At 43.7% G+C, this 144,179-nt stretch overlaps 3 protein-coding genes and 1 pseudogene across 5 annotated transcripts; 3 read left to right on the forward strand and 1 right to left on the reverse strand.

The window, feature by feature from the left end:
• Window positions 1-23,914: 23,914 nt before the first annotated feature.
• Window positions 23,915-81,512, reverse strand: WDHD1 (WD repeat and HMG-box DNA binding protein 1). Its single transcript, XM_058666472.1, has 25 exons — window positions 81,299-81,512; window positions 77,269-77,380; window positions 74,103-74,254; window positions 72,653-72,764; window positions 72,479-72,529; window positions 71,597-71,692; window positions 70,647-70,739; window positions 69,767-69,873; window positions 69,078-69,219; window positions 65,265-65,472; window positions 62,147-62,328; window positions 60,838-61,022; window positions 57,144-57,385; window positions 54,050-54,187; window positions 50,598-50,754; window positions 39,795-39,909; window positions 39,221-39,352; window positions 36,669-36,886; window positions 36,455-36,573; window positions 36,214-36,270; window positions 33,140-33,183; window positions 32,589-32,765; window positions 30,963-31,096; window positions 27,787-27,925; window positions 23,915-24,726 (listed from the first exon to the last, which is right to left on the reverse strand). Exons 1-25 carry the CDS (start codon window positions 81,373-81,375, stop codon window positions 24,529-24,531), a joined length of 3,387 nt encoding a protein of 1,128 aa, XP_058522455.1. The 5' UTR covers window positions 81,376-81,512; the 3' UTR covers window positions 23,915-24,528.
• Window positions 81,513-81,669: 157 nt separating this feature from the next.
• Window positions 81,670-96,479, forward strand: SOCS4 (suppressor of cytokine signaling 4). The gene is made up of 2 exons (XM_004584843.2): window positions 81,670-81,955; window positions 94,847-96,479. The coding sequence occupies exon 2, from the start codon at window positions 94,939-94,941 to the stop codon at window positions 96,259-96,261; it is 1,323 nt and encodes a 440-aa protein (XP_004584900.2). The 5' UTR covers window positions 81,670-81,955; window positions 94,847-94,938; the 3' UTR covers window positions 96,262-96,479.
• On the forward strand, window positions 91,414-91,731 carry LOC118759240 (thioredoxin-like; annotated as a pseudogene).
• Window positions 96,480-126,822: 30,343 nt separating the features above from the next.
• Window positions 126,823-137,609, forward strand: MAPK1IP1L (mitogen-activated protein kinase 1 interacting protein 1 like). Of its 3 annotated transcripts, none has more exons than XM_004584965.4 (4): window positions 126,823-126,980; window positions 134,431-134,448; window positions 135,958-136,656; window positions 137,466-137,609. In XM_004584965.4, exons 2-4 carry the CDS (start codon window positions 134,431-134,433, stop codon window positions 137,475-137,477), a joined length of 729 nt encoding a protein of 242 aa, XP_004585022.1. In that variant the 5' UTR covers window positions 126,823-126,980; the 3' UTR covers window positions 137,478-137,609. The 3 variants fall into 3 exon arrangements, with proteins under 3 accessions (XP_004585022.1, XP_058522456.1, XP_058522457.1); XM_058666473.1 differs by having other exon boundaries at window positions 126,824-126,980; window positions 134,427-134,448; XM_058666474.1 differs by lacking the exon at window positions 126,823-126,980 and adding an exon at window positions 127,063-127,304.
• The last annotated feature ends 6,570 nt before the right edge of the window (window positions 137,610-144,179 follow it).

Below are 144,179 nucleotides of genomic sequence, written 5' to 3' on the forward strand. Positions count from 1 at the left end.
GGATGGAAAATCTTCCTCCTGTCTCTCCTTTCTGTATATCTGACTTTCCAATAAAAGAAAAAAATGAATGCATGCCCATATGGAAGAAGCCTGATGGAGCTCGTGTGCCCCTTTTACCACATCCTTTCTACCACATGCGCACACAATGAAAGTTGACATATGAAAGGAAGATGAGGGTATGGCGCTATAGCCTAGCGGTTAAGGTCCTCACTTTGAACGCGCCGGGATCCCATATGGGCGTCGGTTCTAATCCCGGCAGCTCCACTTCCCATCCAGCTCCCTGCTTGTGGCCTGGGAAAGCAGTTGAGCATGGCCCAAAGCCTTGGGACCCTGCACCTGTGTGGGAGACCTGGAGAAAAAGCTCCTGGCTCCTGGTTTCGGATCGGCTCAGCTCCACCTGTTGTGGTCACTTGGAGATTGAACCAGTGGATCAAAGATCTTTCTGTCTCTCCTTCTTTCTGTAAATCTACCTTTCCAATAAAAATAAATAAATCTTAAAACAAATAATAAAAAAATGTTAAGTGTCCACTTCATAGAACCTGGAACAAGTGGATCTGCTTAAGCTGAATGTACAAAGCAAATCTGGTTTGGACGGTCCAAACCATTGGGACCCTGCACCCGCGCGGGAGACCTGGAGGAAGTTCCTGGCTCCTGGCTTTGGATCGGTGCTGCACCGCCAGCTGTGGCTGCTTGAGGAGCGAATCATCAGACGGAAGATCTTCCTCTGTCTCTCCTCCTCTTTGTACATTTGACTTTCCAATAAAAATAAATAAATCTTAAAAAAAAGGAAGATGGAAGATCTTTCTGTCTCTCCTTTTCTCTATAAATCTGCCTCTTTCCAATAAAAATAAATAAATCTTTATTAAAATAAACAAAAATTTTACAATAAATATATAAATATGTAACAATTTACCAGAAAGTTTTAGCCATAATTAATAGCAAGAACGGGGCAAAGCATGGTAGTCTAGTGGCTAAAGTTCTTACCTTACATGCACCAGGATCCTACATGAGTGCCAGTTCCTATCCTGGCTGTTCTACTTCCCATCCAGCACCCTGTTTACGGCCTGGGAAAGCAGTAGAGGACAGTCTAAAGCCTTGAGACCTGGAGCAAGTTCCTGGCTCCTGGCTTTAGATTTGCTCAGCTCTGGCTATTGCAGCTACTTGCGGAATGAGCCAGCTGATGGAAGATCTTTCTCTTTGTATCTTCTTCCCTGTGTAAATCTGACTTTCCAATAAAAAAAAATAAATCTTAAAAAAAATAGCAAAAATATTTGTAATAGAAAGTGAGTATTTTAGTTCTAGAAAGTTTCCTTGGAACTTGATTTAATTTGAAGAATCTAAAAATGGACAGAAAATGTGAAAATACTATTTATCATTGACTGAAAATTAATCAGAATCAATCAAAACATTTCTAAAATTATAAGTCAGCAGGATATTACTTAAGACTTTCAGCAATACTTGCACACTCCAACAAGGGAGCTAAAATTACACAGTCAACACTATGGATTTGGTTATTTTTACACAGAAGTTATTATAATACCTGACATGGAAGTACATGCAAAATTATAGCTCTAAAGACATATTTCTATGAATGAATTCACCACTAAATGTTCACTTGCATAGTGCTTACCTACGACTCGTGAACTAGCACAACTCAGCAAGAAAGCTTGTCAAGTTTAGATGCAATGGGAATACTGGGGCACACTTTTACTCGCAGGGACAAGGAAGATCTAATGTCTGCTGAGCATCGTTTCCAACACAGCAGAATCTGATCACACCTGTTCATCCCTACTCCCACAATTCCTCCTTCAATTAGGCAGTAGCCATTTTGGGTGGGTGTCTAGCTTACCAGAGTAGATTTGTTTTCTAGTCAACAGATACTTCCAAGTGGTAATTTAACTGCCACTGAAAAATAAATAAAAGGTGGTACGAATTCTGTAAGATTCTAGCAGTTCGGGAAAGCTGTTGTTATTGAATGGCTCTCCTCTCAGTTGCCTGGGGAACTGCATTTTAATGTCACACATCGAGCTGTTCTCTCTCGAATGTAATTGTAGTATTTTTCTGACACTACGGTTAAAGCTGTTCAAATGTTTGGCTTCTGGCAAATATTTCCTAACATCATTCATGACAGTGATGGATCTGAAGCAATTTTAATGCATTTTTAAATCCCACTAACTTGATCGATAACCAAAGAATCCTCTATAAATTGAATACATCTCTATTACCAGATGTGTCTAGAAAGATGCATGTGAATCTATAAAGATCTGATGTTGCCAGTCTTTGTAAGGCAGAATCTTAGAGGCCAGTCATGAGGTCCCACCAGGGATGCCCGACAGCAAAGTGAAGCCCAACTCCAGTTGGAGCACTGCTTTCTGACAATCACACCAGAGGACAATCCGAGGATGCTTTCTGTCTTCTTTCAGTATGAGATGTCCAATTTAGTTCAGAGAGGTAATGGACCTGAACTTAGCCTAAAAACAAGCAAGTCTGCAAGTTCCCTGCAGTTACATTGACCACATACAAAGTTCTGGCCAATGAGTTCTCATTAGAAGCTGCTGAATGGCACTTCTGGGCGAGGCCTTGAGACGGGCTGGTGGCAGCTAACAGTCTCTTCTCTCTTTCACATTCCTTCTTTGTCAGGAACACAAAGCATATGTCAACAGATTAGCCACCTTGTGCCCAGGAGGCCCTGGGCATATGCTCAGAACCACTCACCAAAAAGAAAGATCCTGAACCTCGGATCATTAACAGGGCCTCTATTCTAGACCTGCATGACATTCCTCGGAACTACTACTACTTAGAGAGAAAAGAACAAATATTACTGACCCACAGCAGTTGAAGCCCTTTCATTAAGTCAAACACATTGAGACTGAAAATGAAGTTAGGCCTAATTGTAATGAATCTCATTAGCCAATCAAACTCAACCACATTAGTAGTCTTATATCCACAACTGCTAGGACAGTTTGAGCAAGAATAACCTGACATAGGGAGAGGTAGTTGGCATAGCAGTTAAGCTACCACTTACAGCTTCCATGTTGGCAGTGCTTGAATGCATTCCAGGCTCCTCCACTTCTGATTCAGCTTCCTACCTATGTACATCCTAGGAGGCAGCAAGTGATGATTTCCCACTTACACATTCCGGGCAATTTTTTTTTTTTAAAGATTTATTCATTTTATTACAGCCAGATATATACAGAGGAGAGACAGAGAGGAAGATCTTCCGTCCGGTGATTCACTCCCCAAGTGAGCCGCAACGGGCCAATGCGCGCCGATCCGAAGCCGGGAACCTGGAACCTCTTCCGGGTCTCCCACGCAGGTGCAGTGTCCCAATGCATTGGGCCGTCCTCAACTGCTTTCCCAGGCCACAAGCAGGGAGCTGGATGGGAAGTGGAGCTGCCGGGATTAGAACCGGCGCCCATATGGGATCCCGGGGCTTTCAAGGCGAGGACTTTAGCCGCTAGGCCACGCCGCCGGGCCCGGGCAATTTTTTTTTAAAAAGATTTATTGGAAAGTCAGATATACAGAGAGGAAGATCTTCTGTCTACAGATTCACTCCCCAAGTGACCACAATGGCTGGAGCTGAGTTCCAATCCAAAGCCAGGAACCAGGAGTTTAATTCTGGGTCTCCCAAGCAGGTGAAGGGTCCCAAGGCTTTGGGCTGCCTGGACTGCTTTGCCAGACCACAAGCAGGGAGCTGGATGGGAAGTGGGGCCACTGGGACACGAAGCAGTGCATATATGGGATCCCGGCCTGTGCAAGGCCAGGACTTTATCCCTAGGCTACCGTGGAGGGCCTGGGCAATTTTCTGTAAATAGATATACTTGGATTTTTGTTAAAGTCAAAAGGAACAAGGTAGAAAGGGGGTTAACACTGTGCCCAATAGATATTTTTTTTTTTAAAGATTTATTTATTTTTATTACAAAGTCAGATATACAGAGAGGAGGAGAGACAGAGAGGAAAATCTTCCGTCTGATGATTCACCCCCAAAGTGAGCACAACGGCCAGTTCTGTGCTGATCTGAAGCCAGGAACCAGGAACCTCTTCCGGGTGTCCCACACAGTGCAGGGTCCCAATGCATTGGGCCGTCTTCGACTGCTTTCCCAGGCCACAAGCAGGGAGCTGGATGGGAAGTGGAGCTGCTGGGATTAGAACCGGAGCCCATATGGGATCCCAGGGTGTTCAAGGTGAGGACTTTAGCCGGTAGGCCACGCCACCGGGCCCTGTGCCCAATAGATTTTAATGTGCTCAGTGAATGACAGTTGTTTGTCTCAAAAGGTGTTGAAAGATATGTAATTGAAAAATCACTAAGAATGAAGTCCAGTTTTCAAACTTTCAATGGTTTGTGCTGCTGTTAACACGATTGTGAATTGTTGGGGTTGGCAAAGCAATTGGAGCTACACTGTTATCTACATCAAGAAAGAATGTTGGGGGGCTTGGCAGCGTGGCCTAGTGGCTAAGGTCCTCGCCTTGATCCCATATGGCCGCTGGTTCTAATCCCGGCAGCTCCACTTCCTCTCTATCTCTCCTCCTCTCAGTATATCTGACTTTGTAATAAAAATAAAATAAAATCTTTAAAAAAAAAAAAAAAAAAAAAAAAAAAAAAAAAAGAATGTTGGGGCCCGCGGCTAAAGTCCTCGCCTTGAAAGCCCCGGGATCCCATATGGGCGCCGGTTCTAATTCCGGCAGCTCCACTTCCCATCCAGCTCCCTGCTTGTGGCCTGGGAAAGCAGTCAAGGATGGCCCAATGCATTGGGACACTGCACCTGCGTGGGAGACCCAGAAGAGGTTCCTGGTTCCCGGCTTCGGATTGGTGCAGCACCGGCCTGTTGCGGCTCACTTGGGGAGTGAATCATCGGACGGAAGATCTTCCTCTCTGTCTCTCCTCCTCTGTGTATATCTGACTTTGTGATAAAAATAAATCTTTAAAAAATAAAAGAAAGAATAAAAAAAAAGAAAGAATGTTGGGTGGAAGACATGAAAATTCACATCCAAGAGCCTAGACCCGGATGTCACTTGCTTGCAGTCCTAGTTTTGGGTCCCATTGAAGAGGTCTTGGAGTCTTTCCCTTCCAGAATCCACTCACCCTTTAGGTCTCATATGTCAATTTACAACTAAAGCTGAGTTTCCACTAAGTGCAAAACAAATCCTCCCTTGGAAAAGCTTGGCCAAAAACCTGCTGATCCCAGCAAACCCTGGCTTAGCAACCCTGGTTTTTGCAACCCATAGAAGACATTTCAAATGAAATCCTCATTTGCATGGCTTTCTCTCACTATCCCAGCTTTCTCATCAGCTTAGCGATAGGATTTCATCCACTAGAGCCTGTGTCTATTTGGATTTCAGTCAGTGTGGATTCCATGAAAGGGGACGGGGAACACCCTGAAGGCTCTCATTCCCCAATTGAAGTTCCCATATTGACTCCTTCAAATGGATCACAATTAGATCAAAACCTTTCTGTTGAAAATAAAAATAAGATAGTTACATAGATAAGCAAAATGTACCTTCACGCAAAATCTGAAAATCAGCTTAATTTGGCTGAGCCTACCCTCACCACCCCTCACTCCCACCCTGCCAGGGAAAAAGTAAGAGGTGATCTCTTGAATTAGCTGCAAAGAGGAGATAAACGCAAAAAGTTAAGTTCAAACAAATGGGGATGATTACCGGGGGGAAGCGAAAAGGCCACAAGCAGGGAGCTGGATGGGAAGCAGGGCTGCCGGGATTAGAACCAGCACCCATATGGGATCCTGGTGTACAAGGTAAGGACTTTAGCTACTAGGCTACTGTGCTGGGCCCAGTCCCATTTATTTTTAAACTATTTATTATTTTTTTTTTAAAGATTTTATTCATTTTTTTATTACAGCCAGATATACACAGAGGAGGAGAGACAGAGAGGAAGATCTTCCATCCGATGTTTCACTCCCCAAGTGAGCCGCAACGGGCCGGTGCGCGCCGATCCGAAGCTGGGAACCTGGAACCTCTTCCGGGTCTCCCACGCGGGTGCAGTGTCCCAATGCATTGGGCCATCCTTGACTGCTTTCCCAGGCCACAAGCAGGGAGCTGGATGGGAAGTGGAGCTGCCGGGATTAGAACCGGCGCCCATATGGGATCCCGGGGCTTTCAAGGTGAGGACTTTAGCCGCTAGGCCACGCCGCCGGGCCCAACTATTTATTATTTTAATGCTAGAAAATTAAGAATTGCATCGGTAGCTTGCACGTATGGATCACTTGCTATTTCTATTGGACAGCCTAGACAAATGTGTTCCAAACCCCAGGAATCCTGTGGCTCTTCCAGATTTTTGTAATATGTATTATTACTGGTAGTGTTCCTATTATTCACTTAATAATGACACTTTTTACTCAACAACTATTTAAAGGAAACTGGAGAGAGTGGACTTAAAGTACTAATATTACCCACAATTCTTAATACACATTTATTACCTAATTCTAGCAGAAAATTCTGCTGGGCCCCTTCCCTGAGAAGTGCTGCAAAGCTGCAAAGCTCTGGCCTGGAAGGACCATGGCCTTAACAGCACTCCTGAGCCAGAGGTGGCTCTGAATGTCAGAGGGAGGGACTAACTTGGGGATGGTGTCAGCTGACTCTAACAGGCATCAGGGACACCTCAAGGACAATGGCCTGTTAGGATTATCAGCACAGCTGGGCAATAAATATCTTTTCTTCTTCCCCAGGCCCTCAAAGCAGCATGCTCAACTTGCTTGGGCAATACACATCACCAGGACATCTCCGGGACAATTAGCCTAGCTGGGTAATAAATGCCTTCTTCTCTTCCCCCAGCTCAGAAAAGCAGCCCACTACCTCTCCCTCCTTGTAAATTCCTCAAAGGACAGTTTGTCCAGACTGACCTGGGGAGTTGGAACTAGGCTTCATTTGGTCTAGAAAAATAATGTGACCCTTCTCCCTAGGATTGCAGCATCAAGTTCAGACCCCTCTGCGACATGGGTGCTCTGCTCCCTGTATGCCTGTGAAGCTCAGACAGCCTAAGGAGCTCCCCAAGGTCCCCCCAGATGACACTGCATTGGCTCTCCCGCTGGGAACCTTGTCACTCCCGCAGCAGATGTCACGCACACCACAGAGACATGATCCCACCCTCTCCACACTCGAGATCCACCTGGGATGCAAAGCATCTCCTGTTACATATTAGGAAACATTAAAAAAAGAAAGTTGTCAGCAAAAATAAGTGGTTACTTCAAAAAGTTTGTGGAAAATGGTACTAAAAGATGCTGTACAATATTTAAAAATGCAATCATATAAGGGTCTTCAAAAATTTCATGAAAGGGTCCAGCGTAATGACTCAATTGGTTAATCCTCCCCTTGCATGCACTAGGATCCCACATGGGCACTGGTTCGTGTCATGGCTGCTCCACTTTCCATCCAGCTCCCTGCGTATGGCTGGGAAAACAACAGAGGTTGACTCAAAGCCTTGGGACCCTACACCCATGTGACAAATCTGGTAAAAGCTCCTGGCTTCAGATCAGTTCAGCTCTAGCTGTTATGGTCATTTGGAGAGTGAACCATCTTACTCTCAGTAAATCTGCCTTTCCAATAAGAATAAGTATATTTTAAAAACAAGTTCATGGAAAATTATCATAAAAACCTATATAGATTTAAAAATTGCACCAAACATACTTATTTTTTTTTAAGATTTATTTATTTTTACAAAGTCAGATATACACAGAGGAGGAGAGACAGAGAGGAAGATCTTCCATCCGATGATCCACTCCCCAAGTGAGCCGCAACAGGCCGGTGCGCACTGATCCGATGCCGGGAACCAGGAACCTCTTCCAGGTCTCCCACGCAGGTGCAGGGTCCCAAAGCCTAGGGCTGTCCTCGACTGCTTTCCCAGGCCACAAGCAGGGAGCTGGATGGGAAGTGGAGCTGCCGGGATTAGAACCGGTGCCCATATGGGATCCCGGTGCGTTCAAGGCGAGGACTTTAGCCGCTAGGCCACGCCGCCGGGCCCAAACATACTTATTTTTAATTTCATGTCCATAAACTTTTTCAAGTACCCTCATATATACAGTTCCCAGACAGAATCTAAAGTCACGTTCACCAGCCCTGTATCCCAACAAATTTCCTTTTTTTTTTTTTTCAAGATATATTTATTTGAAAAGTAGAGTAAGAGAGACAGCGAGATCTCCCACCCATTGATTTATTCCCCAAATAGCTGCAATGGTTAGGGCTTGTACCGCTAAAGCCAAGAGCCTGGAAATCAGTCCAGTTCCCCTAGGTGAATGGTAGCGGTTCCAGCACTTGGGCCATCTTCTACTGTCTTCCCACGTGTCTTGGCAGGAAGCTGGATTGGAACTGTAGTCGTCAGGACTTGAACAGGCCCTCAGATATGCAAGGCAGGCATCACAAGCAGCAGGTTAACTTGCTGTGCCACACTGCCAACCCCCTGTTTACATTTTAGTATTATCCCCTGATCACAAGAAAATGGCCATTTGGCAGCTATGGGGATAAAAGCCCAGGGTCAACTCTAATAGGCAGGCACTCTAAATTCCAGCTCTGTCCTTACTGTGTGACCTTGGTGGAAATATTTAGCTCCTCTAGGCTTCTATGCTTCCCCTCTAGTTGACAAGAGCAAGAGCAGTCTTGAAAATAAGAAATAATACATGCCAGAGTTGTGGCATAGTTGGTTAAGCTGCCTCATAACAGCAGCATCCCATAGAACACCAATCAAGCCCTGGGATGTACCATTTCCAATCCAGCTCAGTGCCGATGAACCTGGGAAAGCAGTGGGAGATGGTCTGGGTGCTTGGACCCTTGCCATATGAAGACTCAAATGAAGATCCACACTCCTGGCTTTGGCCTGGCCCAGTCCCAGCTGTTGCTACCACTGAGTGAACCTTTGGATAAAAGATCTCTGTCTCTCTCTCTCCTTCTTTCCCGTCTCCCCTCTCTTACTCAATGTGTGCAAAAGACCTCATAAACAGACCTAAGTGACAATTGTTGAAATGATCCTAGCAAACAATTCTCCTTATTCTCTTTCTGCAAAAATGTTCCATTAGCTTTAACATAAAACAAGAATAAGGCTTTCATCTAAAGAGAATAGGGGGAAAAAAAGGCTAAATGGTGCCTGTATAGCTGCACCTGTCTGTTCACTTACTTAGTGTCACCATTTCCTGGGAATCAATATAGTAATTTGCCTCTGGACATAGTTTCCCAGCAACCCATACCTTGAACCAATTCAAGTGAATTTCCTTTGTCATTTAGGGCCACTTGGCTCTCGCATCAAGTGGCTCTTTGTAGGCTTCCATAAATATTAGTATTATGTCTGCTGCTTGAGGGAAATGAGCAAATATTATGTTTGTACCTTGTCTTCCTCCTGAGATTTGATAACGCTGAGCGAAGTGCCGTCTGCTGCGGCTGCCACAATCGCTTTGCAGGCTGTTGGCCACATGTCTTTGGTGGTCTGCAAATTGAGCCCAAGAACATGTCTCCTTAGGGTCCTGTGCTCTTCAGGAAAAGGAGTGATTCCAACCGGAAACCTCAGCAATCACCATGAGGATCACACAGACCCAGGGAATCATCTGAATTTCCCATGCAAGGATCTAACTTGATATTTTCTCTTTCCTCCCACCAGGAGCCAACTGGCAGGCACCTTTCAGGCAAAACGACAGTCAAGTTATTGCCAAATCATTTAGCAAATAGTGTATGAATTTTCCGTGTGTTAAGTGTAAATATTCTTTCTTTTAAATTCCCTTTATCCTTGATATTTAGAAACAAAAATTTGTGTTTGAATCCTTCAGGTCAGATATTTACTTTGATATCCATTAGGTGGGTTTTGGGGATGGCTAAGTAAGCGTCTCATGTTTGACTTCTAATTTTTATTTGCCTCATTGAAATTGTATGCAGTTTGTTTGACAAATTACATTTGACAGAATTAAATGCTCGCATAATTGTACCTACCACAAGATTATAATTATCTCAGTGTATTTTTACATTTTTTAAAAAAAGATTTATCCATGGCCCAGCATAGTAGCCTAGCAGCTAAAGTCCTCACCTTGCACACACTGGGATCCCATATAGGCATCAGTTCTAATCCCGGCATCCCTGCTTCCCATCCAGCTCCCTGCCTGTGGCCTGGGAAAGCAGTCGAGGATGGCTCAAAGCCTTGGGATCCTGCATCTGTGTGGGAGACCCAGAAGAGGCTCCTGGTTCCTGGCTCCTGATCAGCTCAGCTCCAGCCATTGCGTCTACTTGGGGAGTGAATCATCAGACAGAAGATCTTCCTCTCTTTCTCTCCTCTCTGTATATCTGCCTTTCCAGTAAAAATAAATTGAAAAAAAAAAATTAAAAAAAAATTTATCCATTTTATTTGACAGGCAGAATTATGGGGGGCTTGGGGAAAGCGTGAGATCTTTTGTGCACTCCAAGTTGAAGCCAAGAGCCAGAATCGTCTGTGGGTCTCCCAGATGGGTGCAAGGGCTTAAGTACTTGGGTCTTCTTCCATTGCTTCCCCAGGTATATAACATCAAGCAGGGAGCTAGTCATACACGGTATAGCTGGGACTCAAAACAAGACCCTATGGAATGCCGACACTATGGGCAGTGGCTTAACCTATCACATTTACTGGCCCCCTGTTTGACAGTGTTAGGTTTTTCCCTTTAACCACTCTACCAGTATTACAGTGTATTATACAAATTAATGTTAAAACAAAATTATCACAGCTACCTTTAAAAAAATACCTTCTTACTATCAACTAACTTCAAAATTTCTTTTTCTTTATTTGAAAGTCAGAGTTACAAAAAAGAAAGGAAGAGGCAGAGAGGGAAAACAGAAAGGGGGTCTTTCCTCTGCTGGTTCACTACCCAGATGACCCCAATGGCCAGGACAGGACCAGGCTAAAGCCAGGGGCTTCATCTGAATCTCCCACATGGATGGCAGGGTCCATGGGCCATCATCCACTGCCTTTCCCAGGCTATGAGCAGGTTGCTCTATCAGGAATGGAAGTCAGGGCTCAAACTGGTGCCCATAAGGGATGCTGGCGTCACAAGTGACAGCTTCACTTGCTGAGCCACCACACGGGCGCCATTATCCAGCTAGTTTGATATAATCTGTTGCTGATCATAGATAGCACCCTTCTTTATCATTAACTGTTGCTCAACGACAATAACTAAGATGACCTGGGTCAGGGTCTTAAACCGGTACCTAGTGTAAATAAACAAATGACTTGGCTTTTAGGGCACTTTTCCTTCGTTTGCCCTTGTGGAAACTTAACACATACACACACAGGGATAGCACAAGCTAAGTTACTTAGCCTCTCCAAACACAGCCTTGCTTTTCTGTGTAATGACGATAATAATAGTTCAATCATTCCAATTTAGAAAACCTGAGATCAGTGCCTCTCACATGACCAGCAATCACCAATACCCTCATCAAGGAGGTGTATGCTTTCAACAAGACTCCTTTCCAGTCCAAACCAATGAAAAAGGAAGAGATGGAGGAGCAAATTACAATGTGCTCTGGGGCAGCACGTCGGGGCAGCTCAAGAAATACAAGTTGCACACAAAATTGTCATCTCCTGGTCTAGCAGCGTGAGGCCTGCCTTTGCCAGGGGCAGAGCCACTGACAGATGACACAGCTGCTCTCTGCGCCTGGCCGGGTGGGCCCTGTGCCCCCAGGCAGGTGGTTCAGCTGGCCTGACTCTGTGGAGGCCCCATCAGACAAAAGGGTTTCCTGCTGACAGCAGGATGTTTACCCTTCTTTAACTCTCATTTCAGATATTGATGCCAACAGGATTTACTTTTAGCCTGCTGATATGAAAGGAAAAAAACAGGGCCAGCACATTGGCACTGCCAGCTAATCCTCCCCCTGCAGGCACTGGCATCCAATATGGATGATCATTCGTATGCAGGCTGCTCCACTTCCGATCCGGTTCCTGGCTAACGGCCTGGGAAAGCAGCAAAGGATGGCCCAAGGCCCTGAGACCCTGCTCCTGGGTCTGGACAGACCCAGCTCTAGCCCCTGTGGCCACTTCCATTTCCAGTGTGAACCAGGAGATGAAATATCTCTCTGTCTCTCCCTCTCCACAACTTTCAAGTAAAATGGAAAGAGGGAAAGGAAAAGAGTGAAAGAAGAAAAATTTAGCCTCATTCACTCCTCTCCCCAATGTCACTATTAGTTTTCCTACTCGTCAGTCCTACTTTTTTTTTTCATTCCTACGATTTTCAATCAACAACTGCAAATCTAAGTTTTTGGCCCAGCCATGATAGAGAGTGACTTGAGAGCTCCCATTACCTATCTCAAGTTCCATACCTTTGACCCTGCTTCTGCAGGCTACCTCTCTCCTTCTGCATCACCAATTTGTAGTATTTTTGTTCTGTTCTAGAGGATACTTCAAAACACTTCCAGAAAAATAGGAAAGGTAAATTTCCTTAGATGCCAAAAAAAACCTTGAAATTCACACATACAAGAGGTCTTCAAAAACTTCACGAAAAACGGCCATTATGAAATAATTCTGTGCACGTTTGAAAATGTGGTTTGCATCATCAAAATAAACTCACCTGATGGGGCTCGGCAGCGTGGCCTAGTGGCTAAGGTCCTCGCCTTGATCCCATATGGCCGCTGGTTCTAATCCCGGCGGCTCCACTTCCTCTCTGTCTCTCCTCCTCTCAGTATATCTGACTTTGTAATGGAAATAAAATAAATCTTTAAAAAAAAAAATAAATAAATAAACTCACCTGAATTCTAATTTCCAGACTTCTCGAAGTTCCCTTGTAGAACAGTCGCATGAGGAGCAGAGCCCAAGCACTAGGGTCATTTTTTGTTGTCTTCCCAGGTGTATTAGCAGGGAACTTGCTCAAAAGTGGCATAGTCTTGGGACCCAAATGGGTGCTCCTCATGAGATGCAGACCTCACATGCTAGAGCTTAAAGCCCTGTGCTCCCCATCCCAGCCTCCAACAAGCAGTTTGACCAAAGGAAAGTGAGGCAGGTCAAGGTACACTCTCATTTCAATGTGGCCTAAAGAATCATCTCCACTGGGTGTCCCCCAGAGAATGAGGGATCCCGGCAGCTGCTTGCTGTGCAGCAACTCCAAGAGTGGCAGGAACGTCAGCTCTTCCTACAGGTTTTCCCTCTTGGAGGTTGACAAACATGAACATTTCAATGATGGTCCCAGCTTTGACCTGGCCACCATTTTGGAAGTGAACTAAAAGTATGAAGATTAATCTATTTCTCTCTGTGTAACTACCTTTCAAAAAAAATCCTTAGACATGAAAGTAAGAAAGCTTCCTGGTTTTTCAAACACTGGGTCCTACCTGTTGACTCGCTGTCCTGGCGCCCAGGTCTCTTTTCCATGGCAGGCTTTGTGAGCAGGAGTATGGGGACTGCTCTGGTTCCCCCTAGAAAACATGCTTGTTTTCTTTCAGCCAAACCTTCTCATTTGTTGAATTCAAGAAAATTGAGACACCTTTCATGATTCTGAAATTTCTTTCAAAATCCCAGGAGCTGGGATCACTGTGGCATACTGCCCGTCTGTGCCTACAGGTGGGCTGCAGCAGCAATGGCAGCTCCCCTGCTCTCCTGTCCAGGCCTCTGCCAGAAGTGGGTTTCCAACACAGGAACGCCAAGCTTGGAACCATGCTACACTGCTGCCCTGTGTTGGGAGAAGCTCTCAGGTTCCACAGGGCAGGCTGTGCTTTTCTGTGGCCGCAGTTCCTCCTAAGGAAGGTTCCCTCGCTTCCATGCAACATCCACGGACGGAATAGCCAGGGGAGCATCAACTGAGCCCCACCTGGGACCTTTTACTGAGATTCCAGGTGGATCCTATCCCCACTGCCTACTGTAGCTTCCCTGGCTTGCTTCATTGGGAAGCCTTCTTTCCTCAGCTAGTTGTCAAACTTTTTCCCTTGGTGTAGCCTGCACATGTTCAACAAGACACATTATTTTTCAGTTCGTTTAGTTATTTGAAAGATACACCTTGCTCTCCCAACCACTGCCTCACGCTGTAATATCAGTGTCTATCCTGGGTTGAAGTCAGAAGCCTAGAACCCAATCTGGCTTTCCCCTGTGCATGACAGGGACTCATGTACTTCAGCTGCCTCGCATTCCAGGGTGAATACTGGCAGGAAACTATTCACTAGTGGAATCAGAACATGAGGCCAGGCACTGCAGTATGAGATGTGAGCATTCCAACTGGCATCTTGTTTAACCTCTGTGCCAGATACCTACCCAAGAGACAGGTTTTCAAAGTACAGTAGCAGGGCTCAGTGCAGTAGCCTAGTGGCTAAAGTCCTTGTCTTGCATGCACTGGGATGCCATATGGGCGCCAGTTTGTGTCCCGGTTGCTCCAATTCCCATCCAGTTCCCTGCTTATGGCCTGGGAAAGCAGTTGAGGATGCCCCAGGCCTTGGGACCCTGCACTCGCATGGGAGACCTGGAGGAGGCTCCTGGCTTCTGGCTTTGGATCGGCTCAGTTCCTGCTGTTGTGGCCATTTGGGGAGTGAACCAGAGGATGGAAGATATTTGTCTCTCCTTCTCTCTGTAGATCTGACTTTCCAAGTTAAAAAAAAAAAAACTAATTAATTAAAAAAAGAGTAACAGAACATGTTATTGTAACCCAAATTTTATCTTCTCTACTTGTTTGTACTTGGCGATTCTTCTCTCAGAGTACACACTGAGAAGTTGACAGCTTATGATCTGAGCGGAACAAGTCCTCAGGTGGGTTAAACTGGATGCCTTGCAGTTGGTTAGCTCACACCTGAGAGACTCAGAAATGCTGTTGCTCTAAGACCAGTTGCCACAGGCTTGCAGAAATGTCAGCTGTCAACAAGCCAACTGGAAATCACAGCACGAACAAAGGCAACAGAAGATTTGACGGGAAAGGGACCTCATCACATTTCTTCATGACTCTGGCTGTATTTTTATTTTTAGCACAACTGCTACTGGACATTGGTCCCAGCCAGCCAGCCAGCCAGCCAAGTGTGTGTGGCCCAATTAGTTGCAGTGCTTTGAAAGTTTCACAGATGGATACACCAGAACTGATGAGAAAACAAACTGGTTCTGCCTTGTCACCACTTTGGAGCCCTGAGTTTCAGGACAGAAAATAAACGTTTTCCATCAGAAATGCTACAAGTGGTTGAATAGCCAACAAACAGTGGCTTAACCCAGGGGTTCTCAAAGTTGGCTCCCCTTGAAATCACCCGGAAATCTGGCTCTTCCTTGGAGAGTCTGGTTTTTCATTGGTTTGAGGCGTAGCTTGTGCATTAAGAGTGGTTCTCGGGCCTGGCGGCATGGCCTAGTGGCTAAAGTCCTCGCCTTGAACCCGCTGGGATCCCATATGGGCGCCGGTTCTAATCCCGGCAGCTCCACTTCCCATCCAGTTCCCTGCTTGTGGCCTGGGAAAGCAGTCAAGGATGGCCCAATGCATTGGGACACTGCACCCACGTAGGAGACCTGGAAGAGGTTCCTGGTTCCCGGCTTCGGATCGGCGCGCACCGGCCCGTTGCGGCTCACTTGGGGAGTGAATCATCGGATGGAAGATCTTCCTCTCTGTCTCTCCTCCTCTCTGTATGCCTGACTTTGCAATAAAAATAAATCTTTAAAAAAAAAAAGAGTGGTTCTCATGGGGCTTAGGCTATGGCAGAGTAGGTTAAGCCACCTCCTGCAGTGTCAGCATCACTATATAAGAAGTGGCTTATGTCATGGCTGCTCCACTTCCAATCCAACTTCCTCACAATGTGCCTGGGAAAGCAGTGGAGCATGATGGCCCAGTACTTGGCTCCTGCACTCACATGGGAGACCCAGCCCTGGCTGTTGCAGCCATTTTGGGGGGTGAATCAGTTTGTGGAAGTTGTGTGTGTGTGTGTGTCTCTCTCTGTAACTCTCCCTTTCAAATAGAGGAAGATCTTTCTTTCACCAGTTTACTCCCCAAATGGCCACTACAGCCAGAACTTTCCACATCTTCCATACAGGTTCAGAGTCCCAAGGCTTCTGGGCCATCCTCTACTGCTTTTTCAGGCCTCAAGCAGGGAGCTGGATGAGAAGTGGAGCAGCAGGACACGAACCAACGCTCATATGGGATGCCAGCACTTGCAAGTATCTAACCCTTAAGCCATTGCGCCAGGTCCAACAAATAAATCTTTAAAAAATGAAAAAGAAGGGCCCACAGCAATGGGTCTTGCTTGTGCCAGATCCCATATGGGCACCAGTTCATGTCCCAGTCGCTCCACTTCCCTTCCAGATGCTTGTGGCCTGGGAAAGCAGCTGAGGACGGCCCAAAGCCTTGGGATCCTGTACCCATGTGGGAGACCTGGAAGAACTACTGGCTTCAGACAGGCTCAGCTCCGGCCGTTGGGGTCACTTGGGGAGTGAACAAGAGGATGGAAGATCTTTCTCTCTCTCTCTCTCTCTCTAAACCTGCCTTTCCAATAAAAATAAATCTTAAAAACAGACAAACAAAATGAAGAAGAGTTCTGATGTGTAGCCATGCTGAGAACTACCAGTTTCGGCACTGTTTCATTTCACCAAAAGTTTGGAAGTGGCATTGAAGACCTGGGCACTTAGTAATGTCATTAAGGAAGAAATTGTCAGCTTTCTACTTGGTCATTCTTAGCCTGTCATCAGTGTCCCCACACTGGGACACTGAAGGCTGTGGCAGCTCTGAATGTAGAGTGTAAATACTGGGGGCAAATCCACTGCCCCTTGCTGAAGAGTCAAGGGAAAAAAATTCCCTCCCATTAATTAGAATTGTCACTTAAGCTTTTTCATTGCCAGTTGTAGGATAGCTCTAGTTATTATTCCCAAACTGCACCTCACCCTGGCCTCTGCCAACGTTGATATCTTGTACAACCCTAGCATATTATTAAAACCAAGAAATTAACACTGGTGCAATCCATAGAATTTTTCAATTTTTAAAAATTAATTTAAAAAAATTTTTTTATTCAGTTTTGTTGGAAAGGCAGATATACAGAGAGGAGGAGAGACAGAGGAAGATCTTCTATCCGTTTTTTCACTCCCCACGTGGCCACAACAGCTGGAGCTGAGCCAATCTGAAATCAGGAGCCAGCACATTCTTGACTGCTCTCACACCACAAGCAGGGAGCTGGATGGGAAGCAGGGCTGCTAGGATTAGAACTGGCACCCATATGGGATCCTGGTGCGTGCAAGGCAAAGACTTTAGCTGCTAGGCTCCCACGGTATTCCCGGGAAGGCTGGATTGGGAGTTCCTCTGACCCAGGCACTCCACTATGAAATTCCACTATCTCAATCAGTAACTTAACCACTAAGCCAAACATGCATTTTTCCTTTTTCATCTTTAACACTGGTAACCACTTATCTCTTGTTTCTATGTTATCTTTATGTATGGAATCATGTCCCATGCATCTTTTTGAAATTGACTTTTCACTTGGCATTAATTTTTTGAGGGAGATCCAAGTTGTTGTGTGAGTCAACAGTTTATTCCTGGCATCTGCACTGTGGCATAGAGGGTTAAGCCAAAGCCTGCAGTACCAGCATCCCAAATGGTGAGCCCTGGGTGGTCCACTTCCAACCCAGTTCCCTGCTAATGTACCTGGGAATACAGCAAATGGCTCAAGCTTGGGCTCTTGCCACCCCAGGCGTGAGATCCAGAAGTTACTGGCTCCTGGCTTTCGTTTGGTCCAACACAGGTTGCTGCAGCCACTAGTGGAAAGAAATGGTGGATGGAAGATCTATCTCCCCCTCTCTCTGTTACTCTACCTTTCAAACAAATCTTTTTTAAAAATAGTTTATTCCATTTTATTGCTAAGCGGCTTACAATGGAATGGATGTACCAATTTAACCATTCATCGACTGAAAGACATTTGGTATTTTACAACTGTGGACTATTAGGAAAAAAAGCTCCTTTGAACAGTCACATACAAGGTCCAGTGTGAAAGTTTCCATTTCTCCAGACACATGCCTAAGAGGTGAATTGTTGGGGCATGTGGTAAATCCATTTTGGCTTTCAAAGAAACAGAACTATTTTCTAGGATGGTTGAACAAATTTATGTCCCTGTGGCAATACACAAGTGATCGAGTTTCCTTGTAATCCTCACTGGCATTTGGTCTTCTATTTTCCATCTTGGTTATTTTGATATGTTCTACCGCATATTTTAGTTTTAGTGTGCATTTCTGGAATGGCTAATGATAGAAAATATGTTTGTATGTGATTATGTGTCATGTAGGTGCATGTCCTCAATTTTTTTGTTTTTTTTTCTTTTTCTTCTTGTGCTCATTTTTTCATAGAAGTGAACAGAGAAGCAGGATTTATTGTGGGCAATCCTGCTAGAACTCTTCTGCTTATTTTCTAACTCGATTGCCTGTTTTCTGTTTTTGCCTTTCAAGTTTGAGAGTTTTATATATATTTTAGATACACCCTGCTACTACCTTAATCAGCTGCCATAACATTTAATTCGAAGGGGGAAATGACATCATGAGCGTCTCTATCTCATGGGACCACATTAATACTCCTCCCTCTTTAGAAAACCCATCTCTATCAATCCCAGTCCAGCTGTCTTTAACACTGGGCAACCAGTGCCAGCCATGGGTCAAACATTTCATTTGCAATTAATCTGCTCTATACTGTTCTTCTAGAATTAAAATGCCAGTTCTTCTTCCTTCTTTCTCTTAGGTTTTTATTATCAGAGCCACAGAAGTAGCTTTGACGATAGTGTGACTTTCCTGTTTTTAATTTTTCCACATTCCCCTAATTTGCCTTTTCCACTTTCCCACAGCTTAAGCTTTCCCAGGATATGGCTATAGCATTTCCTCTATAAGACCACACAATCAGGCCTGACATTGTAGCCTAGTGGCTAAAGTCCTCGCCTTGAATGCACGGGCATCCCATATGGCTGCCAGAAGAGGCTCCGGGTTCCTGATCGGCTCAGCTCTGGTCGTTGCACTCACTTGGGGAGTGAACCATAGGATGGAAGATTTCCTCTCTGTCTCTCCTCCTCTCTGTATATCTGCCTTTAAGTAAAAATGAAAGAAAGAAAGAAAGAAAGAAAGAAAGAAAGAAAGAAAGAAAGAAAGAAAGAAAGAAAGAAAGAAAGAAAGAAAGAAAGAAAGAAAGAAAAGACCACACAGTCTTGTTTTACGGATTACGATTCTGCTTCCAGGTCCAAATTTCAAATATCTGAGAGAGACACTGGAACCTCTGCCCACCCCCTTACCCCTCTGCTGGAGTCGGCTGTGCACAGCCAGTGCAGTTGTGGCCTTGGGAAGTGATGGCAAGGGCTATGAGGGTCATTGCTTTGGGTATGTGCTCTGTGCACGCCACCTAAGCAGGAAACTGTCATCTTTATAACAAGGATTAGAAGCATGGAAAGAGAGGTTAAGTGGCTTCCCAGAGCCACGAGCTGTGGTGTCTACAGAATCAGCAGACAAACCACACGTCCACCCAACTACAAAGCTCGTACAGTACTGACTGTGCTAATCACCTCACCAATGAGGTTCCTGCTTTCAGAAACTACGGTCTCAGGGGAAATCAGCTAGGATCTCTTGGGGAAATCACAACAGACACATAAATTCTGACAGAATTTTGAATATACAAGGAGGAAACACAAGATAGCACTCCATTGAATTCAACACAAGCTGATTTTAAACTGGTCAAAAAGCGTAGCTAGAAATACCAAAGAATGTTCAGCACCACTAATCATCAGGGAAAACAATCAAAACAATATCACCTCATTCCAGGTATAAAGGCTATTATCAAAAAGACAAAAGGTAGAAAATGTTGACAAGCATGTGGAGAAAAGTAAACACATACACAGCTGGTGGTATGTAACTAGCCTAACTGTTGTCAAAAGCAGGGAAGCTCCCCGCAAAACTTAAACATAGAATTACAGAGGGAATTGAGCCAAGTAGTTGAGCTGCTTGCCTCCCATACTGCAGTACGTGGGTCCCATTTTCAGCCCTGACTCCTGACTCCAGCCTTCTGTTAAGGAATCCCTTGGGAGACAGTGGTGATGGGTCAAACGGTTGGGTTCCTATCAGCCCACCTGAGACCTTCATAGTGTTCCTGGCTCCTGGTTTTCAGCCTGGCTCAGCCTCAACCACCACAGCCATCTGAAGCTCTCCCTTTCTAATTACAAACTAACAAAGCTACCAGTGACCCAGTAATCCCATCTCTGAGTATATATCCGAAGGAGATGAGCTCAGTAGGCGTGGAACAGTGGCATCCGCACTCCCGGGGTTGCCGCAGTGCTCTTCATAGTAATCGAGAGAGGGAAGCAGCTTAAGTGTTCAGCAACAGATGAATTAATAAAAAGACAGTACATACACACATAGGAAAAGATGAAATACTATTATCTGCAACTTAGGTGGAACTGGAGGCCATGTCAAGTGAAATAAGCCAAACACAATGACAAATATCATATGACCTCACTCATGTAGAATCTCATCAAAGACAGTAGAATGATGACGCTTACTTGAGGCTAGGGAGAGAATGGAAAGAAAGGTTAAGACTGATTAATGGGGGGCCCGGCAGCGTGGCCTAGCAGCTAAAGTCCTCGCTTTGAATGCACTGGGATCCCATATGGGTGCCGGTTCTAATCCTGGTAGCTCCATTTCCCATCCAGCTCCCTGCTTGTGGCCTGGGAAAGCAGTCGAGGATGGCCCAAAGCTTTGAGACCCTGCACCCGCGTGGGAGACCCAGAAGAGGTTCCAGGTTCCCGGCATCAGAAAGGTGCGCACCAGCCTGTTGTGGCTCACTTGGGGAGTGAAACATCGGATAGAAGATCTTCCTCTCTGTCTCTCCTCCTCTTTGTATCTCCGGCTTTCCAATAATAATAAAATCTTTAAAAAAAAAAAAGACTGATTAATGGGTACTAAGTAACAGTTTAAAAGCTCTGGTGTTTTAGACCCAGTGCAGTGGCTCAATTGGCTAATCCTTCACTTCACATTGAGCTCCCTGCTTGTGGCCTGGGAAAGCAGAGGACAGTCCAAAACCTTGGGACCCTGACCTTGAGAAGAAAACCCAAAAGGGGTTCCTGGCTCCTGGTTTCAAATTGGCCTACCTCCAGCCATTGTGGTTACTTGAGCAGTGAACCATTGCATTATTCCAATGAAAAGAAATCTTTTTAAAAAAATTATTAACAGGGCCCAGAGGCATGGCCTAGCGGCTAAAGTCCTCTCCCTGAGCGCGCCAGGATTCCATATGGATGCCATTCTAATCCCAACCGCTCCACTTCCCATCCAGCTCCCTGCTTGTGGCCTGGGAAAGCGGTCGAGGACGGCCAAAGCCTTGGGACCCTGCACCCGTGTGAAAGACCTGGAGGAGGTTCCTGGCTCCTGGCTTTAGATTGGCGCAGTACCAGCCGTTGCGATCACTTAGGGAATGAGCCATTGAATGGAAGATCTTCCTCTCTGTCTCTCCTCTTCTCTATACACCTGACTTTCCAATAAAAATAAGTAAATCTTTAAAAAAGAAAAAAGATTTACGGGCTTGGCAAAAGTCCTCACCTTGCACACCCCGGGATCCCATATGGACGCTGATTTGTATCCCGGTGGCCCCACTTCCCATCCAGCTCCTTGCTTGTGGCCTGGAAAAGTAGTCGAAGATGGCCCAAAGCCTTGGGACCCTGCACCAACATGAGACCTGGAAGAGGCTCCGGGCTCCTGGCTTCGGATTGGCTCAGCTCCAGCCACTGTGGTTACTTCAGGTATAAATCAACGGATAGAAGATCTTCCTCTCTGTTTATCCTCCTCTGCATATCTGAGTTTCCAAAAAAAAAAATCTAAAAAAAATTTTTTTAAAACTTATTTTCATTGGAAAGGCAGATTGACAGACAGAAGAAGATACAGAGAGAAAGATCTTCCATTCACTGGTTTATTCCCCAGGTGACTGCAACAGCCAGTGCTGAGCCGATCTGAAGCCAGGAGCTTCTTTCAGGTCTCCCACGCAGGTGCAGGCTCCCAAGGTTTTCAGCCGTCCTCCACAGCGTTCCCAGGCCGGAACCAGGGAGCTGGAGGGGAAGTGGAACAGCCAGGATATGAATCAGTGCCCATATGGGATCTCAGTAAGGTGAAGACTTTAGCCACTAGGCTATCATGCCAGGCCCCAAAATAAGTAAATCTTTTAAAATAAATAAGTAAACTTGTAACAACCAGTAAGTGTTAGCCATAATTAATAGCAGATTACTGCCTGAGATATCAGTATCCATGTCTTAGTACCTGTTAAGCCCCAGCTGCTCCACTTCCAGTCTAATTCCCTACTAATGTACCTGAGGAAAGCGGTGTAAGATGGGGAGTCACCAAAGTGACACTCCCTGATTTGAGTTCCAAGCTCCTAGTTTTGGTCTGGCCCAGCCCTGGCTGTAGTAACCATTTAGGGAATGGATCAAAGCATGGAAGACTTTCGGCCTGGCGCAATAGTGTAGTGGTTTAAGTCCTCGCCTTGAACGTACCGAGATCCCTTATGGGTGCTTGTTCTAATCCTGGCAACCCCGATTCCCATCCAACTCCCTGCTTGTGGCCTGGGAAAGCAGTCGAGGACAGCCCAAACCCTTGGGAATCTGCACCCGTGTGGGAGACCTGGAGGAGGTTCCTGGCTCCTGGCTTTGGATCAGCTCAGCTCCAGCCGTTGTGGCTGCTTGGGGAGTGAACCATAGGACGGAAGATCTTCCTCTCTGTCTCTCCTCCTCTCTGTATATCTGACTTTCCAATAAAAATAAATAAATCTTTAAAAAATTAAAAAGCATGGAAGATTTCTTTCTCTTTGTCTCTTTCCCCCTTGTCACTCTGCCTTCCAAATAAAATAAATCTTAAAAAACAAACAAACAAAAACCTAATGACAAAGCAGAATGAAATAGCCAGGAGCTTAATAATAATATCTAATATGCAAAACAATATCATGTGTCACAAACTAAGTTGTTTAATTTGATTCTCATGACAACTGTACACAGTACATATTATTTATACCGTTCTTTTTTTTTTTTTTTAAAGATTTTATTATTATTGGAAAGATGGATATACAGAGAGGAGGAGAGACAGAGAGGAAGATCTTCCATCCGATGTTTCACTCTCAAAGTGAGCCGCAACGGGCCGGCACGCGCCAATCCGATGCCGGGACTAGGAACCTCTTCCAGGTCTCCCACGCGGGTGCAGGGTCCCAAAGCTTTGGGCCGTCCTCGACTGCTTTCCCAGGCCACAAGCAGGGAGCTGGATGGGAAATGGAGCTGCCAGGATTAGAACCGGCACCCATATGGGATCCCTGGGCTTTCAAGGCGAGGACTTTAGCCGCTAGGCAACGCCGCCGGGCCCTATTTATACCGTTCTTACAGATGAATAGGTGAAAACCAGAATTTGCCTGAGGTTAACCAACTGGAAGGTAACAGCATAGGTCTTCAAACCTGGCTGGACAGCCTGGCTCTGGAAGCTGTGTTTTGGACCACTATGCTATAATGTCTCTCAATACTAGGTAGTAATTAGTAAGTTAGGAATTTATATTCTCCTCACCTTGATCATCATGGGCTAAAGGATAACCTTTGGCTCCTGGTATGTCTACATTTCCAATATATTGATCCTTTTAACCTATGAACTAGTCTCAATTTTGAGCTGATTCTATTTTACGATTTCATTTCCCCCCCTCTGTACTTTTGCCCTTATGCACTCAATTTTTTTAGTTCTTGCTTAAAATAATCTAAACCATTTACTAAACCTGTTTTTCGAATTAACGGAGGAATTAAACCCTTGTCTAACTCTACTCTCTTATCAAGCCCTCAAAGACGCGCAGACAAGTACTGCCAGTGCTGATAACCGAGTACTGTGCCAGGAACACAGTATGACCTGGGTGGCAATACTAGCAAGACTACGCCTCCAGTTCTTTTCCACTTGGACTATTGCATGGAGCAAGATGCGAGTGGCAGAAATTATGAAAGTAAATATTCAGTTTCCAGAAATAGTTCCATTTCATGGAAATACAATGTAAAGACCATATGAAGTCAAATAGGAAAATCAGAAATCTTTATTTTGCTAAAATGAAACCCAAGCTAAGCAGACAAGTCAAAGTGATAGACAAAGAAATTTCTGAAGCACACAAACAGGGTACAGTCCTGTCTCTAAGACTATTTACATGCTTAGGGCTCATAATAAAAAACACCTTTACCAAGGTCTAATATAGACACAGAGCAAGCAGTGCATGCCAACACACTTGGAAGAGACTACTGCAGGACTTCCCACCTTGCACAGGACATGACCAGATAGGGAAATCCCTAGAAAGTACTGCAATTTGCAAAGGTTTTAAGACTTTGGCTTTGATGACTTTTGAAGATAACAAACTAAACTAAACTGGCTTTCTGAGAGACGTGGTGGTGACCTCAAGTCAGTAACCACAATCACAAGGTTTCTGAATGGCCCTTCAGTTGGGAGCAGAGCAACCTGTATAAATGGTCTATATATGCTCTGTTACCTTTAACAATACAACCATATTATCTTACAGTTGTCTATAAATTGTTCTAGCAATAAACGAGTGTACTAAACATTTTTCAAGATACTAGAGTCATCAAAAATGAGTGGCAAGTCTACCACTTTTCACAGGTCACTTTCTACCTTTATTCCTGCTTGAATGCAAAAGCTGACAGTTTCTGATTTGTAGAAATATGTAAAGGTTTTTGTTTCTTAGGCCCATTCAGATTCTCCTTGGCTTTTTCCTTGTGGTCTTCTGTCTCCTCGTCACTGACCACACGCTTTCGTTTCTTTGCTTCAGCTCCCTCAGCAGCATTTCCACCCTTGGCCTTATCAGTCCATGCCTTGGTAAACAAAGAAAATAGGAGGAAAATTCTTTTTAAGGCAATGCTCATATTTATATGAAGCAGGACAATTAGCACCTGAATTAATCATCAAGGGTTCTCGGTGTTAACAAGCCTTTATTACTTAATGATAGAGAACATTACAAATTTTTCAATATACTTCCATAATATTTCAGTCTGATCTTTTTAACCAAAGTGCAAAATACCTCAGTAGCAGCAGCTCTTATTTTTAATAAAATGGAACGTTTGCATTTTCACATACAACAGTAATAAATAACGTGGGAAGATCCAGCGTTGCCTTTGCCCAGTTTTCCCTGATGGTACCCTCTTAGCAAGCCGGAGGACAACTGCAATAACTAGGACACTGACACTAACAACACTGAGTTTCACTTCTACTCTTTTGTGTGAATGCATTTAATTTTACAGTAGGACTACATAGCTAATGCCATGCTTACAATACATAATAGTTCCTACACTAGAAGGATTCCTCCTCCTGTTGCCCAGCTCTCCAAACCCTACCTCTAAGAAAACTCACTGCTCCATTCTTCAACTTTAACACACTGTCATTTCAGGAATAATACATATTGAATTGCACAGTATATGCTCTTCTGAGATTGGTTTTTATTCAGCAAGAGCCTAACAAAGTCCACCTGTTTCATCTGCCTCTTGAATCTCAATTTTAAATGGTTTTACTATTTCATTTCCCTGGTAATCTATTCCTTGAAGAAGAGGCCTTTTGAGCTAGAATTTCCATTTTAACAATGGACTTAAGTAATGACACTGTGGCACAGTAGATAAAAATGCTGCCTACAACATCAGAACCTCTTACTGGTGATGGTTCAAGACCTGTCTTCTCCACTTTCAACCCCCTCCTTGCTACTGTGTCAGGGAAGCAGCAGAGAATGGCCCAAGTGCTTGGGCCCTTGCACCAGAATGGGGGACCCAGAAAAAGCTCCAGACTCCTGGCTTCAGTCTCGCCCAGCCCCCAGCGATTATGGCAATTTGGGGAGTGAACCAGAGGACGGAAAATCTCTCTCTCTTTTTTTTTTTCTTTCTTTCAAATAAATAAAATAAATCTTTTTAAAAATGGATTTAAACAAATATTTAGAATTTCCATCATAAACACTGATCCCATTTAAAAAACAAAGATTTATTTATTTTTATTGGAAAGTCAGATATACAGAGAGGAGGATAGACACAAGATCTGTCTGCTGATTCACTCCCCACGTGACCGCAACAGCCAATCCAGAGCCAGGAGGCAGGAGCTTCCTTCCTGTGCGGATACAGGGTCCCAAGTCTTTGGGCCGTTCTTGACTGCTTTCCCATGCCACAAGCAGGGAGCTGGATGGGAAGCCAGGACGTGAACCAGCACGCTTATGGGATCAGGGCGCATGCAAGATGAGGACTTTAGCCACTAGGCCACCATGCCAGACCCTACTGATCACATTTAAAGCACTCAAAATCACAACTAATGCCAAGTATTCATATATAGTAAAGGATTTCATTCAGATGCCATTTTATCTAACTCTTTAGAATCTTTTACCCCTTCATAAAAATAAACACACAAGGGGCTCGGCAGCATGGCCTAGTGGCTAAGGTCCTCGCCTTGATCCCATATGGCTGCTGGTTCTAATTCCGGCAGCTCCACTTCCTCTCTCTCTCCTCCTCTCAGTATATCTGACTTTGTAATAAAAATAAATCTTTAAAAAAATAAATAAATAAACACACAATTGCTAACGAATTCAAAATCAGGTTAGAGGTTGTTATACCAGTTTCTACCATCCTCATTATGCAACCCCTTTATTCAAACTCTAGTTCATCCAATCAGGTCCTACTTCAGTAGGTACCCAGGGAATACATGCTATTCTTGATAATTCAATTGGCAGACTACACACATTCCCTTCCCCTGCATCTGCAGGCTGCCCCCTCCTTCACACCTCAGCCCACCACCTGTCCTGACCTCCAAGCAAAAGGTAGAAGTTGCACACAGGCTTTTCTCCCCTCTAAACAGGATTGTTCTTCTTTATTGCTCCATGCATTAAGTAATGGCATTTTTCAAAACTGTGCTTGTATGGCTAGCACTGTGGCACAGTAGGTAAAGCTGACGCCTGTGGAATCAGCCCCCTACAAGGGTTCTAATCCAGCTCCCTGCTAATGCACCTGGGAGAACAGCAGAGGACAGTTCAAAACTCGGGCCCTCTGCACCTACATGTGAGACACAAATGAAACTCTGGGCTTCTGATGGGCCAAACTGGAAACCATAATGCTAAGGGAAATGAGCCAATCCCAAAAGGTTAAATACCACATGTTTGCCTTAATTTAAGATGATATGATGTTATGTATAACATGTTATGTTATGAATGTTATATGTTGTGTATAAACTAAAATTGAAGTATAGGTGAGGTGGTCACAGAAGGTGGCTGGGAACTCGCATTTATCTTTAACATATTGGTTACTCATTACTATGTCAATTAATTCCATAATGATGTAAAGTTTTGCTGATGGTATGTTGGAGCTTTCAATTGACTGGGATGATACTCTGCTGGCTCTGTCTTCAGACCAGAGAGGGTATACCTAAGAAGCCGTTGAACTTGACTGGACAATAAGATGTTGGACTCTATGTTTGGTATACGCTTGCAATGGGGGAATCTCAACTGAACTTGAGCTGTGGTTATGCAACAAGGTGGAGGAATCCACCATGGTGGGAGGGTTTGGGGAGGGGTGGGGAGAACCCAAGTATCTATGTAACTGTGTCACATAATACAATGTAATTAATGAAGTTAAATAATAAATAATTAAAAAAAAAAAAAAAAAACTCTGGGCTTCTGGCTGCAGCTTGGTCAACCCTGACCAGCACTGGCCGTTGTGCCCATCTGAGGAGTGAATGGATGGAAGATTTTCTCACTCCCTTTTAAATAAGTAAGTAAATCTTTAAAAAAGAAATTGTGCCTGCAAGGATCCTAAAGAGTATTACAAAAATACGAATGATTATTTTCCTTTGGATTTATAACTAACATATCTGTTCTTGGGGTATTCCTTTACATAGAAGAACTCCCTTACCTTTCTTTCTTCAGTTGACAGTACTCTAAATCGAATCATTCCCTCTTTTATTATGTCTGCTTCATCTGAAAAGTCAGGATTGTCAGACAAAATATTGCTTCTGTTTTCTTCCAGCCACATCTGGAACCCAGTCTTTGGCCTAAAATAGCAATTAAATAAAAACAAATGATACTTGAGACAAATTTAAGGCACCTTTATGATTGTTCAAGTCATTCATTAACCTTTGTATGTGTATTAAAGTAAGCAAAACACAACCACCACGGTTAATACTCACATAACTTCAAATTGTCTGGAGACTATAGGATTTATGAACTAAATATCCTTTTAAGGTCCTTCAGAAGGATTCCTCACATCTGTGTTTCCAAAGCACACTAACTGAACTCTGCACTTTCAGCTCTGCACATTCAAGATGAATGCTGACGAGCTCAAGGTCTCCGTCTGGTCTGCTGGGTTTTTCCCGCCTGTCTTTCACAGGCTCTTTCTCCATCTTACAGATCAACTTTAAAACATCGCCACAACCTCTTCAGCTCCATTCACCTTACCCTGGCTTTCACAACCAACCTCTACATCACCTGTACTCTTTCATTTAAATGGCAAAAATTCTATTACAGAGGTATAATCTTCATACTGTAGATGAAAGAATCAAGACTCAGAGATGAATTAACATCGCCCAGGTGACAGAGGTAACGAGTCCAATCTGGGATTGAACAGCCAGGAAGTGTGACTCCAGACCCCATGTTCAACCACTCTGTAGAAGCTGAATACCAAGTCGAAAATATCAGGAGAATGATTGTTACCAAAAACAAAAACAAAAACAAAAGCTATAAAATTAACTCATTGAAAAGATTAGAAAAAAATATATCTATAAAAGAGTTATTAGGACCTGGTGCAGTAGCCTAGTAGTTAATGTCCTCATCTTGAACGTGTCAGAATCCCATATGGGAGCCGGTTCTAATCCCAGCGGCCCTGCTTCCCATTCAGCTCCTTGCTGTGGTCTGGGAAAGCAGTTGAGGAAGGCCCAAAGCCTTGGGACCCTGAAACTGCATGGGAGACCCCTAAGAGGCTCTGGGCTCCTGGCTTCAGATCGGTTCAGCCCAGTTCCAGCTATTGCAGCCACTTAGGGAAGGAATCAATGGATGGAAGATCTTTGTCTGTCTTTCCTTCTCTCTGTATATCTGACTTTGCAATAAAAATAAAATAAATCTTTTAAAAAAAATCTTTTCAAATAAAAATCCTTTTCAAAAAATAATTAAATGTTTTTTTTGGTTTAAATCTTTCAATTTTGATAAAGACTTATTTTAAAAACTTAAGTGACAATAACCACTTGCCCAATTTCTGCAAATACACAATTTTTAAGTAATCTGCAATTCTATTTGCTGAAAAGTATAGGACAGATCAAAACAAACAAAATCAATGCTGAACAAATCGTGAGAAACAATATGATCCATTTAAATTATACTTGGGACGTCACAAATCTAGATAACAGCTGCTCCCTTAAGTTAAATTGGCTAACATTAATAATGACAATAACAACAATGAGGGAAGACACACTCAGCCTAGCAGTTAGGGTGCCTTTGTATCACCCTGGAGTGCCTGGGTTTGACTCCCAGCTCCGGCATCTGACTTAGCTTCCTGCTAACGCAGAGCATGGGATGCAGCAATGATACCTCCAGCGCTAGGGTCTCTGCCTTCCAGAGACCTGGAGTGCGCTTATGGTTCCAGCTCCAGCCGGCTTGCTTTAGGGCATCCGAGAGTGAGACAACAGCTGGTCAAGCAATCTCTCTCTTTCTCTCTCTACACTTATTTATTTATTTGAAAGGCAGTGACACAGACAGCAAGGAGAGAGGGATGTTCATTTGCTGGTTCAGTCTGAAACAGACTCAAGCCCCAGATCGACAATTCCTTCAGGATTTGGCACACAGCAAACAGGGCCCAAGTACTCGAACCACCACTGCCCTCCCGGGTGCATGAACGTGCAGTGGGATCAGAAACACAGCAGCCAGGACGTCAACCTGGACGGCACTGCAAGCTGCAGCTTAACGCAATGTTCTGCAATGCTGACCCCTAAAACATTTTAGAGGAAAGAGAAAGAAAAAGGAAGGAAGGAAGGAAGGAAGGAAGGAAGGAAGGAAGGAAGGAAGGGAGGGAGGGGAGAAGGAAGCATGGAAGGAATGAAAGAATGGAAGGAAAGAGAAAGAAAGAACAGGAGAGACACACAATGCTAAAAATGAAAACACTGACTTAAAATTCAGCTAAATTCAGCACATAGCAGATACTACGAAACACAGAAACACACTGGATTGGTGAACACATCAGACACAGCGTCACAATACTACTGAAGGGCAGGCACACATTCTCTTGAGTCCTACAAGATTCCATCTTTTAACTACTTCTGCTTATGTGAAAGCTTACACTCATGCATCATCCTCTTCTTTCCTCATTGTAATTTTAATATTAGAAAAAGAAAAATAAAGAAATGTTAGGGCCTGGCATGGTGGCCTAGCAGCTAAGCTCTTTGATTTGAACACGCCAGGATCCCATATGGGCGTCAGTTCTAATGCCAGTGGCCCAACTTCCCATCCAGCTCCCTGCTTGTGGCCTGGGAAAGGCGGCTGGGCATGGCCCAGGGCCTTGGGACCCTGCACTCACATGGGAGACCCGAAGGAAGCTCCTGGCTCCTGGCTTTGGACTGGCACAGCTCTGGCTGATGTGGTCACTTGGGGAGTGAATCATCAGACAGATCTTCCTCTCTGTCTCTCCTCCTCTCTGTATATCTGACTTTCCAATAGACATAAATAAATCTTAAAAAAATAAATAAAAGTTAGGGGTTGGAGCTATGGCACAGCAGGTTAAGTCATTACCTACAACCCTGGCATCCCACAGGGGTACTAGTTTGAGTTTTGGCTGTTCTACCTCCAATCTAGTTTCCTGCTACTATGCTGGAGAAAGCAGTGCAAGACGGCCCAAGTGCTTGGACTCACACAGGAGATCCAGAGATAAAGCTCATAGCCGGCATTCGGGGAGTGAACCAGCAGAAGGACAATTTCTCTCTCTCTCCGTAAGCCTGCCTTTCAAATAAATAAGCAAATGAGTAAATACAAGTGTGCATTGCTGGTACTATGCGCTTGTCACTAAAGGACACTGCATCTTGATGCTCAGTGCTCCCATGGACTGACCTTTGGTTTTCAGTGTTGTCAGGACACGGAGCTGAGTTTTCAGAGGATGAATTTTTAGGATTTTCTTCTTCTTTCACTTCCTCAGTCGTATCAGCCTGAGAAGATTTTTTTTGGAAATAGGATGCTGCAGATGCCTGGAAAAAACATTTGAGTAATGCAACAAAATCTGGTTGCAGTTTATATATTACAAGTTCTGAAATAAGTGAAAAAAATATTTTAATAATTCAGAATTCTTCTAATACCAACAACTAAAGCCTTAGTTCTCAGCTGAGACATATACAGGCACTCACGGACAAACACAATCTATACTTCAAATTTCACATTTTCTCAATAAATTGCACAAAATGGAAAAGACTAACCATATATCTATTTTGCTGATGACACTTCTGAGGTGAAGTGATTCTGACAGTAGACAGAAAAACCAGAATAGAAAACTTGATACAAAGCAGTATGCATCTCTACTTCCAAATCAAAGACAGATTTCCAATGAAACTACTCAATATATCTTGATAATAGGATGCTGTATTCCCTGCCATTGTCTATACCAACAATGTCAGGATATAGCAAAATAGCAGAATAATGGACTTATGATTGTTTTTGAAGGACTATATCTTTGTGACACAGCGGAAATCAGTGGGGGGGAGGGGACTTAAGGAGAAGGGCAGGGGAAATTCCAGAGTCTATGAACTGTATCATAAAACAATTAAATAAAAAATGAGTAGGTGTTGACACTGCACCACTAACTACTAAATAAGGATATATGTATCCAAACCATCTAAGCTATTTTTAAAAATAGACAGATGCCTGAGTCCCTAGGGATGGGGACATTATTTCAAAACATTTATTTATTTTTATTGGAAAGGCAGATTTAGAAAGAGAAACAAAGAGAAAGATTTTCTGTTTACTTGTTTGTTCCTCAAGTGGCCAAAACAGTCAGAGTTGAGCTGATCCAAAGCCAGAAGCCCAGAGCTTCCTGTGGGTTGCCCATGTGGGTGCAGGGTCCTAAGGCATTAGGCTATCCTCCTCTGCCTTCCCAGGCTACAAGCAGGGAGCTGGATGGGAAGTGAAACAGCTGGCGCACGAATCAGCTCCATATGGGACATGGCACTTGAGGTGGAGGATTACCCAGTTGAGCCAACGCACCCCCCATACCCTGGATACATATATTTTTGAAAACTGAGTTTGTGAGGTTGGTGCTGTGGAACAGGAGGTAAAGGTGCTGTGCATGACATTAGCATCTCATAAGGGTACTGTTTCTAGTCTATTTGCTCCACTTCTAATCTAGCTCCCTGCTAATGTGCCTGGGAAAACAACATTATATGGCCCAAGTGCTTGGGTCTTTGCACCCACAGGGGAGACCCAGAAGAAGCCCTGGGCTCCTCGCTTGGGCCAGGCTGTTGTGGCTATCTGGGGAGTCTGACAGAGGATGGAAGACTCTCTGTCTGTATGAACTGGGCCTTTCAAATAAATAAGTAAACCGTTTTTAAAAAGGTGATTTTGTAATAAAACCATGTAAATAGAAAATATAAACAACTGGAACCTCCCATCCTCTACCCGAAATACTGAATTAAACAACAGCCAAGTAGATCACACTATTTACTGCATAAATGGGAGTTGAGATGGTACCTGCTTAGACTTTGACTTTGGGATGAGCAGAGGTTTTATAACTGGAGACTTATCGTTACTACTTGCGGCTCTATTGAGTGCAGTGGGTTTCCTGGAGGATTTGTTCATACTGTCTAAAATAGTAGTGGAACGTGGTGAATTCACTGACATCGCTGGTTCTTTAGAGTTGCTTGACACCTAAGGAGCAAACAAATGTTGGCATTAAACAAATGTTTAATGAAGAAAAAAGACCGTTTTATTTTCCCCTTAAATTTTTGTTAAGTTTGTACTATAGTCTCATCTTTGGAAATGAGTTCACGTAACACATTCCAACTAAGATCAATTCATACCCCAAACATAACAGTACTAAGAAAAACAGAAGCATGTTTCCAAATCGTGGAGACTTAGAAGATCAGGAAGAACAAACTAGCATGCTGCTTTCTCCTCTGTGTTGTTCACAATGATTACTCTTAACGCCTCACAGTCTGGGGAGGGTCATCAGGTAATCTGAAAGTATTTCTTCATAAGGAAATGCATTTCAATAACAGAAAATATCACCAGGAAGAGTTTACCTTGAAGGGGTTTACTCGTCCTTGGCTGTTAGAGGTCACCGCACCTTTCATAAGAAAAAAAAAAACAAAAAAAAAAACCTCACTGAATATTGGGGCAAAACGACAGATGACTTCTGTCTACTTTAATATATACTTCGCAACTTCTAAACTATTAACAACTGTAGAACACTCTTCTCCTATTTCTAAAATCATGTAAGAGCTACTAGAAGGTAACCAGCCCAACTTGCCACTATGAAACATACAATATGCACAGATCTATCATTTTATCATGTCATCAAGGATGAACAGCGCTTCATTTTAAAGATCGACCTATCTATCTATCCATCTATCTATCTACTATTGGAAAGACAGACATACAGAGAGGAGATATAGACCGAAAGATCTTCCATTTGCTGCAAATGGCCAAGTAGCACTGCAACAGCTGGTGCTAAGCCGATCCAAAGCCAGGAGCCAGGAGCTTTTGCTGGGTCTCCTATGCGGATGCTGAGTACCAAGGTTTTAGGCAATCCTCCACTGCTTTCCCAGGCCACAGGCAGGGAGTTCGATGAAAAGTGGAGCAGCCAGGACTCGATCAGCTGTCCATATAGAATCCCAGTGCATACAAGGCAAGGATCTAGCCACTAGGCCATTGTACTGGGCCCCAGCCCTTTAATTTAGTTAAGGTTAGATTGTCCCACATTCAGGATACCGCCCCCTCCTATTTGTCAATGCCCTTGACCTATTAACCTCCCCTCTACCTTTGACTTTCCCTTTTCAGCGGATTCTCAAGTGTCTATCCCACATTCCTTGCATTTTCTCATGCTTCCCATATCCAAATGTTTCAGCAGCTGCTCATGCAATTATTCTTACTGTCTCACTGCTCATGTCTCTCTGGACAGCTGAATTCAGTTTGCACCTGTCACTCTACAGAGCCTCTACTTGCAAAGCCCTTGTAACGTCTGCAGTCAAATCTGGTAGGCACTTCACAGTCATCTGATGTGACTTCTCAACAGCATACCACATACTTGAGCGACCTTTTCTCTTTACAACTCCTCCTCTTGTGTTCGGAGAGATCTCATTCCCTAAGTTACCGCCCCCTCTCTGGACCAGTGGAATCGCTCTCCGTCAACAGCTCCTCCCCTCCTTTGCCAGAGCTTTTAAAAGCTGGGGATTCCCTAGATCTATCCTCATTTTACATCTTACTCTACGATCTCTCCCAGTGACAACTCACACATGCCTCAGATTTAAACCACTAGACTTAGACCAAAGGTTTTCACTTTATAGCACTAAGATAACTGCTTTCCTGAGCTCCTAACCCCCACCCCGGTTGCCCACATGCCTATTCCATCCATAGCGATGCAGTTTCTTCCCGTCTCCATCTGTCTCTCCCTTGTGCTTCCTTGGTCAGTAAATGACACCACTATTCATTCAGAAGCTGAAACTCATTCTTTACCCCAGAACATAAACATCTCCAAGAAAACGTCTACAATTAACCCACTCTTTTTATCCATACCCTGGCCCAATTTCATTCAGACCACCATGGAAGTCTTTCCCTATCCAATCCTGCTTAGCATGGTGTACCACACCACATCTCTGTTTACAACCTACAACAGCTTCCCAGCAACCTTAAAGGTCAAAATCTTTAATAAGGCCTGCATGGATTTGCAGGCTTTTGCTCTTGCTCAGTGCTCTAAAATATTTCAGCCACACTCCCTCTTTGTCCACTGTGCTCCTCACACCAGCCTGACAGTTCACATGCACTGTCCGTAAGTCCCACTGCTTTTCCGCTGCTCCAGCCCCCATTCCCATTTGCTTAGCTAACTCTGGCCTACCACTCAGTCTCTGCTTTAAACACTCCATGAAGCCTTCCTTGGAGTTTCTATCCATCTCCAACCACTGACTAAGTTATGGCCATTTATGATAAGTCCTTTACATACATGTTAAAGTTTTTTTTTTTTTTGCACTCAAGTAATACAGGGATACAGTTTAAAAAGTCAAATAGTACTGCAAGGGTTAAGAATAAACGACAACAAAAATCACAGTCCCCCAGCTTCAACTTTCTCTATCTCCTAGTCCCACTCCCTAAAGGTAACTAAGGTTCAATACCTTTAAACTATTTCCTCTGCATTCTGAATGTTTCTTTTGTGTTACCCAGATCTCAATAGCTCTTTTCCCAGCTGGGCTGAAACAGTATTAAGAGATCAACCATGTAGGTCACATTGGGTTTTATATCCCCCACCCTGTAAGTGCCTGACACACAAAAAGCACTTTTCTTTTCACTTATTTCATTTTATTGGAAAGTCAGATATACAAAGAGGCAGATCTTCTGTCTGTTGATTCACTCCCAAGCGGCCGCAATAGCAGGAGCTGTGCTGATCTGTAGCCAGGAGCCAGGAGCCTCTTTTGGGTCTTCCACTTGGATGCAGGGTCCCAAGGCCTTGGGCCGTCCTCGACTGCTTCCCCTTGCCACAAACAGGGAGCCGGGTGGGAAGCGGGGCTGCCTGGATTTGAACTGGCGCCCATATGGAATCCTGGCACATGCAAGGCGAGGACTTTAACTGCTAGGCTACCATGCCAGGCCCATACAGTATGCATTTTAAAAACAGTTTTGTTAAACGACCACAAATATTTCTGGTCAAGAAACAGTAATAGACCTGGCATGGTAGCTTAGAGACTAAAGTCCTTGCCTTGCATGCACCAGGACTCCATAATGGCACCATTCTTGTCCTGGCAGCCCTGCTTCCTATCCAGATCCCTGCTTGTGACCTGGGAAAGCCGTCAAAGATGGCCCAAAGCCTTGGGACCCTGTACCCACATGGAAGACCCAGAAGAGGCTCCTGTCTCCTGACTTTTGATCAGCTCAGCTCCAGCCATTGTAGCCACTTGGGGAGTGAATCAGCAGATGGAAGATCTTCCTCTCTGTCTCTCTTTCTCTCTGTATATCTGATTTTCCAATAAAAATAAATCTTAAAAAAAAAAAAAAGAAATAGTAATAAAAAGCCTACAACAGGGTAAGGTGAATTTGAATAGACATATCACTTTAAAGACTAGCCACAAAACGTTCTTGATACTACAAACTGACAAACATTCCTTACCTGACTTAACAGCAGGCACATTGGAGGAATTGGCACTTTTGGGAAACAATGTCTGTCCTATGGTATAATGAAAATAAAACACCATATTACAAGTGGGGCATTAAGTCATCCTGGTTATCTCACAATCAGAGAGTGAAAGTCTCAGACGAGTACAGGTATTCAGACTCCCTCAGCCAGGTAAAGAGGGAAAAGCCAGATACAGCATCTGTCATCTTTCATTGCCTTGAAAGATAAATCTCACCATGCCGATGTAGGTCTGGGTTTTGTTCTGTTTCATCAGTTTCTTTATTGTTCTCAGAATCTTCTTCCACTTGGTTTCTGAGTTGTGGCTGCTTCCACTCTGTAGCAGTATTACTGTAACTAACAGACAGTACAATTTCATTAAAAGCTAGGCAAAGGCCAACTTAAGATTCAGGATGGCCAAGGAAAAAATCAAACAACCAAGTACTTCCTACCCGGCATTCAGCTTTTTCCTGAAATCCTCTTCTTCCTCCTCTTCCACTTGAGTTACTGCCAATTCTGATGCTTTCTCCACAGCCAATTCACTAAGTTTTTGAGCCAGTATCAATTTCCGAGAGCGAGAAGCATATTTAATGGCTAAATTCACAGCATTTTGAGTCATTAGATCAGCAAGTTCCACACATCGGAATTCCCGCTCCAGTTTACAAGAAAGCTAGCTCAAAAAGAAAAAGAATCAAATTACATTACATAAACCTTCTCAAAGACCACGTCTACTCAGTAAAGCCCAAGGGAATGGCTGTCTGGATGCCGTAGAGGCAAAGATCTGACCCTAAGGAGCAATGTCACCATTTCTGAAACTGCAAAGCATGCTGTCATGAATGGTGGGTCAGTTTGACCGACAGCATTTTTCTCTAACTCAGTGACTTAAGTCAATAAAATAACAGTGTATTTTACAACCAATGGTAGTTTAGAGTCAATTAAATGTAACACAGCATCTCAAGGTAGTAACTGCCAGGAAGTAGGAAATTTATTTAAAATTCACATGTGATTCTATGTTTCCCAGGTGCCTCCCACTCCAACAGGATAGGAAATGTAAAGAAATCAATTGTAAACACTCAGAAATAGTGCAAGAAATCTATCAGGTGAATTTGGGTGGCACCAGTAGATTGATTCATTAATTTAAAAGTGCAATTGCCTACAATCTTCAACTACCAGAAACAGCCACACAACTGCCAAATTGACAAAAAAAGTCCCTTTTACATGCTCTATTTCTTTATATTTACAATATGAAACAAACGGCATTCACATAATGATTTAGAAAACACTGTTTTACAATTGGTATAAACTTTGACAATGTAAAGGGAGACAACTCAAATTCAAATAAGAAAAATTGCTACTTGGAAGACTGCTAAGAGTCTCATGACTTACGGGGTTGAAGGATTAGACATCCCATGTCTGACCACGAGCAGAGGCCCGAGATACCCATACCGGGGAGCCCCTCTCAAGATCTTTAGTGCCAGTGCTGGTAAGTAGGACTTCTTAATCAGGGTGCAACTATGCCTCGGGGCAGTTGGAAATGAAGAAACAGTAGCTGGGTTTTCACAGACATCAGGCTGAACTAGATTTGGTTAAGCTAATCGTATTTGCCCTCTGCTCCAGAAATCCAAGAAATATTGCTACAAAGAAGAGCTTTTCTAAGCCTCAACCACAAAAAACACAAATGTGTTTGTATATATTTGTTGTACAAAATGCACAGGTTGTTAATGCACAGGTTACTCCACAATAAAGTTTCCTTAACACTGAACACAAGGCACTGTTGTATTGAGGTGAAAGTAATCAGTACTACTTTGTGCAAACTGGAGTCACAATTTGCTTTGCAGTCTCACTGTTCCCTCAGAACTTTCTCTCTTCAATAATCAAACTGCCAGTGACCACGTCAGCATCTGGCCCACACAGTGATAAGCACACATTCACTGCCCTCAAGGATTTACAAGTCTAGCACAAAATGAGTAGGAAAGAACCTAAGTGAGGGCACAGACACCTGAGCTTCCAGACATTCTGCTTCAAAGATCAATGTAAATATCCAAGGAACTACACATAGCTTCCTAACTCAAAGAAGCTAAACATGTGACTTTTTTCTTTTAATTGGAAAGTCAGATATACAGAGAAAAGGAGGGACAGAGAGATCTTGTGACTAGTGGTTCACTCCCCAAACAGCTGCAATCGCCAGAGCTGAGCTGATCCGAAGCCAGGAGCCAGGAGTTTGTTCTGGGTTTCCCAATGTGAGTGCAGGGCCCCAAGGCTTTGGGTCATCCTCTACTGCCTTCCCAGGCCACAAGTAGAGAGCTGGATGGGAAGTGGATCCATATGGGATCTCGGTGCATTCAAGGCGAGGATTTAGCCACTAGACTACCGTGCCAGGCCCTAAACCCCCACTGAGTCTTAAACTGTTTGAATCAACTGGAGACTGTGGTAAAAACAGACTGATGAGCAAAAGGAAGGAAGCAACGAGGAAAGTTTACTTCTATGGTGATCATGACACACAGGGCAATTTTCAAATATTTTAACTACACCTCAATTGGGAAATGGAACTTTTAATAGAGAAAACCATCACTTGGGAATAACAAGTTGGATCCAGCACCATGACTTAACACTTTCAAGCACTGTCATCCACATGGGCACCAGTTTGTATCCCAGTTGCTCTACTACCTACACAGCTCCCTGCTTATAGCCTGTGAAAACAGTGGAAGATCACCCAAAATCTTAGCAACCTGCACCCACACGAAAAGCCCGGAAAAAGCTCCTGGCTTCAGATCAGCTCAGCTCCAGGCGTGCAGGCACTTGGGGAATGAACCAGTGGATGGAAGGTCTTTGTCTCTGACTGTCCTTCCCTCTGTAAATTTGCCTTTCCAATTAAAATGAAAGAATGTTAAAAAAAGAAAAAGGATCATAAGTTGGAACTTAGTGCTAACACATACCTTTAAAAAACAGAACCTATAGAAAAGCATTTAACTTTAATGCTTTTCAGCATATTTACTTTACTTACCGCAAGCATTTTCATTAAAAGTTCCTGTTGTTCTTTGATTGCTTGATTTTTAGTACTCTCTTCATATTCATAACCATTTTTAGCTAAATAATCAATGTGGTTGTGAAACATAATTGAACGCCAAAATTGTTCCTACAAAAGTGAGTAAAATTGCTTGGTTATCACCTTACCACCAGGCAAGTGTTTAAATATTCATCATAAATTCCATTTTGAATTAAATATTTTATGAAATCCTTCTTTATTTTATTTCAAATTCCAATGTGACAGAATAGCTGAACTCACCTTCCAACCTTACAAAAGGGTGAGTATGTGGACAGCAATCACAGTTACGCTGCAAAACTAGGTTTTCAGCTGATTTCTTTCTTGCAACTGATGACATGATTTCACACGATTTCTGATGACTAGAGCTGGAACTAGGATGATGCAAGCTAGATACTCAAATGTCTCAAAAAGTCTTCAGGAGCAGTGATGGCAACCAGTTGGTCTAGTGATAACAAGGAACCCTTCTCCCTCCCTACTGCTACTCCTTACTTAACACCAGCATTTTAAAGCTTTGAGGTAAGACTGCACCCACCTCCATTTGTCCTTTCTCTGTCGCAGTCTGGCAGTAGGGTAGCTTAAAGGGTAATATTGCCACAGCAGGACGTGGAAGGGTTGGAGGAAATCGAGAACCCTTGCAAGGAATGCACCTGTCAGTAAAGAACAAGTATCATCACACACACAAAAAAAGCTTACATGCTATGAAAATGGCTACAATGAAAAATCTTCCAAACTTGAAAAAGTAGTATCAGCCCAACAACTGGCTTAATAATATGAAAGCTTTTTTTTTTCTCTAAGGTTTATGTATTTTTATTGGAAAGGCAGATATACAGAGAGGAGGAAAGACAGAGAGAAAGATCTTCCGTCCGATGATTCACTCCCCAAGTGAGTGCAATGGCCGGAGCTGAGCCAATCCGAAGCCAGGTGCCAGGAGCTCTTGCAGGTCTCCCACACAGGTGCAGGGTACCAAGGCTTTGGGTTGTCCTCAACTGCTTTCCCAGGCCACATGCAGGGAGCTGGATGGGAAGTGGAGCTGCCGGGATTAGAACCAGTGCCCATATGGGATCTTGGCGCGTGCAAGGCAAGGACCTTAACCACTACGTTACCATGTCGGGCCCAACAAGCTTTTTAAAAAAAACTATTTTAGGCATAAAAATTGTCCCTCTGCAGATTTTAAGAATTTAAACACACACACATTTTATTTGAAAGGCAGGGTTATAGTAAGAAGGACAGAGATCTTGCAACCATTAGTGCACTCCCCAAATGGCCACAAATGGCTAGAACTGAGCCAACCAAAGCCAGAAGCCAGCTCTCTTTGCAAGGGCCTAAGGTCTTGAACCCATTCTCTGCTGCTTTCCCAGGGTATTAGCAGGGAGCTGGATCACACTGGAGCAGCCAGGACACAAACCAGCACCTGTATGGGATGCTGGAGCTACACAGGGAAGTTTAACCTGCTATGTATGATGCTAGCCCCACATTTTTAAGAACTGCACCCATGTTGGAGGCCTGAAGTTAGTTCCTGGCTTTGGGTCAGCTAAGAACTGGCCACTGTGGCCATTTGGTCAGTGATCAGCAGTTAGAAGGCCTTCTCTCTCTGTAAATCTGCCTTTCAAATTAAAAAATAAGGAAAAATATTTTGTTAAGTCTCCTCTCACATTAGTTGTATTATATAACAATCATTAGGGGCTGGTGTTAAGGCACAACAGGTCCAGCTACATGCAATGCCAGCATCACATTGCTAGAGCACCAGTTTGTATCCCCACTTCCAATCCAGCTTCCCACTAATGTGCTTGCGAAAGGAGAGAAGATGGTCCAATTTACTCAGGCCCCTGAGTACCCATATTAACCGAATTTCCACCAACCATAAGGGTGATCTGGACTGAGTCCTGGATCCTGTCTTTGGCCTGGAACAATCTCAGCCATTGAGAACATTTGGGTATGAACCAACAGGTGGGAGCCTATTCTCTCTCAAATTAATTTTTAAAAAAAGATCATAAGCTGTGTTTCAGCAGGTTAAGCCACAGTTTTAGATGCCTGCATTCCTGCTAACACTCCTGGAAAGGCAGAGAATGACAGCCCTAATACTCGATCCCTGCCACCAACATGGGAATTCTGGATGCAGGTCTCCTGGCTTTGGAATGGCCGAACTCCAGCTGTTGCGGGCATTTGGGGCAAGAACTGTCTATGTACCTCCCAGTTTTTCTGTGGTTCTGACTTCATAAGCATGGACTTGGTCTACAACTTTTCCAATTCAGTAAAATATTCAGAGGCCCATCGTGGAGCGCAATTTATCAATGAAAATGAATTAATTAACAAAAGAACTATTTAACCTCAAAATCATTACAAAACTACTGTAAAACCACAATTGTAAACTGTAAATGTTATTTCCTATTTTCATTGAGTAATTTTAAAACAGTACCTTGTGTAATGCTTAACAGGCATTCATTTAACTTAGAATAAAGCTCTTGACGGGTCCAGCGGTGTGGTGGCCTAGCAGCTAAAGTCCTCGCGTTGAACGCGCTGGGATCTCATATGGGTGCCGGTTCTAATCCCGGCAGCTCCACTTCCCATCCAGCTCCCTGCTTGTGGTCTGGGAAAGCAGTTGAGGACGGCCCAAAGCCTTGGGACCCTGTACCTGTGTGGGAGACCTGGAAGAAGCTCCTGGCTTTGGCTTCAAATCAGCACAGCACCAGCTGTTGCACTCACTTGGGGAGTGAATCATCAGACGGAAGATCTTCCTCTCTGTCTCTCCTCCTCTCTGTATATCTGACTTTGCAATAAAAATAAATAAATCTTTTAAAAAAAAAAAAGAATAAAGCTCTTGAGTCTAGGCAGTAGGACATAGAGAAATACTAGGCAAAAATTAGGCACTTGGGTTCAAGTTCTTTTCATAAGCACCTCCTAGCATTGTTAAACACCCACTGCAACAGTGAAAGTGACAGTATTCAGGAATCTTTTTCATGAGATGTTTAATACCTTTCCTTCTTTTCTTAACTGCATAACTAAAATACAGACATGTTTTTTAGAGTTCCAGGGGAAAGTGCCATGGTGTAGCCAGTTAAACCACCATCTGCAATGCCTGCATCCTCCCATATCAGTGCCAGTTTATGACCCAGCTGCTCCTCTTGTGATCCAGCCGTCTGCTGATGGCCTGAGAAAGCAGCAGAAGATGGTCCAAGCACCTGGCTTCCTGCACCCACACTCTGGCCTGATCCAACCTGAGCTGCTGCAGCCATTAGGGAACAACCAGTATAAGGAAGATTGCTCTCTGCTCTTTCCATCTGTCTCTGCCACTGCCTTTCCAATCAATTTTTAAAAATCTTTCAAAAAAAAGTTCCATTTTTTAAAACTATAATCACCCAGGAATAATCAGATTTGAAAACTCTCCTGTGATGATTCTGTCATGTACCTATTCACAAAAATCACTTTTTACTAGTCTGGCTATATGAAAAAGACACAACATGTATACTCATAAAAGTAAGTACCATTATAAATAAATAAGTATGCATACATTAATAGAACTAGGCATAGTGAGAACAATGTCAATTCAAGATTCTCTTTTCTGTAACACAAGTTCTATTTCTTTGCTTAAAAATATGTTACAGCTCAAATACTTTGATATACAGACAGCAAACAATTATCACAAAAAAAGGGAATACTGAGTAGGATTTTATTTTATTGCTACATTCTAATTCACATTTACATCAAAACAGAGTACCAATTTACACTTCTTAGCCTTACACATTTGAACCACAAAGACTTTTCTGTTATTTATACCTCTCTTAGAGAAATTATAAGAAAAGACAAATATACTCTGACTGTAAATCTGGTAGGTTTGCCTATGAATGACTTCCTAGAAACCATTTGGTTGAGAAAATGTGGGGGGAAAAATAAACATAATCTGCAAAGGAGGAAAAAAATTTCACTTTCAACCTTTTTCAAAGTGATCATAAAATCTGTCCTTTATTATAGCAAAGCAAGAGTTGAAAAACATTAGGTGGAGAAGGCTGGGACCAATGTCCAGATCAACTCAGCTGTAGCCAGCAAACTTTGCTCTTTGTGTACATTTGGCTCTCTCACTCCAGGGACTTTGTTCACACCTCTACTCCAAGATCCTCACTCAGGAACAGGACAACAGTTTTACAAGCCTACCTCTTCCAGGTCACAAGCCTTATTCACTTTTTTATAGTGTAGCACATAGAATCAGTACTTCAAAGACAGCTTGTAAAAAAACGAATTTTAAATAAGTTTATAAGTTTATTTTGGTACAAAAAGTTTTAAAATCTATGCATATTTTTTCATAACATACATGTTTTATGAATTTGTTGGAGGCCCTGTACATGCATGGTTCAAGTGCTCAGGCTTGGACAGCTGGCAGAAGCTCCTGGCGACTGGCTGCAGCCAGGCCCAGCACGGGCTGGTGTGGCCATCTGGAAAGCAAACTGGCAGATGGACGATCTCCATCTCTGTCTGCAACTCTGCTAAATAAATCAGTCTTTTAAGGAAAGACTTTATTACGGTTATATCACATGACAGAGTACAGAGTTAAGCATTCTTTAGGCTACGGACAGAATATGCCACCTTCTTCACTATCTAATTCCAAACACTCTCATGAACCTACAATCTCATACCCACAAACAGCTAACTCTATTCTCCGATCGCCATACCCACCCTGCCCCTAGTTTCTGGAAACACTAATCTACATTTTTTTTTTCTCTCAAGATAGCCTGTTCTGGACATTTCACACAAACGGAGTCATATAGAATCTGGCCTTTTGCATCTGGTTTCCTAGACTTAGCATGATGTCTTCAAGATTCATCCCTGTGGTAGCATAATCAGTACTTCATACTTTCTCATAGCCTACAGGAGAGGGAGAGGGAGGAGGAGGAGGCTGAGGGAGGAGGAAAAGAGTTGGCAAAGAGAGACGGGAAGAAGGGAGAGAAGGGAAAAGGAAGAGGCAAGGGGAGAGAAAAGTCTCGTTTGCCTGTTAACTCCAGATTTCCAAGTGATAAGGACCCCACTTCCTGAGCCAGCACCTGCTGCCTACCAGGGTTCTACATTAGGAGGAAGCTGGAACCAGGAAGAGCTAGGACTTGAACCTCTGCACTCTAAAATGAATTCTGGGCGTTTCAACTGGTGGCCTTATTTTAACAGCAAAGGCCCATTGCTCTCTCTTTTTCAGTAAAGTCCTCCTATATTCCAATGGGTGTGAAAGACTATAAGTAGTTTTGACTTGCATTTCTCTAAGGAGTAATGAAATTTCATGCCTATCAGTGTGTATCTTTTTGCAAACCTTTGAAGTGGGTTGTCTTTTTCTGAACTGCAGTGATTGGGATCCTCTAGTTATAAGTCACTTAGCACATCTACTATTCACCTTAAAAAAACAAGCTAGATAGTAATTTGCTGTATAGGTACATGGCATATACTTGGAAATTTAGATTTCCAGTCTCTTGATAATACTAGCAATTTCACACATACAATATCTCCTCCACATATCATTTCTCACACGTGCTAGCAGCAGTACTTCCCAAGCTCATGCTCCCACGAATCACTCAGGATCTTGTAAAAAGACAGGTTCTGATTCAGTAGGTCTGACAGCAGCAAGGATTCAGCATTTGCAACAAGCTACCTGATAACGCTGATGCTGCTAGGCCATGGATCATATTTAAAATAATAAGTATGAGTGACCTTTTAAAAGTCCAAGGAAAATGTGTATTATGGAAAAATCATGCATAATTTTAATGTGTTCATGTGTGTCAAAGCAAATTACCTTTTGGTTCCACTTTTCACGAACTTTTGTACCTTGGTTCTAGGGTATCTGTGAGACACAGTCTAGTTACTGAGTGCAAAAAAAGATATACACTTCCACTTTGGATAGCTCTTAACAAAATACTCTCCATAGGGACTGTGCCAGTTTATACTGCAAAAGGCAATGAATGAGCATGTTTATTTCCTCAAAGCCTCACCAAGGAAGACTGTCATCAAACTTTCAGATTTTTCTGACAGGGAAAATAAAATTCTAAGGAGGCCAGTATAGGCTAATCCTCCGCCTGTGGAGTTGACTTCCTATATGGGCACTAGTTCATATTTCAGCTTCTCCACTTTTTACTTACTTATTTATTAAAAGATGTATTTATTTTACTTGAAAGTCAGAGTTATATAGAGAAAAAGACTCAGAGATCTTCCAAGTGTGGGCTCACTCCTCGACGGGCTGCAATGGCCACAGCAGGGTGGATCTGAAGCCAGGAGCTTCTTCCAGGTCTCCCAAAGCAGTGCAAGGACCCGGTACCATTTCCTCTGCTTTTCGCAACAGAACAGCCAGGACTTGAAAAGGCACCCATCTAGCATGTCGATGCTACAGACAGAGTGTTAGTTTGCTAGGCCACCGCTCTAGCCCAATTCCTCCACTTCTGATCCAGCTCCCTGCTTATAGCCTGGGAAAGCAGCAGAGGATGGTCCAAGTCTTTGGGAACCTGCACTCACATGGGAGATCCAGAAGAAGCTCCTGGCTCACAGCTCTAGACATGCCCAGCTCTGGTCACGGTGGTCATCTGGGGAGTAAGCAAGTGCATGGAAGACCTTTTTCTCTGTAATTCTGACTCTCAAGTAAAAATGAATAAATAAACAGAAAATTGTGGGGCAAGAATTCAGCCTAGTAATTATGATGCCCATATCTCACACTACAGCACCTGTGTTAAATTCCCAGCTCTCCTTCCTGATTCCAATTTCCTGATAAGGCGCACTCTGGGAGGCAATGGTGACAGCTTAGGTATCTGGGGTTCCTGTCACCCACTCAGAAGACTTGGGTGGAATTTCCAGTTCCAGCTTTGGCCCTGGCCTGGCCCTTGTGGGCATTTCAGAAATGAACCAATGGATGGGAACTTGCTCGTTCTTTCTGGCTCTCAATTTCTTTCAATTGAAGAAAATTATTTTTCGTTGACTTATATTTACAATCAATGATCCTAATTATCTCTCCATATATTATCTCTCCATTATCTCGCCATTTGTATTTCCCTTAGTGAATACTGTCTCTTTCTTGACATTGTTCAACTTACAGTTTGTGACATAAACAGCTTCAAGTAATTTTTTAACATTTATTTATTTTTTATTGGAAAGGCAGATTTTACGCAGAAAAGATCTATCATCCACTGATTCACTCTCCAAGTGGCTGCAATAGCTGGAGCTGCGCCTATCCGAAACTAGGAGTCAGGAGCTTCCTCTGGGTCTCCCACATGGGTGCAGAGTCCCAAGGCTTTGGCACATCCTCCACTGCTTTCCCAGGCTAGGAGTAAGGAGCTAAACTGAAGGTGGAGCATACAGAACACAAATCAGGGCCCATATGATATTCCAGGATGTGAAAGGTGAGGATTGAGTCACTAAGTCATAACACTGGGACCCAAATAATGTTTTTTTTTTTTTAATTTACTTAGTTTAGGGCCCGGCGCAGTAGCCTAGCAGCTGAAGTCTTCATCTTACATGCACTGGGATCCCATTCCCATTTCCAATCCCAGCAGCCCCACGTTCCCACCCAGCTCCTTGCTTGTGGCCTGGGAAAGCAGTCCAGGACGGCTCAAAGTCTTGGGACCCTATACCTTCATGGGAGACTCGCAAGAGACTCCTGGCTCCTGGTTTCAGATCAGCTCAGCTCTGGCCACTGCGGCCACCTGGGGAGTGAATCAGCAGACTGAAGATCTTCCTCTTTGTGTCTCCTCCCTTCTGTATATCTGAGTTTCCAATGAAAATAATATAAATCTTTTAAAAATAATTTACTTATTTTATCATTCTTCTAATTCAAAAGACCCTTCTCTAATATCTGGCTGCCTTATGCTTACATTTCTTAGAGTGGCATTTTAAGGTGTTTTTCCTTTTCTGTTCTATAAGAAGATTCACTTATTATTATGAAATATTTTCTATTCTGGTAACTTCCAAATTCATTTTCTCCAGTCAAAATTTCTCTGATTCCAATCTTATTAGCCAAAATATTTTTGGTTCCTCCATTCGGAAATTTCTCAGGAACTTTAAACTTTGACACCAGGAAAAAATTCCTTCCAATCTTCTTCTGTAAAGTGGTACAACAATCCATATAGTTGGTGAAACTAGGAACAGGGTATTCTAATCAACTCCTGTTTCTGCTTTCAATTCCTAATCCCTGAGCAAGCCTACTGTTTGTATCGAACATCTGTTGACTCCCCACAGCCCTGCTAAGCCAGAGTCAGAGCTCAGGGAGCTGACCGCGATGGTCTGCTCAGCGGCTCTCAGGGAAGCACACAGCACATGGGAAACACAGCCTGTAGCTGAGCAGGACCACCGTCAACAGGAAGTCCAACCACCTTGACCCCAACTATGTAAACTCCCAGAGTGGCCACTGGTCACTGCAATACTAACACAAGACCCCACATTTCTAAGTATCTCCAGAGAAGATAAATCTCCAAGTTCAAAACTGATTTCCCTACCTCATTAGTAGTCCATATAGTACACTTTACACACATTTTTCTTATAATAAATCAGATTATATCATTCCTCTGTATAAAAAACTTGAATTGCTTCTTGATATACTTCAAACAACATCCAAACTTCTCTGCCAGAATTAATACAGGCAGCCTGTATCTGACGTCATGATATTATCTTGGGCTTTATGACCATTGTCCTCCACTGCTTTTTGTACTCTAGCTATGTGTATATCCCTGAGTTCTCTCTGACCCCGGGACTTTTGTATGTGCTGTTTACTCTGCATGGACAACTTTTCACTCCCTTTCTCCAGTACAGACTCTCCAACCTTCAAGTCTCATGTTAAATGTTACATGTATTAAAGTTTTCTGGGGCCCAATGTGATAGCCTAGTGGTTAAATCCTTGTTGTGCATCTGCCGGGATCCCATATGAGCACTGGTTCGTAACCTGGGGGCTCCACTTCCCACCCAGCTGCCTGCTTGTGGCCTGGGAAAGCAGTACAGGATGGCCTAAAACCTTGGGTCCTGAACCTGCGTGGAAGGCCCAGAAGAAGCTCCTGGCTCCTGGCTTTGGATCAGCTCAGCTCTGGCCGTTGTAACCACCTGGGGAGTGAACCAGCACAAAGATTTTCCTCTGTCTCCCCTTCTCTCTGTAAATCTGTCTTTCCAATAAAAAACAAAATACATTTTTTTAAAAAAAGAAAAGTTTTCTTCGGGCCAGTGTGATGGCTTAACTAGGTAATATTCCACCTGCAAATGCCAGCATTCCACATGGGAGTCGGTTCATGTCCCGGCTGCTCCATTTCCTGTCCAGCTCCCCACTTACAGCCTGGGAAAGCAGCAGAAGACAGCCCCAAAGCCTTGGGACCCTGCACCCAAGTGGGAGACCTGGAAGAAGCTCCTGGCTCCCAGCTCCTGCCTATGGATTGGCTCAGCTTCAGTCATTGCATCCACTTGAGGAGTGAACCAGTAGATGGAAGAGCTTTCTCTCTGACTCTATTTCTCTCTATAAATCTACCTTTTCAATAAAAGAAATATACAAAAAGAAAAAAAAAAAAAGTTTTCTGAGGGCTGGCATTGTGGTGTGGCGGGAAAACTATCACCTGTGATGCCAGCATCCCATTTAAGGGGTGGTTTGAGTCTTGGCTACTTCACTTCCAATCCAGCTCCCTGCTAGTATGTCTGGGAAAGCAGTAGCTGATGGTCTAACTGCATCCATGCAGGAAACATCCTGGCTCCTGGCCCAGTTCTGGCCAAAGCAGCCATTTGGGGAGCAAACCAGCAGGTGAACTCTGCCTGTCAAATAAATAAATCTTAAACAAAATTTTGCATGACCAACTGACCTGGAAAGTATCCTTCTGTTATTGTGCATTGGGGATCTGGTCAAAGTAAAAAGCAGAATTTACCCCAAGCAATATTCTATTAGCTTGCTTCTGTTTTCTGATTCTCCAGAGTTCACCCTGGGAAAGCAGAGGACTCCTCTTTATTCATGTCTAGTCCATGTCATTCAGGGATTGAGTGGGAGGGACGAAGGCATGGAAGGACGGACAGGACAGCTAGCCCACAAGCCATATAAGGCCCAGGAAATCATCTGGTCTGGTCCTGCCAAGGTAATCACAGGTGGGACCTGGAATTCAAGAAATCTCTAGTAGACTGATGTTTATGGCGATAATTTTGTATTGCTCATGAATTTTAAAAATAACCAAATAGCCTTTGACAAAGTTCTCCCACCACTGTTTTACATCAAGAAAACATCACATATTGGGCCCCGCGCAATAGCGTAGTGGTTTAAGTCCTCGTCTTGCATGCACCGGGATCCCATATGGGCACTGGTTCTAATCCTGGCGGCCCCGCTTCGCATCCAGCTCCCTGCTTGTGGCCTGGGAAAGCAGTCGAGGACAGCCCAAAGCCTTGGTACCCTGCACCCGCGTGGGAGACCCGGAAGAGCTCCTGGCTCCTGGCTTCAGATCGGCACATTACCGACCAACCGTTGGGGTCACTTGGGGAGTGAACCATCGGATGGAAGATCTTCCTCTCTGTTTATCCTCCTCTCTGTATAGCTGACTTTCCAATAAAAATAAATAAATTTTAAAAAAAGAAAATATCACATATCAAAAAAGAGGAAAATCTACCAACAACTACATTGCAACCAAATGGACTGTGAAGTTTACACTTATAGTCAACTATTAACTTTCTACTTGTTCTCTGCTCTGTTGTGACAACTAAACAAAAACTCTCAAAAGAAAAATCGGCAAAATTATCACCTTTAATTCTAAGTTAAAGCTGAAAATAAGACTGTCACAAACGATGGGACACCATGTTAAGCCTGAATATCTGCTCTCTGTCTCAAATGAAGCAAAAGTCACTCCAATGAACTCAATTTCAATTTTGTTCAAAACCTTGAAGTTCAAAGTGAGTATATATACACTTACAATTTAGTGACGATGTAAAGCTAGTAAACAGAGTAAATGAAAGACAAATACACTCAAAAGCCTCATACAGAGATTTCAAAGCACATTTTAAAACCAATGAACTTGGGCCCAGTATGATGGCTCAGCAGCTAAACCCTTGCCTTGCAAGCACCAGTTCCCAAATGGGCACTGGTTTGTGTCCCAGCTGTTCCACTTCTCTCCAGCTTGTTGCTTGTGGCCTGGGAAAGTGGTGCAGAACAGTCCAAAATAAGAGATGCAGAGGAAGCTCCCGCCTCCTGACTCAGGTTACCTCAGCTCCGGCCACTACAGCCAGCTGCGGAATGAACCAGCAAATGCAAGATCTTCCTTACTCTCTCTCCTTCTCTCTACAAATCTGCCTTATCAATAAAATTAAATAAATATTAAAAACAACAAAAATAAAAAAACCCAATCAACCTTACACATTTGTGAGTGCTCACCTCAGCTGCTGGGGATTTTCATGGATGCCAACTACCCAATAGTGATCAGATTTTCCTTTGCAGTGCTCTCTGGTGTTACATACGGGAGTCCACGTGTCAGCGAGGCCTCTGTTAAGCATTCGAACACAGCCTTCTGAGTCCACGTAACACGGAGTACCTAGACACCAACATAAAAAGGAAGCCCTTGGAAATGTCTGTCAGCATTCATTTCAAAAGCAAAAGGTAAATAATATAAGATTATTTCTCTTAACATTTCATTAATCACACAGAATAGGACCTAAGAAAGAAAAATTGTATCTAATATGATTGAAACTGGTACAAATAAAGAGAAAAACCTGAGTTTCAGTGAAAGTATGCCATCTGCTGGACTGTAACAAGAATAATCCTTAAGTCACTTTGATTTAAAAAAACAAAAAAGAATCTGAAGGCACCCAGTTAACACTTAGAAAAATGATCAGCACCCAACATGAAGTGGTGACATAAAGAAATACGCCTTTGATGCTCTTGTTTCAAACTCTCTTTTTAGTACCTGTCACTACTCTGTAACCCAAGCACGAATTAAGCAATTATATACAGGAATCAGGTAAACATTATTCTTTCCCATCTCAGGAAAAAAGTGGCAAATTACATAATCACTGTTATACATTATCACACTGCAAGCACCAATTTCTAGAACATGAGTCTGACTGGTTCTTAGAGAGAAAATTAAATTATGCAAATGAAAGCTATTGATATACATAGTATTAAAGCATTAACCAGGTGAGTGTTTAGCTTTAAAGTAAAGATGTCCACATGAACCCAGCATGCTGCAAGGATCCCATATGGGCGCAAGTTCATATGCTGGCTGCTCCACTATACATCCAACTCCCTACTTGTGGCCTGGGAAAGCAGTTAAGGAGAGCCCAAAGCCTTGGGATCCTGCACCCACATGTGGAGATCTTGAAGAGTCTCCAGGCTCCCAGCTTCAGACTGGCTCAGCTCCAGCTGTTGCAGCCGCTTGGGGAGGGAATCAATGGACAGAAAATCTTCCTCTCTGCCTCTCCTCCACTCTGTATAACTAACTTTGCAACAAAAATAAATAAATCTTAGGGCCCGGCAGCGTGGCCTAGTGGCTGAAGTCCTCGCCTTGAAAGCCCAGGGATCCCATATGCGCGCCGGTTCTAAACCCGGCAGCTCCACTTCCCATCCAGCTCTCTGCCTGTGGCCTGGGAAAGCAGTTAAGGATGCCCAAAGCCTTGGGACCCTGCATCCGCATGGGAGACCCAGAAGAGTTCCTGGCTCCAGGTTCGGATTAGCTCAGCTCCAACCACTGTGGCCACTTGGGCAGTGAATCAGCAGATGAAAGATCTTCCTCTCTGTCTCTCCTCCTCTCTATATATCTGACTTTTCAATAAAAATAAATAAATCTTTGAAAAAAACTCAAATGACTACCAAAACATCAATAGAAAACATGCAGAAACAATTTTTTCCCTGCTTATTCGAAGTATAGAGCAACACACAGAGAAACTCCTGCATCCACTAGTTCGCTGTCTCCAAGGCTACAATAGCAAGGGATGAAGAAGGCCAAGCAGGAGCTTGAAGCTCCATCTGGGTCTCCCACCTGGGAGGCAGCGACACAAGGACCAAGGACTGGAACTGCCACCTCACGGCTCCCACAGTGAACATCAGTAGTGAGTTGGATCAAGGCAGAACTGGATTTCAGGCACTTTGACATAGCATTCAGGCATCCCAAACAGTGGTTTAATCCACTGAGCCAGAGTGCCCGCCCCAGAAATGACTGGTATTTTAAAAAACAAACAGCAGTTTACAATGATATAAATAATGGCCAGAAAGTTCTAATAACAGAAATATTAGAGACAGGGATTTACAATAAAGTACTGCTCAGTGTCCTTCAAAACATCTGTAGCCTAGCGGCTAAAGTCCTCACCTTGCATGCGCCAGGATCCCATATGGTTGTGGTGTGAGTTTCTATCTTGGTTGCTCCACTTCCCTTCCAGCTCCCTGCCTGTGACCTGGGAAAGCAGCCGAGGATGGCCCAAAGCCTTGGAACTTGTACCCATGTGAGAGTCCTGGAAGAAGCTCCTGGCTTCAGATCAGCTTGGCTCCAGTCGTTAAGGCTACTTGGGGAGTGATCCAGCAGATGGAAGATTTTTCTGTCTCTCCTTCTCTCTGTATATATGCTTTTCCATTAAAAATAAATAAATCTAAAAAAAAAAATCTGTCATAAGCCACTAAGAAAGGATCTGTAACAACACTGTCAAAGAACAACATGAGTTACAAATTTATTTTTAAATTCCTATTTCCAGAACAAGGTGGGGGGTAGAGGGTCAGAATGATGGTGCAGGAAATTAAGCCACGGTTTACTAGGTCAGCAGCCCACATGCAAGAGCCAGGTCAAGTTCTAGTTGTTCCATTTTCTTTTTTTTTTTTTTTTTAAGATTTATTTTAAAAAGTCAGACATACATAGAATGGAGGAGAGACAGAGAGAAAGATCTTCCGTCTGATGATTCACTCCCCAAGTGACCGCAACAGCCAGAGCTGTGCTGATCCAAAGCCAGGAGCCTGGAGTTCTTCAGGTCTCCCACACAAGTGCAGGGTCCCAAGGCTTTGGGCCATCCTGACTGCCTTCCCAGGCCACAAGTAGGGAGCTGGATGGGAAGCAGGGCTGCTGGGATTAGAACTGGCACCCATATGGGATCCCAGCATGTGCAAGGTGAGGACTTTAGCCACTAGGCCACCACATCAGGCCCTAGTTGTTCCATTTTTTCTCTTCCTGCTAACGTTCCTGGGAAAGCAGCAGATGACATCCCAAGTCCTTAATCTCTGCCTCTCACAAGGAAGGACAAGATGGGACTTTCCAGCTCCTAGCTTGGGTCTGGCCCAGTCCTGCCTGTTATACATTAAGGGAATGGAAAGCAGATAGAAGAACTCTGTCTCTGCTATTCTGCCTTTTAAATAAATAAATATTTTTAAACTTATTTTGAATATTTTAAATCCACACTATTGAAAATATTATTCATACATTATCAATAATAGAGACCTTTTACATATTTGTTGTTACCAAATCTTCAAAACTCAGAGTATTCTCTGCTTGGAGCACATCTCAATTCAGAATAGCTGCATTTCAAGCACTCAGTAGCCATATGTGGTATTAGTTACTCTAGTGGACAGCACAAATTAGGAAATTCCTAATATTTTGTATAGAATCTGCTGGAAAAGACACAACATTACCACTGATTTATATATCCTTGCTATCTAACAAATTCTCGAGAAGTATTCTCAGATGTTAAACAACAGCTTGCTTAACAATAGCGATTTTTCTCCAGTATTGTTTATGTACTGAAATTTTAAAAATTAAGTATAAGATAATTCATCTTTAAGTTAATTACAGATAAAACAACACAACAATTTCTTATTGGAAAATTTCATTGGTATAAACGGATTTGTCTTGCCTTCAGCTGAAAACCCAACCCATGCAAGGTAAGATTTCCTTGTAAGAGGAAGAGGGTCTCCATGCAGAATTTGCTTCTTCTTTTTCCCCAGCTCCAGCAGCTGAACTCCAAGACACTGATCCCCATCAAATCCTGTACCTAGGGAGAAAATGTAAATATACATCACTCATCAAAGATTATTCTATAACACAGTCTATTTTCCAGAAATTGATTTTATGATAAATTCTGAGACTAACTCATGTTACTTGTTACAGGCAAACCACTTGAGGGATAATTCAGGTACTAGAAACAAGTTAATACTGGCCTGGCACGATTGCAAAGTGGCTAAATCCTCACACTGCAGGCACTGGGGTCCCATATGGGTGCTGGTTAGTGTCCTGGTGGCTCTGCTCCCTATCCAGCTCCCTGCTTGTGGCCTGGGAAAGCAGTAAAGATGGCCTGAGGCCTTAGGACCCTGCATCCCCAGTGGGACAGAGAAGAAGCTCCTGGCTCCTAGTTTTGGATCGGCTCCACTCCAGCCATTGCGGCCACCTGCAGAATGAGCCAGCAGATAAAAGACCTTCTTCTCTGTAAAACCACCTTTCCAGTAAAAATAGATAAATCTTAAAAAGAAGAAACAAGCTAAAAATTTATACAGGCTATTCAAAAAATTATTAAGTGGTTATAAATGATCATTCATTCATTCAGGAAATATTCACAAAGAGTTTACTCTGTGCTAGGCACTGGAGCTAAGCCGAGGCACAGTATACATTCAATTTCAGGACAAGACAAAGAAATTCAAAAACAAAAGAATGCAATAAAATATTAACTATGATCAGGCACTATGGCACAGCGTGTCAAGGCACTCCTTGGGAAGCCCGTATTGGGCCAACCCTGGAGGGCTTGCTCACTTGAAGGCTCCTGTGTTTGGTCCACAAGGGAGACCGAGATGGAGTTCCTGGCTCTCTGATTTGGCCTGGCCCAGGCCTTGCTGTGGCAGGTATTTGGGGAGTAATCCAACAGATTTCTTTCTGTTACTCCACCTTTGAAAAAGATGAAAATAGGGCCCGGCAGCATGGCCTAGCGGCTATAGTCCTTGCCTTGAACGCCCCGGAATCCCATATGGGTGCCGGTTCTAATCCCGGCAGCTCTACTTCCCATCCAGCTCCCTGCTTGTGGTCTGGGAAGGCAGTCGAGGACGGCCCAAAGCTTTGGGACCCTGCACCCACGTAGGAGACCCAGAAGAGGTTCCAGGTTCCCGGCTTTGGATTGGCGCGCACCGGCCCGTTGTGGCTCACTTGGGGAGTGAATCATCAGATGGAAGATCTTCCTCTCTGTCTCTCCTCCTCTCTGTATATCTGACTTTGTAATAAAATAAATAAATCTAAAAAAAAAAAAAAGATGAAAATAAACATTTAAAAAAATTTTAATATGATACAGAAAGCACATCAAGCAGTAAACTTTAATTGGATAGTCAGAGGTACATTCTCTGAGAAAATTTTTTTAAAGCTTTTATTTTTTATCTTTAATTTTTTATTATTTCTGGGCCTGGCGCGATAGCCTAGCAGCTAAAGTCCTAGCCAGGATCCCATACGGGTGCCAGTTCTAATCCTGGCAGCCCTGCTTCCCATCTGGCTCCCTGCTTGTGGCCTGGAAAAGCAGTTGAGTATGGCCCAAAGCCTTGGGACCCTGCACTCATGGGAGACCCAGAAGAGGTTTCGCGTTCCTGGCTTCAGATAGGCCCAGCTCCAGCAATCGCGGCCAATTGAGGAGTGAAATATCGGACATAAGATGTTCCCCTCTGTCTCTCCTCCTCTCTGTATATCTGCATTAAAAATAAATAAAATCTTTTTTTTTAATTTTTAACTATTTCTTGAGAGATCTATAGAAAGCTCCCATCCAGTTATTTCATCTACAAATGGCTCAGACTAGACTCAAGGACAGATCAGGAGCCAGAAGCTTAATTCGGGTCTCCCGGGTCGGTGGCAAGGACTCACCTACTCAAGCCATCACCTGTTGCTACTCAGGATCTCCATCGGCAGAAAGAAAAAATCAGGCACAGAGCTGAGACTCTGAAACAGGTACTGTGTGGGCCTCTGCACTTGCAGGCCAAGTTCCTTTCCTTGAAAATGTAAAATTTACACTGAGCTAGCAACTGCAAGCTGGAATCAGTCATGCAGCCATGAGGGAAGAGAACACTGCAGTGGAAGGGGAGCAGTCATGGAACGGTCAAGTGAAGACTGATACGTTTTTCAGAGCTCTCAGAGAAACTTCTGGACCTATATGAGCCTAGAGCCACAGAAGCAGTCAGGCCCAATGATACCAACTAGAAGTCACAGGCACAGAGGTTTCTGCAAGCTACGAGCCTTGATAAAATTCTGCAGAGTAGTTTGTGGTTTAACATACGAACCATGCAGATCAATTTAGAGTTGCAATTAGCATTAAAGAACGATGAAATAAAGAATAGATGGTGTTCAGGAAACTGAATTCAGTCACATTTGCAGACAGGCAGAGAGGAGTAAAGAAACAGCTATTTCTCACTGTGGCTAGGCAGCCTAAAGACTGAAGGCCCCGAGCCTTGGCAGATGACAGTGAGGCCATGCCCCAGTCAGATCAGCAAGAGGCAGACAGGAACTGCCTGGAAGAGAAAAAAATCAGCAGGCTGCTGTTTCAGAATCCAAGAGAAGTGTTTCTGACAGAATCATCAAAAACAGCATCAAGAGCCCAACAGCAACTGTGATACAGCCAGTCTCAGCACAGTCGTTGGGACTGAAGGCAGAGGAGGAAAATTGGAGAGCAGCTTTTTCAGTTTTTTCACTGTTGGTTTGGTCCCTCTTCCCTAGAAGTTGGTTTATTTTGGAAGTACGAAAACCCTGAAAACTCTTTGCTTACCAAGAGATAAGATTTAGATATGGAACTAATCAACCAAATTCTACCTATTCTCAACATACTTCTGCTATAAGTAAAATGCTTTCATTTTCATTGTGTTGGTAAATATAACAAAACTACACTCAAATATCATACAGTTATAAATACTATACAAATGATTTTTTTAAAAAAAAAGGTTCAAGTTATATTACTTTTACTTCAGGTTATGACTGGGAAAAAATTTTACCTCTGTGGTAAACAATGAAAAGCTGTTCTCCGTGTCCTGCCATTGACACCACTGGCCCAGGAAGGCTGAAGATCTCTTTCTGAACGCCACCAATAGTGAACAAACGAAGGAGCAAGGCACTCGTGGCAGCGGCCACCCACCCCTGACCGAGACATATGGCTTCAATGTCCTCATTCTGAGGCATGTCCACTATCCACTCTTTGCTTGAATCCCAAGAACTAAAGTGCAGACAGTGAAGCTTGCTAAAAATTAAAATCAGATAGAAAAAAAAAAATCAAGCTTTCACATGTGACATTTTTATACACATATATGATCATCATATCTAATGACATACCAAGCAGCTTATTATTCTATTATGCACAACTAGTACCAAAAAAATGGGTAAAGCTACCACCTGCAATGCCAGCATTCCTTATGGATGCCAGTTCGAGTCCCAACTACTGCACTTCTAATTCAGATTTCTTTAATGTGCCTCAGAAAACAGTGGAAGATGCTCCAAGTGTTTAGGGCAGCCTGTGCCCCATTTGGGAGACCTGGAAGAAATCTCTGCTCCCAGCTTCGACTTGGCCTGGCCCCAGCCATTGTAGCCATCTGGGTACAATGTGTATCAGCAAAGATCTTTATCTTTCCTATTCTCTGTCACTATGTCTTTCAAATAAATACGTAAACCTTTTAAAATGTTAATATGAAAAAACAAAACAAAAAAATACTACACATATTACCATCATGGCTTAAAAAAGATGTTTTCCACCTTTTTTTCGTTGTACATGCATGTATGTTATTATTAAACACAATTCTAAGCTTCAGAATGTACATACCGCAAGTCAACAGGCAGTAATGATTTTCTAATCAGTAAATTTAATGTGTCATTTAAAACACAGCATATCCAAAACCAAAATTGTACATGCAAATAAATGTTCTAATTATACAAAATATTCCAAAGTAAAAGGTACTGGGAGTGAACATCAATTTATACATTGATTTAATTCAATAAAGAATGGAGTACTGAATTGATTTTTATAATGTATAAATTAGGAGATGAATTAAGATGTTAGAATGTTCTATTATGACTAAAATATACACTAAATCACCTCAGGGTCTTTTTTTTTTTAGGTTTATTTATATTTTTGGAAAGGCAGATATACAAACAGGAGACAGAGAGGAAGATCTTTTGTCCGACGATTCACTCCCCAAGTGATCGCAACAGTTGGAGCTGAGCCAATCTGAAGCAAGGAACCTGGAGCTTCCTCGGGGTCTGCCACGTGGGTGCAGGAATCCAAGGCAATGGGCCATCCTCAACTGTCTTCCCAGGCCACAAGCAGGGAGCTGGCAGGATTATAACCAGTGCCCACACGGGATCCTGGTGCAAGCAAGGGAGGATTTTAGCCACTAGGCTATGCCAGGCCCTGAGGCTCTTGTTAAAAATGCAGATTCTGGGCCCAGCGGCATGGCCTAGGGGCTGAGGTTCTCGGCTTGAAAGCCCCGGAATCCCATATGGGCGCCGGTTCTAATCCCGACAGCTCCACTTCCCATCCAGCTCTCTGCTTGTGGCCTGGGAAAGCAGTCGAGGACGGCCCAATGCTTTGGGACCCTGCACCCACGTGGGAGACCTGGAAGAGGTTCCAGGTTCCCAGCATCGGATCGGCGCGCATCGGCCCGTTGCAGCTCACTTGGGGAGTGAATCATCGGACAGAAGATCTTCCTCTCTGTCTCTCCTCCTCTGTGTATATCTGGCTGTAATAAAATGAATAAATCTTTAAAAAAAAAAATCTGTATTTTGATTATGAGAGTAGCTACCTGGATACATCCACGTTTGTCAAGGCGTAAAAATATACATCTAAAATGAGTGTATTTTACAGCATATAAATGATACTTCAATAAGGTATTTTAAAAATTTTTTCAATACATACATTCATTTACCTAGAAGACGGAGGTAACAGTGAAAGGACGAGAAGATGGAAATGAGAGAGAAGGAATGACAGAGTTGGGACAGTACTGGGGTTCAATGAACCCGAGCGAGACTCCAAGGTGAGATGATTTTAATATCTAGTCCAAGGGTCAACCTCTTGCCCTAAGCAAGAAGTGCCCTGAACGAAATAATCATGGGGTTTTTGTAGTAAGAGAATCAAAAGCTACGTGACAGTGAGCAAGTACATGATTAGGGGCTAATACTGACACAAAACTGAAAGCATGTGATAGGAATTTACAACGATAGGCTTGGGGGTCCTGATCATATCACTTCAATGCAGACAGTAATAAAAATGCCTCAAAGGAAGCTGTCTTTCCCGAAAATCCAAAAACTCCAAGGTTATCCCTGTCTCCTGCCTGCCTTCTGGTCTTTCAGGAAAAAAGAGCTTTGCTCATAATAGGACGCAGGTGTCTCTTTGTAGATTCCAGATTTCCAGGAGTACAGTCACCTTTACAATTAAGCCTTTCAGAGACAGAAATTTTCCACCTGCTGGTCTACTCCTCTGATACCTTTCAGGCTGAAGGCAGAAGCCTAGAACTCCTCGAACCCTAGAACCCAGAGGGGTAGCAGAGCCCAAGCACTCAGGCCATCCCCCACTGCATCCGAGGGTGCACTCCAGCAGGCCAGGACTCTGACATTGGAGACCAGCACGGCAAACAGCAGCTTAATCCTCCGCATCACAATGCTGGTCCTTAAGCTTTAATTTAAACAAGTAGATTTTATACAGAGAATAATCTAGAAAAATACACAGATTGTTAATAGTAGTAACCCCTGATTCTAGAAATTGTGAGAAATTTTCATTTTCTAATAATTCCATGCTGCCCATCTACAGCCCTATCCATGAATGTGTATTCCTCTCGTAACAATAATACACATTGACAATATAAAACAAAAGTTCCATCTGCCTTGCATTAGAAACTATGTCACGTATTTTGAGATAAAGTTGGAAATTGCATTAAGAGGATAATTACATCAAAACAGGCATCTTTTCTCAAGTATTATGAGTGTGCTGGTGTTCATACCAAACCTGCCGTTACGAAATTTCAAACCGCAAAAGAAGTAATTTTGGGGCCCGGTGGCGTGGCCTAGCGGCTAAAGTCCTCGCCTTGAACGCCCTGGGATCCCATATGGGCGCCGGTTCTAATCCCGGCAGCTCCACTTCCCATCCAGCTCCCTGCTTGTGGCCCGGGAGGGCAGTCGAGGACGCCCCAATGCATTGGGACCCTGCACCCGCGTGGGAGACCTGGAAGAGGTTCCAGGTTCCTGGCTTCGGATCGGCGCGCACCGGCCCGTTGCGGCTCACTTGGGGAGTGAATCATCGGACGGAAGATCTTCCTCTCTGTCTTTCCTCCTCTGTGTATATCTGGCTGTAATAAAATGAATAAATCTTAAAAAAAAAAAAAAAAAGAAGTAATTTTGTTTTGTTAACTTTTACCTTTAATTCCAAGTTATTTCTAGCAGTTTAAGAGTGCCAAATTATTCCCAATAGTCTTCAATTTACCTTGCTAGGACTCTATGCTTGGTATATGCTTGCAATGAAAGAATCTCATGTGAACTTGAACTGTGGTAATGCAACAAGGTGGAGGAACCCACCATGGGAGGAGGGTCTGGGGAGGGGTGGGGGGAATCCCAGTACCTATAAAACTGTGTCACATAATGCAATGTAATTAATAAAAAAAAAAATTTCAGAGAGTGCCAAATTATTTCCAATAGTCTGCAATTTACCTTGGTAGTTCATCAGTGCTTTCACAGGCCAACAAAATAGCTTCGTGGGAAAGATCTGCTAGTGTATAATTCAGAGTGTTTGACAAGTGTGTTGCATGGTGTATGGAAGTATCATGGAATTCCACATCTATGGCATTATCTTCTTCATCATTATAACAGCGAATAATTCCAATGGAGTTCCACACCTACAAATACACAAGATCAAATACAAGCCTCCAAAGAACCAAAGACCCTAAAATCAATACACTAAATTTGCAAAAATTCATGAATAATTCAGTCTATATCAAGTTTTGGTTATGAAAGCTACCATATCTCCTATAACTAAATAGCCTCAAGTAGCAGTAATATCAAAACAAAGACTAATTCACAAAAAATTGACACTAACAAAAAACTAGGAACTATTAACACAACTGATGGCAATAAAAAGTCTTATTTTCTGAAATATTACCCTTGATAATTACATAAAAAGTCCTGCAAGGCCTGTATCTTTCAAAAGTAAACAAGCAAAGAAAGCCCTTATACTAGAAAATCTCACACAACAAGTAAGCAGAAATACTGAAGTTTTTAAGCTCTCAACCTTAAGGTAAAAAGCTAAACAAGTACATTCAGGACCCGGCATGATAGTGTAGCAGTTAAAGTCCTCGCCTTGAATGCACCGGGATCCCATATGGGTGCCGGTTCCAATCCCGGTGGCCCTGCTTCCCATCCAGCTCCCTGCCTGTGGCCTGGGAAAGCAGTAGAGGACGGCCCAATGCTTTGGGACCCTGCACCCGCTTGGGAGACCTGGAAGAAGCTCCTGGCTCCTGGCTTCGGATTGGCTCAGCTCCAGCCATTGCGGCCACTTGGGGAGTGAATCATCGGACGGAATATCTTCCTCTCTGTCTCTCCTCCTCTCTGTATATCCAGCTTTCCAATAAAAATAAATCTTAAAAAAAAAGTATATTCAAAATCCACTCAGAAGCATATTGGCGCCTGTGCTGTGGAGTAGTGGGTTAAGCTGCCCCTATAGTGCCAACATCCCATACGGGTAAAAGTTCAAGTCCCACCTGCTCCATTTCTGATTCCATTCCTTGCTAATATGTCTGAAAAAGCGATGGAAGATGGCTCCAACGTGTGGGCCCTTGCAACTGGACACCAGGAAGATCTTGGCTCCTGGCTTCCGTCTGCCCCAGCTCTAACCATTGTGGCCATTTGAGGAATAAACCAGCAGATGGAAGATCTTTTTTTCTCTTTCTCTCTGTAGCTGTGCCTTTCAAATAAAAATTAATAAATCTTAAAAACAAACTAAACGTGTCAATCCAAGGCTTACCATGAATCTGTGTGTGAGATGCACAGGGGTAGAAGCTGACTGGAAGGGCTTCTGCCGGGGAGTGGGCATGGGCCCTTCATAAAGCGGCTGCTGAGATGAGACCACAGGCTGATTATGAAAGCTGCCAGCCGGTTCATCACCTGCCTCCTCTTTGAGCAGACCAGTTTTCAGCATTGTTAGATCTATAATACAAAGGATAATAAAGAGAATCATAAATGCTAATGACCTGGGGGAAAGCTTTGTGGAATCTAAAATCTTCTTCCTATTTGTACTTAAAAATAGCAGCATGCTATTTGCCTTTTTCAATGTATGTTGTTAAAAGAGACAGAGCTGATACAACAATGGCAGTAAAACTGCTGAAGTCATTCGCTGTTAACCATCATTTGCTTATACTGAAAATACTAATTTTCTTTAAATCTTTGTTATTTAATTTTCTAGAAAAGTTCTTCATGTTAAAGAGGAATGCATAAAATAGAATAGTCACCTTTACAAAAATAAACAACTTGTTTAGTTCTCCAGTTGCAAATTAAAAGTTGAACCAATTTTTTTCAAAAACACCTCTTTTACTTGAAAAACAAATGCCTCTTACAGAACATAGACTTGGTTATCTGGCAAACATTTTCATGCGAATAAAGTAAACCCATTGGATAAGAAAAGTAGCTGACACAATTTGCTGTCGCTGATTAAATTTGAATTTTCAAGGGAATATTAAACATTTGAATTGACCACCACGAACTTGACAACTTACTAAAATTTAAAAACTTACAAAAATATTGGTGATACTACTAATAATTTATACTGGATAATGAAATTTGTCAATATTACATAGGTTTGGAAACATCTCCAAATTAGTATCGCATATGTAGCAAAATCAAACACAGCAAAAACAAATCCACTGGAAGTCTCACTTAGACCATCAGATTTTAATGTTGAGGAGTTGAAAGAGTTCATCAAAATTTTCAGAATACACACGGCAAGCAATCTTGAAATAATATCGTCTGCTGAATTTTGGCACAGCATCAATGAATATCCACGATTAACTGGACAGGTTTTTAGCACACTCATTTTCCAAACTAGATTTTAAAAATTGGTGAAAAAACAGATTCAAAAAATTAGTAGAAACAGATGTTTTTACAAGTTCATTTTGTACAAGAAATTTCAAAATCCATGCAGTTCTTTCACAACAAGATTTTCCCCTGAACTTTTTGAAGAAAGTCAAATTTGTATAAGTCAATTTTCTCCGCATTCTTCAAATAAAAACAACACTTGGAGATGTATACTTCTAACATATCACGGAAAATAGAATTAAAAGTAACTTGGTGCAAAAAGTTTTGAAGTCCATACATATAAGGGATCCTAAAAAGTTCATGGAAAACACATACTATGAAAAAACTCAGAAAATTTCTAACCATTTTATACTAAGTAATCCTGTTTCTAAAGATTTTTTTTTTTTTTAATTGGAAAGTCAGATTTATGGAAAGAAGGGGAGAAAACAAAGAACTTTTATCTGCTGGTTCACTCCAGCTCCACTTCTCTTCCAGCTTCCTGCCTGTGGCCTGGCAAAGCAGCAAAAGATGACCCAAAGCCTTGGACCCTGCACCCGTGTGGGAGACCTGGAGGAAGTTCCGGGCTCCTGGCTTCAATCTCTTCAGCTCCGGCCATTGTACCCACTTAGACAGTGAACAGGTGGATGGAAAATCTTTCTCTGTCTCTCCTTTCTGCAAATCTGACTTTCCAATAACAATTAAAAAATCTTGGGCCCGGCATGATAGCATAATGGTTAAGGTCCTCGCCTTGAATGTGCCGGGATCTCATATGAGCGCCGGTTCTAATCCTGGCTGCTCCACTTCCCATCCAGCTCCCTGCTTGTGTCCTGGGAGAGCAGCCAAGGATGGCCCAAAGCCTTGGGACCCTGCACCCGCTTCGAAGACCTGGAAGAAGCTCCTGGCTCCTGGCTTCAGAATGGCACAGCACCGGCTGTTGTGGCTCACTTGGGGAGTAAATCATCAGACAGAAGATCTTCCTCTCTGTCTCTCCTCCTCTCTGTATATCTGATATTTTAAAAAATAAATAAATCTTAAATAAATAAATAAATCTTTAAAAAAAAAGAACTTAATCCAGAAGCAGATGAGTTTTAACTTCTAATATGATAAATAACAATGCATAATAAGTTGCTAAAAGATTATTCTTAGGAGTCCTCAAAAAATTTTTAACGTGTAAAGGCATCCTGAGACCAAAATATTCGGGAATCACTGTTCTATAAATCCAGTATGTTTTATTTGGGAACCACTGCTCCACAAATCTTATGAGTTTTATTTTAATGCATACAGCCCAATTTGCCATTTCACACTGGTAATCTATTTGATTATATTCAAATGTGCTGTTTTATCATTTAAATTGTTACAATTTGCACTTTAGAGGTTTTAAATCATCATTTTTATTTCTTTAATAAATACAATAATACTGAGAAACCTATTTCTTCTGGAGTTAAACTGGTAGTTTGTGCCTTTCAAAGAGTTTGTCTATCAAAGTCGGCATATTTATGGGGAAAAGTTGTTCACAATATTCTCCTGTTATCTCTTTGATATCAATAGAGTGCTTTTATAGAAATACCAATTCCATACGTAATTTTAAATTTTCTTGTATCGATACATTAAAATGAATAATCTAAGACACTGCATTAAAAATACTAGCATTTCAACATATACTCAACATAGAAAAGGTAAAAGCATATCTTACACTCTCATTTTATCCAGTCTTCAAAATCTGGTTGCATTTGATACTTAACGATGCATTTCTCTTTGGAACAGCCACATTTCAGGTGCTCAATGCCCTCATGTGGTCACTGCCTACTGTAAAAGGTAGTATCAGTCTATGAGCTCTATGGTGATAACATCTTTTTCACTTTTTCTATAGCTTTTCTGCTGTTAATTTCAATGAATTCTGTCCTTCATTACTTCCTTCTTTTTTGCCTGTTTGGAATTTAATTGCTTTTTCCAGCTTGCTAAAGCAGAAACTGTATTTTTACAATATTTTAGGCATTTAAAAAATAGTTTAAATAACATATTTAATAAAAAAAGAAAAAAATGATCAACAGGGTAGACTATGACATTCCTACCAACTGAGTTGTCATCATCTTCCAAGACGTGGCTTCGCTGTCGAAGACGCCCTGAAGTCAGCAAGAAGTCATCAGCATCCTCATCATTGTTTACAGTCCTCTTTGAAAAAGGGACCTCGACCGCATTGTCACTGAGGAAATCACCAGCGATACTCGAGTCGTCTCCATCGAAGAGGTCATCGTAATCCTTTTCCACTCTATTAGATACCTTGAATAAATTAACATAAAACAGACATTAATAAGCTATTTTGAAAAATTCAAATATTCAAAGCAATATTAAAATGTATACCTACCAAGTCTGCCAGGAACAATTAGTATATACATTTATGAAGTCTGTATTTGTATTTCTATATTAAGATCTAGTCCTGGGGCCAGTGTGGTAGCCGAGTGGCTAAAGTCCTCGCCTTGCAAGCACTGAGATCCCATATGGGTGACGGTTCGTGTCCCAGGAATACCGCTACCCATTCAGCTCCCTGCTTGTGGCCCGGGGAAGCAGTAGAGGATGGCCCAAGGCCTTGGGACCCTGCACCCACGTGGGAGACCTTGAGAAGCTCCTGGCTCCTGGCTTTGGGATGGTACAATTTCAGCCATTGTGGCCACGTGGGGCCACAAAGAAGATCTTTCTCTCTCTCTCTGCTCCTCGCTGTATGTCTGACTTTCAAATAGATAGATATTTAGTCCTATATTAAATGCCCAGGCCCTTGATATAAATTCTAACACGAACATCAATAGATTAAAAAGGGCAATGTCACAAATTTTTTAAATGGCAGGAAACATGATTGTATTCTAGAAAATTATGTTTGATAAAATTTTTGAATTTGTGTATTTAAACACACAATTGGAATAATTCATAAGTAATCACAAGAGGATTCTTTGTCATTCCTCATTTAGTACTAAGAGCCCATGTGTGCAATCACCAAAAGTTGCTTTGTAATTCCCTTATTGAAAAACAAGAGCTTTGTCTGTGGTGACGGCCATAACACATTAGTAGGTATTGTAGCAGAAAAATAAATGGTAAAAGCAAAAAGGAAAAGTGGTCAGGCCTGAGTAGTGGAACAGCCTACCAAACATCCTCCTACAAGCACTGGCATTTCCTATGGGCCCTGGTTCATGTCCCAGCTGCTCCATTTCCCTTCCAGCTCTGTGCTGACAGCCTGGGAAAGTAGTATTGGATGGACCAGTGCTTGGGACCCTATACCCATGGGAGGCAGAGAAACTCCCAGCTTTGAATCATCTCACCTATGGCCGTTACAGATTTTGGAGACTAAACCAACAAACAGTAGACCACTCTGTCTCATTTCTCTCTGGCAAATTAGTCAAAGATGGCCCAAGTCCTTGGGAACAAGAACCCGTGTGGGTGACCTAGAGGAAGCTCCTGGCTCCTGGCTTCAGATCAGCTCAGCTCCGGCCATTGTAGCCACTTGGGGAGTGAGCCAGTGGAAGGGAGATCTTTATTTATGTATCTCCTCTCCATAAACTGTCCTTTCCAACAAAAATAAATGTCATAAAAAAAAGGAAAGTGGTCAATTTAGGATAGAGAAGTCTGAAGATTTCACACGAGGTAACCTTTTAACTGAATTACTTTTTCTTGACTTACCTTGTATCAGTGTTACTCACGCATATATATGTGCTGAACAATTTTAAATGGTTCACTTGGAAAATGCAAATAGTCCTCAGCAGAGCTGTCAAATTATTTCTTTGCAAAGTAAATCTTTTCAGCTCTAGCTGCTTCTTCCATATTTGTACTACTTTTCAATTTCATTCATTCTACTTAACAGCTCTGTTTAACCACGTTGGAGGTTTTTTTTACAGGCATCACACCCCCAGGTAAGTGTACACTGTCTATACCAAGCCTCCCATCTTGGTTCAATCAGCATAGTTATTTAATTTGTTATAATCTTGTGTTATTTATGACTGGACAAAAAATAACAGCCAATAACACACTACAGTATTGTGCTAGTTACTTTTATGTAATTCATCTCATCCATTTCACAAATGGAATATATAATAATCACTTTTCCTTTCTCTCACAACTTTCTTCTTTCCTTTCTTTAAAAAACTTCCCTCTCGTCAGGTCTTTTCTCTTGGGTACATTCCTCAAAGAAACTGTCGAGAAAAGTCTAAGGCTGGCTGAAAATGTTCTGGGCATCAAGTACTAGCAAGCTGGGAATTTCAATTCTCAAGTAGCTACATTCTAATTGGACCCTCTATTAATCTGAACCTGTGTTTTCAGCACAGAATTCCCTATTCATCTCTTACCAGTACCACTCCACTGTACCCAGCATTTCAAGTGCTGAACACTAACACACAAACATTCTCTGTTTTACCTTTTCTAGAGAACACATCTCCAACACCTTGCCTGAATGTCCGTGAGGACACACAAGGCAGCTGCCTAAGTGCATCTACTGCATCAAGACTCAAAGAAGGCACTTGCTCATTACAGCTATCTTCCTGTCAGCCCTGCAGCATCTAGTGCCATGGAAACCTGTATCTTTGGGAAGATAGTCAGGCACCTGAAACTGCACCTCAACCTCACCCATGAAGTGTCAGAACTCAAATTTTTGAGAAGGCAGTTTCCTATCATACTTTCATTTTCTACCCACTACAATGTAATTACTGTCACTACTTCAACTCTGTTCTATAATCTTCCAAATTTTAAAAAATTCCTTTGGTGTCGTTTTAATAGTTTCAGGAAGAGCAGAACAAATCCTTACCTTAAGTCAGCAATTCTCTGAAAACCTAAACTAAGACTTGAAATAGGTACATATGCCATGTAAGCTAAACAGTAAACCAAGGTAGGAGGTTTAAAACAAGGTAGTGCATTGAAACAGTTCAGTAAGGTGCATGACCAAGCAGAGGAAGTAAATAGGCAGCTTTGAAAGCTAAAGCTATCTTGGAGTAGAAAAAGCTTATAGGTCAAACTTTAAAAGTTTTAGCTATAAGACATTTGCCTAACAATCAACAAAACACCAGCATATTAAAGTAGCATTCACATAGCATAGTCTTTGAACAAACATTATCGGGGGGCAGGGGGCACTTTAAGAAGGGACGGCAGAAATCTTAGTAAAATGCATTTGGGAAACATTAGGTTGAACAAGTTTAAGCAGTTATCTTTACTACAGATTTACTATTAAATATCCAATAGTAACATGAACTGTCATTTTACAAGAAAATAAGGTAGCACGTGATGTCATCCTAATCTTTGAAGAAAATATTCCACTTTTGTGTAGTGGCCAGCATGCCCAGGTGCTCATGGGAGATACAACAGCTCACTGGGGCCTGCGGAGGACATCAAATACCATGGACAGCAGGACAAACTGGACAGATCTTTCAGCCAAGTTTTGACAGCAGTATCAGAACAAGTGGAGACTCTAGGGTAGACTATACCAACCAATGAACCTTGGAATCTTGGAACAACGAAATCAATACCATCTCAATTATCAAAACCACTTAGGCAGTACCAAAGGAACATGCTCCACAAGGGGGATCCTGGGATGACAAGTGGCAGTCTCCCATCTCCAGGTACCCATGTGGTTAGGTTGTAGCAGTGGCCCTCTCCTCTTCCCTCCCCTCCACCCCCAGATACAGAAAGAAAAAAAAAATTGAAAATAATTGTCTCATCCACTTTCCCCCATTCCCCAACCTTCCCTATCCTCGTTAGAAGAGATCGGACACGTTCATGGTGGTACGGCCGTAGACTCCCCATCCTCGTTAGTGGTCCACATGAGTATACATCCTTCTCAACTATGTAAATGCCATAAAAAAAATAAAATAAATATAGTAAAAAAAAAATTCGACCACATTACTTGTTACCTTACTGACTGGTGCCTTCCCACTGGTGTCACAAACATTCTCGAGGAGCCCGAGATTTCCCTCGGCATCAGTATAGGATATTCGACCACAAGTAGGATGCCAAGCCAGGCCACAAATTGCATATCCTTTCTCATGCTTCACCCTAAAAATTAGAAGCAGGTTTTCAAAATAATGTCAAGGAAAAATAAAGTGTATATTTCTTTAAGTCAATTTTAGCAAGAGAAGGTTAAATGACTTCTGAATACCTATAACTGTGTATCCTATCTTAACACTTAAAAACTTGAACTATTTCCTAATTAGAAAAAAAAAACCAACAGAAGGTCAGGCACAGTAGCATAGTGGCTTAAGTCCTTGCCTTGCATGCGCCCGGATCCCATATGGACACCAGATATAAGCCTGGCACCCCCGCTTCCCATCCAGCTCCCTACTTGTGGCCTGGGAAAGCAGTCAGGACGGCCCAAAGCCTTGGGACCCTGCACTCATGTAGGAGATCCAGGAGAAGTTCCTGGCTCTGGATCAGCTCAGTTCCAGCCACTGCAGCCACTTGAGGAGTGAATCAGCAGACAAAAGATCTTCCTCTCTGTGTCTCCTCCTCTCTGTACATATGATTTTCCAATAATAAATAAATAAACAAACCAAAAAACACTCACAGGAATGAGCAAAGAGATAAAAAGAACACTCAATCATACCTTTCCACACAGTCTTTGGTTTCCACATTCCAAACTACAATTAAGCCATTAATACTGCCTGCAGCTAAGTATTGCCCACAGGGAGACCAGGTAACCACATTGAGGGTCTATAAAGAGAAACACTGTTAAACAACAATTTAATAGAATTTGAAACCAAATATTCATTTTATTGCCAAAATCAAAACTTCAAATCCTTATTATATAATATTCTAATTATATTTGAGACAAATGACAAAATTTGCTTATTTTCAAATTTTTCAATAAAATTCAACTATCTTTTCTTTAGTTCTACTTTGGTTACCATGAGAAAAACATTCTAGCACAACATTAAAAACACAATTTAGACAATGTTAAACTCTCCTAGAGAATATACAAGGAATTCACTCTGCACTCACTGCCAAGAAAAGAAAACTAGCAAACAGAACCTTAGCAAGCCACAGGTAAACTGTTGGGATTGTTTCTTTTACTGCAAAATATGTACATATGAGTGTATGAAAGAAAAAAAAAACAGATCAATAACTTTTCTTGCTCCAAAATTCAAGAGCCTAGGTTCACCAGTTTTCTTGAAATTCACTTAACAATAAAGGCCAGGTGCTGATAAGTGCAGAATAACTTATTCTAACACTATGCTAGTTAAATGTGGCTTCTTGTAAATTAAGATTTGTTTATCAAATCTCACAAAGGAATCACAGAGGACCTAGCAAAGACCTATCTAGTGTCCAATTATAGGTCAAATGAAGAAAGACAGAAGGGACAGAAGATGGAATGTGCACAGTAGTGTGGAAGTACTGCCTTTCCAAAAACACTGAACTGCAACTTACATCCAGCACACAGTGAACACTCCCTACAGCATACTGAAACAGTCACCTATAAAACCTACCTGAGAGATGAAATTATCTGACAGCTCAAAAGGATTACTCCAAGTTTCTCTTCTGTATAGTTTAACAGATTTTTCCACAGGAACTGCCAGTAACTATTAGAGGAGATAATGTAAACCAAAGTCTATGTTAAATTCAATTTAAAGAGGAAAAATGGCAAAAAAAAAAAAAAATTTATCTAGGTAAATGTACAAAATACAAAAGCAAATTGATACTTTAATTGGCAACTATCACAACACAGAAAATGAGAGAATTTTAAGAAGCAAAACTATGGGTAACAACAGTTTACTGTTTGCATCAAAAAGAAAGAAAAATGGGGGAAATTTATAGTTCCTATTATCATTATCACGATTTTTTTACTTTACTTGAAAGTCAGAATTACAGAGGGAGAAACAGAGACATCATGCACCTGCTGATTCATTTCCCAAATGACTGCTACAGCCAAAGCTGGGAGCTAGGAACGTCTTCCGGGGTTCCCATGTGGGTGCAGGAGCCCAGGAACCTGGACTATATTCAGCTGGTTTCCTAGGCCACAAGCAGGGAGTTGGAGCACCAGTGCAGCAGCCAGGACACGGACCGGTGCCTGTATGGAACATTGGCACTGCAGGTGGAGGCAATGCTACCACACCAGCCTGCAGATACTATTATTTTTAACTAGCTCTCATCTGTTGGTTCACTCTACAAATGTCTTCAACAGCTGGGAATGAATCAGGCCTAAAGCATGAGCCAAAAACCCAATATAGGCCCCCACGTTGTGACAGGAAGCAAGCTACTTAAGCCAGGACTGCTACCTCCCATGGTATACTTCAGCAGCAAACCACAGTCAGGAGCTAGAGGAACGCCCTGAACTAAGCACTCCAGTAGGTTTATGACATAAATGCCTAAGCCAGTATCTGAACTGTTAGGTTAAAGACCTCCCCATAGCAAAGACTGGAAAATTTAAGTCACTTACCTCCCCACTTTTTGGCTGCCAAGCAAGTCTGCAGATCGATTTTGCATGTATCACATCATTGCATTTTAGTAGCAGTGGCCAACTTACAGCACATGTCTGGTTTTAAAAATGAAAAAAAAAATTGCAGAACTCAGTAATTTAAGTGGTAGTTTCTTCAAATTGGTATGTCATTCATAAAAAAGCCACTTAATGCACTTTAATTTAGTTGTAATGACACCTGATTTACCTAAATTGCTTGCAGTCATTCAGAGGAACAAAAGTGGAAGATTGCGATAATAAATAAGAATATTTCCTGTATAGAACATGCAATATACTCATTGGATAAATATATATACACTTTATACTGATGCATCTACACAAACATGTAAAACTTGAAAAGCTATATACCATGTTATGGTGGCAAAGTCAGTTCTTCAATACAGTTCAGTGTAGAAGAAAGAACTAAGCTATAACCGTGAGAGAGAATTCTTTGTCAGCCACATTATCTCTAAACAGCTGAGTTCTCTCTGTTCCCTCTGCCGATCCAGGGAGCATGTTCTTTCTACCTCCTTTAAACCCTCAACCTTATAGTAGGTTATATATGTGACTTTCCAAGCACAGTGCCCATACTTGATTCTACTACAAGACCAAACACACATCTAGTTATCTTGTAGATTTCTCATGACTGAATCATACTGCTTGAGTTATAAAGCTTAAAAATAAAATGAAAAATCTATTGCTTCTTTTGTGATTGGTTACAAAACAATTTATATTAGAATGATTACTGTGACATTTTATAATAAAAATTAAAGAAAAAAAGTACTAATTTGATCCAAGATAAAATGTAACACTCAGTATAGCATGGAAATGAGCAAACAGTGCTGACTTTATTGATGAACTTACCTGATCTGAAATTTGCCACACTCTGACAGAGCCATCACAACTGGATGATGCCTGCAGGAAGTAACAGTAACATAAGAAAGCTGGTTCAACCAATTTAACAGCTTTTTACCACCTCAGTGACATTTCCATTAACTCTCATAGAATTTTTAATACATTTAAAAACACATAAATTACCAGAAAGACGTCATTAGGATCAAAAGAGAGACTTAAAACAGGAGCCTCATGTCCTCGAAATGTTTTCTGTTGGCTGCTATCCATCACGTCCACAATTTTAACTAGGAAGTCACTGTGAATAATGAGAGCGATGCCCATGAATAAGTGAGAATACATACACCTCTAGCAAAAGTTGCACCCCAAATAGTTCAAGATCAATAGTAAATACTACAGTTTCTTTACAGCAACTTGTAAATTTTGGCAGCCAAATTTAATGAGTTATCTTTAGCTTTGGCTCTATAAAAATTGTGAAGTCAAGATTTTCATCATTTTAAAACATAAACACACCCTAAATGGCATTTTTAGTTACACGCTAAGCTTCTATTATTTGCTGATTTAATCTAAGCTGCAACTATTTTTTAGAGTAATAAGCCTTTCTCTCCCAACAATTCAACCAATTACATTTTTTTCCTATGACAACCACTAAGGAAAACTGTATAAAACCTGAATTGTTGTAGTCCAGGTTTTGCCTAATATAACTTTAAGAAATTACATCAGGCCATCACATTTCCCCAGTCTTTTTCCAAATTTATCAAATGCATAGTGTGGAAAATAATACATTTCAAATAGTAAGGCAGCACAAACTTATGCTCAAAAACCTTCACTACAGGTGGGCGTTTAGGGCAGAGGGTAAGACTCTATCTGGGGCTTGGCATGGTGACCTAGCAGCTGAAGTCCTCGCCTTGAATGCACTAGAATCCCATATGGGTGTCTATCTAATTCCAGTGGCCCTATTTCCCATCCAGCTCCCTGCTTGTGGCCTGGGAAAGCAGTTGAGGATGGCACAAAGCCTTGGGACCCTGCACCTATGTGGGAGACCTGGAAGAAGCTCCTGGCTCCTGGCTTCTGGCTTCGGATCAGCTCAGCTCTGGCCACTGCATCTGCTTTGGGAGTAAATCATCAGAAAGATCTTCCTCTCTCTGTTTCCTCCTCTCTGTATATCTGGCTTTCCAATACAACATAAATCATAGAAAAAAAAAAACACAAAAAAAAGTATGTCTTAAAAAAAAAAAAAAAGACACTATCTGGATGTGACATCCCTCTCAGAGTACCTGGGTAGAGTTCCCAGCTTCCTGCCAATGTGTGCCCTGAGAGACAGCAAATGACAGCTCATGTAGCTGATTCCCTGGCACCCATGGATTAGACGCAAATTGAGCTCAAGGCTCCTGCTTTGGACCAACCCAAACCTGGCTATTGCGGACATCTACGATGGAACAATCCTATCTCTCTGCCTTTCAAATATATCCAGAAAAACAAAAAAAGACCTTTACTAAACATGAATACAAAAATGAAGTAACCCCAGCCCTAGAAAAATGAGGTAACAAGCATTCTAAAAATACTATCAAAACAAACGGATAAACCTTATTGCATTAAACACTATTTCCTTTTATTTGATATCAAAAAGTCTTACCTAGACCCAGCTGCAATTTTGGAACCATCTGCATTAAAGACCACATGGTTTGCATTCGTAGTGAAACGAGTCAGTATACCATCTGGAACTCCTTCTGGAAATGTATGGACTTGAATAGTATTATTAGAAACTGCAGTGACCAATTTCCCATTCTAAAAGAAAAAGAAAGAACACCAACAAAGTCAAATCAATAACAACTTTTCCATAGTTAAAAATCATATAAAAAGAAAAAAATTATAAATGTACATCAAGTTAAGAAAAAAAAATCAGGGCCGGGCGGCATGGCCTAGTGTCTAAAGTCCTCGCCCTGAATGCGCCAGGATCCCATATGGGCACCAGTTCTGGTCCCGGCAGCTCCACTTCCCATCCAGCTCCCTGCTTGTGGCCTGGGAAAGCAGTGGAGGACGGCCCAAAGCCTTGGGACCCTGCACTCGTGTGGGAGACCAGGAAGAAGTTCCTGGATCCTGGCTTTGGATGGGCGCAGCACCGGCCGTTGTGTTCACTTGGGGAGTGAATCATCGGATGAAAGATATTCCTCTCTGTCTCTCCTCTCTGTATATCTGACTTTCCAATAAAAATAAAACAAATCTTTCAAAAAAAAAAATCATTGTGCAAGTTTCCTAAAATACACCCTCACAGAAAAAATCTGCTTAAAAAACAAGAACAAAAACAAATAAACAAACAAACCCCTTCATTCTAGGGGCAGCGCAATGACTCAACTGGTTAATACTCTGCCTGCAAGTACTACAGGTGTCGGTTCATGTCCTGGCCACTCCACTTTCCATCCAGTTCTCCGCTTTATGACCTGGGAATCCAGCAGAGTGGCCCAAAAGCTTTAAGACGCTGCAACCACGTGACAGACCTGGAAGAAGCTCCCGACTTCAGATTGGCTAACCTCTGGCCATTGTGTTCACATGGAGAGTGAACCAGTGGACAGAAGATCTTCCTATCTCTCCTCTTTGTAAATCTGATCTGCAATTTCCAATAAAAAATTATCAAATCTTTACAAAATATGTAGACATATTTGAACAGTATTATAGGTATCATAAAAATGGAGATGCAATAGAACTCTGCACTTAGTTGTGGTCTCAGTGAGGAAAGAGAACATCAGAAGGCAGGCCACAGTAATCACCATAGCACTGTTCTACCTTCTCACAATAAAATCATTGTAGGGCTTTTTGGAGACCACAGTCTAAATACAGATCCCATGGCACATAGCGGGATGTGCATCAGCAAAGTGGCGGAGAGGATTGCCACAACCTAGAAGACAGTGTGGAACCGACTTTCCCTGGAGCCTTGACAACAGCCAACTCCGCTGCTAACCTTGGTCTCTGATTTCTTGCCTTTTGACCTGTGAAACAGTTAACCGTACTAGTAGTAGTGGTGGTGGTTTGCAATACCAGCATTAGCAAACTGCCACAAATTTTTCTTCTTCACATGCAAGCAGGCTTCAAAAAGTTCACGGAGGGCCTGGCACTATAGCATAGTGGTTAAGGTCTTCGCCTTGAACATGCCGGGATCCCATATCGGTCCCGATTCTAATCCCGGCAGCCCCGCTTCCCATTAGCTTCCTGCTTGTGGCCTGGGAAAGCAGTAGAGGATGGCCCAAAGCCTTGGGACCCTGTACCTGTGTGGGAGACCTGGAAGAGCCCCTGGCTCCTGGCTTCGGATTGGCTCAGCTCCAGCCATTGCGGCCGCTTGGGGAGTGAACCATCAGATGGAAGATCTTCCTCTCTGTCTCTCCTCCTCTCTGTACATCTCCCTTTCTAATAAAATAAAAAAATCTTTCAAAAAAAATAAAAAAACAAATCTTTCTGAATAGTATCATGGTCCCTTAGATGTGAGGAGCTGCTTCAAGTTGAAGCTGAAATTCCTATTTCCTTCTCAGCCACTGGCTGCAAGAAATTCACCTTGAAGTTGACAATGAACACAAACTTCATGCTTTTTAAAATACATATATCTATTTATTTTTATTGGAAAGGCAGATTCACAGAGAGAAAGATTTTCCCAGCTGCTGGCTTTGGTCTGGTCCAGCATGGACCATCTGGCTATTGCAAGCATTTGGAGAGTGAATCTATGAATGGGAGTTCTACCGCCTCGCTCATAAATAATTTTATTTTCTTTATTTTGTTTTTCTTTTTTAAGATTTACTTATTTCTTTTTATTGGAAACGCAGATATAAAGAGAGGAGGAGAGACAGAGAGGAAGATCTTCTGTCCGATGATTTGGCTGGAGCTGAGCCAATCCAAAGCCAGGAACTTCTTCCAGGTCTCCCAAGCGGCTGCAGGGTCCCAAGGCTTTGGGCCGTCCTCAACTGCTTTCCCAGGCCACAAGCAGGGAGCTGATGGGAAGCGGGGCCGCCAGGACTAGAATTGGCGTCCATATGGGATCTCAGTGTGTGCAAGGCGAGGACTTAAACCACTATACTATCACGCCAGGCCCAATTTTTTTTCCTTAATTTGTAATAAGACTTTAAAGTGGCAATATTGTGGGCTGGTGTTGCACTGCAACATATTAAGCCACTTCTTCTAATGCCAGCATCCCACATCCGAGCACTGGCACAAGTCCCAGCTCCACTGCCACACCAGCTCCCTGCTAGTGTTCCTGGGACAGCACTGGAAGATGGTCCCTGCCACCAACACAGGATCCTGAGATGGAGCTTCGAGTGCCAGCCCCAGCCGCTCTGGTCTTTTGGGAATGAACTAGAGGATAGACAATCTTCCTGTCACTCTTTCAAATGAATAAAATACTTTTTTTTTAAAAGGTCAGATTTCAAAAATATATTTAACTTGGAGCAGTATGTTGGCTCAACAGGCGAATGCTTCACCTGCAAATGCAGCATCCCATGTGGATGCCAGGTTGTGTAAGCTCAGTCTCCCTAGTGTGCCTGGGAAGCACTTGAAAGATGGCCTAAGTCCTTGGCCGCCTATACCCACGTGGCAGGCCTGGAAGGAGCTTTTGGCTCCTGACTTTGCCCTGGCCTACCCCCAGCCGTTGCAGGCATGTGCAGAGTGAAGCAGCGGATCAAAGAGCTCTTTCTCTGTAACTATAGCTCTCAAATAAATCAAATAAATCTTTAAAAGAAAGCACACATACTCAAAACTTATAAAAATCATTTTTATCCCAGCATGAAAATCATATCGGCTGACATAACTACTTTGAATACCTTCAGAGCACATGAATACGCCTTTTCTCCAACATTAATGGACTTCGGATCATCATCATCCAAGTCTTCCCAAATCCGCACATCTCCATCACTTCCACAAGTCACAATGTAACTGTGAAGGAAACACATCCATTAACAAGGTATCCAGCTGTGGGCCTGTTAACCTTCCAATGAAACTTTTTGTCTTTTCATTTATCACTTTTAAATGAAATAAAATCAAAGTATTAGCCAATATTTTTCTTGTACATACAATCTTCTATGATACAGCCTGTTAACTTTACCACGTCAGTGAAATGCTTTCTGCAGTTCTTGTCTGGCATCAATTTTCTGTAATAACGTAATAAAGGAGTACGTCACCTCTGCAGCACCGGGAATCCTGTCTACCTCGCACCACTGCTTCCCCAGCATCGAACAGTGTGCAGACAGAAACCTTAACAAGCTTTTAGTGAATGAATAAATGGATAGATGCCCGGTCCATTTATCTAAAAGGTTATAATCCATCTCTCCCTTCCAAACACTTTTTTTTTTAAAAGATTTATTTTTATTACAAAGTCAGACATACAGAGAGGAGGAGAGACAGAGAGGAAGATCTTCTGTCCGATGATTCACTCCCCAAGTGAGCCACAACGGGCCGGTGTGTGCCGATCTGATGCCGGGAACCAGGAACCTCTTCCAGGTCGCCCACTCGGGTGCAGTGTCCCAGTGCATTGGGCCGTCCTCGACTGCTTTCCCAGGCCACAAGCAGGGAGCTGGATGGGAAGTGGAGCTGCCAGGATTAGAACCGGCGCCCATATGGGATCCCGGGGCGTTCAAGGCGAGGACTCTAGCCTCTAGGCCACGCCGCCGAGCCCTCCAAACACTTTCTTATTGTAACCTAGAAAACAAATCCTTTCAAACACAAGATTTGAGGCATTCACTGCTGAAAAGCAAAAATGAGTTTGTCCCAGGAAACGGCTGCTTCTTTTAGTTTCCAAGGGTAACTGGGAAAGTATCTGCACTTCCTAGGGACTACTGGCAGTAGGTATGCTGAGATGCACAAAGTGGCAGGTGCCAGCTGGGAAGGTCAGTGGGAAATTATAGACTAATCATATAATGAAATTAGTGAGATAATAATAAAAAAGTTAATCTGGGCCCGGCACTGTAGCCTAGTGGTTTAAAGTCCTCGCCCTGAATGTGCCATCATCCTACATGGGCACCAGTTCACCAGTTCTTGTCCCAGCTGTCCCGCTTCCATTTAGCTCCCTACTTGTAGCCTGAGAAAACAGCTGAGGACGGCCCAAGGCCTTGGGATCCTGCACCCGCATGGGGGACCTGGAAGAAGCTCCTGGCTCCTGAACTCAGATTGGCTCAGCTCTGGCCATTGTGGCCACTTGGGGAGTGAACCAACGGATGGAAGATATCTTTCTCTCTGTAAATCTGACTTTCCAATAAAAATAAATCTTTTCTTTTTTTTTTTTTAAGTTTAACACTAAATTATATCTTCTTAGATTTATTTATTTGTTTGAAAGACAAAGCAACAGAGAAAGATCTTCCATCTAGTGGGCTACTCCCTCAAATGCCCACGATAGCCAGGGTTAGGGTAGGAGTAAACCAAGTGCCAGGAACATCACCCAGGCCTCCACAGGGGTGGCAGAAACCGGAGCACTTGACCCATCATCTGCTGCCTCCTAGACACAGCAGCAGGCAGCAGTGGGCAGCTCAGACTTGAACCAGGCAGGCAATCAACATGCAAGATGGGTTTCCTAAGTGGTTTCTTAGCAGTGCTTTAACACCTTTCCCAACATTGCTTTTTTTTTTTTAAACACTTATTTTTATCAGAAAGGCAGATTTTACAGAGAGAAGGAAACGGAGAAAAACATCTGTCCACTGGTTCACTCTCCAAGTGGCTCCAGTGGCTGGAGCTGAGCTGATCTGAAGCCAGGAGCAAGGAGTTTCTTCCAGTTCTTTCATGTATGTGCAGGGTCCCAAGGTTTGTACCATCCTCTGTTGCTTTCCCAGGCCATAAGCAGGGAGCTGGATGGGAAGTGGAGCAGCCAGGACAGGAGCCAGTGACCACATGGATTACTGCCATGTGCAAGGTTAGGACCAACCAACTGAAGCATTATACAGGGCCCTAATTTTTCATAGATAGTATAGTGATACAAATAGAGATTTTGGTATATTAGAACACTTCAGGGGGAAAAAAGCAATATCCTTACTATATTAAATTTTATGTTTTAAAACACAAAAGTATTTGGAATCATATTTCAAATTTGTAAAAACCAATATGAGGACCTGGAACAGTAGCCTAGTGGCAAAGTCCTTGGGCTCCGGTTCGTAACCCAGCAGCCCTGCTTCCCATCCAGCTTCCTGCTTGTGGCCTGGGAAAGCAGTGGAGGACGGCCCAAAGCCTTGGGTTCCTGCACCCGCATGACAGACCTGGAAGTAGCTTCTGGCTCCTGGCTTTGGATGAGCTCAGCTCCAGCCATTGCCGCCGCTTGGGGAGTGAATCATTGAATGGACAAATTTTCTCTGTCTTTCCTCCTCTGTAAATCTGACTTTACAATAAAAATAAATTTAAAATTTTTTTTCTAAAATTATAATTTTTTAAAAAGTGAAATACGGGCCCAGCGGCATGGCCTAGTGGCTAAAGTCCTCGCCTTGAATGCCCCGGGATCCCATATGGGCGCCAGTTCTAATCCCGGCAGCTCCACTTCCCATCCAGCTCCCTGCTTGTGGCCTGGGAAAGCAGTTGAGGACGGCCCAATGCATTGGGACCCTGCACCCGCGTGGGAGACCCAGAAGAGATTCCCGGTTCCCAGCTTCGGATCGGCGCGCACCGGCCCGTTGCAGCTCATTTGGGGAGTGAATCATTGGATGGAAGATCTTCCTCTCTGTCTCTTTTCCTCTCTGTACATCTGACTTTGTAATAAAATAAATAAATCTTTAAAAAAAAAAAAGTGTGAAATACACAAAAACACTACCATCACAGAAAATGCTTTCTCTCTTTGCTGGCCATCAATAATTATTTTTTACACCTCTGAGCTTTTGAAGAATGTTATACATTAACTACAGCACCAGTATTCTAAGAAATAAGTTCTCTCAACCTTAACTGTGTTTAGTCCAAAACATGAAGAATCTTTCATAGTAAGATGCGAAATTTTTAGGGAAATGCAATTAATGAAAACGAAGTTGAGTCCTGGGAAGACACTGAGACCTGTCCCTGCAAAAGCAGGTAAGAAGTGTGCCAACTGCATTCAACAACGCTGAAAAGGTGAATTATTTCATGGCAAAACTCCCTTAAATGCAGTTTGGGATACCTTAACCCGTGGGGGGGAAAAAAAACTTTTGCTGGAAGTTTTATTTTTAGTTGAATAAATCTACATGCTGTGCCAAAGGGAAATAGAGCCATCTTGACTCAAAGGAACCATATGAATTCTGTCATTAAAAATACCGAGGATTCTATTTCTGAAGAAAGGCATTCTGAATGGAGAGAGTTTATTTTAAATATGTGTGCGTGTGCGCGTGTATATGGGGGAAGCGCTGAAATATTTAACCATTTCTGCTCCGAACATCAGGATTCTACCAGTGAGTCGAATTTGTTATTTTGCCAGGCACCTGAGAAGCTAAAAGAAAAATCTCTCTTTTCAGAGCTCAAATTTAATTTTCAATTTCTCAATTTTTGAATTTCATTAAGAACCACTATTTACTCTATATGTTATATCAAAACTGTAAAATAATTATCCTGAACTATATTGTAGGCATTGTTATTATATAGAATAAAATTAATTTCCGGGCTAAAAAAAAAAAAGAAAAATCTCTCTGATGTAAGCAGATTACTAACACGAAGCACGGAGAAGGGGGGAAGCCGCCGGCGTGGCATGAGTCTGGCATTTAAGATCGTAACTTTTCCAGGACGCTCAGAATCCAACAATAAGAAGGAAACCTGCAGATTCCAAGCCGATCCCCCGCCTCATCTGCCCGTCTCCCCCGGCTGACAGCACGCGGACAGAGCTGGCCCCCCGAAACATCGTTCCTCAACCAACCTTACCTCCCAGAATCATCAAAGCAGACATCCGTGTGTCCCTCTGTATGTCCGTATCTCATCGGTTTCTGAGTGGCCGGCATCTTTTCCCTTTATCTATCTCAGCCAGTTTTATTTCAAAGAGGAGGAAAGCCGGAGGCAGAAGGGGACGCTTGTCCGGAGCCCCGTCTCCCCCAGGGGCGGAGGCAGCCCCGCCACCAGCCAGGAGGCAGCCCTCTTCAGGGTGGGCGCGGGGTGACCGTGCCGCGGAGCCTGAGGTGAAGAGAAGCCCGAACAGCCGCTTCCCGCGCTCCGGCGCGCTGCCTCCGCTGCGCCTGCGCCGACCGCCCACGCCCAACTCAGCTTCACTGCCGGGTGCGGTCGCCGGGTAGTGGCGTCACCGCGCTCGCTCCCGGCGCGAGGGACCGAGCCGGGGAGAGAGGGAAGCAGGGAGGGAGCCGGACGCGGAAGTGGTGGCGGCGGCGGCGGCGGCGGCGGCGACCGCGAGGTCTCGGACTGGTCCCACGCGCCGAGGGACGGGCTGCAGAACCCGCTTTGGAAAACCCGAGCGAGGGGCAGGAGCGCTGGGGCCTCCTGTCCTCCGCTTCGACGAGCTCCCACAGTGATGGTGATGGTGATGGCGACTGCGCCTCGGACCGCCCCAGTCCAGCTGCACCCCGGGAGGTGAGTGGGGGCGGGGAAGGGTGGCCGCTGCCGGACCAGGGAGGCCCCGCGCCTTGTCCTTGCCTCACCCGGGCTCACCTCGCCTACAGACCTCTCCGGGTGCCTGATCGGATCGAGCCCTTTGCTAAGGAGGGTCTAGTTAGAAAACATATCTTGTCCGGAGGAAGAGGAAAGCCAGACCCTGTGGAGCCTTTAATCTGAGCATCCCTCGTGCGGCCACCTTGTCTTCTCTCTAGAGAGGAAGGAGGCACGAATTTCGGGTCCTGGTGGCTGTTGTCGCTTCCTACAGGTGTGGCACGTCCGGTAACGCTTATTCCTGGCCAACTGTGTCGGGAAAAATCCCTTCAGGACAGGGTAACTTGTTTTTCCCTAATCAGATACCCCAGTGAAGTTCATGGCCGTGCGTGATAGAAGTCTTGGGATGGAACTGAGTTGCTGAAGTCTTGGTTTCGTCCTTGCCATCTGCGTGCGTCAGGTGTTCATGCCAGCGAGGTCATGCTTTTCTTGTGTCTTCGCGTTCTCCATGTTGGCAGCCCGCTCCCTAAAGAAAACCTTCACATTCGTGTTTGAGAGTCTTTCTGGAGTGTGTGTGTGTGTGTGTGTGTGTGCACGTGTATTGTGGTATCTGTCTTCTGACTTCAATCAGACTTATTTTATGACTTTCATGAGACGTTTTTCCATGGTAGGGATTTCGCTGCTCTTTCTAATTTCATTGTGAAAGTCGCAAGCGCCCTTTAACAAGCAGCGGTGAGCAGAGTTATTCACCTTGGCGTCATTTTTTTTTTTTTTAATACCAGAGCTGCAAAAAGGGCTTCGGTTTGTGCATGAATGAAGAGGGAAAGTGATTGATTCAAGAAGACTTTGAGATCAGTGCTGTGTTTTTCCACAAAAGCAAAAACACCCGAGACGATGCTTTCCACATGCCTTGATTTTATTGGACATGATTTGTTTTGAGATAGATTGATCTGAGTATTGCTGGATGGAGTATGGATTAAAGATGAAACATCCGGCTCTGTGTTGAATAAATCATGATGAGATTTTCAGTGAGGAAGTATGCAGAGCCCAGCAAAAGGAGAATCTGCAAATGGCATAACAAGAATTGTATCTGGAAAAGACCTTCACGGTGATACTGTTAGCACCATGTGGCTTCCAAACTACATGGTGTCCTTACATCTGTCCTTTCTCTGCCTCAGCAGGCAAGCAGTTGGATCACAGGTTAAGAGAAAAAAATGTCTTTTGCCAATTTCACATGGATTGGGAGAATCCAATGGCTTAGTCAGACATCCAATGTTTAAATTTTCACACTGAGACACTGTGTGACCTTGAAAAGCTTATTTTATTTTCCTGAATGTAGGATTCCCGTCTCTAAAATGCAAACCATACCCCCAATGAATTTTAAAAGTCCATAGAAATTATTAGTGGATATTCTCACTGTTTCATGTTATTATGAATGAATGAGGTATTGTGAGTCAAAGCTTCGTTTACAATGGGTTTGTTTAAATCATTCATTCTCCAGTTAAATTTTTTAAGTGCTTGTAAATAAGAATGCCTTTGATGGGTTCGTGGTCTTTTTGAGAGAAATAAACATTCAAACAGTATGCTCCAAATGATAGTGAAATGCTGAAAAGTGTAACCTAAATAGCCCCAAGATCGTCTGGTTATTTTAAATGACGTAGAAGAAACCAATACAGCTGTGTCAACGACAGGGTGTCAACTTTTCCCTAATTGAGTTATTCATTATTAACAGAGCCGTGGCTCCTGTAAGCTGGCAGCCAGAGGTGCCAGTGGAAAATGATGCAAAGATCACAGGTGTACTTGCAGGAAGGGTTAGTTTGTTGTGACCACTCAGGGTAGTATTAGACTTAAAAATACTATTGGTCTCAAGGGCAGTGTGGTGAGGAAATATGGATGCAGTATCACTGGTGGTGTTAGCTATATGAATACTATCATATAATGTTAGAGAATCTGTCCAAATGGTTTTATCAGTGTTGCCTTATAGAAGGAGTTTCTAAAATGTTTTTTCAGTAAATCCTGTAAAGAGAAGGCTGAAAGAGTAGCAATGGCCGACAACGAAGTATTGAAAAAATAGCATTAAAGTTAGATTGGAGAGATGAAAATGTTTATATCTCCTAATCTTATATATCCTGAAATTTACTGGCCTGTTTATTTTGGGGTTAAAAAATTACTTTGGGGCCCGGTGGCGTGGCTGGCCTAGCGGCTATAGTCCTCCCCTTGAACATGCGAGAATCCCATATGGGCGCTGGTTCTAATCCCGGCAGCTCCACTTCCCATCCAGCTCCCTGCTTGTGGCCTGGGAAAGCAGTCAAGGACGGCCCAAAGCCTTGGGACCCTGCACCCGTGTGGGAGACCTGGAGGAAGTTCCTGGCTCTTGGCTTCAGATCAGCGCAGCTCCGGCCGTTGCAGTCACTTGGGCAGTGAAGCCTTGGACGGAAGATCTTCCTCTCTGTCTCTCCTCCTCTCTGTATATCTGACTTTGCAATAAAAGTAAAATAAATCTTAAAAAGAAAAAAAGTTACTTTGGGCATGTGCAAACTTGAAGGGATTCTAATAAAGAAAAAGCTGCCTGCTCCCAGCCACCCAGTTCCCCTGTCTAAACCAGTATTTGATTCTTGTGTTAAATTGATGCCAGATCATGCCTGTTGTTGTCTATGTTCATAGATGGAGAAACTAAGTCTTGACAGACACACACGTAAGTGCCAGAGCCCACGTTGGCCACCTAATCCAAGGTGCCCCACCACACTGTTTCTCCAAATCATAGCTGAGACCATAAAACTTAGAATTTAATGAAACATGTAAGGACATAAAAGCAATTTCATTTAAGCCTAGTCACCTTTTATTAGTTTGTGGTTGAAACTTGTTATCCAACCTTAAAATCCACATGTAATTGTCACAAAATGATGAAAAGAATTCATCATCAGCCTTGTAAAAAGCTGCCTTCCATTTCTGTTTCAATTTGTTCATTTATGTTGCAAGGGACTACATCTTTTGCAATTAAAAATTCGGTTATTTACACCCATATTTTCTTTTTTTTTTTTTACACCCATATTTTCAAAGATTTTTAAACTGTAGGATGTTTTTAAAGGAGCATGTGTCGTATTAGGCATACTGTCGAGTATTTTATGATATATCCGAGACACCAGAGCCTTCTCAGCTCCAGGTGTTGGCTTAGCCTGTGTATAGCCTCTATTCCTCTTCCATTTATCTTCATTTTGCCATTTCCCATCTCTCATTTTAAAAAATGTGCTTTTCTAAGTGAAAGATTCTGAGTAATAGTAGAAAGCAGCTAATTCTTATTTCCATTAGGCTCAATCAGTGACTGGTGTTCCCATACGTTGTTGTATATCCACAGAAACCTGAGCAGGCTGGCTTTGGAGCTTATAGTTAGCCAGATTTTGCAATGGAAACATTAGAGTAAGTGAGATTTTTGTTTTGGTTTGGTTTGGTTTGGTTTGGTTTGGGTTGGTTTTAATCAAAGACCAGTCCTGGTGAGTGGCAGTCTGAGTTTTAGTCCACACTGGATGACTTAGCAGCTCGTGCTGTTTCATATTACCACGGTCAGCTTTTAAATATGATAGAGTACAGATAATGAAATTGTTTTTGGACTTTGATGATTGTAAATTTTGTTTAAATAACTTCAGTGGTCTTGTTCTTCCCACATCGTGTAAACAATTCTTCCCCACCCCATTACTGCCTTCTCAGAGGAGGGTAACAAATTGTAGAAAAAATTTTAGGTCTGTGCATTTTTTAATTTCTTTTTCTTTAGATTTATTTATTTTTGTTGGAAAGTCGGGTTTATAGAGAGAAGGAGAGACAGAGAGTAAGATCTTCTATCCACTGGTTCACTCCCAAGTGGCCACAATGACTGGAGCTGATCTGATCTGATCTGAAGCCAAGAGCCTCTTCCTGATCTCCCACATGGGTACAGGGTCCCAAGGCTTTGGGCTGTCCTCCACAGCTTTCCCAGGCCACCTGCAGGAACTGGGTGGGAAGTAGAGCAGCTGGAATATGAATTGGTGCCCAAATGGGATCCTGGCACATGCAAGGCAAGGACTTTAGCCACTAAGCTACTGCGCCAGGCCGGTGGAATTTTCTTTTAGCAAATTGATCTCATAGGAAAAAATAGTTCATGAATATAGGCAAGAATGTCAAAATTGCTTGCCTATAGGTTACAGATGTACAACTTTTTACCCTCTTTAAAAACTTTCTGAATGTTCAGTGTAATGTATGAGGAGAGTACTGATTCATGATTTTTAGAATTAAGAAGTACAGATTGAAGGTGCCACACCATAGCAGGTAAAGTCACCATGGGCTTTGCAGACATTCCAAATGGGTGCTCACTGGTGTCACCGCTGCTCCACTCTGATCCGGATTCCTGCCAGTGGTTTGGGAAAAGCAGCAGAAGGTGGCTAGTGTTTAGGTCCCTGCCACACATGGTGGGAGACTGCACACACATGGGATGAAGCTCTTGGCTCCTGGCATTGACCTAGTCCAAGCCAATGTGGCCATTGGGGTGGGAAGTGAACTAGCCAGTGGAAAACCTCCCTCTCTGTCTCTTCCTCTTTTCTCTGTAACTTTAACTTTCAAAAATAATCATTGGGCAGAGTTAAGCCTCCACCTACAGTGCTGACATCCTAGATGGGTGCCGGTTTGAATCCCAGCTGCTCTGCTTCCTATCCAGCAAAAAGGAAAAAGATGGCCCAAGTTCTTGGGCTCCTGGGCCCACAAGGGAGACTCAGATGAAACTCCTGGCTCCTGGCTTCAGATCAGCCCGGCTCTGACCACTGTGACCCCTTGGGGAGTAAACCCCTGGATGGAAGATGCCTCTCTCTCTGTCTCTCTCTTTTTCCTTATCTCTGCCTTTCAAATAAAAATAATTCTTTTTTTTAAATGGACAAATCTCTGAGCCTCGTATTGCCAGTTCTTAGTTTTTCATTCCTTCTTCATTCTAAATTAATGTTCAGTGATTAGATTTTAAACCGTAATTTTTAGCTAGTAAGCTTACCAAGTAAATGCTCATTTCAGTATCATCTCAATAATATTTTCCCAAAATTTGTTCCATAAAAAAGGTTTTAGTGTTAAGTTATGCAGGAAGATAGCTTATAGAAGTTTCTTTATGAAAGGACATTCTGTGTAATTTGTTAAATATGCATTTAATCCAGTAGTGGAAAAATATTTCCCAAAATTATTTGTCATGTGGAATGCCAGAGCTACAGGCAGAGGATTAATGTGCTATGCTACTGCACTGGCCTCTCACCTTAGTTAGCCAGATATCTATCAGCATTTCAGACATAAAGATTTCCGTGATTAATTAAATTGTGTATAATAATGTCACTGTAACCAACAACAAAAAGAAGACAAATGAATTCTAAGACTTTTTTTTAATGGAATGATCCTAGTTGGTGCTCCGTTACAGCTTTTCTCGCAGTGGCTCCTGGGCTTGGGAACTTAGCTTCTTGGAAGGCTTTTGTGCATACTTCCCTCTTAGAAATTTGCCTCTACTAGACCTTTGATTGGACAGCATCTCTCAAAGTAGCATCTATGATTTCTGTACTATGATTCCTGTACTCTTTACCATCCAGATTTTACATATATAGGTAAATAGTGCCAAAGCACCTTTTATAAAAACTCATCTGTAGTCTTTATACAATAATAACCATTTGATTGATTTTTTTATTTGTAAGGATCTTGAGGAAGGGGCACAGTGGGTATCGCCTGTAATACTGGCTGGTGCTGCTGCTCCACTTCCGACCCAGCTCCGTACTGACCTGGGAAAAGCAACCAGCCTTGCCTCAAGTGTCTGGGCCCCTGCCACCCATGTGGGAAACTAGGATGAGGCTCCTGGCTCCTGGCTTCAACCTGCTCCAGCCTGGAAGGTTTCAGCCATCTGCGGAGTGAACAGGCAGGTGTAAGATATCTGTTTCTACATCTCTGTAACTGACTTTCAGATAAATAACTAAGTCTAAAAAAAAATTTTTTTAACTAAAATACTACGATCCATGAATCCCTTCCAGTGACTTGCAAGCCTCTACAGTGCAATGAAAGTCAGTAAGAAGTAGGAAAAGTGGGCCCGGCACAATAGCATAGCGGCTAAAGTTCTCGCCTTGAATGCGCCGAGATCCCATATGGGCACCGGTTCTAATCTTGGCAGCTCCACTTTCCATCAGCTCCCTGCTTGTGGCCTGGGAAAGCAGTTGAGGATGGCCCAAAGCCTTAGGACCCTGAACCCATATGGGAGATCAGGAAGAGCTTCTGGCTCCTGGCTTCGGTTCAGCTCAGCTCTGGGTGTTGTGTTCACTTGGGGAGTGAACCAGTGGATGGAAGATCTTCTCTGTCACTCTTCCTCTCTGTATATCTGCCTTTCCAGTAAGAATAAATAAATATTTTTTTTAAAAAGTAGGAAAAGCCTTTTAGAACTCCTAGATTTCCCTCAGGAATCTGACAGAGTGTTGATAACATTCTCAATTGTGTTTTCAATAGTAATAAACCTTCAGCCACTTTTATTTATTTGTTTTTTTCAATTTCAAAGTCAGACAGACCACAAGAGGAAGATCAGCTAATCTAGTCACTGGCTCACTCCCCAGACAGCCACAATAGTCAGGCCCAGTCCAAAGCCTTGTGCAGGGACGTAGCCAGTGCCTCTCACGTCAGTACTGGGGACCCTACTCTTGGGTGACACCGGCTGCCTCCAGTTAACATTAACAGGAAACTGCAGTCAGAAGTGGAGGCAGCCCTCAAACCCAGGCCTTCCCAGACAGGAAGTAGGCATCCCAAGCAGCTGCTTCACTTGTCTGCCAAACACCCATCCCACATGTTTTAATTTTAGACAACTACAAATTAAAAGTTAAGTTTTATTCCTGCTTGAAGACTTTGACATTAGAGTACATTCTAGACCATTTATTAATTTGTCAAGACAACATTTTTTAAAAGTGAAACTTCTTGAGTGTGAATTCAAATTCATTCTTAGCTACGACACAGTAACTAGTTGGAAGAAAATTTTCAGCTATATTAACTCTTTGAGTACAGGCAACTGTATGGGAAACTCACCTGAGTCAGTAATATGGGTTATATTATGGACACCTGCCACATTAATACACATTAGTACACTTAACCTAAAATCCAGAGACACTTGATTGATTGATAATGTATTCTATGCGAGTTGGTAAACTGTGCCAAAGGAAGCCTATTTGGTTAACATGCAACTTACGTATAGAACTTGGAGATGATTTTCCAAAGGAAAATATCAGATTGTTCTGCAGGTTCCAGATCTGTTGAGTTCCAGCTATATCTGATACAGTGATTACTTTTCACCTTGAAAAATTAGTTAACTTCATGATTATATTCCCTACAAAATATCTTTATTGTAAACTGCATTAGAGACAGAAGTATTCTATGACCTTGTCAAGTGCTATGTGAGATCTTCTAAAAGCCTATGGGAAAAATTGAATTAAAGGTAATGTGGCAGGCCCAGCGCTGAAGCCTGGTGAGTTAAGTCCTCACCTTGAACACACCGGGATCACATATGGGCACCAGTTCTAATCCTGGCAGCTCAACTCCCCATCCAGCTCCCTGCTTGTGGCCTGGGAAAGCAGTGGAGGATGGCCCAAAGCTTTGGGACCCTGCACCCACGTGGGAGACCTCTGGAAGAGGCTCCTGGCTTTGGATTGGCTCAGCTCCAGCATTGCGGCCAGTTAGGGAGTGAAGCCTTGGACGGAAGATCTTCCTCTCTGCTCCTCCTCCTCTCTGTATATCTGACTTTGCAATAAAAAGGGGAGGGGGGATAATGTGGCGGTCCGATGCCATAGCCTTGCAGTTAACGTCCTTGCCTTGCACGCACTGGGATCCCATATGGATGCTGCTTCTAATCCCAGTGGCCCAGCTTTCCATGCAGCTCCCTGCTGGTGATCTAGGAAAGCAGTCAAGGATGGCCTAAAGCCTTCAGACCCTGCACCTATAGGTAAGCCAACCGTGGCTTAGTTAGCTAATTCTCCACTTGCAAATGCCATCATCTTAATGGGTGTCCTGACTGCTCTACTTTGCATCTGGCTCCCTGCTTACAGACCACCCTGTACCGCATGGGTGATCTGGAAGAGGCTCCAAGCTCCTGGCTGCAGATAGACTCAGCTCCCTTTAGGGAGTAAGCCAGCAGATGAAAGATATTTCTGTCTCTCTTTTCTCTATAAATCTGCCCTTCTATAGACTGTGTGGTTCCTTTTGAAGGTTTTGAAAAGTTCAAAGGTTAAAGTATTGCCCCCAGGAAAAGATGACCACACCCTCCAGAAGAGGAAAAAAATGAAGGAAGAAGCGCCATGATGAAAGTGGTAAGGTGGCATGATTGGGGAGCAGGAGTAAAGTCAGTCGGCCGGCCAGCCAGCCAGCCAGCTGCCGAGCCTGAGTGTACTCCATCAACAATTCTCCATGTTCTTCTGCCGGCTTACCGTGTTCCAGGAATGCAGTCAGTGAACAGCCAGAACATATTGTTAAATACAGTTTGACTGTGCTGAGTAATATTTCTTTGAAAATTAGAACGGAAATGTTTTTCCCTAAGGTTTTTGAAATGATTACATACCCATGTGCTAAGTCAAAATAGTATAATCACCAAATGCTATTCAGTATTTAGAATCGGAGCTCTTTTATTTGGCAAGTCTCATTAGTTCACACTTTCATGTACTTGCCAGTCATATTTGCCAATACAGATGGTTGTTTCCAATCCTAATGTTTTCAAAACAGGTTAAAGTGTCTAGAGATAAACAGTTTCTTGACTACTTTTTTTTTCTGTTTTTTTCCCCTCCATTTCATTTTCCTTGGAAGACAGAGTGGCCAAGACTGATTTTCTGTCCACTGCTTCACTGCCCAAAATATTGGCATTCAGATCTGGACCCAGCCAGAAGCAGCAGCTGGGGACGCAGCCCCAGGCTCCCAGGTCTAGGGCAGAGACCCAAGTGCCTAAGTCATCACTTGTCGCCTTTCCAGATCGAGCACTGGCAGAGCTGAAAACGGAAGCAAACACCAGCAGCTCGGGTATGAGCTGTGGGCATCCCAAATGGCATCTGTCTTAACTGCTATGCCAAACTTCCATTCCAAGTGTTGGCTTTGTTCTTTTTTTTTCCCCTGTGTTCCTCTGATATAATCAAATGTTATTGGAATGTTGATTGATTTCCCCAGTCACAGAATTTAATTTATAAAATATTTGGAATTATAGAGACCCTACCCTCCAATTTGGGGTTACATTTTATTCCACTTCAGAATACTTAAATTCCACTGATGCTCTGTCATTGCTGCTGTCATGACATTCCTTGTTTTACATTGAAACTTCTAGTTTGTCTGTTTTCATAGAAAAGATATTGCGCTATAGAAATGTACCGGCTACAGCTTGCTTCAGCACGTTGCGTCTGTTTCCATCTGTCCCTGTGGTCGCTCGTTAGCCCCCAACAGCCAAAATGGTGAAGCAGATCGAGAGCAAGTCTGCTTCTCAGGAAGTCTTGGACTCTGCAGAGATGAGCTTGTTGTGGTTGACTTCTCAGCCACGTGGTGCGGACCTTGCACGATGATCAAGCCATTCTTTCATTCGCTCTCTGACAAACATTCCAGCGTGCTGTTTCTTGAAGTAGATGTGGATGACTGCCAGGATGTCGCTGCAGATTGTGAAGTCAAATGAATGCCAGCCTTCCAGTTTTCTAAGAAGGGCCAGAAGGTGGGGTGAATGTTCTGGAACAAGTAAGAAAAAACTTGAAGCTACCCTTAATGAACTACTCTAATACTGTTTTCTGGAAACGTGACTAGTCTTCAACTGCTGAAGACCTCTAATTTTTTTTTTTTTTTTTTTTTTTTATAAAAAAGTAGGAGATAGGGCCCGGCGGCGTGGCCTAGCCGCTAAAGTCCTCACCTTAAAGGCACCGGGGTCCCATATGGGCACCGGTTCTAATCCCGGCAGCTCCATTTCCCATCCAGCTTCCTGCTTGTGGCCTGGGAAAGCAGTTGAGGACAGCCCAAAACTTTGGGACCCTGCACCCGCGTGGGAGACCCGAAAGATGTTCCTGGTTCCCAGCTTCGGATCTGCGCAGCTCCAGCCATTGCGCTCACTTGGGAAGGGGCTCATCGGACAGAAGATCTTCCTCTCTGTCTCTCCTCTCTATATATCTGACTTTGTAATAAAAATAAATAAATCCTTAAAAAAAAAGTAGGAGATAGGGAACTATATACACAACTGCCATCTGATCATAAAGAACAATAGAATATCAATTCTGCACTTTAAAAAAGAAAAGAAAAGGGCCCGGCAGCGTGGCCTAGCGGCTAAAAGTCCTCGCCTTGAAAGCCCCGGGAGCCCATATGGGCGCCGGTTCTAATCCCGGCAGCTCCACTTCCCATCCAGCTCCCTGCTTGTGGCCTGGGAAAGCAGTCGAGGACGGCCCAGAGCTGTGGGACCCTGCATCCGCGTGGGAGACCCGGAAGAGGTTCCAGGTTCCCAGCATCGGATTGGCGTGTACCGGCCCGTTGCGGCTCACTTGGGGAGTGAAACATCGGATGGAAGATCTTCCTCTCTGTCTCTCCTCCTCTCTGTATATCCAGCTTTCCAATAACAATAAAAATCTTTAAAAAAAAAAAAAAAAGAAAGAAAGAAAAGAAAAAAGAATATACTGGCTTGTCGGTTTTAATCCCGGCAGCCCAACTTCCCATCCAGCTCCCTGCCTGTGGCCTGGGAAAGCAGTTGATGGCCCAAAGCCTTGGGACCCTGTGTCCACATGGGAGACCCGGAGGAAACTCCTGGCTCCTGGTTTCAGATTGGCTCAGCTCCAGCCATTGGGGCTGCTTAGGGAGTGAACCATTGGACAGAAAATCTTCCTCTCTGTACATCCGCCTTTCCAATAAGAATAGATAAATCTTTAAAAAAAAAAAAAAGAAATGTACTGACTTGTTTTTTTTTTTTTTTTTTTAAAGATTTATTTATTTTTATTACAAAGTCAGATATACAGAGAGGAAGATCTTCCGTCCAATGATTCACTCCCCAGGTGAGCCGCAACGGGCCGGTGCGCGCCAATCTGATGCCGGGAACCTGGAACCTCTTCCAGGTCTCCCACAAGGTTGCAGGGTCCCAATGCATTGGGCCGTCCTCGACTGCTTTCCCAGGCCACAGGCAGGGAGCTGGATGGGAAGTGGAGCTGCCGGGATTAGAACCGGCCCATATGGGATCCCGGGGCGTTCAAGGTGAGGACTTTAACCACTAGGCCACGCCGCCGGGCCCCACTGACTTGTTTTCAGTGTGTGTAAAATGCCAGTTTTTTTAATTCTATATTCTTTACAAACTACTTAGTCTGATCATGAAGTTTACAAGTTGTTAAGATGAATTGACAAAGGCTGCATTAAGAATGCTACCTGGTGGTGATTGTTTTTTTAATAAATTCTTACAGTGACAGGCTTTAGTCTAGTGGCTCAGACTCCTACATTCCATCCCAGAGTACCTGTGTTCATCACTTCTCAGCCTTTTGACTAAGGTCAAGTGCACAGTACTTGTCTTCAGTTCCTGCCTATGGCTGAACTCAAGCTTTCTGCTAAGGAAACCCCTAAGAGACAACAGTGGGGCCAGCACTGTGATGTAAGCGTAACAGGTAGAGCTACCCCCTGTGGCAGGAACATCCCATAAGAGTACTGGTTCAGGGCCCAGCGTGGTAACCTCGCAGCTAAATCCTCGCCTTGCACGCACCGGGGTCCCATATGGGCACCAGCTCTAATTCCAGAGGCCATGCTTCCCATCCAGCTCCCTGCTTATGGCCTGGGAAAGTAGTCTAGGATGGCCCAACACCTTGCAGCCCTGCACCCACGTGGGAGACCTGGAAGAAGCTCCTGGCTCCTGGCTTTGTAATGACTCAGCTCCAGTCATTGAGGCCACGTGGGGAGTGAATCAACAGACAGAAGATCTTCTTCTCTGTCTCTCCTAAGTCTTTAAAAAAAAAAAAAGTACTTGTTCAAGTCATGGCTGCTTCACTTTTCATACAGCTTGCTGCAAATGTCCTGGGGAACCAACAAAAGATGGTCCCCACACTTGAGCCCCTGCCACCCACGTGGGAGGCCCTGGTGAAGCTCCTGGCTCCTAGCTTCGGTCTGGCCCAGCCCTGGCTTTTGTGGCCATTTAGGAAGGGAAATAATAAATGGAAAATATCTCTCTCCGACTTAAATCAGTCTTTAAAAAGAAATTAAATAATTAATTCAGAAGTAGTTGTGACAACTCAAGTAATTAGGTTCTTGCCACTCAAGGTTGAGGCCAAGATTAAGTTCCCCGTTCTGGCTTTGGCCTGGCCATTGTGCGCATTTAGGGAGTGAGCCAGCAGAGGGAGGGTGACATGACCTCTGTCCCTAAATAAATAATTTTTTAAGTATTAACCTCAATTTACATATGTGTTTGTTTTAAAACACAGGGGATGGGGCAGGCAGAGCTTCCGTCCATTGGTTCATTCCTCAGAGGCCCCCAGTAGCCAGGGCTGGGCTAGAGCAAGGTATGGTAGTCGTCTCTAAAACCAACATGTAGATTTGTGACTGTCTTAATTTCTTCAGCCTTCTGTACAATCAAATTGAAACTAAATGACTCACATCTGAGCATATATTACAATAGAGAGATGAGACTTGGCTTTTTCTGAAAATTAGCTGTGGAAAGAAAAACTCAGAACTAAGTGGCACTCTAACGTTATTCATGTGTTAGAGGAGTTTATTGAAATAGGAATGGTGTCTTTGGACTGTCTTGCAAGGTTTCTAGTACTCTGTCTTTTTTATATAGTAATTGTAACTTTTTTCCCCATCTCATATCTAATTGAGTCTTAAAATATAAACTATATAAAGTAGACAACAAATAATTAATGACTTTTCTCTCTCTCTGCTTAGACACATCCAGAAAGTGCCCAGAAGAAACATCCTACTGGAAAAACTGAAAAAGCACCATTTATAACCCTGGAATCTGTGGATAATTTCTCAAAATGGCAGAAAGTGGTGAAAGCAATAGTCAAAATGTAGATGTAAGGCCCAAAACTAGCCGAAGTAGAAGTGCGGACAGAAAAGATGGTTATGTGTGGAGTGGAAAAAAGTTATCTTGGTCCAAAAAGGGTGAGAGCTGTTCAGATGCTGCAACACTGAGCACTGTGGAGAAAGCTGACATTCCTCTGAGGAGCCGAGAACGGAAGCACAGCTGCTCGTCCATCGAGCTGGACTTGGACCATTCCTGTGGGCACAGGTTTTTGGGCCGATCTCTGAAGCAGAAGCTACAGGACGCTGTCGGTCAGTGTTTTCCAATAAAGAATTGCAGTGGTCGGCACTCTTCAGGGCTTCCATCCAAAAGAAAAATCCATATCAGTGAACTTATGTTAGATAAGTGTCCTTTCCCACCTCGATCAGATTTAGCCTTTAGGTGGCATTTTATTAAACGACACACTACTCCCTTAAATCCCAAATCGGATGAATGGGTAAGCACAGATTTGTCTGCAAGTGAACCACGGGAGGGTCACGTAAAACAGAGAAGGAACATGGAAGAGGTAGACTGTTTCTCACATGCCAGTGTCCCACCCTGTGTCATAACAACCAGTGGTGCTTTGTGTACAGTCAGTCCTGTGGCTGACTCAGTGATGAACCTGGCTTCAAGCCAGAGCATAGAAGATAGCGATATGGATTCTGATGATGAATCTGTAACACTTTGCACAAGTTCCAGGAAAAGAAACAAACCCAAATGGGAAATGGATGATGAACTCCAGCAATTGGAAACCCCTCCTAAGTACCACACGCAGATTGATTACGTCCACTGCCTTGTCCCGGACCTCCTTCAGATTAACAATAATCCATGTTACTGGGGAGTTATGGACAAATATGCAGCCGAAGCTCTGTTAGAAGGAAAACCTGAAGGCACCTTTTTACTTCGAGATTCAGCACAGGAAGATTATTTATTCTCTGTCAGCTTCAGACGCTACAGCCGTTCTCTCCATGCTAGAATTGAACAGTGGAATCACAACTTCAGCTTCGACGCCCATGACCCCTGTGTCTTTCATTCCCCTGACATCACTGGCCTCCTAGAACATTATAAAGATCCCAGTGCCTGTATGTTTTTCGAACCACTTCTGTCCACTCCTTTGATGCGGACATTCCCCTTTTCCCTGCAGCATATATGCAGAACAGTTATTTGTAATTGTACAACTTACGATGGCATTGATGCCCTCCCAGTACCCTCTCCGATGAAATTGTATCTGAAGGAATATCACTATAAATCAAAAGTTAGAGTTCTCAGGATTGATGCACCGCAACAGCAGTGCTAGGGAAAGGCCAGGAACATGGGAAGAATTGGATGCGGATTTTTTACTAGTTTTGGTTTGGTTTGGTTTGGTTTTTCGTTGGGCCATTTTGAATTTTTTTCAAAGTCAGTTGACATCCAAAACAGTCCTCTGATCAGATTCTTCCTCCAGGTTAGTTGGTTTTTCATGTGATGCACTGATTGCTTAAGGTTGTGCCTTAGCGGGTAACTGGTTTTTTGTTTGTATGCATTGTATCCCTACATATTTTTTCTTTATTTAACTTATGTGTATGATACAGGTATATTTGGTAGGTCTCCTAAGCCACGTTTGAAAATGCTGTATCTCATACTGTTAAAATCATTATATTTGTTTCTAAATGTAAAATATTTTGTTAATTTATGCCATCAGTGTTCTTAAACAGAGCATATAGTTCACCATCTGCCTCTCCTTTGAGTTGTCTTAAAATTCTTCAATAATATGGGTATTGTTATTCACTATTCGTACTAACAGAATTGACATTTGTAATTTACTAATGGGGATGTTAAAGGTAGCAAAATGACTTAAAAGTTATGTTTTTCATGTTATATGTTAACCACAAAGCAGGATTTCTAAATAAGATGAACCTAGTCGGTAAGACTCAAGTGAGAACATTACATTCCAGAGGTGCGTTTGTTCAATAATGCAGGACTGTTTGTTACTGCTGATAATCTGTCAGCCTGAAAGAGCTAACCCACCTTGACAACGTGGATTTTATTCCTTTCTACAGAAGCTTTAAAAATAATAATATGTTTGCAGCTAGTAGTTACTAAGTACTAAAGCAACTATAGGGTTTTTCTATATTATGAACTTGCTTCTACTTAGCCCTTTTATAAAAACTTTGAGCCTGTTCACTTTAAGGGAATTCCACAGTTCATAAATGGCCACAAGTTTCTAATAGTAACCAAAGAGTACCTGCAAAGATTTTTGTTCCTTTAAATTTAACCTGAATGCAAATTCAAGAGGTAAGCAGGGAGCTCAAAATTCAGAAAGCTTAATGCTTTTGATCTTCAAGTTCCAAACTATTATTCTCCTTAGGGTTTATGTTTTTAATGTGGCTTCAAACTAAACCTCTCTGGCTTATGTCACACTAAGTAGTAAGACAAAAGGATAACACTTAAAATTACGAAGAACAGGGCAGCATTTTAAAACCTGAGCCCAAGGTAACCAACGAATTGCATGGAGTGGTGTCCTAACTTCTTAAGAAGTCAGTTGCTGATAAAATCTACAGATTGCCCAGTTTTTCTTCTGATAAGGTTTCTACCCTTTATACAAATTGGCATTTTTAATGTAAAAAAATTGATTTTTTTTTTGATGTTAGTTTGGTTGTATGATTGAACTGCATCTACCTAGAGTTCAAGTTCTCAAGTGAGACCAAGTGTTTCTTAATTGTTACTTTATGTTGAGATAGCTTTACCGTTCCTTGCATTTCTGCTGATCACATCAGTGTGGCATTTCTCAATAATAGCTTTAAAATACTTAGCAGTTATTGCAAAATGAAACCAGGAGTGTCTGTTTCCGTTATCTTACAGGTTTTGGTTTGTTTTCTCAGTGATCTCAAGATTTCCTGTTCTCAGTGAGGGGGTAGCACTCACAGGGCCCTTCCCTGAGCAGTGAGGCCCCAGTATCCTCACCCAGTTGGAGGTCATTCTATTTTAAAGATACTTACCTTTTAGGAAGGGGAGGGTCTCCTACTGCCTCTGTTGTAGCACTTTTGTAGATCACTGAGCAACTTACCTTAGCCAAGTCAGCATTTCCTTAAATAACCCACCTTTGGCAACAGAAAATTAACAGTATGATAAAATTCCACCCGCAATTATAGTTTTTTATCAGACTTTGATAAAAAGACTTTCTGTTTCTGTGAAACAATTATTTTAAATATCCTTTTAAAAATAACTTTATCAGTACAGAAAACCTAAAAAACGACTAGCTTATGAATATTCTGTTAAACAGTAGTTTTATAACAAAATAAGATATAATTATGTTGTCTTTTATAGCAGTAAAACTTAGTGTTTATATTAAAGTCAAAGTAGCTTTTCATATAGTTCCAACTGATTGCTTGTGATATATTTTCTCTGGCTTTTCATATTTTTTTTCAACTTCAAGGTATTAATAGCTTAACGTTTTCAAAATACTGCCATATATGTGGCCTTGAAGTAGCTACTAAAGTGAGAATAGGGAAAAGACACTCGCTCTGACATGGTTGGTGTTTTTCTTTGGTGCTTGCTGCAATGAAAAGAAATTTGAAAGTAGAACTATAAAGATGTGAGAAGGGACTTGTTTACCATGAAGGGAAAGGAGTAGGAAAAGATTAATTTTTAAACCATTAAGCAATTGAAATTTAGAATGGTAATCACTTTGTGAAGATCCATTTGGAGGAGCATCCAGTATTCAAAATCTAACTCCTAAAAATGTTTAAAACTACATTTATTGAATTATAGAAAAAGAGCATATCTTCAGAGGAACAGTACATGGTGATACTTGGGTATGAATCTAAACATGTTTTGTGGCTGTGTTAAACCCTTGGAACGTGGAAAAATGGGAATTGCAGTGTTAAAAAGCGTTCAGTATGGTGGAAATGTGGGGAGCATATTGGTGAGAAAATGGAGCTAACAGAAATACAACGAAATATTAAAATTAACAGTTTGCGCATTAGCTCAGGGAAAAGCCTTGAGTGGAAGGGAGTTGCTTAATTGCTAATAGCTAGTCTGGACCAGGCACTTAACTGCACTTTGGGGATCACTGCGTGCTAATCAGGATCTAAACTGGAACTTTTTCTTGAAGTTTCGCAGGACATACCCCCACCTTAAAAATAAAAAAGTAAATAAACTACAGCATCTTGGTTCGTATTATAAAAACTGATATATATTGAATGGTGTTTGTAGGCTCTTTGAGGATTTTTGTATAAATATTCATGTGAGTTTTCCCCCCATAATCATGCCATTCATTTATAATTCATAATTAGGATGATTTAATTTAAAGGAGGACCTAATCGGAAGACACTTAAAGGAAGCTCTTAGTCAGCTTGTGGCTAGATTTATTGATTTGGTGATCAGCCTGTGTTCTTTGCTGGATTTCAGCTAATGGCCAGCTCTGTCCAAAGGATGGCTTTCAGTTAGTTTTAGCTTTTTATTATAAATTATAGAAAGAATGGCTTAGTAATTAGAAGCTTCTCTTCAAAAGTAAGACACTTGTGGCAAAAAAGAAGTCATATCATTACACAACTTTCATTTCTTTTGACGCAAGAAAATTAATCCTTATCAGTTATTCATGAGCCAAAGCCATTAAGGAAATAAATCAAGTTACCAACTCTCTATCTCTGAAGTTGAGATCATTTTATAGATCCATGTGATCAAAAACTTCCTTCCCATGAAACAAAAAAGATAACATTCTTGCAGTCTTTGTTTTTCATTCAAAATACTCACATGTGGTTGTAATCAAAATCCAATAAATGGGTTATGTATTGATTCTGGTAGAGAAAATTCCACGTGAAAGTAGAATGAGTTAGAAGACATTCTGGAGACACAACAAGGAAAACGGTGTTTAAATGTGAAATAGCCTGGGTGATGCATGGCCAGTTAATTCCCCACTAGGGCAAATTGCTGTTTCTGCTTTGGGAAAAACTGATAATTTTTGTTTAAACATAATTTTACATTAATTTTTGTTTGTAAGGCAAGGACAGAAAGCACAAAGGGTTTTCTTTATTAATGGCCTGTTGGAAATGAGCCTATTATGCTGATACAAGAAGATTAGATACACCAAATGGAAGTAACTTTAAACTGACTTTGTAAGTAGAAATATAGATGGTGAGTATAACCCAATAGAAAGGCATTTGGAACACATGTATTCTATTTGAAAAAAGTAAATGTCATTTTTTATTTATGTTATGTTTTTTAGATTACTCAATCTTAATGTCTTTATATCCCAAAAATGTAGGTAACCATACTACTCCTTTTAATTCTGAAGGATAGTTATTTTGTGAGAAGTGACCCTTGGAGCATACTTGAAAATAATTGCTGTACAGTTGTAAAATACTAGTGTGATCATAGATTTTCATAATATTTCTGTGGTGGAATTCGCAGAATTATTCTCTTGTTACTCTGTAAGAGACTTTCTGGGCAGGACTTGACAATAGAGAAATCGATACAATTTGCACTGATGTCATAGCATCTGCAGTTAGAACAACTGCTGTTTTTCCTAGACATTGTAAAATCTTTGTAAAGTTGATATCTTAAAAGTTAACTACATTTTGGCAAGGAGTACAATAAGCACGTTGCTGTGGTTATAATCAGATCTGGTTTTCAGACTTGAGAGCCATGGTACAAAATCCAACAAGATTTTCTCAAATTATACTGAGTGCTAGAATTGAATAATTCTAAGTCAAGCATGGACGATACATTCTTGCGTATACAGAGTTTCAGTGTCAACCTCACCAAGCTATGGCTTGTCAATCAGGCTGTTAGACCCTCTCCTGCCCCCAAAACAAGTAGACTTCCCAGTTTATTTTTAATCCTGAGGTTGAATGTTTTTTAAATGAATTAAAACTGCAAAATCGAAAGGTTTTGTGTTCTGTATTTAAAGAAACATTGTGTCTACTTACTTCACACATTAAACCTAAGGTCCAGGAAAGAAAAATTTTAAAATGTGTTTTGCACAATTTCTGATAGTGTACGGCAATGCACTGTTTGTTGCATTGGTTTCAGTCTTCCAAAAGCTATGTCAACATAGGGTGGAATATGAGAGAACAGCCTGAAGGTTAAAGGGGAAGGCAGGGCTATCCATAGCGTCCTGCAGTCACCCGTGGAGAGCTGGAAGTGGTTGAGTCTGGAGGGCTTCATACTGCAGTGCCTTCTGGGAAAGTGCAGCTGCGACTGACCCTGCAAGAGGGGCAGTTAGGCAAGTGTTCACAAGGCCACAACGGCCTGACCCTAGGACACCGTCAGTACTGTTACTGGCCTCTTGCGGGCAGGGAATGCTGGGCACTGTTGGTCATTTTGGCAGAGCCAGGGCTCGGATGGGGAAGTCACTGCCTTTGGGACATGCTTTTTTTACTTTATGTGAAAGCAGGAAGAACTTTGATCTGCTGAGTCATTCCGTGGATACCTGCATCAGCTGTGTCAGGGCAAGACCTGAACCAAGAACTCCATCCTGGTCTCCCACATGGGTAGAAGGAGGACAAACACCTGAGCCATCCTGGCTACCTTGGCACGTGCATCACAGGAAGCTGGATAAAAAATGGAATGCCAGGGCAGGGTCATGAGCAGTGGCTTAACCGACTGTGCCACAACGCCAACCCTGAGGGTGCACACTTTTTGACAAAACGTCTTAAAGTTTTAGCAAGATTCTAAAGCCAGAATTAATGCCCACAGTTCACAATGAACAAAGTAAAATTCAAGATTGGGGCTCATCACGAACTTCCTGTTGCCTCGGTTCTTGGGGCCCCAAAAAACACTGCCTGAGGGCATTGTCCACAGGATTTCATCCAAAGGTATGCCTCCCCTGGACTTGGGCGTTGGGAGATTCTCTGTTGCTCCTTTTTATTATGAAAATTTTGCTGGAGCGTATCCAGGGATGTCTTGCTTCCCGGAATACATAGTGAAAACGTCCTCCCGCTGGCCCACTAATTGCTTACACCTGAAGCAAAACCGAAGCACTACAAGCTGCTATAAAAAAAAAAAAAACAACACCCGCATATAATGCCTGTAAATACTACACATTATACATTTACCCTGATGTCTTCAGTAGGAGTTAACAATTTCCATGATAGATGGAGCCATGTGTCAATCATATGGGCCTGACGAAATAGGTACACAATGCTTTGTCCCCAAATGACATCGGCAAAACCAATTTCTCGAGCGTTTGCAAAGGACTTGCCTGTACTGCATTGATCTTTTCGTTCTTGCCAATTTTGGCCGAGTTTCTTGATCCTGGAGTCACGCTGCAGTCGGCCTGCGTACCCCAAGCAGCATCCAGGCCGGACTCTAAGACCCAAGGGGAATTTGCATTCAGCAGTTTACTGCCCTGCTGACTCGCGACAGGCGTTTCCTCCTTAATTTTCCAAGGAGAACCCGGCCTCGGGGCGGGTTGCCCCTGAGCTGGGTCGGCGGCGGCACTGCCGCAGGGCCACCTGCAGGGGGCGCGGTGCGAGGCGCCAAAGAGAACGGAGAGCCGAACGAGGCGGCTTCCGGGGAGCCCCGGGTCGGGCGCCGGGGGCGTACCGGGCGGCTGGCCCTGCTGGCCGACTCGGACTCGCCGGCCGTCAGCCCCTCTGCGCTGTCCCCCAGAAAAGGGGCCGCGGAGCCCACGTCTTGCCAGGTGAGACTGCCTCGTGGAGAAGGATCGGGGAGCTGAGGCAGCGGGGACCTCAAGTCATCTCCGGTGCTTGGGTCCTGGTCGCCTCCCGTGCTCTACCGCTGACCTCCCTTGGTCAGCTTCCTGCCACGCGAGCTGCCCCCTGGTCGCTAAAGGCGTGGTGGCCTCGGGGGACCCTCGTGGCCCCCGTGGAGAGCGCACCTTCTGCGTGGGGGGACCGTTCCCCACACAGGGTTGGAGCATCACAGCAGGCCCACTGGAGCGACACGACATGGTCGCCTCACTGCCCGGGACGTGCCCACCCCGTGCACCGGTGTCTGTCACGCGAACCCGCGTCGCGGGCAGAGGTGGCCTCGGCCAGCGCTCAGGGCTGCTTTGCTCAGTCTCGGGGTGGGGCTGGCGGTGGGGGACAGGAGGGAGGGACAGTGTTCTGGCCGCAGGTGTCTCAACCTCCTGGACAAAAGTCCTGGACACTGCGTGGACTCGGGTGTGTGGGAACGCGCTTCGCTTCTCTCGGGGAGGAGTGGGTGACGCCCCACCTGCTTTCCGACCAGAAGCCTTGGAACAGGTGTCTTGCTGCATTCAGCAATCTTTGCACTTGATTTAGAGATTGCATTGTATAGACAGAGGTAACAGAGCCGGGGAGGAGTGCTGGGGGCCACGTAAATGTGCCGCTGTGGGTGTGGATATTCCTTCGGCCGGGATTCACAGAAGCCATAACTAACCTCAGATGCTGCCACCAAGTTTTGTACCTAAACAATTCAGTATGTGGTGCCCACCTGCTGCTGTCCCAGAACTGTTGTGGCGCTCATCTGCACACTGCATTCCTGGCCCCGTCTGCGTGCTTGGAGAACCAGGGTTTCTTCAAGCAGAGAACAACCAAGGTTTCTCTGAGGCTTTCAGATCCCGGGCTCTGCACACTGCACTGCAGCCAGTCTCGGCTGCTGGACCCTCCCCACTGATCTCTGTCCTCGAGCGTCTCACTGCACTCCTTGCCTTAGAACCAGGCCCTCCTTGGGCCCGGCGGCGTGGCCTAGCAGCTAAAGTCCTCGCCTTGAAAGCCCCGGGATCCCATATGGGCACCGGTTCTAGTCCCGGCAGCTCCACTTCCCATCCAGCTCCCTGCTTGTGGCCTGGGAAAGCAGTTGAGGACGGCCCAATGCATTGGGACACTGCACCCGCGTGGGAGACCCGGAAGAGGTTCCAGGTTCCCGGCTTCGGATCGGCGCGCATCGGCCCGTTGCGGCTCACTTGGGGAGTGAATCATCGGACGGAAGATCTTCCTCTCTGTCTCTCCTCTGTATATATCTGGCTGTAATAAAATGAATAAATCTTTTTTTTTTTTTTTTGCAGTTTGTTCATTTATTTATTTATTTTTTCTGTTTATTTTTTTTCTTTAATATTCATTTATTCATTAATTACATTGCATTACATGACTGGGATTCCCCCCCCCCTTCACCCTAAACCCTTCCCCCATCATGAATTCCTTCACCTTGATGCATAACCACAGCTCAAGTTCCGTTGAGATTCCCTAATTAAAAGTTTACACCATACAGAGTCCAGCATCCCGCTTGTCCAGTTCAAGTTCAACGGCCTCTTAGGGAGGCCCTCTCAGGTTTGTAGGCAGAGCCAGCAGAGCGTCACCTCGATCAATTAGAAGCTCCAACATATCATCAGCAACAGTCCAGGTACGATGAGGCTGGTGCAGAGTCCACTGATTGACATAGTCCGTCTTAGGGTTTCCCCTTGTCCAGTTTTCCGCTGCAAGCATAAAGCTGAGGTGGTTGATTCATCTACTCCATTTTCCATCTTTTTTTGATTAATGCTTTGATTCCTCCATTTTGTTCAGGGGAATCCCCCTAAAAAAAACTTTGAGGCATTCCCAGTCCAGGCTCCTACATGTACTACTAGTAAGCACAGTGCCCGCCACCGTCCATCACTCCGATCAGCTGATGGTTTTAACCCCTGGGTTGGTTCTCTTCTGAGCCCCGACCTCTATTGGAACCAATGAGTATCGCATCTCTCCCCGGCTCTGCCCATCACACTCTCGTCCCTCACCTAAACCAGTGGGAGGAGTGCTGGTCGGGTGTTGCATTCCCTACTGGCACAGGCCATTTCACCTTGGCATTTTGTGTTTTATACTTTTTTTTTTTTTTTTTTTTTATCGCAACCAAACCCGGCCAGGCCCCCACACAGTTTCAGCACTTGGGCTTGCCAGTAGATAACGTGAACCGACTCAGCCTGGTCTGCCCCAAACCGAGCCAAGTGTATTCCAGTGGGTCACATTCCAAAGCCTCTTCTGGGTTATTTACCTCCATGCTTCTTGCGTTTATTTGTAGAGTCAGTGTCCTGTCAGAGGATCTGTTCAGGTTCCTCCCTCCGACTCCTTCATGGTGTCGGGCTTCACGCATTCCAGCAGGTCCTTCAGCCAGCTCCGCTCTTCAATCCATTCTGGTTCCTGTTGTTGAGAGTTTCAGCCCAGCCACGGCTCGTCCATACCCACGCATATCTCATATAAATCTTTAAAAAAAAAAAAAAAAAAAAAAAGAACCAGGCCCTCCAGCCCCTACTCCCAGTGCTTATTCCTCTTCTGGCCAGCAGAGACCACTGCTTTCCACAAAGTACAGCACAGTTCCCACTGCAGTTAACATCTGAATCCACGTAAAATGTATTTGAAATGTTCAGAATCTTTCAAAACTCTGATTTCTTGATTTTTCCCTCGTGTTACAAATAATATGTAATCTTGTAAATAATCCTTTAGTAAAAGCTGTATAATTCAGAATTTATAGTCTGAATACAACACATACTGTCATCCTCCACCTTCCTAGTATTAAACACATCAGTACAAAAATTCTGATATCCCTTGGTTTCTTTTTTTTTTTTAAAGATTTATTTATTTTATTACAAAGTCAGATATACAGAGAGGAGGAGAGACAGAGAGGAAGATCTTCCGTCCGATGATTCACTCCCCAAGTGAGCCGCAACGGGCCGGTGCGCGCCGATCCGAAGCCAGGAACCTGGAACCTCTTCCGGGTCTCCCACATGGGTGCAGGGTCCCAATGCATTGGGCCATCCTTGACTGCTTTCCCAGGCCACAAGCAGGGAGCTGGATGGGAAGTGGAACTGCTGGGACTAAAACCGGGGCCCATATGGGATCCCGGGGCGTTCAAGGAGAGGACTTTAACCACTAGGCCATGCCGCCGGGCGTTATCCCTTGGTTTCTTTAATTAACACCTTGCATGTACATAGAACCTTGTTATTGGAGCTGGTGCCATGGCTCAATAGACTAATCCTCTACCTGCAGGCATCAGCATCCTATATGGGCCCTGCTTCTAGTTCCAGCTACTCCGCTTCTCATCTAGCTCCCTTCTTGTGGCCAGGGAAAGCAGCAAAGGATGGAAAATCTCTCTCTTCTTTTCTCTGTAAATCTATCTTTCAAGTAAGAATAAACAAATCTTTTTTTAAAAAAGAGAACCTTATGACTGTGTTGTTTTTAATCAGCTGTGAAGTAGGTAAGAATTATGACTGTGTTGCAAATGACGAAATGATCTCTTGTTAAGAAACTTGCTTTTTCTAATGCCGCATGAAAGTGATGTAGGCCTGCTGTAACTGCATAATCTCATACTGGTTGTTACTGCATCACAATGTCATGACCTTCTGGAAAACTGCTTGTCAATAGTTACTAGTATTTTGTGCAGTTCAACTTTTGTAAACTTCTAATGATGAAGTTCCAATGTTTGTTCTAAATACCCTAAGAGTTTCCTAAATATTATGCTTTTCTTTTTATGGTGTGCTTTGTTTTATTCTTTTTTAAAGATTTTTTTTTTTTTTTTATTGCAAAGTCAGAGAGGAGGAGAGACAGAGAGGAAGATCTTCTGTCAGATGATTCACTCCCCAAGTGACCGCAACGGCTGGAGCTGTGCCGATCTGAAGCCAGGAGCCAGGAGCTTCTTCCAGGTCTCCACATTGGTGCAGAGTCCCAAGGCATTGGGCCGTCCTCAACTGCTTACACAGGCCACAAGCAGGAAGCTGGATAGGAAGTGGAGCTGCCGGGATCAGAACCGGCGCCCATATGGGATCCCAGGACGTTCAAGGTGGGGACCTTAGCTGCTAGGCCACGCCGCTGGGCCCGGATTCTGAAGAGATTTCATCATGCTTGGAATGGTGAGATTGGCAGCAATTCAGAACTGCTGAACTATCAAAACTGCTTGAGCAGGACACTCGGGTCATGCCCCACATTGAGGATGGGACGGGTGGGAGGCTGGGTGGGGCTTCTCCCTTTGTTTCTCCCCTGACCCCAAATACAGGGGGAAAAAATTACAATATTTGTGTGGAAACAATGGTCTTACCCACTTTCAAGTAGCCCTTGACTCTTTGTACCCTAATCAACTATGTAAGATTATCAATCAATAAAGAAAGAAAGAAAAGAAAAAGACGCAAATACTATGTATGATAGCTCATAAACAAGTGAACCATTTTTTTACACTACCTTGAAACCCCAGTGGCAGCAAGTGGTGTTGTAGTGCAATAATGAAGGCACCACTTGGAACACCTGCACATGTCAGAGAGACAGGGACTGAGTCCTGCCTCTGCTTCTAGTCCTGTTTCCTGCTAATTCACCAGGGGGGCAGCAGGTGATGGCCCAAGGAGTTGGGTCCCTGCCAGCCACACTGGAGATGTGGATGGAGTTCCTGATTTTCACCTGGTCCAATTCTGGCTGCTGTGGGCCAGTGAGGCACTGAATGGGCATTCTCTTTCTGCTTTCTTTTCTTGTCACTCGGCCTTTCAAAGATAAATATATGTTTAAAGGGTAGGGCAGGGAGGAACAAGTAGTAGTAGTTTGATAATGAAGCATCAAACTAGACCCATTCAAGAACAAATTTTTTTAGTATTCCTAGCATAACAATACACAGTTATACATGTAGTGATTGTCAAAACCTGTTTTTAAAAAAGATTCATTTATTCTTATTAGAAAAATAGATTCACAGAGAGGAGAGACAGAAAGATCTTCCATCCACTGCTTCACTCCCCAGGTAGCTACAAGAGCCAGAGTTGAGCCAATCCTGAGCCAAGAGCTTCTTCTGGGTCCCACGTGGATGTAGGGTCCCAAGGTTTTGGGCCATCCTCTATTGCTTTCCAAGGCCACAAGCAGGGAGCTGGATGGGAAGTGGAGCAGCCAGAACATGAACCAGCGTCCCCTATTGGATTCTGGTGCATGCAAAGCAAGGATTTAGCCACTAGGCTATTGCATGCCCTTACCCTCTCCCATGGTTCTTTTTTTTTTTTTTTAATTTATTTATTTTTATTACAAAGTCAGATATACAGAGAGGAGGAGAGACAGAAAGGAAGCTCTTCCGTCTGATGATTCACTCCCCAAGTGAGCGCAATGGCCGATACTGTGCCGATCCGAAGCCAGGAACCAGGAACCTCTTCCAGATCTCCCATGCAGGTGCAGGGTCCCAAAGCTCTGGGCCGTCCTCGACTGCTTTCCCAGGCCACAAGCAGGAAGCTGGATAGGAAGTGGAGCTGCTGGGACTGTAACTGGTGCCCATATGGGATCCTGGTGCATTCAAGGCGAGGACTTTTAGCTGCTAGGCCACTCCGCCGGGCCCCCAATGGTTCATTTTTAAAAGGTCTTTTTTTTTTTTTTTTTTAAGAATTATCTATTTTGTTGGAAAGGGACCACTGGGATTAGAACCGGATCCTGGTGCGTGCAAGGCAAGGACCTTAGCCGCTAGGCTACCACACTACGCCAGAGTCTCTCAGTTTCTAACAGCTCTGCCAACCTCCACTACCATTCGTTGGAACCTGTGATCAATGTAACTGTGGCTTTCCACTACACTTCAGCAATTCTTCCCCCAGATTATAACAAACCATAACAAGCACAACTATCACTCAATAAATGTGAAAATGTACCAACTTGCATTATGTACTCTAAATGTAATCTACTTAATACCCACAATAACTGTATATATTTTTCATTTTATTATGATTGTTATTATCATTTATGATACATTTACACAGGCCCTGGTATATCTCCTACCTTGCCCCAAATCCTGCCCCCCACACACACACTGAGTTCTCCCATATCATTACAACACCATTGTTCCTCATAAACAGTCACAAGTTCATCACTGAGGGCATGGACAATGGTAGAGAGTCCAGCATCCCATTGACAAGACACATCCAACAGTTTCACTGGGTGTCCATTCTCGATCCGGAAGTAGAGATGCACACTGTATCCTCACATCTGGACATGTCAGTCTCCACTGCAAGTCACTATATACCCCACCAAGTGAAAAACCATAAAGCAAAATCAACAACAGGAAGAAAAATAGAAATGTGCAATGCCATGAAGGTAAATAACATGCTACTGAATGACTAATCAAGAACCTTCTTGAAAAAAATGATGCTACTGGGCCCAGCACAGTGGCCTAGCAGCTAAAGCCCTCGCCTTGAATACACTGGAATCCCATATGGGCGCTGGTTCTAATCCCGGCAGCTCCACTTCCCATCCAACTCCCTGCTTATGACCTGGGAAAGCAGTTGAGGATGGCCCAAAGCCTTGGGACTCTGCACCCGCGTGGGAGACCTGGAGGAGGTTCCTGGCTCCTGGCTCCAAATCAGCACAGCACCGGCCGTTGTGGTCACTTGGGGAGTGAATCATCGGACTGAAGATCTTTCCCTCTGTCTCTCCTCCTCTCTGTATATCTGCCTTTGCAATAAAGAAATAAATAAATCTTAACAAAAAAGAAAGGTCTATTATTTTTTTAAATGGTGCTACTGTATGATCTGTATGTCATTGAAAAATTTAATCAGAAGTGTTTTGAAGAAATGAACTAAAAACAAAGACATGAAAATCAATGAGATACAGTTTCTGCTGATCGTTGTTGGTGAGATGTATCTCCTGTAGGTAACAAATAGATGTATTTTGTGTTTTTAATCAAGTCTACTAATCTATGAGGTTTGATTGATGGGTTTAAGCCATTTACATTCAGGGTTAATATGAATGGGTGGCAATATGGTCCTGTCATTTATCAATGGGCTGTTCATTGATTTAGTCTTCTATTATTATTTTACTGGGATGTTCTTCACATTTGCCTTTGGTTTTGGTGGGTTCTATTCCTTTTCTCTGTCAAGAGAATATCTTTCAGTATCATTTGTGTGGTATGTTTGAAAGAAGTGTGTTCTTTTAATTTTCTGTACTGTGGAAGAATTTTATTTCATTTCAAAGACAAAAGAAAGCTTCGCTGGGTACATTATCCTGGGTCTACAGTTTTTTGCTTTTAGAATCTGGAATATGTCACTCCATTCTCTTCTGGCCTGTAGAGTTTCCTGTGAGAGGTCTCCTGTGAGTTTAATTGCCATTTCTCTAGAGATCAATTGATTTTTTTTTGAACTTTTTGAGTAGTTCTAACTTTTTTTTATTAAATTTATTCATTAATTACATTGTGTTGTAATTACATAGAATCTGGGATTCTCCCCCCCACCTTCCCCCCATGGTGGGTCCCTCCACCCCGCTGCATAACCATAGTTCAATTTTAGTTGAAATTCCCTCCCTGCAAGTATTTGCCAAGCATAGAGTCCAACATCCCATAGTCCAGACAAGTCCAACTACTTATTGGGAAGACCCTCTCTGGTCTGAGGGCAGAGTCAGCAGAGTATCTTCCCGGTCAAATAAAAGCACTAATATACCATCTACAACAATTAACATCAGAGATCAATTGATTTTTTTCACGAGCACATTTAAGGATCTTTTCCTTATGTTCTATTGAAGAGAGCTTGATTATCATGTGTCACGGTGAAGATCGCGTTTGGTCAACCCTCTTGGGAATTCTATGCCCCTCCTGGATGTTTCCCATTCTTCCTCCAGATTAGGGAAGTTTTCCTTTATTATTTTTTTGAATACATTTTTAAACCCAGCTTCTGTTTCTACACCTCTGGAGCTCCTATAACTCTTATATTCGGCCTTTTTCCTATATTCAGTCTTTTAATTCTTGAATACTTTTTTTTAGCTTGACTCAACTCTGGTTCCAGCTTTTTGATTGTTTCCCCATTATGAGAAGAAATACCTTCCAATTCTGAGATTCTTTCTTTTGCCTCTTTCATTCTGTTATTGAGACTTTCCACTGAATTTTTAATTTGCTCTAATGCATTCCTCATTTCCAATAATTTGGCTTGATTTTGTTTAGTGTTGCTATTTCCTGTGTGACATAGTCCTTAAATTCCTGCATATGCTTCTCATTGTTGATAAGTAGCGTTATAACAAGTGTTTTGAATTCTGTATCTCCCATTTTCTCGATGTATTCCTCAGCTAACTCTGAGGTTGGCAAAGGCTTTTGCTCCTTTGCAGGGGAATCTATGGTAATATTCATTGTGCCTTTGTCTCTTCTTTTGCTCTTGGTCATTGTACTTCTCCTTAGTACATTCTTCTCCTTAGGGCAGGTTTCTAAGCTGTGTCACCCACAGGTCTGTAATTTGATTTTACTTGTTGTGTTTTGCTCTTTGTTTGCAGTCACTGTGCCACTCCCTCCAGTGAGTTTCAGATATGTTCAGTTCCCAGGAATAGGGAAACACCAGGTATCCTAACTAGCTAGGATGTTGGCAGTGCTGATCTTGCTGGAACCTGCTGGCCATTAGGTCTGAGGGCCACACATACCTATTTTGAGTCGTAAGATGCCAAAGTCGGTATTATTTTCAATGTGGGACCAGTGCAATGCACTGAGCTCAGTGAGTTCACTCCCAACTCACTGCATGTACAGCTCACTGTTGTCCCTGCAGTCTCGAAGCTTTTGTCACAATGTACAAAATGTTGCCTGATGTGCCACTCATGGAGTTCTTGATCTGCTGGCCATTAGGTCTGGGGGATACCCAGACCTATTTTGGTGGAACCTGTAGGATGCCACATCATTGCAATTCACTGAGCCAGAAATTAGAGTGCTCCCAGTTTAGTGCATGTGCAGTCCTGTCCCATAGCCTTTGCTTCCCTGCACAAGATGGTACCAGATTCAGCTCTACTGGGGGTTTAGGCTCTGAAATCCACCCTGTTTCTGCATGGCCAATTTGGGATTTGCTGTTCTGTCTCTGCTCCTGGTCAAATCAAACAAACCAGCAGGAAGGGCAGTTCTTTGCCTGGGTTCACCTCCTGAGTTCCTGGTGAATTCCCCTTCCCACCTTGTTGCTGGTGGAGTTCCGACCACCGGTGCAGTTAAGATCACCACTGGCTGAATGCTGCTGGGATGTCTGATCACTACAACACCGCCCTGTTGTGTCCGCTCTTTTCCTGTGTCTGTCAGTCTCCAGGTGCCCCTCTGCCACTGGTCTGTTTTCTCCTATTTCCTCAAATGTGCCCTCTCTGCTTCACCCTGGCTAATGTTTCTCTGTCCTCACTCTAATCCACCATCATGATTCTGAAGAGTAAATGAATCTTGAATAAAAATCATTACTGGCAAAATATCCTTCAGTTGAAAGACATAAGGAACCTGTTTCCTTGGGGTGTTGCCACAAAAACCAGTCTCAGATGAGTGCTGCTCAATGGAAAGCTTTCATTCCTTATGACAAGTAAAGGAGACTGTGAGGGGGTATAGCTACTCAAGGAATCTTTTCAAAAACTTACTCCTTTCATATTAACGGTCAGGGGGCGTATCCAGGGCTTAGAGAACTGATAGAGGGAGGGTCCTTCCTTTTTGAAGTATGCATCTTCAAATGTTGTATTTTCAGAAATCTCAGACTGGTTTCTTGCAGCTTCTTCCCTTGTTTGTGATGGTCTGATCACCCTCTCTCCCCTGCCCCGAGAGTGAAGTCGCAGGACATGTTTTGCTGGATCTGTCCCTACAAAGCAAGCAGTGGCTCCCTCTGACTTAAGTCCTGCCCTTCTTGGTGACTATTCCAAAACACTTCAGGCATTTGTTATCCGGTACTAGTCTTTGAGCAGGAAGAATAGTTACTGCTATTGGTGCCATTTTTTAAAGTTTATTTTTTGTTGTCTGCTTGAGAATTGTTTTGGGTACAATATATGACACAGAGGGAGGAGGTCTATCTGATTAGGAATTATTTCCTAGGAAATAGCAAGGAAGAAGAATACAAAATCTGAAGCTACTTTCACCTCCCCAAATCTAGAGTCTTAAGGGGTGGACGTTACAGAAAGTCCACCTTCCTTGGGTCCTGATGGAACAATTTCTGGAGGTTTACCGCCATGTACTGGAAACTTTTGACAAAATCACAATAAAAAAATATCAAGGAAATAGAGAAAACAGCTCCAAGAGACCACCTAGCTTGAGCATAAGGGCTCCAACTAGTAGTCAAAACATTCTAGTAGACTTGTATCAGGAACTGTCGGTATAAATTGAATACTTCAGAAATGAGAAAAGAAACATGTAGTGACACTGCTGTTGGCATCATTGAGCCTGAGTCACAAAACTTCTTTGCTTCGGAAACTTGGGTGGGGTCTAAAGGCATGTCCTTTTCCTCTGTCTGGAAGGAAGTGATCCTACCCATCCACAGTCTTGTCACCAAAGCCCTTGGGGCCAGTTGTACTTTGGAATTCACGAACATCTTTATTTTGTATATTATTTATTTAATCATCTGAGAAATAGAAAGAACTAGAGAGATCCAATTCACTGGTCCGCTCCGCAAAAGACCCTACTAGCTAGGGCTAGACCAGGCCAAAATCAGGAACCAGGAACTCAATCCAAGGCATCCACATGGGGTGGCAGGTACCCAACTGCCAGGAACACAAGAATTGAGCTGGAACTGGGATGGGAAGCTTAGTCCCGGCCCCAGTGCTGAATCAAAATTACAAGAACAAGACTGAGGAGAAAATTTATATAGATACATGAGGATGTTGGTATATTGATGTCTCAGTCTGTTGGTTAGGGTGAGGACATTCTGGAGCTTTTAAACAATTTTAAAAAGGAAGTTTGCTGTTGAGACCAGCTGAAGCCAGTTGCAAGTCTGACAACAGGGTGTCTCAGCTGCCAGGGCAGTTCTCTGGGAAACTGGCTGGACAGTGTGGCTCTATCAGGAGGGAGCGAGAGCAGGATTATCTGTGCAACTGAGTAGCTAGAAAATGTTATCTGGCTGAGATTGGAAAGAGGCAGAGGATTGTGTTAAGAGATTTCAGTGTTCCCATTAATTGGGATTTCAGTGTTCCCATTAATTGGCCTGGAGCCGGTGCTTTCTGTGCCATTTGTTATCCATACCACTTTGTATTGTGTTACAATAAATTTAAATCTCTGGTCATGCTGACAAGGGAGGAAGAGATTATGTTGCAATTGCAGCTGGCTTCCCAAGGCCAGTTTCTGAAATTCACAGGCATGCACTTATTTATCTGTTTGAACAGTCAGTCACAGAATTAGTACTTCACTTTTATTTATCAGAATATGAAAAGGGGGGCTTGACGGGCTAATCCTCCACCTGCAAATGCTGGCACCCCGTATAGATGCTAGTTTGTGTCTCAGCTGAACCATTTCCCATCCAGCTCCCTGCTTGTAGCCTGGGAAGGCAGCAGAGGATGGTCTATAGCCTTGGGACCCTGCACCCTTGTGGAAGACCCAGAGGAGGCTCCTGGCTCCTGGCTTTAGATTGGCCCAACCATTTGCAACTACAGCTGTTGCAACAACTTGAGAAATGAGTCAATGGATAGAAGATCTTTCTCCCTGCTTCTTCTTTCTAAATCTGCCTTTCCACAAAAAATAAAATAATCTTTTTTTTTTTAGAAAAGGGGGTGGGAGAAATAAAGATATGTTTGGTTCCATTGATAGGAAATGCAGCATCTTAACCGTTAGACTGGAAGTTTGCTTCTGGATTTTGTCTTTATGTTTTAGGAGGATAATGAGTTCTGTAGCAATAACATCTGTAGCAATGGAAATGGGGACAGCAGCTCCATATTCGTGCAGCAGTGAATGGGGGTATTTACCCCAAGTGAAATTTAAATAATTATAAAGAGTTTCTAATAAGATTTTTAAAAAAATATTTATTTATTATTAGAAAGGCAAATTTACAGAGCGAAGAAGAGACAGAGAGAAAGATCTTCTATTTGCTGGTTCACTCCCCAAGTAGCTGCAACAGCCAGGACTGAGCTGGTCTGAAGCCAGAAGCTAGGAACTTCCTCCAGGTCTCCCAGATGGGTGCAGGGTCCCGTCCCAAGGCTTTGGGCCATCCTCGACTGCTTTTCCCAGGCCACAGGCAGGGAGCTAGATAGGAAGTGGAACAGCCAGGATACAAATCGGCACCCTTATGGGATCCTGATGTGTGCAAGGTGAGGATTTAGCCACTAAGCCATTATACCAGGCCCTTTAGTCAGATTTTGTCACCAAATAAGTTTAGTGCCAAACCTCGGAAAGTTTCTTTTCTCTTCAGAGGTTTGTGAATTGAGGGCAGAAAAGGCTTACATACCTATCATAGTGATCAAAAAACTAACATTTGTTGAGTGTTTGCTTTATGCAGGTAGTGACCTTGAGAATCATTTATCCGTTGTGTAAGCCTCAGAGCAAAGCTGGGCCACTTCTGCCCTTGTCAACTGGTAAGAGTTGGAGCAGCAGGCTTGTGAAGCAGTAGTTCCATGCAGACAGGGTAATGTAGCGTTCACTATAAACTGTGTGCTGTCTGTCCACTCACAAAACCAAAGGCAGGAATTCTCTATTCATTGTCTACCTGCTGCTTACCTAGAACTAGTGGGGCACTGGAGAGGACAGAATTCCACTGCAACATTACCTCCTTTTTTGCATCTTTGGGGAAACTGAAGATCATTCAGGTGACTGAGGAGCAAGGACTCAAACACTAGACTCTAAGATTTGCATATTCCTTCCTTGGCCCTCTAAATTCTGGCCAATCTCAGCTGCTTGTCCCTCCCCGCTGATTCTCTCACCTCCCTCCCAGCCTTTACACAAGCTACACTCCTTTCGCTAAGGCACATCCTCCCCACTTCTACTCCCAGCTCTTTCCTCATTTTTCTTCTGGAGGGCAGAGATCATCGCTCAGAAAGTTCCATGTAATACCCTGATTTCCAGCACAGTGCCTAGTGCAATTATTCCAGTGAGTTTCTAAATAAATGCAAAATGTATTTTTGGAGACTTAAAATGTTGCAAAAAAAAAAAAAATCAAACCCCTATTTCTTTTTTTTTCCTTTTTTAAAATTTATTTTTACTGGAAAGTCAGATACACAAAAAAGGAGGAGAGACAGAGAGGGAGAGCTTCCATCCAATGATTCACTCCCCAAGTGACCTTAGCGGCTGGTGCTACGCCGATCCAAAGCCAGAAGCCAGGAACTTCCTGCAGGTCTCCCATGCGGGTGCAGGGTCTCACCATGCCGGACCCAAACCCCTATTTCTTAAATCACTCAAATGTAAAGAAAAAAATGACATGTAAACTTACAAATTAGGCCATATTAAAATCTATGCTCTTCAGAATTTGTAATTTCAAGGGCAAGTGTTTGATGTGGCAGTTAAAAATTTCTCTGAAGATGGCACAGTGGCCTAGTGGCTAAACTCCTTGCCTTGAATACACTGGAATCCCATATGGGCACCAGTTCTAATCCCGGCAGCTCCACTTCCCATCCAGCTCACTGCTTGTGGCCTGGGAAAGCAGTCGAGGATGGTCTAAAGCCTTGGAATTCTGCACCCATGTGGGAGACCTGGAGGAGCTATGGCTCCCGGCTTTGGACCAGCACAGCACCGGCCGTTGTGCTCACCTGGGGAGTGAACCATCAGACGGAAGAGCTTCCCTGTCTCTTCTCATCTCTGCATATCTAACTTTGCAATAGAAAATAAATAAATCTTTAAAAAAAATTCCTCTGGAGATCCTCAAATTCCATGTTGCAATTTCTGGGTTGTAGGCTCCAACCCTGATTCCAATTTCATGCTGATCTAGAACTTGGTTCAAGTAGTTGGGGCCCTGCCACATGTGGGAGACCTAGACCGAGTTCCTGGTTTCAGCCTTGTCTAGTGCAGCTGCCCTGGACATTTGGGGAATGAACCAGAGGATATGGGGCCTCTCTCTGCCTCTCTCTCGCTCTCCCTCTGCCTTTCAAGTAAATAAACTTGATAAAATTTTTCAAAAACATAAGAACTTCTAGTTTAGTGCAGCACATCCCATCATACTGCCCAACTCAATGCAAACATCCTGGCTTCCCTCAGTTTCTCTTAATTATCTGACATGTGCATAAATAGCAAGTCTTATAATTGTGTAATTGCTATCACCCCATCTGTCTGAAATACTGGTTGTTAGTAGCTGCTAGTGTTTTATGAAGCTCAATTTACTTCAATTTCTCAATGATTGAAGTGTTATTTGTAATCTAAAGGCCAGAAGGGTTTCAGAAATATTATGTTTTACTCTTCTAGCATAGGTTAAAGGAAATGTTTAATTTATTTTTGAAACTGCTATTGTTGCTAATCAGAGAGTAAGAATTGGTCTTTCAAAGTAATGAATGGATTGTGCCATAAAAAATGGTAATGGAAAGCTTTGGCAGTAATACTTTTAGATTTTTTCAACAACAAGAACAACAAAACCCAAAATTTTACAATTATTCTTTTTCGAATAGTTCAAAGATACATTGATCTCCTCTCCATAATTAGTATCATTTAAATAGTTAGAAATAACTGCATAGAAACAAACATATTTTACATTCTGCAGCTTTGCTGATATTCAGACACTGATGTCCAAGTCTATATTTTTATCTTTCTCATATGGAAGTGTTTCCTAAAAACCCAGCAGATGGCCCAAGTGAGTGGGGCCCATACCACCTACATGGGAGACCTAGATGAAGCTCCTGGCTTCAACCTGGCCTAGTTCTGGCCATTGTGGCCATCTGGGGAGTGAATCAGTGGACAGAAGATCTTATCTCTCCTTCTCTCTCTCTGTAACTCTGACTTTAAAAGCATTAAAACCAGAGTTGTAAGTCAACTTAATCTTACGAAGTTATTTATATTTTTATAGAATGCCTTCACTATTTAATTGTATACTGTGTGTATATTAAAAACATTTTATGTAAAATTAATATTCTTTTTTTAAGATTTACTTATTTTTATTGGAAAGGTAGATTTATAGAGAAAGATCTTCCATACACCGCAGCAGCTGGAACTGAGCTGGCCTGAAGCCAGGAGCTTTCTCCAGCTCTCCCACGCGGGTGTAGGGTCCCAAGGCTCTGGGTCATCCTCTACTGCTTTCCCAGGCTGCAGGCAGGGAACTCGATGGTAAGTGGAGCAGCTGGGATACGAACCAGCACCCATATGGAATCCCCGTGCACACAAGACGAGGACTTAGCCACTAGGCTATTGTGCTGGGTGGGAAGGGTCGAGGATTAGGGGTTAGTAGGTGAGCCCCTTGTTTATACATTTTCATCTTCTTCCTGTATATGGGGGACAGGGCCTACAAGAGGAGAAATAACGCCCAGCTTCCCAACCACATTACCCCAGGGACTGGGGAACTGCCACCCGATGTCATCTCAGGGTCCCATTGTGGAGCATTTTTTGAGGGTTTTGTGCATGTGTTTTCGGTAGTTCTGAAATGCTGCTAATACTGCTGCTCCACGGATGAGGAAATCTTTCTGAGGTTGATTGGCTGTCCTAGTCCACCTGCGAGCCTCCATGGGCCCAGAAATCTGCTGTCAAGTTTCATTGGGGTAGTTGAGCAATTGGGGTAGTTTCCTATGGGTGCTGCGGCCCAGCCCAGCTCTGCCCAACACATGCTCGGCCCTGACATACCGCAGGGGGAGCTGCAGCCCAGTCAGAGTGACCCCGAATAACCCCCACTGGACAGGCCCCCCAGTTCTGGTTCCTGTGCCTGCCAGCATGTGCAGTGGACTGGTCCTGTCTGCTTCTCATCCTGTTGGGATCTGGTATACATCATTGGGCACTGAAGTGTAACTCAACTGACTCCACCCTCCAGCACACACTCATGCCAGAGGGTGCCACCGTCTGTCCAGCCAGCGGGCCCCATTTTTTATATTTTTAAGTACAAGGATATTCATTACGTGTGTGTGTGTGTGTGTGTGTGTGTGTGTGTGTGTCTGTGTAAGTAAGTAAGTAAGTATTAGCAGTCATGACGTCTTCATTGTGGGCTAGCAAGTGGCTAGATGGCTGGGCCATATGTCAATCATCTGGACCAAAGACGCACATATCAGCAGACACACATATCAGCAGAAGGGGCACTGTTCAGGAAAAATCAGCAAACTGTCAGTCATGGGCGAACGTCTTCCTTTCCTGCAGGGGCCCCAACCGTGGTCCTAGGTTCTGGGGCACACTGCTCATTGTTTAGCTACAAAACCAGGCAGGCGTCCAGACCTGACACACCGTTGAACACACGGATTCTGCAATCTGCTAGTTTTCGCTGTGCTGTCGGGAACATCCGCTGCGACAGGTGTTTCCTCGGAGACCGTGAAACCTTTGAGAAACCGGGCTCTCTGCGCCGGGTGTTCTGCCCCGAAGAACCAGCCTCGCGGCCCTCAGAGCGGTGGGGACCGCAGGATGAGTTCGGTGAGGCCTGGCTGCGAGTGGACGCGCAGGCGCTGAGGTGGACGCGGCCCAGGGGCGCGGGCGGGCACGGGGGGCGCGGGCGCGCGCTCGGCGTTTCCTGTTCCTGTGCGCCGAGCCCCGCGGGCGCAGCTGCTGTCGCTCAGGCGGCGCTCGGTTCCGCGCAGCTCGCTTCTGGGGCCTGTCGCCGCTGCTTCTGGCCCTCCCTCCAGGTGAGGCTGCCTCGGCCCCGGAGGGGTTGTGGAGAGGGACCCGGGGCTGGAGGGCGTGGCCGCACGGGAGGCTGGAGCGGCGGGGCCTGGAGTCGCCAAGCGCTGCGGCCGCCGTCGCCTCCCTGGGGTTGGGGCTCGGCGGTTCTCGCGGTCACTCTAGGAGGCGTCGGCAGGCAGTGGCCGCCCCCGACCGCCAGGCTGGGCACCGTGGCCTGCAGGCCTGGGCGCCGCGCGGCACCCTCTCTCCCTGCGCCCGGCGGGGCCTTGGCTCGCCTGGGTCGCGGATCTCCTTTGTTCCCTGGGCCTCACCTCTTTTGACTCAGAACTCAGCGCCCCGCCCGGCCCTTCGTTACTAATTTTTAGTGAAAGGGAGAGAAAGGTCCGAATATGAACTGAAACTCCATCTGTGATGTCAAATGGTCCACTACTTAGTTTTTGTTTTTTTTTTTTAACCAACCCCCGGAGCCTCTGGGGCTTCAGAATCAAAGATGTCTCTGGATGTTTGTGCTTCCTGAAAGATGATGTTACACTGAGGGAGCTGGCACCATCAGGAGCGTGGGGGTGGGGCTGGAATCCACGTTTATGTGTGCTGCACCCAGGGTCCGAGTACTAATTGGAACGTGATTGATAGGAATCCTTTAGCTCAGGTCACACGATGCCACCCACTACCTCTTGTGCCAAACTGGGAACAGTTTCTTTTTCGACAGTTTGCTGCCGCTCTTGGTGGAGCACCAAGCTTGACCAGAACCCAGCCAAAGCAGTACAGAGCTGCAGCCTTAGCCAGTCAGGGGGCCTGCAGCGTGCACTCTGACCCTTGTTCCCACATACACAAAGCAGCTGGATGTGCATTGCCCACATGCTGCTTGTCCAGGACTGTTAAACTTGAGTGGACAGAGTCGTATTGTGCCCCTCACGACTTCGTGCTGGCCCTTTCTGTATCCTTGCAGAGACCGAAGCTCAGCTGGAGCGGAGCCAATCCGAAGCCAGGAGCCAGGAGCTCTTCCGGGTCTCCCACACGGGTGCAGGGTCCCAAGGTTTTGGGCCATCCTCAACTGTATTCCCAGGCCACAAGCAGGGAGCTGGATGGGAAATGGAGCTGCCGGGATTAGAACTGGTGCTCATATGGGGTAAAGGCATGCTCAAGGCAAGGACTTTAACCATTATGCAATCGTGCTGGGCCCCCATGGCAGTTTTTAGATGACTGTATTTCTTTCATTTATCCCTTGAGCTTTGAATTGTATCTGTTTCATAGGGGAGGTAGTTTCTTATTAAGAAGCTTACTTTGATCAAAAGACTCAGTTAAAAGAACTGATGTCCAAGTTTAATAACTGTATTCTAAAATTATCACTTCAGTTTCATGACACTCTGACATATTGCTTATGATTAGTGATTAGTAACTTGTGGAGTTCAAGTTTCTTACACTTTGTAATAATTGAAATGTCTTCACTGTAAACACTGTAGGAATTACCAAAATGTTTTACTTGTCTAGTGTTTCAATAAAAATTTTTACTCTTGTGTGAAATTTTAATGCTTACTCAATTATTTTTAGATTAAAAATAAATTATTCTACAAAGTAGTAGTGCAAAGTTGTGGAAAAATAACTTTAGATTGATTGTAAAATGAAAATATTTCTGATTAAAATCCGCTTACACAGAGTCCAAGATTATATTTTCCTTATCTCATTAGTTAGCATAATTCAGGTGTTTTACAAAAGTTTTTCATAAAGTGAAAATGTCTCTACATTCTGCAACATTGGTCATATTGAAAGACATATATATATTCAATGGGCACAGTAGGCTAAGCTGCAGCCCGTGATCCTGCAATGTTGGCATCCCACATGAGAGCTGGTCCAAGTCCTAGCTGCTCCACTTTCCATCCAGCTCCCTGCTGATGGGCCTGGGAAGTAGCAGAAGATGGCTGGGGACCTGGATCCTTGGATATCTAGGCTCTTGGTTTTGACCTGCCACCAACTTCAGCTGTTACAGATGTTTAGGGAATGGGCTAGTGAATGGAGGATCTCTCTGTTTTTCAAATAAATCAAATAGACTTTTTTTTTAAAGATTTATTTATTTTATTACAAAGTCAGATATAGAGAGAGGAGGAGAGACAGAGGAAGATCTTCCATCCGTTGGATGATTCACTCCCCAAGTGAGCCGCAACGGGCCGGTGCGCGCCGATCCGAAGCTGGGAACCAGGAACCTCCTCCAGGTCTCCCACGTGGGTGCAGTGTCCCCAATGCATTGGGCCGTCCTCAACTGCTTTCTCAGGCCACAAGCAGGGAGCTGGATGGGAAGTGGAGCTGCCGGGATTAGAACCGGCGCCCATATGGGATCCCAGGACATTCAAGGCAAGGACTATAGCCGCTAGGCCACGCCGCCGGGCCCCAAATAGACTTTTAAATGGTTGATATATAATTCTATTTTTCAAGAGTATCCCCAAAGAACAAATTTGAATGTTTCCAATTAATAGGAACTCTGTTTATTCTAGGCATAGAGTGAAGGTTACTGTATTAAGGCAGCACTGTAGAACAGGAAGGGACTTGTTTCTGGTTTCTTTGGTTAGATCCTCATTATTTTGTAAAATTCTAGTAACTTTTGTATCTTCCATACTTTGATTTTAAAATTTGAATCCAGACTTGTGAATCAATTTAATATTAGTTTGTGGAATAATTTATGTTTCATATTGTTTTGTGATTAATTTACTGTGTATTACACATATCTAAAAAAACAGTGCATGGATTATGTATATTGTGGAAAATTATATATGTGTTTTAAGATTTTTCTTACATCAAAATAACTTGTACTAACTTGTTACCACATTTCTGAACAGGCTCTGGTTTGAGACAGTGAAAGGACAAAACATCGGTTTGAAAGTCCGTCAGAGCAACATGAATTCTGTTAAGATTGAAATGAGAAGAAACATCAAGTTCATGGTGAAGCTTGGGTGGAAGAATGATGAAGTCATGGATGCTTTACGGAAGGTCTATGGGGACAATGCCCCGGAGAAATCAGCAGTCTCCAAGTGGATTAATCGCTTCAGGGAGGGGCGAGATGACGTCGAAGATGAACTCCGCAGCTGCACTCCATCTACGTCCATTTGTGAGGATAAAAAGTAATCTGATGCCTGCCATGATGAAAGGGACCAGCAAGTAACAGCAGAAGGAGACAACACCGTCAATATCTCTACTGTTTGGACTATATAACCCTGAATGAAAATTTTTAAAGTGGAGCAAACTTTCCACTTGACATGTGCCAAAAGTCTCGTAGCCGGATCAGCTGCATACAACACTAGAACTATCTGTGGAAATTTCAAACAAGTAGGATCAAGATCATCCTCCTTCAAAGAGTTCTAACTGCAGGTAAAATTTGGCTTAACCAGTATGACTCTGACAACAAAAGACAATCAAAGCAATGGCTATCAAGCGGAAGTGCATTGGTTAAGAGTATTGGATATGGAAATAGTTTCAGGAGAGTGCTCAAGGCATTTTGTTTGTTGGGTTTCTGGAGGAAATGGCATCTACTTTGAATAAGAGTGCTCCAAGGAAGTTCAACAGAGAGCCTCCTCTCACCACAGCAGTCTTGTTGTTCATTCTTCTCTTCCAGCATGAGTGATTTCGTGAAAGTTTTTTTGAGCTGTCATTAAGCACCCACCTTCCCAGGAGTGCTTTGGCTTCTCCCTTCTTTTTCTTAACCTTAAATCTTTAAAGAGCACCCATTTTTCTTCAGTCACTAGTGAGTAAAAGACCATGCTGATGTGGCTCAGTTGTTAAGATCATCAGTTCTTGAAGGATAGGATGAAGGTCTGGTACCATCGCTTACAAGGGTTTTGAACTTGATGGTGAGATACAGTGTGCACTGTTTACTTTTGCTCTCCATTTCCCAGAAGCTTGACTTCCTGAAGGTTAATCCTTCGGTGAGAAGTGACCCTTGGAGCACACTGGAAAATAATGGACATATACCGCAAGGACTAACACGATGATAGGTTTTCAGAATATCCTTCATGGTAGACCCTGTGTTACTACATTCACTTGTGGTAACAGACAAAAACAACACAATTTGAATTTGTAGTGTAGTTCTACAACTAGATGAACATTTGCCATTTCTTCCTAACATTTTAGAGTCTGTATAAAATTGACATTTTGCCTCACTTTCCTTAAAAAAAAAAAAATCCATTTGGGGCCAGTATTGAGGTATAGCAGGTCAGACTGCTACTTACAATACCAGCATCCCCTATGGGTGCCGGTTCAAGTCCCTGCTGCTCCAGTTCTGATCCCAACTCCCTGCTATTGAGCCTGGCAAAGCAGTGAAAGCCCAAGAACATGGGTCCCTACCATCCATAAGGAAGACCCGGACAGAGTTCCAGGCTTCCGGTTTCTGCTTGACCCCACTCTTAGCCATTGCAACCATGTAGAGAATGAATCATTAGATGGACAATACCTCTTTTTCCATGTTCTCTTCTCTGTAACTCTGCCTGTCAAATAAAATAAGTCTTAAATAAAAGTGCTTCTGGGATCAGTGCTGCAGCACACAGTAAAACTGCCACCTGTCGTGTCGGCCTCTCATATGGGCACAGGTTTGGTTTGCATCCTGGCTGCTCTACTTCCAATCCAGCTCCCTGCTAATGCACCTGGGAAAGTAATGAAGGATAGCGCTGTCCCGATGTGGGAAACCTGGAAGAGGCCTCAGGCTCCTGGCTCTGGCCTGGCACAGCCCCACTTATGACCATTTGGTGAGTGAACAAGCGATAGATGGAAGATTCTCTGTCCATTCCGCTCCCTATCTGTAACTTTGACTTTCAAAAAAAATTAAATTTTTTTTCTTTAAAAATTGCTACAATTTGGGCCCGGCGGCGTGGCCTAGCAGTTAAAGTCCTCGCTTTGAACGCACTGGGATCCCATATGGGCGCCGGTTCTAATCCCGACAGCTCCACTTCCCATCCAGCTCCCTGCTTGTGGCCTGGGAAAGCAGTCGAGGACGGCCCAATGCGTTGGGACCCTGCACCCGCATGGGAGACCCAGAAGAGGTTCCTGGTTCCCGGCTTCGGATCGGCGCAGCACCGGCCCGTTGCGGCTCACTTGGGGAGTGAATCATCGGACGGAAGATCTTCCTCTCTGTTTTTCCTCCTCTCTGTATATCTGACTTTGTAACAAAATAAATAAATCTTTAAAAATTGCTACAATTTGTAGGAAATAGAGATGATCGCTTTTTACCATGGTTGTAGTCAAATATAAACTTTCAGATTTGATAGCCATGGTAATACTGAGAATCTACTCTAATTATGCTTTATTAGAGAAAAAATTCAGTATAAAGCAAATATGAGGAATATATGCCTGAATAAATAGCTTAAGTAGTAGCTATAATTGTTACCAATCTTATATGACCCACTACTTACCCAAAGCAAATAAATGATTTCATTTGTTATTTCTAATCCTGAAGTTGAATTTTTTTTTGGATGTGAATTCACATAAGTTGATCAGAAAATTTTCACTTCTTCATTAAACTTCATATGTAAAATCCAAAGCTCTTGTCTCATTTTGAAAACGTTGTATATATTGACATTATACATGCAACTTTGCATGTATGCTAACACATTTGGATGTATTATGACACCGTTAGGCTTCAGTGTGTCAGTGTGGGTCTTCCGGAAGCAGCTGCTGTCCACAGATCTGGGAGAGACTTCTCTGGAGGGAGTCACCTATGGAGGCTAACAGGGAAGAGGGCCAGAGGAGGTAGGGAAGTCTTCAAACCTTACAGTCTGATACTAAAAACACGTTCGAGAAGGGATTGGCTAGGGTGGGCCTTGAATTGCAGAGCATCCTGAAGAAGTCCAAATGAGAAATGAGCCAGGCAGGGCAGCATTTGGGCAAGTCCTCTGGGGCAAAGTGACCTCAGAATCCCGTGGTGCTCCAGACTGGCCTGCTGTAGGCAGGGAACGTTGGGGACTGTCCCTTAGAGTCACAGAGCCTGAGCGCTGGGGAAGACAGGTGATCCACCTGGGTATGAACCTTTTTTTTTTTATCAAAAAGCTTAATCAGGAGCTTAATATTTCAAGAAGTATGTAAAATCAGTTAATGTATGAAACAACTACCATGAACAAAATAAAATTTACATCAAGACCAAAACGTAATCCCTGGGACTAGTGTGGTGGCTCAACAGGCTGGTTCTCTGCCTTGCAGTGTTGGCATCCCACATGGGTGCTGGTTCTAGTCCTGGCTGCTCCATTCAAATAATAAAACACCTAATCTTGGAGAAAAAAAAAAAACCCGTAATCACTGGTGTTTCACTTTGCCTCAAATACCAATAGAGGGTCCAGTGCAATGGCTCAATTGGCCAATCCTCTCCTTTCAAGTGCCAGGATCCCATTTGGGTGCTGGTTTGTGTCTCAGCTACTCCACCTCCCATCCGGTTCTCTGCTTGGAGTCTGGCAAGCGAGTGGAGGACAGCCCAAAGCCTTGGATTTTTCACCCACATGGGAGACCCAGAAGAAGTTTCTGGCTTTGGGGGGAATGAATCAGCAATGGAAGACCTCCCTGTCGCTCTATATCACTCTTTCAAATAAATAATTCCATGTATATATAAATAATACATTATATAGATACATAGCATACGTGTGTCCCATAATGTATATATTTGCATAAAAGATTACGACACTTTTACTATTTAGCAGGCTCTTTAATGGCTGGAACCTGTGTCTGTCATCTGGCTGGACAAGGTAAGTACTTGAGTGTGTGTGTGTGTGTGCAGGAATGAAAGGAGGCGGACACATTGCAGAAAATCTACAGGGGCTCGTCGCGTGGACCAGCAAGTTCAGCTGCCGCCTGTCCCCTGTCGTGCAGGCATCTCCTGTGAGCAGTGGTTCCAGTCCCTGCCCTTCCTTTTCTGATCCAGCTCTCTGCTAATGTTCCTGAGAAAGCTAAGGGCTGTCGTGACAAGTGGAAGACCCAGATGGAGTTCTAGGCGCCCAACCTGGCCACTGCTGTTGTGGCCATTTGGGGAGTGAGCCAGTGAATGGAAGATGCTCTCCCTTTTTCGCTTTCAAAAAAAAAAAAAATAAATAAATTATATATATATGTATGTATCAGCAAAGACACATGATCTTTTAACAAATATCAATGTATCACATGTAAGCGTCTTCATTGTAGAGTTTTCCCCAGTCTTGCCCTGAGGTGCTGCAATCCTTCATCTGTTTTCCTCCCACAGGAAGCGAATCCCAGGCTTGATTAAAAGCCGCTGCGTTTAGGGATTGCAGAACCTGCTCTCGGGGCAACCTGTTAGCCCTTTCCGCGGCGGGCGTGTGCCCCGATTGCTCTCGTCCGGTCCACACGGGCAGTTTTCCCGCCGTCTACCTGCGGGAACACAGGCGGAGCTCGGGGTCGCCTGGCCTGGGGTCGCCTGGCCTGGGGTCCCCGCGACGCCCCCTCCGGAGTGCCCCGGGCGGCCTGCAGGGGGCGCGCTCGGGCCAGCGCCGGCGGGGCGGGGGCGGGGGCGGGGACGGCGCGCGGGGCGGGGGCGGGGACGGCGCGCAGGGCGGGGGCGGGGACGGCGCGCTCGCGCTTCCTCTTCCGGCGCCAGGAGGAGCCTCGCGCTCTGCTAGTCCCGCCGCTGCTCCCGTCGTCTCCTCCGTGGTCAGTCCGGCTGAGCTCCGTTCGTCACCCTTCAGGTCCCTCGGGCCCATCGTCGACTCTAGACTCTGCTGGGCGCTCCAATCCGGCCAGGTGAGGCTGCTCCCGAGCAGGAGGCGCTCGCCGTCACGGGCTTGCCTCGAGGCGCCGTCGGGGCTTCTTGGGCCGCGGTCCCCCCACCCTCCGCGAGGATCCGCGCTAAGCGCGCGTCCCGGCCGCCTGCCTCGCCGTTTTCGGGGTGCCTCCCCGCCCCCCGGGAGAGAAGGTATCGGGGCACCCTGACGTCAGGTTCGGCTGGGGGCGGGGCGGCAGCGGGGCCGCCCTTCCCCCCCTCGATCCCGGGCCCGCGCGACCCACTCGGAGGCCGGGTCGCTGCGGTCGATCTCGTACTCCCTTTGTTCGATCGGCCCCGCAAAGGTCAGTGAGCCTGTTCCTCCTCGGGCTCCCGGCGCCATTCATTAATGTCCGGTGGGCGCGGGAGCGCGAGGCCAGCTCCGGGGATGGGGATGGGGGGCGCGCATTGCGTCCTCGAGAGGCGGTGCTGGCGCTGACCCGGAGGACCCTCGTGGCCCCCGTGGGGAGCGCACCTTCTGCGTGGGAGGACCGTTCCCCACACAGGGTTGGAGCATCACAGCAGACCTACGGGAGCGACACGACATGGTCGCCTCACTGCCCGGGACGTGCCCACCCCGTGCGCCGGTGTCGGGCAGAGGTGGCCTCGGCCAGCGCTCAGGGCTGCTTTGCTCAGTCTCGGGGTGGGGCTGGCGGTGGGGGACAGGAGGGAGGGACAGTGTTCTGGCCGCAGGTGTCTCAACCTCCTGGAAAAAAGTCCTGGACACTGCGTGGACTCGGGTGTGTGGGAACGCGCTTCGCTTCTCTCGGGGAGGAGTGGGTGACGCCCCACCTGCTTTCCGACCAGAAGCCTTGGAACAGGTGTCTTGCTGCATTCAGCAATCTTTGCACTTGATTTAGAGATCGCGTTGTATAGACAGAGGTAACAGAGCCGGGGAGGAGTGCTGGGAGCCACGTAAATGTGCCGCTGTGGGTGTGGATATTCCTTCGGCCGGGATTCACAGAAGCCATAACTAACCTCAGATGCTGCCACCGACTAAGTTTTGTGCCAAATTTGGGAAAGTTTCGTTTCCAGTGATTGGTGTCTTGAGCAGCAGAGTCGGGTTTGTGCACCTGTACTGATGTTAACCGCTCATTCTTGTGGAGTGTTTCCTGTTTACCAAGGACTCATATACATGATTTGTTTACATCCCAGAGCCAGTCTGCGAGCTGGGTGCCACTGCTGCCGTCCCTCACCTGTGAGGCCGGAAAGGCAGCTTACCCAGAGTCCTGCCAGCCAGGGAGGACCCGCCGGCCTAGCCAGGCAGCAGTGCGGCACCTGAGCCACTGGCCTTTCTCTCCACTCACAAAGGGAGAGGAAGAGTTGTGTGTGTGGTGCCCACCTGTTGCTGTCCCAGAACTGTTGTGGCGCTCATCTGCACACAGCATTCCTGGCCCCGTCTGGGTTCTTGGAGAACCAGGTGTCTTCAGGTGACTTGCTGAGCACTGAGGTCTGTCTGAGACTCCCAGATCCCGGCCTCTGCGCGGGCCCTCCATTCTGATTCTCAGGCCTTTCAGCTTCTCCTCACCTTAGAAGCCGCCCTTTCCCTCTCTCCCCGCTGATTTCCTCGTTCTTCTGGCCAGAAGACAGTACTCCCCAGGAGTTTGTGGGCAATCCCACTGCTGATCATATAGTCCAGCATCATGCCTGGGACGATTGTTCTCATTAGCATCTAAAACACATTGCATATCAGCTGATAAATGAGCGTTTATTAGAAAGTATATACCCTTATTCAGATTTTATAGCTTCCGTGTAGTACAGACCATCCTTGTCCCCACATCTTCGTACTAGAGAAATCAAAAGTTCTGATACTCCTTTTTGCTTTTTTCTATTTTTATTATTTCAAAGATCTGTTTACTTTCATTTGAAAGGCAGATTTATGGAGACAAGGAGAGATACAGGAAGATCTTCCATCTGTTGGTTCACTCCCAGATAGCCACATCTGAAGCCAGGATCCTGGAGCTTCTTCCAGGTCTTCTGCTTGGGTCCGGGGCCTGAGGACTAATCCATCTTGCTGTGCTTTCCACAGTTGGAAGCTGTACTAAATGTGGAGCAGCTGGGACTTGAACCAGTATCCATATGGGATGCCGGCGTTGCAAGCTGAGGTTCAACTTACCCTTGAGCTCCCCATGCCCTGCTTCTTGATAAACATCTTAACCTGTGTTTTGCATTTCTAGATAATTGTTATTCTTAATCACCTGTAAAGATAGCTAAGTGTTGTAACTTTCACAGTTGGCACAATGGTTTCCTGTTTAGAAGCTTGCCTTTTTCAGAGACGCGGAAGGATGGATGTGCCCGTCTCACAGCTGTGATCTAACCCAGCGTTTCCCTGGCGGCAGCCGCTGGCCTTGTGAAGGACAGCTTGTCAGCACTGGGCATTGGTGGAGTTCAAGTGCTTACACTTCCTGACCGAAGTATCATGTTTACTTTAAATGTCTCAGGATTAGTAGAACGTTTTGTTCTACTTTCCTGTGATAATGTCAGAAGAAATTGTTACTGATTTGGAGTTGTTAGTTTTACTGCTCAGAAAATAATGTTTTTATTACTATTATTATTATTATTATTATTATGTTTGGTAGATAGTGCCATTAAATGGTAATGGAAATTTTAGAAGTAAAAAAGGTAAAGGGGAAAAAATTTGAATAAAGTACCTTTTTAAGTTCAAGATTACAGTTAAGCTCATCTTAATTAGCATAATCCAGTTATTTTGAATCGCTTTTAAAAAATGTCAGTAATTTCATCTTCCACACGGAAGTGCAGCTGTGTATCTGCCTTCCGTGGAGGAAAGGCGGAGTTGCCGAGAGGAGGGACAGAGCTGTATCTGCTGGTTTGCTCCCCAGATGGCTGTTGTGGCCAGAGCTGGGCTGAACTGATGGCTGGAGCTTCTTCTTGCTCTCCCACAGGAGTGCAACAGCCCAAGGTCTTGAGCCATCTCCCACTGCTTTCTCGGGCCAGGAGCAGAGAGCTGGATTAGAAGTGGAACCGTTGGGGCGGGGGAAGGGCCCGTGCAATAGCTAGCAGCTAAAGTTCTTGCCTTGCACATGCCAGGATCCCATATGGGCTCGGTTCTAATCTTGGTGGCCCTGCTTTTCATCCAGCACCCTGCTGTGGCCTGGGAAAGCAGTCAAAGACTGTTCAAAGCCTTGGGATCCTGCACTCATGTGGGAGACCCAGAAGAGGCTCCATGCTCCTGGCTTTGGATTGGCACAACGCAGGCGATTGCAGCCGCTTGGGGAGTGAATCAACAGACAGATTTTCCTCTCTATCTCTCCTCCTTTCTGTATATCTGACTTTGTATTTTAATTGCATTTCATTTTATGACATCGTTTCATAGGCTCTGAGGTTCCCCCAACCCCTCCCCGGACCCTCCCCCATGGTGGATTCCTCCACCTTATTGCAGTGTTACAGTTCAAATCCAGTCATGCCTCTTTCATTGCAAGCATGTACCATGCACAGAGTCCAGCACCTTATTGTCCAGATAAATTCAGCGGTTTCTTGGAGAGATCATCTTTGGTCCAAAAGCAGAGCTGGCAGAATATCATCCCGACCAATTAAAAGCCATAACATAATTTCAACAACAGTTTCCAACATTATGGAGTTAATTGACACGGTATTGAGTGACTGATATGTTAGAAAATGCAAGTTCTTAACCACATGCTGTGACTACTTCATTGACATTTCAATTTTAGTTTATATACAGCTGGCTTCTATCCTCAGAATGGCTATAGGATACTATTCAGTTGTCTTGTGTCTATTTTCATTTTTGTATTTAGCAGTTTATTGTATTGAAGCATAATTTGAAGATTTTCCTGTCTATCTCTCCTTTCTGTATATCTGACTTTGTAATAAAAATAAAATGAACCTTAAAAAAAAGTGGAACACTTGGGAGATGAACCGGTGCCTGTATAGGATGTTGGCTCCACAGGCAGAAGCTTAGCTTACTACACCACAGCACCATCGCCCTCATGTTTTTCTTTATACAAAACGATCTGGGGGGAAAAAATGAAAATATTCAGAAAAAGTGAAGTAACTGGTAATAAAATTTGTTTGATACATTATGGAGTTCAGTCTTTGTATTGCTGCCATCCATGATATTGGCACTCTGAATGGAGGCTGGTTTGAGTCATGGCTGCTCCACTTTTAATCCGGCACCCTCCTGATGGCTTAGATGAAGCAGCAGAGGATGGCCCAAGAGTTTGTGCCCAAGCTCCTGGCCCCTGGCCTGGCCCAGCTCTGCTGGCCCTTGTGGTCATCTGGGGAGCAAAGCAGTGGAGCTAACATGTTTCTCTGTCTATGCCTCTTTCTGCTGGAGTTGGGTTGAACTGCTATTGTGCAGAGCAGTAACGAGTCTCACAATATACCTGCAGGAAGTGATACAGACCCTGCCTGGAAGAGCCAGGCTCTCGAGCCAGACTGTCCCGTTTTTGTTTTTGTCTGTTTAAGATAAGGATTTAATTATTTGAAAGGCAGAGCAGGAGAACAGTGATCTTGCACCTGCTGGTCCCTTCCCCAAATGGCTGCAATAGCCAGGGGCTTGACTGAGGTGAAGCCAGGAGCCCAGAAGTCCATCCGGGTCTTCCCATGGGAAGCAAGGGTCCTGTTCCACCCCTTTCCCAGGCACGTTGGTGGAGAGTGGGTTGGAAGCCATGGCTGTGCTGCAGTGCCAGGTCCTGTGCCTGGATGGGAACCTCTGCTTGTCACTAGCTTTGTGACCTCAGACATAGTGACTTGTTAAAATCCTTTTCACTAGCTGTAAACTTTAAGTGATATAAACACTTGAGTCATGGAGCTCTGGAACCGGTCATTGAAAAAGGACTACAGTGCCTGCTCCGTGATGTGTAGTCTGTAAATTGTCCTGTGCATAAGCAGTGGAATGGTGAGGATACCTTGTCCAGTTACTTGTGACCAGTTAGGTTGATTATTCAATAATTATTGTTTGGAAGACTTGAAACATTTTAAGTAAGTAAGATGTTAAAACATAAAAATACTGTAAGTTCAAAACAGTTTAAATCTCAGAGCAGTTTTTTGTGAATATATCTCAAAATTCAGAGGAAACAAAGTAAAAGATTGAAGAATTTTGACTGTGAAATTTTTTTTTTTAAAGATTTTATTATTATTATTATTATTATTGGAAAGCCGGATATACAGAGAGGAGGAGAGACAGAGAGGAATATCTTCCATCTGATGTTTCACTCCCCAAGTGAGCCGCAACGGGCCGGTACGCGCCGATCCGAAGGGGAACCAGGAACCTCTTCCGGGCCTCCCACGCGGGTGCAGTGTCCCAAAGCCTTGGGCCGTCCTCAACTGCTTTCCCAGGCCACAAGCAGGGAGCTGGATGGGAAGTGGAGCTGTCGGGATTAGAACCAGCGCCCATATGGGCTCCCGGGGCTTTCAAGGCGAGGACTTTAGCCACTAGGCCACGCCGCCGGGCCCTGACTGTGAAATTTAACACTTGTAATAAAACCAGAACTTGGGCCCAGCGCAGTAATCTAGTGGCTAAAATCCTCACCTTGTACACACACTGGCATCTATATGAGCTCCAGTTCATGTCCCAGCAATTGCACTTCCCATCCTGCTCCCTGCCTGTGGCCTGGGAAGGCAGTCAAGGATGGCCCAAACCCTTGGGACCCTGCACCCTTGTGAGACCTGGAAGAGGCTCCTGGCTCCTGGCTTCAGATGGGCTCAGCTCCAGCTGTTGCAGCCACTTGGGGATGAATTGGTGGATTGAGGTCTATCTCTCCTCTGTAAATCTGTCTTTTAAGATTTATTTATTTTTATTGGGATGTATCTTTCAAGTTAATCTTAGAATAAGCTATTCTACATATATTAAAAAATAATAACTTCATTCATTCTCATGACAGCATGCCCCAAGACCTAAAGATTTCCTGCAAGGCTCCAGCTCTTAGCATCTTCACACTGAGGATGAAGCTTCTGTACTAACCATAGCCTTGGACTGTGCAGTTTAAAAGATGGTCTACCTTCCACTTAAAGTTATAATTTTATTATTTTTTTAAAGATTTGTTTATTTTTATTGGAAAGGCAAATATACAGAGAGGAGGAAAGACAGAGAGGAAGATCTTCTGTCCAATGGTTCACTCCCCAAGTGACCGCAACGGCTGGAGCTGAGCCAATCCAAAGCCAGGAACTCTTCCAGGTCTCCCACGAGGGTGCAGGGTCCCAATGCTTTGGGCCGTCCTCCACTGCTTTCCCAGGCCACAAACAGGGAGCTGGATGGGAAGCAGGGCTGCCGGGATTAGAACTGGCGAGCTTATTAGAACCGGATCCCGGCACATGCAAGGCGAGAACTTTAATCACTGCACTATCACGCCGGGCCCTAAAGTTACAATTTTAAACAAACATGTATTCATTTGAAAGATAGAGCGAAAGAGAAAGAAATCTTGGGTTTGCTGATTCACTCTCCAGAGGGCCACGTGGCTGGGGATTGGCCGGGCAGCAGGTGCTCAAGCACTGCGACTACCATCTACAACTTTCCCGGTTACACTGAATCGGAAGTGGAGCAGCCATGACCTGAAGCAGCTGCTCTTGTAAGGTGCTCGCTTGGCAGGCATGGCGCAACCCACTGTGCCACAATGTTGGACCCAAGTTGCCAGTGTTTTTTTTAATCATAATTTAATGTGATTTATAAATATAGCAATATCCCTGGTGAAAGAAGTTAGGAAAAAAGGGTGACTGTTTCAGCTGGTGTTGGCTTTTCAGATACATTTTAGGCACATGTCATCTGTTTGTTTGTTTTTTTTTTAAGATTGATTTTTATTTTATTTTTATTGGAAAGTCAGATATACAAAGAGGAGGAGAGACAGAGATGAAGATCTTCCGTCCAATGATTCACTCCTCAAGTGAGCGCAACAACCCGTGTTGCGCCAATCCGAAGCCGGGAGCCAGGAACCTCTCCAGGTCTCCCACACAGGTGCAGGGTCCCAAGGCTTTGGGCCGTCCTCGACTGCTTTCCCAGGCTACAAACAGGGAGCTGGTTGGGAAGTGGAGCTGCTGGGATTAGAACCGATGCCCATATGGGATGCTGCCACTAGGCCACCGTGCTGGGCCCCACACATCATCTTTTGACTCTTAAATCTACTTCTGGTGCTTTTTTTTCTTTTCCTGATGACATGATTTCACATACAGAAGGGATTGTACAGAAATGTTCCCTGTATGGTTGTTTACAACAATGTGGACTGTCACAGTAAGAGTGTGTAAACTAAATTACAGGTTATTGTTGTGTTATATGCAACTGTTGAAGGGACTGGAGCTGGTGACGCTATAATGAGCTGTTATGGGAAATTTTCCTAAATAAAGGAAAGCACATAACTGCTGAAGGTTCCTGATAAGTAAAATAGTGTATGTACAGAATATAGAAAACGCAGGAAATGATAAACAGTGATTTTTGAATGTTTCTTTTTTTCTTTCAGGAAGATGTCTGAAGAGTTTTCGGTAAGTTGATACATTCATTTTTGACAAGTGTTTGTTCTTAAGAAAGGCAGTATAGTCCTGTAAACCATATGAAGTTGAAATTTAAGAGATGCTTTTTGTGATTCTTGGGCTTTTTGGTCATGATTTTGATAGGTCATTTGCATTGGTTTACTCTGATATTACATAATTGAGAATATCCTCTAGTGTTTATGAATCCTTAAGTGGAAACTTCTAACGTGTTGCTTTCATTGTTTTTGTTTACCCTAATAGCATTAGTGAGCAACATTTATTGAAATTATAGTAGGCACTAAGTTAAGTCTAGTCTATTTGCTTAAAACTTCTTAAAAATAGTTGTTTATTTGAAAAGCAGGGTTGCTTTAATGAGGAAGAGAAAACGTCCTGCCTATGCTGGTTCACTCCCCCGGTGTCCACAGCAGTGAGGGCTGGGCCACCCCAAGGCCAGGAGCCCGGACCTGCAGCTGCGTCTCCGTGCGGGTGGCAGGGGACCGGACTCTCAGGCTGTCCTTTGCTGCCTTTCCAGTCACTTGGACAGGGCACTTCATCAGGACAGCGCAGCTGGAACTAGAACTGGCTTTCTGGCACCATAACCTGCTTCACAGTGATGGCGCTGAGGAACTTTTATTTATTTATTTTTTAATTAAGATTTATTTATTTATTTATTTATTTATTTATTTATTTATTTATTTGAGGTATCTTAGGAGGTTTATTCCAACGGGGCAGGAACATGGTAGAGGTGGTGAAGATCAGGAAAGAAGGGAGAGGGGAAGAGCAAAGAAGAGCGGGCAAAGGAGAGAGAAGAGAGAGCAAGATTTATTTATTTTTATTGGAAAGGCAAATATACAGAGAGGAGGAGAGACAGAGAGGAAGATCTTCTGTCCGTTGATTTGCTCCCCAAGCAGCCGCAACAGCTGGAGCTGAGCCCATCCGAAGCCAGGAAGCAGGAGCTCTTCCGGGTCTCCCACGAGGGTGCAGGGTCCCAAGGCTTTGAGCCATCCTCAGCTGCTGTCCTAGGCCACAGACGGGAAGCTGGATGGGAAGTGGGGCCGCTGGGATTAGAACCAGTGCCCATATGGGATGCTGGCGTGTTCAAGGCAAGGACTTTAGTGCTACGCTATTGTGCTGGGCCCCTGCTAGGAACTTTTTAAAAACAAAATTGAGGCTTAGAGACTGTATGTGTTTTGGTTGGAGTAAACCCAAGATTGAAGTCCAGATCTCGACCCTAAATTTGGTCCTTTTAATTATTGTTTTTCCTATTAATACAGTGCACAAGTGAAATACAGCGTGTTTACTTGTATTTGGAAGACTTGACTCTCTGAGGAATTTGCACTGAAGTTGGTAGTCTTGGTAAAACCTCAAGCTTTATATCAAATTAAGTAGCTTTTTTAAATGGCAGGCTTAGCTTGTGCAGATGTTGTGGTTTATGGTCCCTGAGTTAACTGTAGTGTTGTACTTGGTGTGGCTGGCTTGTCCTGAATCAAGGCGATAAGACATGTCTGCTTTGGATTGCAGTTGGCAGATGCACTGCCTGAGCACTCTCCTGCCAAAACCTCCGTGAGCAGCACCAAGTCTGCCCAGGCACAGGGCTGGCCGGGCTCCAGTCCCTGGAACACCCCGAGTGCTCCGCCTTCTGTGCCATCGGGACTCCCGCCAAGTGCAACACCCTCCACCGTGCCTTTCGGACCAGCACCAACAGGAATGTATCCCGCTGTGCCTCCCACTGGACCACCTCCCGGGCCCCCAGCCCCCTTTCCTCCTTCTGGACCATCATGCCCCCCACCTGGTGGTCCATATCCAGCCCCAACTGTGCCAGGCCCTGGGCCCACAGGGCCATATCCTACACCAAATATGCCCTTTCCAGAGCTACCTAGACCATATGGTGCGCCCACAGATCCAGCCGCAGCGGGTCCTTTAGGTCCATGGGGATCCATGTCTTCTGGACCCTGGGCACCTGGAATGGGAGGGCAGTATCCTACCCCTAGTATGCCATATCCGTCCCCAGGGCCATATCCCGCTCCTCCTCCCCAAGCCCCAGGAGCAGCACCACCTGTTCCATGGGGTACTGTTCCGCCGGGAGCTTGGGGACCGCCAGCACCATATACTGCCCCTGCAGGATCATATCCTACACCAGGACTGTATCCTTCGCCCAGTAATCCTTTCCAAGTGCCTTCAGGACCTTCTGGTGCTCCGCCAATGCCTGGTGGCCCCCATGTGAGTGTTCAGTTTGTTGCTCAACACACACTGATAGTTGTACACGTACCTAACAGATTGAGAATTTGCCAGAGGTGGGAGATGTGTATATAAAAGTAGTGAATTGTACAACCTCATATGAAGCCTTGCAAGGTGTAAAGCACAAGCTAAGCATTCCTAGTACTGAAAACCAAGGACAAAAGCTTCCTAAAGATCCCAAGCAGTTTGTAGTGTGATAAACAACACCCTCACCAGGGTCCTTGAGGTAAACTCGGAGGTGCTCACCATTGCCTGATGTGGTGTTTAGGCATTTTGTGGTAGTGTTACAGCACAAATACCATCAGTCTCTGTTTGGCTTAGTCTTGAGGTTGAGAATCCAGGGTGATTAGTGTGTGATGCTTTGTGCTTTACCTCGGCCAAGTTGAAGTAGGATTGACTTCTCAGTGTGAGAGTTTGTCTTGGGCATATGATTGACTAGAAAAGCACCCACTTTGCCTTTGGAGGTAAGCTACAGGAGAACCCATAATGCAGCCTTGAGCTGCTGCATGAGTGGAAAGATCTGCTAGCTCTTAACACGTTAGCTAACTCATCACAACATGCCCCTCAGCTGTAAAGGCAAGATTAAAGTGCCCCGAACTGCTCCTTTCTGTGGTGCAGCTACATGCTCCCTCTGTGTATAAAGCCTCTAAAATGTGTTCTTTGCTAAGTCTGCCAGAATAAATGCGATTACATGCTGTTCGGATGTTTAAGCAGTAAATTTAAGCTTCAGTAAGGAGTTAATAAACTCTGTTTATAAAATGTAGAAGTTGACTTTCTTTTCTCTGTTGCAGTCTTACCATTAAGTTAACAGTGGCTGAAGAGATGACGCTTTGCTCTTGGAAGTACCTATACGGACACATGAATGCGTGTATGCCATTTGCTGGTTTCATTATCCTTAGAGGGCATTCATGATGGAACAACGTGCACCTCTCAGAGTACTTGGATGTGCAGTGCATCAAACGGAACAATCAGATACTACGACGAGTCAATCATTCAGATGTGATTTTTATTTGGTTTTCATGTAAAGTGATTAAGTATATTAATTCATTGATACAATTTGTTTGAATTATGAAGCAGTTGAAAGATTTAAAATGATGTGGATTGTTAGAACCTACAACCTCATTGGCAAATTTCAAGTATTTTCTATAGTCACTTTTGCTCCCTAAGTAAACTTGGAAACAGTCATGTTAATGTAAACAAATGATGACTCACCATTTAGAGCTGCCCTATCTACAGGATAAATAAATGTAGTCATCTTGAGGTTATGTGTTAGATATTCATTTAAGACTGTCAGTGATTGCTGTTGAATGTTGAGTGCATAGCCAGCCAGTATTCATTTTTACCTTTGAGCTTATAGCACCGACTTGTGGTTTATTTTTAACCGTGAGGGTCATACAGCACTAAAATCTGTCATTTATGACAATTTTTTTCTTAATCCAAGTCCACTTGTATGTAGGTGATGCTCTTAGAGAATGGATACTCTCTTTATTGCTTTAGGATGGGTTATGAGATGTGAGATAACGCTTTGGAACGAGCTTAAGGCAGACGTCATTACCTTCTGTTTGGAACCTCAAGCTAGATAACCCCTAGAATGGCTTCCTTGCAGGGAACACTTCTCACTTCTACAGAACCGGAGGCAGCTTTGCTGTGGAGCTGCTAGCTCCCCATCCCTCAGTCCTGACTGGAAAGGCATCCTACCTGCATACTCCGGGAGTAGATGAGTCTGTCCTGAGAACACAGAGCAGGCTTACATTCGGAGAACCTGGAGTCACACACACTGACGGTGACTGCTCCCTACAAGTGGGCATCAGAAATCTGTCCGATTAAGCAGTGTCATTGTCTCCTGCATAATTTCCTGGATCTGCTTGTAACGTGCTTAAGTCTAAAGTTCAGTTCTGTGTTTGTTGACAAGTACATAAGTTAAACAAGTGCCATCTTAGAAAAAACAACATCTAGCCCTAACGCTGACCATAAGAAGTTCTAGATCACTGCAAGGGAATTTAAAGCAGTGTTACTGTGTTGCTTAAATATGAAGTATTGTTTAAAAGCTTCAAAACAACACTGATTTTGGCACCTTACCTTTGAAATCAGATTCCTAGATTTCCAATGGACCTGAGCTTATGTATCAAGGAATATTTTGAAATTTTGAATGTATCATTGGATTTCTAAAGTGTATTTTGGAAGTTTTCAGATCAGTGTAGGAAATATTTATGCTGGAACTGTGCTTTTCCTGAGAAAGAAAGTATTCTCAAGTTTAATTCTTCTATAATTAAAATATCAAGAATGCCAACTGCTGCCAACTTTATGTTTTGTTAGCTACCTCCTTTTAAAAACAAGATGGTCACTTTTGAGAGGCACTTTGAGCATTCAAGCCTCATTTATTTTAGGGAGCTGGTAGATTCAGGCTTTCAGGGCTAACAGAAGTAAGAACTAATTTAACTGTTTCCAGATTAGAAAATGTGGCAAGAGTGTCTTTGTTTCTTTCACTTTGCAAGGCCAGGTGGTAACTGGTGGAGTCTGTTGTCAGAGTGCCCTCTGGCACACGAGGCAGCAGCCTGGGGTATGCCACCCTACAGCAGCAGCCAGTACCAGAATGGAAGGAAAGATGTGAGGCAGCAGTGGGGGTTTCTTTCTGTGGTTATTGTGGCTGCCCTGTACCGGCTTCACATGCAATACTATAACACTAGAAAGATTCTATTTTGACTAAGAAGAGGTGACAAGTGTATGTAAGGTCTGTAGCTGGGAAGTCCAGTGATAGGAAAAAATGTCTTGCTAAAAGATTTGAAGGGCTGTAAATACCAGATTTTGAGATTACAACTCACAACAATAGAATAAATTGCTAGTGGCCCATTCTGCGCTCTGTTCTGTATGTTAACTGCCATTTGGACGAACGCTTTGCTTCAAAGACTTACAAATGGTAGTTGGTAGATTTTTTTCGGTGTCAAGGATGTAAATCAAAGGGATAATACAATTCACTTTTATATTCTTTTTAGTTTTATGAGACAGCATTTCTCCAGGAGTGAAAATAAGAAACTTCAATTGTTGTGGGTGCTGGGAGCCACGAGTGTTATTAGATTCAGGATAGAATTAAGAAAGCAGTGGTTTCACCGGATAAATGGGAAAGCCTCAAGGGCGGGGGTTTTCTCCCCTTTGTACAAAAGAATTGCAGTGCTGTCAAGGTCATTCAGGCTGGGCTGAGATCAGTTTAAGGAAGGGCTGCCTGTTACTCTGGAGTATGCTGACAGTGTAGATAGTTGAGAGGTGTTCGCAAACAGTATTTCTGAATTGGAATGTTAAGTCTTGAAATGCTGAATCCCCAAAATGACTGACTAATAAAACACAGAGCTCAGAGCTCAGGTCCTCATTCACATGAAGTTGTCAAGAACCAAATGCTCCTTGGTGGAAGAGTGTACCCCACGTTAGCTCCACTGCCACCTCTCTGTGCATTTGAAAACACTATTTTTGGCTCTGTTTTTGTATAAAGTGATGTGCTGTATATTTAGGAATTAAGCAGTTGCCACTGTTTAGTTAAGCAAAGACCTTCCTTTTTTTTTCTTTTTACTGTTGATTGTCTTCAGAAGAGAGGGCTTAGCAAGGCAGAAGAGAAAAGGGGGGTGAATTTTTGTCCTCAGTCACACTGCCATAATGGCTATTGGAATATTTTCTAGAGAAGTCGGCGTGCTGGTGATAACCTCTCCCACAAAACAGAATAGTGCTACCTGTTGTATTCAAATGTATATAGCCTTTGAAACTGTAGATTGAAGTAGCTCTCTGCCCAAAGCTTCCCCTGAAAGACTGTGCCTGGTTTTGCATATCAAGCAGTTGCCTATGCTTCTAAACAGTTAGTGCCAATGTCTCCCTCACCCTGAGTGATGTAAGCTCTGTCAGATGCCAGCATAGTAGACTGTAGAAGTTAAAACTCTAGCCAATTGAACTTCAGCACAGAACTTCCCAAGTTTTTGAAAGCATAAGCCTAAATTCACATGACTCACACTGACTACCCTGTACTATGCATACAAAGTGGTGGGTGGCTTTCAGGGACAACTAGTTAAATTAATAAAGCAATATTTATTGTTGGAAGACAGATGCTGTTCTTTTCATATTCAGAATTTCTGCCAAGCAAAACAAAAATTGTCAGGAAACAAATCAGTGTTAAATGCCATGCCAGCTTCCGGCTGTGGAAAACATCAGAAAGACTACATTGGTTCAGTAGTTGCTGAACTGTTGACACAGGCGCTACACCAGATCACCGAGAGGTGAAAGAGAGTCCCGTCCTTAAGAGCCTCGTAGCCTAGAAGTGACATTACAGGCGCCCGGAAAACACCACTTATTCACCTAGATAATATACATTGTAGGCCTGCTGGTAGGAATTCCAGACCAGCCTTCCGGCGTTTGTAAAGGGTACAACGGGGGTCTACCTTTTGACTTTTTTTTAACTGCAAAGTGAATGATGTTCAAGACTAGTGTTGATCATTGCAACTATTCAGGTGTGCAAAGCAATGGGACGTTTTCCTCATCACTTTCCCCAATAGAGGCACTTTCACTGCCTGTCACTGTTTAGCAGATAACTGGTTTGTTGCCATTAAATAAACTTGACTTCTTAACGTGTGTTCTATAAAAGTTTTTGTAATTTTTCTTGAAATTGTGATTTTTCCATTGACTTGATGACAAATTTAATGTATGTAATTGTCTATGCATTTTAAGTTAAATTGCCTAAAATGTGATTTGAGACATATACATTTGTATTATGAACTGTAAAAAAAAAAAATCTGTTTGAGATACTAGGTTTTATCACCTGCTGCTGTATTTGTAAACAAAGACAAATGTTGCTTTAAGAAATAATTATGATTAGGAATAGGCTATGGATGTGATACTTGATATTTTTTAAGATAAACTTGTTTGCTTTTGTGTATTATATCTGAAAACTTTTTTTTAAAAAATGTATTTTCATGGTTTCACGATTTTTTTTTTTCACATACTCTATTCTTAAGCCCATAGCCTGATTAACTACAGCTTCGTTGTGGTGAGGAAAGTGGGAAAAAGACCCCGTGATGGCTCGGCCAACCTCTCAGCAGCACAGTACCCGTGTGGATGCCATCCTGCCAGGGTGAGACTGCCGTTCAGCAGCAGCTTATCTGGAACCTCCCCCACTTTGTTTTAGGAAAGCTGGTTCTATTTTTACTGCACCTGCCCTGCCTTTACTGAGAGCGCCATTGTTTGTCCTGGTGGTAGTTACCGTTGCGTCTCACAGGAGGTTCGTAACGCTTTATGCTTTTGGCAAAAGGACTTTCTGCCTTTTGCCTTATAATTGAACAAAATGCAACTGTAATGTTAAAAATCGTTTTTTGGTATCTTTTTCCTTATCTTCTGAAAGCGCTTGTCTAAAATGGAGCTGTAAAATAATGACTGTACGACCATTCTGGAACAGGGCCAACTTTTTGTGGCTTTTTTTCCTGTGATGAAGTGATAGATACCCCTCTGGTACATGCATGCTGTCCTGGGTTACCTGGCCAAGATAGGACTGTTTTTTAAGTTAGAGATAAAGTTAACTTACTGTCCAAATTCCTGTGAGTCTAGGCTGGGCTGGGGTCAAAACCAGGAGCCCGGAGTTCAGTCTCCACCTGATGGGAGAAGCAGGAACCCAAACACCTGGAGCATGCCTCTGTCTCCCTGGTGTACCCATTTGCAGAAAACTGAAATTGAGAATGCATCTGTCACTCCAATTCTGGCATCCCCATATGGATGCAGATATTGCCAGTTCTTAACTGCTGCACCAGATGCTCCCTCCAGGCAGTTCCATCTTTAACAACATATTACTACCTTTAGCCCCAGGCCTTTCACAATAGATCTGTAAAGCAAAATAGAATCCTAATGTGTTAGCCCAATGATTTTGAATAGGATGTGCCATAGAATTCCACTATAAGAAGACCTAAAGGTTTTTGTTAACTTGGGTAGATGAAGCAGTTTCCTTTTATGCTGTATTGCAGCTGACACACACTCCTGCTTCGGTGGGACTATTGCGGGTGAAGCCGGGGGTTCTGAGTTTGAAAAAGAATTATAGATGATTACGTTTGCTAGTTAAGGTTTGCTTAAGTCATAATCGCAAGTTTCTAAGTATGACTAGATTGTCCAACCATCTTGGATTCTAAATCATTCTCAACTGTTAGCATCATATTAAAAAAAAAATACATTGGGCATTTTGTTCGATTTTCACTGTAGTCATGTTTATGTCAGAACTCAGGAATTATTTAAACTAGCATTCTTTAGATAGGTAGATAGTGAAACAATAGCCTCTTAGTAGAGATAAGAAAGCCAGGTTTAAAAGATTAAATTGCTCGGATCACACAGCACCAATGATGGCGTCAGTGCTGCGTCATCCAGACCAAGTTGTCAGGCTGTATTTGGCTTAGGTATTCAGTACCTTTTGGTGTGGTTCTTTGTTGAATCCAAGACCTTTGCATTTTCCACAAGACTTGGCTTGTTCTCTTAAGGGCACTACTAAGTAAGTTTAAAAATTGGAGAACTGAGATAACACTGAACTAACTTTACAGGTGAAGAGGCCAGAACTGCACTGCTCCATGTGTTGCCCCACTTGTTAAAGAGCTTCATTGCCTGGGAACTAGTAATGGTAGCTCTGTTTGCATTTCATTTTTTTTCACCCCAATATCCTGCCTGTGTTTGCAGTGAGGTTGACACCACTAAGCTGTGCTCTGTCCCATTTAAGCTTCACGACAAACTTCCAAGGTGTATTATTTAGGGTTCTATTCCTGCTGCATCTTACACATCTCAAGAGAAATGCCCAGTTTGCCAAATTGCAGCCGCATTATCTTCAGGAAATGGCTACAACAGGAAGCGCACATTCCATGCTGAGATATGCAAGAACTTCAAAAAGTTTATGGGGGATGCGTATTGTAAGAATATGTGTGGATTTCAGGGTTTTTTGCAGCATGACAGATGTACCTTTTAATGCCATTTCCCATGGCCTTTTCTAGACCCTGGGGTGGGACTTCATCAGAGGAGGAGGAGCCATGAGAGTAAGGGTGCCTGCTTTTCTGGGCATCTCTCCCAGAGTTTCAAGGGCTCAGTCATAGATCTCTTTCTCCCCAGATCGGAATGCAATTTGCCTTTAAGCTCCGAGTGTTTTTTTTTTTTTCCCCCAATTTAATCTCACAATTGAGGAGCATGGGAAATTATGTCCTGTTTAAGGGGCTGTCTTGATGGCTATGGAGTTAGCAGTAGAATTGCATTGAGTTTGCTGCTGCTGTGGGTGACATGTTGCTAATTCACGGACCTAAGGAAGGGGTGGCAGTGAGGTCTTGATTTGAAAGGGTCGTTTTCTGGTAGACACTAGAGAGATGCCTGGACGGCTGGAGGAAGCGTTGTCTGCCTTCGGAGGTTGAGGCATGTGTTTGAATACTAGAGTTTGTAGCCAGAGCCGGCCACTTAAAGTAGGTTATCTGCCACCACAACCAGGTTTTTTTTTTTTTTTTTTTTTTGGTAGGATT

This window comes from Ochotona princeps, chromosome 6, assembly GCF_030435755.1.
Source record: "Ochotona princeps isolate mOchPri1 chromosome 6, mOchPri1.hap1, whole genome shotgun sequence".
NCBI classification, from domain to species: Eukaryota; Metazoa; Chordata; class Mammalia; order Lagomorpha; family Ochotonidae; genus Ochotona; species Ochotona princeps.

Excerpts from the sequence above, each read along its gene's own strand:
- WDHD1 (XM_058666472.1), bottom strand. The coding sequence starts at position 81,375 with ATGCCGGCCACTCAGAAACCGATGAGATACGGACATACAGAGGGACAC. Across the intron at positions 50,755-54,049 it reads GGTTGGGTTTTCAGCTGAAG|GTACTCCGTGTTACGTGGAC; the intron begins GCAAGACAAATC and ends GTTGGTGTCTAG. Across the intron at positions 36,574-36,668 it reads AGGAAAAAGCTGAATGCCGG|TTACAGTAATACTGCTACAG; the intron begins GTAGGAAGTACT and ends ACTGTCTGTTAG.
- SOCS4 (XM_004584843.2), top strand. The coding sequence starts at position 94,939 with ATGGCAGAAAGTGGTGAAAGCAATAGTCAAAATGTAGATGTAAGGCCC.